Source organism: Ambystoma mexicanum, chromosome 7p, assembly GCF_040938575.1.
Source record: "Ambystoma mexicanum isolate Mex_15411 chromosome 7p, UKY_AmexF1_1, whole genome shotgun sequence".
In the NCBI taxonomy this organism is placed as follows: domain Eukaryota; kingdom Metazoa; phylum Chordata; class Amphibia; order Caudata; family Ambystomatidae; genus Ambystoma; species Ambystoma mexicanum.
The window spans coordinates 616,544,749-616,688,927 of record NC_090939.1 but is presented as its reverse complement, the minus strand read 5'-3'; positions in this window follow the sequence as shown (position 1 = coordinate 616,688,927).

Here is a 144,179-nt window from a genome sequence, read left to right as displayed (position 1 = left end):
GTTGTTGTGCATATGGGAGTAGCAGTAAAAATTGTCCTGGCCAATTGAGGGTGAAAGGGGTAGGGTACTAGATGGATTTCATACCCTAGTGCTCTAGCAAGGCTGTCTGTGACCCCTGGGGGAAGATGACGGGTCACGCAACGCACAGGCACCCTGAAAACAAAAATGAACGTGCACGCAACCCCGCGTAGACCACGTGCGTGGAAAAATGAACCCGCACTACGCTGTGGCACCCAGAAACACAAAAATAAGCGTACGTGTAATACACGCAGCCTACAATGACCTCTGAAGGGGTACACGACACACGGGGCAAGCACAGTTGGTAAATACGTGCGCGACTCACCGTATGCCTGGAAAAAGAACGTGAAAAAGACGCATGTGTGCGCGTTGGCAACACCCCCGCCAAAAGAAGAATTGTACGCTGTCTGAGGAAAAAGGACAAAAGAAGAAGTGAACGCTGTTTGAGGAAACAGGCACAACAAAAAAATTGAATGCTGTCAGGGAGTACAAACTTGAAACGCTGTGAAGTAATCGCGTGTGAACCAACAAGAAGTACAAAATTCACCCACTCGCTCTCCACGAAAAGCACGTACAAGTAAATGGCGTTCTACACGTACCTTTTAAACCGGCCCACACGTACAACGTCAATTACGCGTGTACGCGCTAAGGCCCTTTCCTCCAGTTACACGAGCTGACACTCGGATGTGCAGTTTTTGCACGTGTACGATGAACATGCACCCGTGTTGAGGGAAACGCCCTTGCGCATCACGTCACAGACGCACTTACCAGCTAAAGGGCCTTTGGTCCAATGAATTTGCGTACGTGCGGTGTATTCACGTGCTGATTCACTATGCACCCGTCACGAGGGAAAAACCCATGCGCGTAATGTCACAGACGCGCTTACGCGCTAAGGCCCTTTCCTCGAATTACATGCTGACGTGCAATTTTTTCACGTGCCAAATCACTCCGTATCAAGCTGGCCACGCGACAACACACGGAAGACCACGCTCCTGCCCAGAAGGCCAAATTACTGCCCCGAAGAGCCCCGACCACGCTCCCACCTGCCATCTGCTGCTGCCTGCTGCCCACGTGTCCTGCTATTTGCTGCCTGCACGTCAGCCAGGGATGAAGTTGCTGTGACCACCCCTGCTGGAATTGAAGACTCCCGACTGGGATACCATCGCTCCACACACGAGCCCCAGGACCTAGTTGCCCACCCACACCTGCCTCTGGGGTTGCCATGTCGGGCACAACACCATCTGGCACCACTGGCATCCCCCAGCCAGAGAGGCTTAGGGCCACCAGCTTCAGTGCCAGGGAAGTTGGTGTCCTGGTGGAGCAAGTCCTGGGGCAGTATGATGCCTTCTTTGGAAGTTCGCGCGCCGACTATGAAGGACGGACCAGGATCGGGTTGGACATCGTGACTGCCATCAACGAGGAGGGGGTGGCAGTCTGCAACATCAAACATGTCAAGAAGGCTGGGAAGACTTCAGGTTCAGGACCCTCGACAAGTCCCGGCGCCTCTTGAAGGCAGCGGATGCCAAGGGGCGCCGGGGCCACCTGTCCGACCACAAAATGAGGGTCCTGGAACGCATAAGCCCAGCGCTCCACGTCCAGGTCCTTGAGAGGCAGACCCATCTGGAGTCGAGCAGTAAGTGTACATGCATACTGGTTGGACGCTGTGTGTGTCGTGGTGTGCCAGTAGTGTGCAGGTTGCACATGTGTTTCTGTAGGGCCATGTATGGATGTGTATGTAGAGGGGCGTGAGACTGACACATGCGAGTCCTCTTATGTGTGAGACACATGGATGGTGTATGTGTGGGTAAGCATGCAGGCCAAATGCAGATGTGGGAGCACACATGTTTGAATTACTGTGTATGTACGTTGGCATGGTTGTGGTCTCACACATGGATGTTGGTTCCAGCTGCATGTATTTGCACTGTGTACATGTGCATGTGTGTGTATTTGACAAGTGTACAACTGTGATGCAACATGGATGCATGTGGCACTTACATGTAGAAGGCTGAATGCCAGATGTGACATGGATGGCGATCTCATCACTCTGACAGTTGGTGGACATGTACACATGCATGTAAGTGTGTCGGTGTGTGTGCATGTGTTGTGTACTACGCGTGTTTCATGTGATGTCAGGCTCATCTTCGGATGCTGATGCTGTTGTATGTGTATGGATGGTGCTGCCTGGTGCAATATTGCTGTGGAATTGCTCATGTGTGTGAGTAGAAATTACATGTGTGTTAGGGAGTGTGATGCCATGTCTGAAGTTTGACACTGCCACTCATGTGCAACTGTCATGTGTGTATCAGTCCATTGTACAGTGCCCTGATGCCTGTGTTCTATCTCTCCCTGTCTGCAGCATCAACTGATGAAGAGGGTAGAGAGGATGCTGTGGAGAAAAGCGGCAGGGATCGCACCACCAGCCGGAGACGCAAGGCCCGGCTGTCTTCCCAGATTGTCATCTCTTCGGGGAGTGAGGAGTCTGGTGCCGCGTCCCAGGCCGCAGCTGCCGAGGGTAGGTCCGAGAGGCAGAGGTTGGAGATGGACTCCTCGGCAGCAGAAGGGGCAGCTGAGACCCACAGGGTCCGACGGAGGAAGATGGCATGGAGTCATCCAGGTTGGTGGGAGGTTTGTAGGAGGAGGAGGCCGTGGAAGGGACACACACGGGGTCTGGAGGTGGGGATTCCACTGGTGCCAATGGTGCAGTGCAGGGGCAGGGACAGGAGGCAGCACAGGCCGCTGTGGAGGTGCCTTTGTGTAATCCTGTCCCTGATTCTGTGACTGCATCATCCGGCACCAGCAGGGATGCCTATGTCCAGACCCGTTTTCAGGGAGGGGATGGGCGCAAACAACTGGCCTTCCTCTCCCTGAGGATGTGGCTATCCGGGACTGGGTTGAGCCTGTCCTGGTTGGGATAGCGTCGCGTCAACGGGGCATTTGAGGTGACCTGCGGTGTTTTCGTGAAGACACTGCACGTCAACTCGGATGCCTCTTTGACCGCGTTGACCTACTGGGATGGGTCACCTGTGCTGGATTCCTCCATGTGCTGGACCTTCTTGCAACCCCCTCCTCACCTGAACCCCCTACGCGCCAGTCGTCCTCCATGCCATCTTCCCACCCATGTATCACCTGAGTACCCTGCGGAGCTGCCTCTGACCCAGCAGCCAGGCTGGTGGAGGGCACATCCCTGCCACAGTCAGGAGTCGGACGTCCAGCAGGGGTGGCCACCATGACAACTGCACCCAAGCCGGAGGAGGACGTGCAGGCAGCAAGAGCCAGGGTGCAGGCACAGGCACAGCAGCAGATGCAACATGGTGGGAGCAATGATGGCTCGGGGCCTTCAACATCGGAGGGGCCAGCATCGGCCAGAGGGCAGGAGGACCCAGTATTGCAAGTGTCTTCCGTGTGGCAGCGGTTGGGCCACGCCATAGATGCGGAGCGGCAGCGGGCGGAAGAGGCACGGTTCACAATGGTCAGGGCGGAGAACACCATGCGGAGGGCACTGAGGCGGGCCGAGTGCCTCAAGGCAATTCGCAGGGAGTTGGAGGACAACATGTCATCGTCCCTGCAAACCCTCGGGGCCATGGAAGAGGACTGCCTCCAGGACATTGAGCAGGAGTTCGATGATGCCTTGGCCCGGGACATCAAAAAGTGAGCCGTCGGACTAGCCCGCTGCCATTGTAAATAGTTAGTTAGTTAGTTAGTGTTAGGTTTCATTTTTGTTTTCATTTTTTTGGGGGGCGTTTGAACAATACCCCACATTTTTGTATGTAGTTCTTCATTAGTTAGTGTATTTTTGTAGGTTTCATTTGGACATTTGGGCTCATGGACCCAGGATTTCATCCTTGTAAATAGTTGTAGTGTGGATTTGTCGGCAGTTTCTTTTTTGATTTTTCCATGGAGCAATGGATTTTACTTTTTCATTTCTGTTTGGATTTGCTTTGTTGGAAGGAGACTTTGGAGACATTTTTGATTTCATATATTTTGGATTCTGATTTCCTTTTTTTATCATTATGTGACATTCTGCATTGTTTTCCTTATGTACTTTGTTTGGTCTTTGAATTTCTTTCACCACATTTTTTGTTCAATACATTTTTTCCGGTACTTCAATGTGTGGGATTCTCTCATTGGTTTCATGCATGTCACGATGTGGGTTTTCAAATTCACTGGCACCCATTGTGTGTGTGTGACGGACATCTGTTGATGTACATACATGCCATTTGGGTTGTTTCATGTAATGAGCATTTCAATGTGCGGTGTATGTTATGCTTGGTTGGTTATATGGGCAGGGGTGGCGTGCCGTGGGATTTTGATGGCCATGAGGGCCATGATTGTGGGTCATGTTGACATGTTGGGGGGGCATGAGTGGGGGCCTGCTGGCAGGTGCCCCTCAATGCTGGGGGGTGGGGGTGCAGGGGGACATGAGTGGGACATGAGTGAGGGAAGGCTGGCAGGTGCCCCTCACTGCTGGGGGGTGGGGGTGCTGGGGGACATGAGTGGGACATGAGTGGGGGCCTGCCGGCAGGTGCCCCTCACTGCTGGTGGGTGGGGGTGCAGGGGGACATGAGTGAGGGCCTGCTGGCAGGTGCCCCTCAATGCTGGGGGGTGAGGGTGCAGGGGGACATGAGTGGGGGCCTGCTGGCAGGTGCCCCTCACTGCTGGGGGGTGTGGGTGCAGGGGGACATGAGTGGGGGCCTGCTGGCAGGTGCCCCTCACTGCTGGGGGGTGGGGATGCAGGGGGACATGAGTGGGACATGAGTGGGGGCCTGCTGGCAGGTGCCCCTCACTGCTGGGGGGTGGGGGTGCAGGGGGACATGAGTGGGACATGAGTGGGGGCCTGCTGGCCGGTGCCCCTCACTGCTGGGGGGTGGAGGTTCAGGGGGACATGAGTGGGGGCCTGCTGGCAGGTGCCCCTCACTGCTGGGGTTGTGGGGGTGCAGGGGGACATGAGTGGGGGCCTGCTGGCAGGTGCCCCTCACTGCTGGGGGGTAGGGGTGCAGGGGGACATGAGTGGGGGCCTGCTGGCAGGTGCCCCTCACTGCTGGGGTTGTGGGGGTGCAGGGGGACATGAGTGGGGGCCTGCTGGCAGGTGCCCCTCACTGCTGGGGGGTGGGGATGCAGGGGGACATGAGTGGGACATGAGTGGGGGCCTGCTGGCAGGTGCCCCTCACTGCTGGGGGGTGGGGGTGAAGGGGGACATGAGTGGGACATGAGTGGGGGCCTGCTGGCCGGTGCCCCTCACTGCTGGGGGGTGGAGGTTCAGGGGGACATGAGTGGGGGCCTGCTGGCAGGTGCCCCTCACTGCTGGGGTTGTGGGGGTGCAGGGGGACATGAGTGGGGGCCTGCTGGCAGGTGCCCCTCACTTCTGGGGGGTAGGGGTGCAGGGGGACATGAGTGGGGGCCTGCTGGCAGGTGCCCCTCACTGCTGGGGTTGTGGGGGTGCAGGGGGACATGAGTGGGGGCCTGTTTGCAGGTGCCCCTCACTGCTGGGGGGTGGGGTGCAGGAGGACATGAGTTGGTGATCATATTGCAAAGTGACATGTGGCTTGGCTGGGGGGCATGCCCATGGTGGATGGGCTGCCTGAGGGAAATGACCAGGGGTGCAGGTTAGTCCCCTGTGGTGTCGACTGCCTGCAGGGGCCGTGGAGGGGGTAGAGGGGACACCTGGGAGGACCCACACTGCCAATTCACGTGTGGGACTCCCCGCGCACCCCACTGGATACACGTACCCCGCTCTGACGGCGAAATCGCGTGTTAAACGTCCACGCTCGCACAGGGCCAATCGCATGTGAAACTTCCTGCGCACCCCCGAAATACACATACCACGCTCGCACAGGGCCAATCGCTTGTGAAACTCCCCGCGAACCCCAGTAATACATGTACCCTGCTCGCACAGGGCCAATCGCTTGTGAAACTCCCTGCGCACCCCCGAAATACACGTACCATGCTCGCACGGGGCCAATTGCGTGTGAAACTCCCCGTGCCGGGGTGTACATGTATTCGGAGGGGTGCGCGGGGAGTTTTACAGGCGTTTTCATGGTTGGGGGGCTGTATGCTGGTCCAATGGCCTGTGCATCATGTACGGGATTTCTGCGCTGTGCATGGCGCACGGGGAGGAGTTGGGGGCGTAACTGGTGCTGCTGCAGGGTCGCTGCACCACTCTGCGCCACGGCTGGTTTTGGATGTTGAAATCCATAAATACACTGTGCACGGAAATGGATTTTAGCACACACGGCTGGCACAGACTGTCGCACGCACACACTGTGCGCCAACCGCGTGCGCCACTTGTGCACTGGATTCTATGAATTACCCCGTGTATCTCAATACTACAAATTCGAAAATTCAAAACGTATGTTAAAGACTTACAGGGTAATTCATGGAATAAATGTCGTGCACACAGCCGTTCATCAATTCATGGAATGCGCTGCGCTAGTAAAACCTGGTATGTGCGCCAAATCCATGGGTGGCACACGCGGATGCGCACGTCACTAAACGGCGTGCGCTATGTGTACAGGGAAAGCGCACATTGTGTTGTAGCGCACACAAGAAAAGTGGGCGGAACATGGGGCGTAACACGTGGAATGGGGAACAACACGTGAAAATGTGGGGGTTACGGGGGAAGTACAGGAGGTAAATGCTCGCAACGCCCACACGCGCGCTAACAACACGTATTCATGGAATCGAACAGGGGAAAGGCGTGCGCCAAAAAAGATGCGCTAATCCGGAAACACATACCCCAGCAGGAAGCAGGCAAAAACAACCCTGCACAGCACAAAAATGCGTGCTAACAACAAACAAGCACAGACGCTATGATGAATATACAGTTCCTCGCAGTAGTGGTCGTGGGACACCGCAGGAGGAGGAGGATAGCCAGGCCCCGCATTTTCTTACCCAGGACCAGCCTTTTTGGGATGCCTGATGACCAGGTGTATGGGAGGTACAGGTTTCCACCACACATAATCCTAGACCTGGTGAGGGAGTGGGAGGATGACCTCACATCACCCACCCTGTGCTCGCAAGCACTGAGCCCCTTGGAAAAGGTGCTCAATGTACCGCACTTCTTGGCTACTGGTTCATTTCAGTGGACAAGTGCCATAGTGGGGGGTGTGTCACAGGCCACGCAGTCACGCTGCCTACACCAGGTGTTGGCCATCATGACTGCACACACCCACGCGCATGCGCGGGTGACGTCACTCGCGACTATAAATATACATACCACTCTTATCCGGCATTCGGGTGCGGATGGAGAATGACCATACTCTACCTCTTACCAGCAGTCACCTTCTTGTACTGTAAGTATCCTTTAAGGCTACCTTTTCTTAGGCGGCTTGACCTTTTCTTTATAATATAGCCATGCTAGTTCTCTTTTTTAGAATACTACAACCAGTTCACACTGATGCCTTTAAAAGACTACTGGGGGTGTCCTACATGACATCGTGAAGTGAGTCTAGGTTTTATTCTACACTTCATAAATCACCACGGGTGCTTGGCATTTGTCACCATTGTAGTTCTTACATGTCTAAATAGCACAGGAACAGGATCTTGTTACACCATTCCCCACTTTTTTTCTTAATAGGTTACCAATCACACTCCGATTCTATTGATGGTATTGTCTACAAACTCAATAGGCTCCCAAGCATTTGGTGAATAAGTTCATCCTTTGTTACAAGACTAAATCTCTTAAACTAATGTTATTGGTTGAAAACATGCGATGATGCCATTTTTTGTACTCCTATCTAACTAATGAAGTACCTTGTTTTGGTTCAAAAGTATAAACATGAATACATATTATTAGATAATTAATTTATTACTTTTTTCTACAGAAATTGTATTGAATGTTAAGAATACAGAACACATTGCCCCTGATGAAGAGTGAAAATTGATACTCGAAACGCGTTGGGCCACATTAAATTGTGATTTATGATTTGTTGTTATAAAATGAGTAAACTACTGTTTGTTGGATAAACAGAAAAGTTGTCAAGAAATAATTGGATGATTTAAGAATAACTTTGTGAGCTAAACAAAGCAATGACATTTATTTAAAAACTGTGAAAACTACTAGGTTACTGACTGTACCTATTAAAACTTCTATACAGGCTTTTAGCCTCTTGTTGATAGTGTGCAGGGGACGCGGGTTTCCTTAAATAGGAAACTATTGTTCCATGTATGTATTCCAGCCTAGATACCAAGGCTGAGCACCTCTCCCCTGCACCTCAAATTACTTATTATTCCTGATTTAACTACTTTGAATCATTACTATATACACTCAAAATATAGGTGTGCATGGTGATTATCAAACTTCTTGTTATTACGTTTCCCCCAAGGGTTGGTATCACTATATTGTCGCCTGCACCCAAAATGTAATATTATGTCATGCTCCACTATAAGTGGTCTAACAGACAAAGCAGCAACCGCATTGGCTTTTTCTGATGAAGAAGCTATCAGAATTTTGGGTCTGATTAAAGAAACAAGTAAAGAAACTCTCATAATTGAGAACCCAGACCGGTTGATTCAAAAACTTGAACGTCTGATTAGACAAGAAATTTCTCAAAAACTTCATGCAACTACATTAGCGCAATACTTTAAAACCAAGCGCATCCCTAGAGGTCTAAGGGTATACCTTAGACCTACTTTATGCAAAGAAAACAAGGATTTTGTAACTAGGTGGGAGCACATCTTAAATAAATGTTCTTTGGATTTAATCCTACTAACAATTGAGGAATTAGCAAAATCAGTTAACAATCTACAACAGGAAATAGATGAGGTAACAAAACAGTTATCCAAATTGAAAACAAAAACCGAATTGGAAAAAATTTTGGAGGACACTAATACTAAACTTGAGGGATACAGAAAGGATATTGAACAAAGGAAAATCAGGAAATTCAGAAGGGATACATTGGACTATGCGAGAGATATTGTCTACACTTGGCAAGAGTTTTACTCTAGTAACAGGACTCCACAAAACCGACCACCTAGACAACCCCAGCAGCCAAATAACAGCGACAGCAGTGAAGTCACAAGTGATGAATTGGAAGACAGACCTACGACAAGACCAACAAGAGAACAAGAAACTGGTGGTATAGAATCCATACAAGAACCTACAGCAGGAGCATCAACACATACTCCACAGATTCCTTTTTTAGGAGGCACAAGACAAGAAGAGGAAAGAAGAAAACTGCGACAAAAAAAGAAATAGACAGAAAATTGGTGATAAACATATCCTCCAAACCTCTTACTACGACCCAACTAGAGACATTAAATCTAGGAATCTCATTCATACCTACCAACCAAACCTCCTTTTTTGAGGAAGAAATAAACCTGTTCAAATTAATACGAAAAATGGAACTGAAAGTCTTTTTTAACAACATTGAGGATAATTTACAACCAGTAAATAAACATAAATACTTGGAACTTAAAAACAAAAGTAACTTCCATCCACAAGTGAATCATCCACTAATTAATTTATTCAAACAAAAGACTACCAAGGATTTAAAACGTATTAAATATGAACCACCAAAAACCGGCAACATCTGTAAACATCAACTATTGGTGATTAAACAGTTAGCAGAGGATAATACTTTGACCTTAAAACAAGCCGACAAAGGAGGTGCCTTAGTGTTAATGGACACTAATTTATACAATACAGGATGTTTGAAACTTCTCAACGACATCAAGACCTACTTACCACTAGATGGTGACCCGATTTTGAACATTAAGGACCTTATCAAAAATGTAGTTGACAAAGCTATGGATATGGATTGGATAAGTGAGAAAACAGCTGATTTCCTTATACAGAAACATCCAGTGACCCCAGTGTTCTATGGGTTACCGAAGATACATAAAAACAAAGAAGATCCACCATTTCGACCAATAGTAGCTGGAACAGACAGCATATTTCAACCTCTTGCAATTTACCTGGACACTGCATTACAACCTTCAATACAAAAAACCATGACCTACCTAAAGGATACCACTCACTCTCTGGGTATAATTAACACTTGAAACTTAGTGGAGGAAGAACTTATCTTGTTCACAATGGACGTCAATAGTCTTTATACTTCAATCCCTCACAAAGATGGCATAGAAGCCATGGAATGGTTTTTACTTCGGCATTCAGATGTACATATACAAAAAGTTTTTGCAATTGAACTGATCAACATCATCCTCTATAATAATTACTTTAGATATAATGGCCAATACTACCTACAAATTTCTGGAACATCAATGGGCTCATCAGTGGCCCCATCGTATGCAAATATTTTTATTCACCAGTTTGAGCTCAAATTTGTATTAGAAAATCCACTATGGAGAGACACGATCAAATGCTGGAGACGCTACATAGATGATGTTTTTGGGATTTGGCATGGAACTGAAAGTGAACTTGTGAAATTTGCAGAATCTCTCAACAACTACAATGACAGAATCGGTTTTACCATGGAGATAGGAAGACCGGAGGTGAATTTTCTTGATGTCACAATTGAACGCTCAGGTACAACACTCAAGACAAAGATATATAGAAAACCGACAGATGTCAACAGTTGCCTTCATCATAGCAGCTTCCATCCTAAACATCTAAAAGAAAACTTACCTTACAGTCAACTACTAAGACTAAAGAGGATAACATCAGATCAATCTACTCTTCAGAATGAATATGATATCATGAAACAGAGATTCCTTGAAAGAGGGTACCCAACAGAGACGGTGGAAAAAGCCATAGTCAGAACCAATTTACAAGAAAGACAAGACCTCCTCCAAGGGAATACAAAGAAGGAAAGCAAAAATCTAATACATACATTAAATTACTCAAGCCAAAGTTTCCAAGTCAAAAGGATCATCTACAAAAATTGGGATATCATACAGACAGATAATACTTTAAAAGAACTCTTTCCAGATCCCCTTATGATGGCATACAAATGGGGTAGAAACATCAGAGACCAACTGATTAAAGCAGAAAAACCAAAAAGAACAACACAGACCACTCATACGAAGCAGAAAAGAGGTACATTCGCCTGTTTACACTACCAAAATTGCAATAATATCATAAAAGGAGATCAAGTGAGACACCCCAACACAGGCAAAAAAATAAATTTGAGAGACTATGCAACATGTGATACCAAAAATGTGATTTATGCAATTTGTTGTCCCTGTGGAAAATATTATGTTGGAAAAACTAACCGGAAAGTAAAAGAACGGTGGACAGAACACAAATCCTCCATAAGAACAAAAAATGTGAAGTCACCGGTCTACAGACATTATCGAGATGAAAAACATACCATTTCACAAATGAGAATGCTAGTTCTTGAAGTGGTCCACCCACTCTCAAGAGGAGGTGATCTCCAAAAAACTTAGCCCAAAGAGAGTTGTATTGGATACAAAAACGAGACGCCATGTACCCCTTAGGGTTAAATGAGGAATACTATTTGGGTCCATTCTTGTGAGCTTGTATACTTATCTGGAAACACAGCCATGGTACCTCTTCTCTTATTTGTTGATTCCTTTGACCACCCCTGATTTTTAATACCATACAGTTTTTTAATATAATTGATTTTCAATAAGTTCCCTAAATTGTAGCATGTCCAACTACACGTTGTTACCAAAGAGGATGAAAACCCTTCAAATTCTGGGTTCAAATGGAATATAATAGACATATAAAATTATTACAAGTGTATACTTTGATTTTTAGAATGTACACCCATTCATGGGTCAGATTCATCTAGATACACAGTTTTATTTGTGTTCTGATACCATTTTTTGAAAAATGCATGGGAGTCTCTTTTGTATTTAAGACGATTTATCTTATTTTGTTTTTATTACTTGCTCACCAAATTATTATTATTTTGTTGAATATTTATTCTATCTCACTAACAACACTTAGTTAGGTTGTGGACATACATTGCCCACTCTCCCACTGGTCACAGTGACATTTATTATGTGCAATAACACTTTTTTTCAACACTTTTTTTCAACTATTTCAAGCCTTGAGTAACACACAGAAACACTCATACACGATCATTTAGTGCATCTAGGGAGCGTCCATACATATACAGATTCATCTACAGACAAATGAGGCGGACTACCACCTTTTGCCTCCCAGTAGGAAAACATATTCTGCGTTCTAGCAGATGCTGCCGTCTGACATACAGTACGATGGGAAAACAAACTTCAATTCCCATGATTCCCTCTACACGATTATTTCGTGTGAGGTTGGTCGCGTCGACGTCATCACGCAACACGCGCGGGTGACGTCACTCGCGACCATGTTTACACTTAAATCCAATCAGAATTGGAGCTCGCGACGCGACGTCATCACGCGCATGCGCGGGTGACGTCACTCGCGACTATAAATATACATACCACTCTTATCCGGCATTCGGGTGCGGATGGAGAATGCCCATACTCTACATCTTACCAGCAGTCACCTTCTTGTACTGTAAGTATTCTTTAAGGCTACCTTTTCTTAGGCGGCTTGACCTTTTCTTTATAATATAGCCATGCTATTTCTCTTTTTTAGAATACTACAACCAGTTCACACTGATGCCTTTAAAAGACTACTGGGGGTGTCCTACATGACATCGTGAAGTGAGTCTAGGTTTTATTCTACACTTCATAAATCACCACGGGTGCTTGGCATTTGTCACCATTGTAGTTCTTACATGTCTAAATAGCACAGGAACAGGATCTTGTTACACCATTCCCCACTTTTTTTCTTAATAGGTTACCAATCACACTCCGATTCTATTGATGGTATTGTCTACAAACTCAATAGGCTCCCAAGCATTTGGTGAATAAGTTCATCCTTTGTTACAAGACTAAATCTCTTAAACTAATGTTATTGGTTGAAAACATGCAATGATGCCATTTTTTGTACTCCTATCTAACTAATGAAGTACCTTGTTTTGGTTCAAAAGTATAAACATGAATACATATTATTAGATAATTAATTTATTACTTTTTTCTACAGAAATTGTATTGAATGTTAAGAATACAGAACACATTGCCCCTGATGAAGAGTGAAAATTGATACTCGAAACGCGTTGGGCCACATTAAATTGTGATTTATGATTTGTTGTTATAAAATGAATAAACTACTGTTTGTTGGATAAACAGAAAAGTTGTCAAGAAATAATTGGATGATTTAAGAATAACTTTGTGAGCTAAACAAAGCAATGAAATTTATTTAAAAACTGTGAAAACTACTAGGTTACTAACTGTACCTATTAAAACTTCTATACAGGCTTTTAGCCTCTTGTTGATAGTGTGCAGGGGATGCAGGTTTCCTTAAATAGGAAACTATTGTTCCATGTATGTATTCCAGCCTAGATACCAAGGCTGAGCACCTCTCCCCTGCACCTCAAATTACTTATTATTCCTGATTTAACTACTTTGAATCATTACTATATACACTCAAAATATAGGTGTGCATGGTGATTATCAAACTTCTAGATTTGACAAGGACACCCAGATGATAGCAAATGAGTACTGCCACCCATCCATGTGAGATGGACATCATGACATAAAACATGCAAAATAGTGTGACAAAACACGCATGTGCCACACGCTGCAAAAAAGCCAGTGTTCACTGATGCAGTGATGGCAGGCACATGGATACATCAATGGTTGGTCACTTCGACATGAGAGGATACAATTGTCATGTTCAACATTCAAACTGGGCCCCAAAATAATTGTGTGCAGGCCATGTGTAGATGCCCATTACTCAATCAGCCTGACTGTTCAAATCTTTCCCATAATAAGTAAAAAAATTTGGCCCATTGTGCGGTGTAATCTATGACAGAAGTATGTCACATTTGGGACAGTAGGCCACAAAAATGTGTTGTAAAAATGCAAAAAAATTAATAAATCAGGCATAATGAACAGGAAAACAGTATGAAGAATGTTGTGGCAAGAGGACAGCGGATGGCCAAGTGCAGTAATCATGTGCAAAAAGTGAACTGTGGTCAGAAGGGATACTGTGAAACGGAAACACAAGTCCGGGGAATGGTTTGAGGGACCACAAGGGTGACCCATAGCACTCATGACTACACAGCCTCACCTGGGACTCAATCAGAACACGTCGCCCAAGCAACATACACATGGATTGCACACACATGCATGGTCACTCACCGGACATTGCTTCAAGATCTGGTAGGTCTCCCACGCCTTTGATCTGATCCTCTGTGATGAATTCTCAAGCGACAGACTCATGTTCAGTGAGCTGTTCCTCCTCTGGTGGAGACCCACCGCCAGTCACCAGAGTAGAGGCATGATTTGAAGACAGCTTGTTCTTTGCTCTGCGTTTCAGGTCATTCCACTGCTTAGAGCAATCATCAGCTGTGCGCTTCACAAATCCAAGGGAACTAATGTGGTCCGCGATGGTCTGCCAGTGGGCCCAACATTGAGCAGTCGTAGTCTTGCACCCTGCAGTCACCACCATTTCGCGGCCATGGGCCGACACATAGCCCACAAGTGCATCTAGTTCGGCATCATTGAAACTAGGCTTCCTTGATGTGCCGGAGTGGGTAGCCGTGTCTGGGGTCCCAGCCTGTACCGCAAGAGCACCCTTCTTCCTCTTGGAAGGTGGTGCGGACCCTGAGTGGCTTACGCCGCTCTGGTTGGTAGGGGCAGAAGGGCAAGTGGACTGGGCACTGGAAGTAGCCAAAGGCACGATGACCAAAGGTCTCACTACAGGCATTGGCTGCTGGGTGATGTTGGCAGGACCAACCTCGGTGTGATGGACTTGGACCAACACTGTCCCGGCTGGGAGACTCAGAGCTGGGGTGGATTGAGATGCAGCTGCCTCTGCAGCCTCCTCACCCTGGCTACTTGGGGCAGCAGATGACATTGCTGCCCCAGATCCATGTGGCCTGGTGACAGCAACTTTCACCGCCACACATGGCTTAGACTTGGTGACACAGAAGTCAGCCTGGGAGTCATCCTGTGCCGGTTCGGTTGACAATATGGCCCGGTTTAACAAGGCCTGAGCTGGGATGGTGTCAGCTACATCTCCCTGAACCATTTGGGGGGGGGGGGGCATAGGTGTCCCTGATTGGTCCTCCACACACTCGCCTCTTGGGCCATCCTGCACATCCTGGCCACGTCCCCTACCACGCCCACCTCTTTGAGGTGGGCCACCTTTGCCTCCCTTACTGTTGGTCGCCTCCCAACCATGGCACTGATGTTGTTGTGCGTATGAGAGTTGCAGTAAACAATTGTCCTGGGCAATTGGGGTGAAAGGGGTAGGGTACTAGATGGAATACGTACCCTAGTGCTCTAGCAAGGCTGTCTCTGAGCCCTGGGGGAAGATGACGGGTCACGCAACGAACAGGCACCCCGAAAATAATATTTAACGTGCACGCAACCCCTGGTAGACCACGTGCATGGAATGAACAACCCGCACTATGCTGTGGCACCCAGAAACACAAAAATAAGCATACGTGTGGTACACGCAGCCTACAATGACCTCTGAATGGGTACGCGACACACGGGGGCAACCACAGTTGAAAAATACGTGCGCGACTCACCGTCTGCCTGGAAAAATAACGTGAAAAAGACATGCGTGTGCGCATTGCAGCACCCCCGCCAAAAGAAGAATTGAACGCTGCCTGAGTATACAGGGAGTACGAACTGGAACCGTTGTGAAGTAATCGCATGTGAACTGACAAGATGTACCGGAATCACTCGCTCGCTCTCCACAAAAAGCATGTACAAAAAATGGCGTCCGACGTGTACCTTTTAACCCAGCCCACATGTGAAACGACACTTACGCACGTACGCACTAAGGCCCTTTCCTCCAATTGCACGCAGTGACACCCGGACATACAGTTTTTGGATGTGTACAATCAACATGCACCCGTGTTGAGGGAAATGCTCTTGCGCGTCAAGTCACGAGGTGCTTACGCGCTAGGGGCCTTTCCTCAAATTACACGCAGACGTGCAGTTTTTTCAAGTGTCAAATCACTCTGTATCAAGCTGGCCATCCAACAACACACGGAAGACCACGGTCCTGCACAGAAGGCCATTTTCCTGCCCCCCAGAGCCCCATGCACGCTCCCACCTGCCATCTGCTGCTACCTGCCTGCTGCCCACGTGCCCTGCTGTTTGGTGCCTGCACGTCAGCCACCCCTGTTGGAACAGAAGACTCCGGCCTGGCATACCATCACTCCACAGCCCAGCCCCAGGAACCAGTTGCCCACCCACACCTGCCTCTGGGGTTGCCATGTCGGACACAACACCATCTGGCACCACTGGCAACCCCCAGCCAGAGAGGCAGAGGGCTACCAGCTTCAGTGCCAGTGAAGTTGGTATCCTGGTGGAGCAAGTCCTGGGGCAGTATGATGCCCTCTTTGGAATACACGCGCCGACAATGAAGGACGGAAGAGGATCTGGATGGACATCGTGACTGCCATCAACGTGGAGGGGGTGGCAGTCCACAAAATCAACACGTCCGGAAGCGCTGGGAGTACTTCAGGTCCAGCACCCTCAACAAGGCCCAGCGCCGCTTGAAGGCAGCGGATGCCAAGGGTGCCGGGTTCGCCTAACCAACAACCAGATGAGGGTCCTGGAACGTATACGCCCAGCGCTCCACCTCCAGGTCCTTGAGAGGCAGACCCGTCTGGAGTAGAGCGGTAAGTGTACATGCGTACTGGACGCTGTACATGTTGAGGTGTGGCAGGAGTGTACAGGTTGTACATATGTCTGTGTAGGGCCATGTATGCATGTGTATGTACATGGAAATGAGCCTGCCGCATGTGAGTCCTCTCATCTGTGAGACACATCGATGGTGTATGTGTTGGTAAGCATGCTGCCCAAATGCAGATGTGGGTGCACACATTTTTACATTTATGTGTATGTACAGTGGCATGGTTGTGGTGTCACACATGGATGGTGGTTCCACCTGCATGTATCTGCACTATGTACATGTGCATGTGTGTGTATTTGACAAGTGTGCAACTGTGATACACCATGGATGCATGTGATACTGACATTTAGGAGGCTGATTGCCAGATGTGACATGGATGGCGCTGTTATCACTGCGACAGGTGGTGGAGATGTACAGATGCATGTATGTCTGGTGGTATGTGTGCATGTGTTCTGCACTCCCCGTGTTGCATGTGACGTGAAGCTCACCTTCAGCTGCTCATGCTGTTGTTTGTGTATGGATGGTGCTGCCTGGTGCAACATTCCTGTTGATTTGCTCATGTGTGTGAGTTGAAATGACATGTGTGTTGGGGAGTGTGATGCCATGTCTGAAGTTTGACACTGCCACTCATGTACAACTGTCATGTGTTTATCAGACCATTGTACAGTGCCCTGATGCCTGTGTTCTATCTCTCCCTGTCTGCAGCATCAACTGATGAAGAGCGCAGAGACGGTGCTGTGGAGCAAAGCGGCAGGGATCCCACCGCCAGCCGAAGACGCAAGGCCAGGCTCCCCTCCCAGGTTGTCATCTCGTCGGGGAGTGAGGAGTCTGGTGCTGCGTCCGAGGGTAGGTCCAAGAGGCGGAGGTCAGAGGTGGACACCTCGGCAGCAGAAGGGGCAGCAGAGACCCCACAGGGTCCGATGGAGTAAGATGGCACGGAGTCATCCAGGTTGGTGGGGGATTTGGTTGAGGAGGAGGCCGTGGAAGGGACAGACACGGGGTGTGGAGGGGGATTCCACTGGTGCTAATGGTGCAGTCCAGGGACAGGGACAGGAGGCAGCACAGGCTGCTGCGGAGGTGCCTGTGTGTAATCCTGTCCCCGATCCTGTGACTGCATCAACCCTCAGCAGCAGGGGTGCCTACGTCCAGACCCGTTCTAAGGGAGGGGATGAGCGCACAACAACTGGCCTTCATCTCCCTGCGGATGTGGCAATCCGGGACCGTGTTGTGCCTGTCCTGGCTAGGGTGGCATTGCGTCAACGGGACATGCAAGATGACCTGCAGTGTTTTCGTGAAGACACTGCACGTCATCTCGATGCCTCCTTGACCGCGTCGACCTACTGGGAAGGGTTGCCAGTGCTGGATTCCTCCATCTGCTGGACCTTCTTCCGACCCCCTCCTCACCTGAACCCCCCATGGGCCAGTTGTCCTCCGTGCCATCTTCCGGCTCAGGTATCACCTGGGTACCCTATGGAGCTGCCTCTGACCCAGAGGCCAGGCTGGTGGAGGACACATCCCTGCCACAGTCGGGAGTCAGAGGTCCAGCAGCGGTGGCCACACCAACAACTGCACCCCAGCAGGAGGAGGACGTGCAGGCATCAAGAGCCAGGGCACATGCACAGCAGCAGCAGGCTCAAGGTGGGAGCGATGATGGCTCGGGGCCATCAACATCAGAGGTGCAAGCATCGGCCAGAGGGCAGGAGGACCCTGGATTGTGAGTGTCTTCCATGTGGCAGCGGTTGGGCCAGCACATAGATGCGGAGCGGCGGCGGGCGGAAGAGGCACAGCTCACTATGGTCAGGGAGGAGAACTCCATGCGCAGGGCGATGAGGCGGGTCGAGTGCCTCGAGGCAATTCGCAGGGAGTTGGAGATGGACATGGCGTTATCCCTGCGAAACCTCCGTCCATGGAACAGACCCGCCTCCAGGACATAGAGCAGGAGTTCGATGATGCCCTGGCCCGGGAAATCGACAAGTGAGCCATAGGACTTGCCCGCCGCCATTGTATATGGTTAGTATTAGTTTTCATTTATGTTTTTCTTTCATTTGGGGCGCTTGGGCTATGCCCCACCTTTTTGAAGATAGTTCTTTATTAGATAGTCTTTTTTGTAGGTTTCATTTCAATAGTTGGGCTCATGGACCCTGGATTTGTTATTTGTATATAGTTGAACAGTGAATTTTTCATCATTAATTTTTTTATTTGACCATGGAGCAATGGATTTTACTTATTTCTTTCCCCTTTGGATTTGCTTTGTTGGACGGAAACTTTCGACGCATCTTCATTTGAATTTATTTGGATTCTGATTTCATATATTTTATTAATTTTGGAACATGCTGCATTTTATTTCTTATTTCCATTATTGTGTGTTTTCATTTAATTCCCTTAATTTTGTGTTCAATACATTTTTGTTTCGTACTTCAATTTGTGGTATTCTCTCATTGGTTTCATGCATGTCACAATGTGAGTTTTCACATTCACTGTCACCCATTGTGTGTGTGTGTGACAGACATGGGTTGATGTACATACTTGTTATTTGGGTTGTGTCATGTAATGGGCATTTCAATGTGGGGTGGATGGAATATTTGGTTGGCTCTTTGGACAGGGGTGGTGTGCAGTGGGCTTTGGGTGGCCATAAGGGCCATGATTGTGGATCATGATGACGTGTTGGGTGGGAACATGAGTCGGGGCCTGCTGGCAGGTGCTTATTACTGCTGGGTGGGTGGGGGTGCAGGGGGACATGAGTCGGGGCCTGCTGGCAGGTGCCTGTCACTGCTGGGTGGATGGGGGTGCAGGGGGACATGAGTCGGGGCCTGCTGGCAGGTGCCTGTCACTGCTGGGTGGGTGGGGGTGCAGGGGGACATGAGTTGGGGCCTGCTGGCAGGTGCCTGTCACTGCTGGGTGGGGGTTCAGGGGGACATGGGTTGGGGCCTGCTGGCAGGTGCCTGTCACTGCTGGGTGGGTGGGGGTGCAGGGGGACATGAGTCGGGGCCTGCTGGCAGGTACCTGTCACTGCTGGGTGGGTGGGGGTGCAGGGGGACATGTGTGGGTGCTCACTTGTGCATGGTGATATGTGGGCTGGCTGGGGAGCATGGCCAGGGGTGCAGGGTAGTCCCCTGTGTTGTGGGCTGCCTGCAGGGCCTGGGGAGGGGGGAGAGTGCACACCTGGGAGGACACACACTGCCAATTCGCGTTGGTGCACCCCAGGAATACACGTACCCCGCTCGCCCAGCGTAATCGCGTGTGATACTTCCCGCGCACCCCTCAGAATACACATACCCCGCTCGGCCAAGGCCTGTCGTGTGTATGACTTCCCACGCACCCCTCAGAATACACGTACCCCGCTCGCCAAAGCCCTATCGCATGTATAACTTCCCGCGCAGCCCTCAGAATAAATGTACCCCGCTCGCCCAAGGCCTATCGCGTGTATAACTTCCCACGTACCCCCAATATACACGTACCCCGCTCAGCCAAGGCCTATCGCATGTATAACTTCCCGCACACCCCTCAGAATACACGTACCCCGCTCAGCCAAGGCCTATCACATGTATAACTTCCCGCGCACCCCCAATATACACATACCCCGCTCGGCCAACGCCTATCGCATGTATAACTTCCCGCGCACCCCTCAGAATACACGTACCCCGCTTGCCCAAGCCCTATCACGCGTATAACTTCCCACGGAGCCCTCAGAATACACGTACCCCGCTCAGCCAAGGCCTATCGCGTGTATTACTTTCCACGCACCCCTAAGATACATGTACCCTGCTCGGCCAAGGCCTATCGCATTTATAACTTCCCGCACACCCCCCAAATACACAGTACCAGCCCTGTGAACTGGTGCAGGGTTAGCGCGGCCCTTTGCGCTGCATTGGGGATTTCAATGCCTTATCCTTGCGCAAGGGGCATTCTTGGGGGCGTAACTGGTGCTGCGGGATGTTCTCTGTGCCAGCCCTCAAAATGGCTTTGATATTCCATGACAAAGCGGTGCACCAGAATGATGTTTAGCGCACACAGCTCGTGCACGCTGGCACACGCTGGCTCTCTGCGCTGCTCGCGTGCGCTCCCTCTGCGCTGAAATCTATGAATTACCCTGTAAATGTTATAATGGACATCAAAATTCATTTTGAAACATGAAGATCGCTCAACTCTAGTCCAGGTAACTTCTAACTTTTTCTAACTTCCAAAATGAAACCACTTCATGCCCTCACTTTAACCCTACCACATCTTGCAATGGCAGGCGACCCCACCACCCCCTACCCCTCACAATGCTACTCCAAAGCGCACCTCCTAAGCATGTTCCAAACAATCTGCCTTACATTATAGCCTGTTTACTGGGTGTTCCAGGAATGCGTCTTTGTTGTGACGTTAGAATTTTCAAATGAACATTCTCTAACTGTCTGCATTTCCCATGTGATTTTTTGATGGGTCACATTTTCAGTTTTCTTTGAGAAATGATGTGTTAAACATTATAACAAGAAATAGAGATACAATTTGATATACAGGAACCCCTGGCAATGCAGCACCAATGTATGACATAAAGAGCCTGATTAATGGAAATTGTAGCCGTGCAAAGTCACTTTGCACTGCCAACAAACAGCCTGCAACGAGTAGTGCAAGGTGTATTTTTGCAGTGCATTGACTTTTCACTGAAATAATATACTTTGCACCACTCTGTGAATCAGGGTGTTTGTTGGCAGTGCAAAGTGACTTTGCACCACTGAGGATTCCATGAATCAGGCCCTGAATCTCAGCATTTCACGTTATCTTTCATGTGTATGCACACAATTTAGCGCCTGGTTTCATTCTGTCAGGCCAGTGTTGATACCAGGGACGTCATTTCACCAAAATGCCAGGGGTAGCGGAAGTGACATCACACGACCCTTGACCCCTGATGACATCACAGGAAGTGATGTCATTTGACCCCACCCGAAGTGATATCGCGGGAAGCGATGGAACACGACCTTTCACCCATTGCCAAAACAGGAAGTGACATCACAGCATTGTACACTATGAAAAATATGGTTACGATATCACTATAATGTGATGTACATTTCATGCAAGAATAGATTGCCATATGTAGTGTTAAGATCAGTGTGTATAGGCCCATATTATCAAATTACTGTGAATGCAAGCAGACGTCCATGACCAAATGATAATGATGTGTTATTATATAGCACTTACGCTTAAGCGATTTATATAGAAAAAATATACACCCAATATCACCCAACCTGTCTTGGTACTCATTTATCGAACTCAGAAGGATGAAAGGCTGAGTTGAGGTGTTTAAGAACAGACTAAATCAGTGAGTCACCCCCTGAAGTGTGCCTGAAATAAACCTTTAATGAGTCTAGCAATTATTGTACAGAATTCCAGAAAGACACATTATTTGGTTTCCTATTCTTTCTTATTTAGGGTCAGTGCTGAAAGTGTTAGACTTGTGGCACTCCTGTTCTTATTTTTCTTATTTTTTTTTAAAGGGCCTGAACATGAGAGCCAGCCACTCCAGGACCTTGCATTACAAAAAAATGGAAGAGAAAAAAAAAAGTAAAAAAAAAAACGATTTTTTTTTTTTTTTTTTTTTTTACAGAGGTCGCAAGGGAGATCACAGAGGTCGCAAGGGAGACCTCAGAGGTCGCAGTTGCGACCTCTGGCGACCCCCAAATGACGTCCCTGGTTGATACTTGAAAAAACAGCGATGTGCCATAACAGATTATGGAATTATTTGCGTGAAAAACGCAGATTTGTGCGCCTTTCTGCCCTAAAATCCCTGTTTGAAGTATGGGGATTTTCAGGCAGAAAGGGGCACAAATCTGCATTTTTTCACGCAAATAATTCCAAGAATCAAGCAGTTAATATTCCTCCCAAAGCAGAGACGAATCATTTTTTCTTCGTAATTTAAATTCCAGATTTTGATAAACACACTTTATAAAATTAGTTCAAATACTTTTGATTTTTTAGTTTTCATGTCCCTTTTGTTGCTCTTATTTTTATCAACACAACAAATATAAATATTTTATTTTAGTTCGTTTTTGTGTGTGATTTACTGAGCGTGCAATTAGCTCCGAGAAACAACAGAGCACTATACATTGGTGAGGCCTTCCACCACAGCACGTATTACTGGCATACTATTTAGGGTGGCAGGAAATAATTAAAATGGGCCTTTAGTGGGGAACAGTGCAGAAAGGGAGAGTTGGGATGAACTAGGGGCTGGGCTGAAAAGGGTGTTCATCAGGGGGATTCTGGGCCTGGTGGGTTTAGAGGGGAGGTGCAACTCATGAGGTGTGAACAAGGTGCTGCGTCAAAAGGGTGTTATTGATTTTTCTGAATTGTTTGAAGGTGGGGAAAGGCTGGGTTTGACGGGTGTGGCATTCCACACTCTCCTGGGGCATGGACTGAGAATGTTTATGTCATCCTAACCTCGGCTCATGTGCTGACCGCGAGAGATGCTCACTTTAGCTTTCAGCTAGAGAAGCATGCGCATGCACCATGACTGGTTTGCATATGATGCAGGTGGCATTGAAGGAGATGCATGTTTTTAGGAGTGGCCCGGGGAGGGCACTTTGTGTGGGTATTACAGGGTTGTATTTACAGAGACCTTTGATTGTAATTGGTTATTAATGCCCAGAGGTTTCTCAGCACGGACCCGGGGATCGAACCTATGTTGTTCCCTGTCGTCTTGCTTCCAAGGCGAGTGCATTGCCCCTGAGCTATCCTCCCTGCCTAATGATGCGGTAAGTAGCTGCATGGAGGACATTATTCAAAGGTGCTGGGGTGGTGGTGGATAGGCCTGTGAGGACGGCATTTCCTCCATCAGGTGAGATAGGATCAGGGCATGTGCAAAAGAGCTTAAGCAGGTAAAAGGGGCTTGATTTACCTCAGGAGGGATAGACGATGGTTAGTAACAATTAGTCAAGAGTAATTTCGCTACATGAGTTTTGAAGGAGATGCATCTGTCTATGAAGAATCTCAGAGACGTGGCCCAGGATGATTCAATGGTGGAGCCAGGGCTGGACATGGAAGTGCTTGTTGTTGTTAGTGAGAGGCAGATGTTCCATCTTGGGAGGGGGGGTCAGTTTGAGGTAGGTTCTGGATGTCCATGTATGGATCAAGGCAAGGTAGACCTTGATTAGTTGGATGTCTGAGATGGATCACATTTTCAGGCAGAGTGTGTATCATCTGCCTATTGGTGGGTGTGAATGTTGTGACTAATGAAAGGTTTCCCTGTGGTCTCAATATAACGTCTGAAGATCTTGGGTGAGAGTAGAATATCTTTGGCACTTCACATCCATCTGACCCTCATCGGACAACACTGACTCCTGCTGCAAGCCCGTATCATCTTCAAATCCTGCCCCACCATCTTCAAGGGTGTCACCTTGGAGTCCCCAAGATACCTCAATGAGAAACTCAACCTCTCTGGGGGCCTACAATCTACCAAATATAAGTTCATGTGGAGACTTGAACTTGCTGGTGCAGGAAGAAATTAACCGGAATCCAGGCTTTCTCTGTGTACGTTCCAAGACTCTGGAACCTTCACCCCATCAACATCAGACTCACCCCCTCGTTGTTACAGTTCAGGAAAGAGCTCAAGACCGTCTGCTTCAAGGAATGAGACTAAATCCACACACCCTCAACTCCCCACCCTACCTGAGACTGGCTGATCTGCTCCCCACTGTTTTCTCCCCAGGTTGCTTGTAGATCCTTGCTGCCATGTTGGCCACCCTTCCCTTCCCCAGTTGTTATCTCCCACTTCCTGTTCTCTAATTCCTTCGTCATGTGCTTCCCCCTACAATTTTAAAGCACTCCATTGCTTCCCAAAGCTACGTTTGTGCTCCATAAATACCCTAATAATATTAATAATAATCCTATTAACAGGTGAACGGCAGAGCTGGTGAACTGGAGGCATCCAGTTGAATAACTGATGTGCTATTTTAGCTAAGAGGAGAACAACCGTAAGGCATCCTCTCCAATGTGTATGTGATTGTGTAGTATTTTGATGAAGACCTGAAGGACGAAGATATATGAGAAGCTGCAGAGAGATTTTGTGTATCAAGAATTAATGATCTGGAATGGATCTATTATCACTGGAATGGTGGCTGTCCTTCATTCGGATCAGGGGCCCTAAGTGAAGAAAATAGCAGCTGTCAAATAGTGTTTTTTTTTTTTTTTATTTTATGGATTAATATGAATATGTGATGTAATGTGTAAAATGTACTTATTTAATGCGTAAAAGTTTTGTTTGCTTTGTCTTGTTCAAAACAGTATACACAATAAAAAAATTTAAAAATAGTGGTTTGAATAAAATCAGAAAAATGCCAATTTTGAATCTTATGTCTGTTTCCATTAATCTGGAGCAGGATTTGAGAAGCACCTGCTGTAATTCTTCGTCTTGGCTAATTATAGAAGCATTTGGCTGAAGATGATTTCCTCAATTTCGTCTTAACTTCAAATGAGTGCCTAAATATTTGAAATGTGACTTCAGAACACTGCTAGAAAAAAGGAAACTAGCATTAGAAGTGAACATCATGTAATCAGTTATATGTTAAAAAAAGAAAGTGTTTTAAAAAAACAGCTTATAATTTTGTTTCTTCTTTTAGGCCAATATTGTGCTTAACCCATTATTGTTTTTAAAATAGTACTTAAGGGTTTCGAGTGTGGGTGTTTTTGTGCCTATGCTCCGTCCACTGATTACCTAATTTACTTTTTTTGTCTTGTTGCCTCCCGATTGGTGAACGTTTTATTTATTTTTTGGTGTGAGGACTTTCCTCAATGTGCTGCAAGGGCGTGTGCATCTCCTGCCCCGCCCTCTATACGTGGCTGGAATTGCTATGCGTGGGGGCGTGTTGTGGGCCTTCCCACCGTAAATTGCATATAGGGTTACTTTGCGGGAACAATTCCATGAATACGCGGAGCGCGCACTAAAACCTCTGCGCAGGGCCTCGCAAAGTTGATCTCGCCGCGTGAACTTTGCGGGATCTATGTGCACTTCTCCATGAATCAGGCCCGTTATGTCTACTTAGTGAAAAGATAAAATCCTCTAAAAATACATTCCAACGGAAGCAAATACATTGTTCAAGACAGTGCATGTTTAACAGACATCATGATATTGTTACCTTCTAACAAAAATCAGATTGATTCGGTGCAGACATTGTTAATGAGTTCATGTCTTCCCGTCTTAGCCATCAAACGGCTCAATCAAAATATAAAATCGCCTGAAAGTCACACAATTGTTTAGAGCGTCTCATTTAAACAATGTCATCTAAAACCAGAGTGGCACTCTGGGGCAATCCACAGAAGTGGCGCTCTGAAGCGGGATGATCTGCACCCAACATGGATAAAATGAACAATATTCTATGTGCAGCTATTAAACGGCCAATCACTAGACTTTTAGAAATACGTATCAAATCATACATATTTTATATGCTGTTGTGTGTTCAGTGATATTGCAAATGTGTTGTTAATCTTCTATATATGGCAAATACTATAAGGTTTATCTGCTTCTAGGTGTGTGCATTTTCTTAATAAGTACATTCTGTTCATATGCAATGGGTAGACATATTGGTCAACTCTGGTTTACGGGATAATCACGTCTCCTTTTAGCACCTATACTACAAAGACCAGAATGCTCTTTGTTTAGACTAAACAACATGACTGGATAGCGTGGTGTCTTTTACTGTTTCACGAAAGGTCATGGGGCAAAGTCAGGGCTCTGTCAATAACACGATTAGTGAGAATTAATCCGTGCTTGGTTTCTCTAAGTGGCTTAACATAAAGGGAAGCGAACCTGAACGGCAAGCTCTAATCAGCTGGAACAGGGTCCTCTGCTGGCTGTAACGGAGAGGCAGCGCAATTCAGGGAAGCCTCAATGGAAGCTCTTAGTTTATCCGTGTTTCTTTCCGAGCCACTTAGCCCAAAGGGGGCAATCATGCCAGCAAGTGTAAACCCCATAACGCAGCAGGGAAGGGAGCAGAAATGGCGGCCAACGTGCGCATTGCAAAACGCCGAGCTAGGCCGAGCAAATATTCCTGTCTCTCTGCCTTCTAATGCGATGCCAGCGCAAACAAACACATCATACACAAGTGCATATTTTAAGGGCTGGGTGAAGCAGTGGGACCAGGGTCATCTTAACAGTTTCTGGGGCCCGCTGGGGCACAGACAGCCTTCCAACCACTCCAAGCCCCCCCCCAAACCCATGCACTTCTCCCACCCCCTCTAAAACCCACGTCAAAACCCTGCACCCACAAAACCATGCCCCTGCCCAATCCGCAAAATGAAAGGATTACATACCACTAGTCAAATTCAACAGACACTGGCTTCAAATGGATTGTCTAGTTGTTAATACAATATCAATATTACACATCTCTGTGACCTGTTTCCCCAAGTGGGTGCTATAATGAAGACATGTTCACTTTGTTTTTTGACAATATTTTAATTTTGAAAGAAAAGAAAGGAATATTATTTTTAAGCAAGTTTTTATTACATAAAATGATACCCTAACAGTTCAACCTACCCTTTTCTCTGTATCAATGTGTCCAAAGTGCATGCCCTTGAAAAAACATTCCATGACTAAGCAGCAGAGAAAACAACAAAAGGCATGTAACAAGCATCAAAATTCACTTAGCATTTCAGTTCATGCCCACACAGCTGACAAATTCAAGTAATCACAGAAAGAATTACATGAGAAGCATCCAGTGAGTACATGCTTTCTACTGCCCAAGGCAACGCTGATGTGCCTGTAACATGCCAAGATTAAACTATACATTGCAAAATCATTAAAGGGATAGTCCAGTAAAAAAGTGTATTTAAAAAATAGGCAATATAAAAAAATAATACTAGCACTATTTTATTTTAAACTTCCTATGGAAAATTTTGAGCTATTCAAGCTCAAAATTTGCAAAAGCAAGCACATGGGCACATCCATTTTGTGAAATGGATGCCCGCCTCTGCTGGCTTTTGCTTTTGCGGCACTAATGAAGGAAAAGCCAGCCAGCCGTAGTAAACAAAAGCTACCGCTGGGTGGCTTTTCCTTCATTGGTGCCGGGACTCGGAGGACGCAGACCGGAGACCAGAGCAGGAAAGCTGCAGCTGAATCTCGGTAAGTGCTATTTATTTTTTTAAAAAAATAAGCACTAGCTGCGTTTTTTTTCTAAGTTTTCCGGGCTGGAGGAGTCCGGAAAACTTAGAAATAAAACTGCAGCTTTAAAAACATTGTATTTATGTTTGTGGTCGCTTTTGAAGCGACCACAAACATAAATACAACGTTGTGTTTGAAAATGCTGCGGTTTTTCTTTCCCAGTTTCTCAGGCTCTTCCGGCTCGGAGGAGCCTGAGAAACTCGGATAGAAAAACCGCAGCGTTTTCAAACACAACCGTGTTGTGTTTCTGCCTGCTGTGGCTATCACTTTGGGTCTGAATCAGAAGCAAGCCTGTTAAAATAAAACATCCCATATATGTTTCCCAGCACAACCCCCTTTACATTGTTAGACAAGGGCAGGGCCTTATCCAACATACACTTTTAAAACAGGTATTTTTCTTATTTGCAAAAGTACATTCAAACAGGGTGTGAGGCCTGCTGGCATGTACCTTTCAAAAGGTTCCATCTTAATTTCCCACATTATTCTGCAGCCATAGTCAGTTTATTTTATACAGCAATTTGTTTAAAACACAGATCCACTGAAATTGACATAGGCCCAGAGAGCCAGGGCCTCTTTGAAGCATTGATTTTTGACATTGTGTTGCCCAAAAGTCAAGCATTTTCCCGCACGGCTGAAAGTAAAGCGTCTTTTGATTTCCCAGTTCTGAACAACAGCCTGTCCTTCAGGGATACTGATCTCTTCTGCTGGAGCACAATGTAAATATGGATGGGCATGGCAGGGTCTCACTGATAAAAGTAGTGTGATGATGAACAGTTGAACATAGCGTCAGGGCGGCATCCTTTTTCATGTAAAATATTCCCTTTTCAATGGGAACTTTTTATCAAGCAGCAGAGCAGTGCTGCTTTGATTCGCTTCTTTTGGTGCACACAAGAACACACACTGGCACCTTTCTCGGTGTGCTCCATTTTCCAACTTGCCCAAATAGGTGTTTGGCAAGATGGTGCAGCCATCCTTTTGTAGCTGCAAAACACAGTTTTGATGCCATGGTACTCCAAGGAGCCAGTGCAGCCATTTTGCTGTTGACTGCTGAAGTGCAGCTTGATCATGGATGGGAATTCTGCTGAGTAGGTCAATGTACCCCACAAATTCCCCCTCTGCCTCCCCCGACTCTTCTAGAACTATTGTTGAGGGTGTAAGAGGATTCAATTCAGCACTACAGCTAAGTTAACGCCTAGTCTAGAATACTGAATGAAAACCCTTATTGATATATCTTTAGGTCCAGTTCATGCGTTCTGGATGACTACCCCTATATAACACCCCTCTCTTGGAATCCCCCTGACCCCACTGAGCCAAGAAGTAGTTCTGTTTTGCAAGTTTAAAAGGTTTATTTGATAATTTAAAATAGATATATATATCACGCTTTATAATAAATTAATAATTGAATATCACCCTTAATCTAAGATGATAAAGATTAACAACGGAGAATCTGGCACTAGCACACTTCTTATAATCACCAATGAGTTGACATGAAATGGATAAGGTAGCACACTGGTAAATAGGAACAAAAGTATAATGTGGTAGAGGATGCTTTATGTAAGCTCAGGTGGATGCAATATTCAATGAATGCAGTACAGAAAATACTCAATATGATTTCAACCAAACAATGTAATCACTTTTCTCTGGCAATCCACTCCCCCCCTCTTTATGCAATGCAAGGGAATGGGAGGAAAGCACGCAGTTCTCAAAAATGCAATCAATGTAATCAGTTCAATCCCAGCAAGCTTACAGAAAACAGATAGGAGTTTTGAAAACACAGGCCCAAATGCTTTTATATGTGTTAGCAATGGATGAGAAATATGCTGGAAATGCTGTTAATTCCCTTTCAGAGGTTCAGGGTGAGTGGTATCTAGTTAATATTAGTCCAGGCTCACACTAGCAATGATGCAGGGATAGTTAGCAGGTTAAACGAATTTCTGGCAAATGGAAAGCAAGCAGCAACAGTTTTTACATGTGAAGAAATTGCAAATCGCGGTAAAATTTGCGGATGCGTGTTCCGCGATTGCGGTAAAACTATAAGGGGTATGCGGTTCTTGGTGCGATTCAAAGCTACGATTCTAAGCTATCAGAGGAAAGTTACTGCAAGTCTCTAGCCCAAACGGTTGCGGAGATATGAGCGATTGAATAGAGGTCGTTTTTCAGATTTGAAATTTTAAAGTTCCAAAAGACAAGTGCAGCTTGCGACTAGAAATGACAAGTGACAGCTTTACAAATGACAGGTGACAGTTAGGAGGCAGTTCTACTTAGATTAAATAGATTGAATTATATTATTTAACTAAGAGATTGGTTCTGCACAGTTTTCTAGGTACTCACACTATATTCTTGAGTGAAATGGGCCTCGCCATGGATCTGGTCAGGGTTTTAAACTGGACTCTGGTCTGGTCTGGTCTGGCCTCTGCACTTCACAGTGATTTGGGTCAGCTCTCTCTGCTGGTCTGGGTCTCTCTGGGTACAGCACTGCTTTCTCTCTGGTCTGGTCTCTTAGTTCTGGATAGATTGAAGTCTCTAGTTTGGCTTTCTGGAGGTTGATGGAGGTAAGTATGGATTTTTCCGGCAGAGCGTCCCGCTGCAGATGGATTTGGAAAGTCCCTATCTGTCCTGTCTGTCTGCTTTTATGTGTTTAGAATGTGGGTGTGTTCTAGCATCACTGACCCTACCTCTCTCTCAGCTTCTAATTGGTCAAACTTCCATTTATCATTTGATTGGGGAATGAACTGTGAGTCAGAGTGATGTCATTTTACAGCCTGCAGAAAGTCCACTCCTCCTGTCAACTTACACACAAATCTAGATTTGAAACAAATACATATTTGCAGAGGTACATATTGTTTTAAAATCATATGCACCCATCATGCATTACAGGAGGTATACCCTGTTCAAACTCTGCTCTTCCTGGGAGCTTGCATTCAGAAATGGCACATATTTCACTTTTTAACTGATTTTGCAATTTCTGACATTGACCCAACTTTACATACATGTGTGCAGGGAGTAGGGACATTAACTGATGAAGTTTCAGATTTTTAACATGCATACATTTAGAGTAATATCCACTTTTCCGCTGACACCCCCCTGAACATGCCACCGGTTCTAAAAACCTCTTAAACTGTGGGCAGAAAAATCACAAGAATTATGGTATCATTTATAAAATTTTCACATGTCCGCTCTATGAGTTATTCATCTTTTTAAAGTTATGTTCTGGCTCCAAAGGGGTGTGGTTTCCCAGGTCACATGGTATAGAAACCAGTCTTTCCAGTTTCTGCCAAGCCAGCTTGCTCTCACAGGCAGTGCCCCTCCCAGCTCTTGCCAAGAGGAAGCTACATTTTACGACTGCGGTAATAAAAACCTTTGCCTGAGTGAAGAGGGCTTTGTTCACTCTCTTGCAGAGCACAGATAATTCAATTATCAGATAGATGGCATATCCTTAGTGTGGGCAGCAAAAGGAAGGTTGGCCTGGGAACACAGTGGTGACTCAAGTTTCCCTCCTGATGGGGGTAGTTGCCAGGCAGAATTCAGTTCCTTAAGCCGGGTTTCAGATAAAATGTCACTTTTTGTTCCCCAGTTTCTGCATTCAAATAAAACTAAACATTTTTACATATGCAGCTAGAAGGCTGATTCTAAGTGCAAAACTATGACATTTAAACAATTACAAAGGCATGTGACACCAAACATAGCTCACTCATTTAATCTAAACATTTTCGATTTTAGTGTCTTTAAATCCAGTGCAACTTAAACTGCTGAAATCCACAGCGCAGCCAGTCTTGTTATAAACCTTGTCTTATGATCTTCATTTCCCAGATTTTGTAGGCACACAAAACTCCATTCTGCCAAATGTCTGCTGGTGTTCAGTAAATATTTTGCACATATTGCAATGTTTGAAAATAGGCATTTTGACTTGCCTTCAGGGAAACAGAGTGGTTTTAAAACGCCGGCTTTTGGATAGTGGTGAGTACTGGTACTGCACCCAATTTTGGGATTTAAGAAATGAATTCCCAACAATTCTAGGTTGCATTTGGCAATCAGCATTGCCATTCCCAATGGTTTCAGACTACTGTGTGGGTAGTCCAATGGTGGTTTTAGGCAGTTTCCTTCTGTGCCCATAACATCGGCAAAAATGAATGGCAGCCTATTTTTCCTGCATTTCCCTGTGCATTTTCTGGGAAGCTCTGGCCATCATGATGTTTTCATGTCAGTACTGCACAGTTTTGAGGTAGGGCTAGGATGCATGGGTAAATACATCCCACAAGCCCCCCTCTTGTGATGGCCATTCGGTTTCACTGATGGGACTCGCAAGATCTGGGATGTTTCCTCATCTTCTTCCAATAGATGGCACAGTTCAGCATCTTCTTCTCCATCCGGTACTGATCGATCGGTTCTCCTCGCCGGTCCTGATGGGAAGATTGGGCGGTCCACTGGGCCCATTGGATCTTCGTTCCTGGTCTCTGTATCATCCTCCTTGGCCCGTCTTCAGGTTTTCTTTCTCCTAGGACGACAAAGGAAAAGCGGCAATATCTACTCATAGACGATTTTTTTTTTTTTTTTTTTTTTTTTCCACCACTGTTGAGATAGTAGGGCAGCATATGCATTTTATCATAACGAAACATTACATTCTTATTTTAATAAAAACAGTATGACTAAGAGACAGTTTCATGCAAATCACAATATTTTAGAGACTAGATGTGGTATGTTTTATGATTGGAACTGAATTAGTCTGATACAGTACCCGCTAGGATTCCAGAGGATTCCTCCAGTTGTTGCAGAGTGTGCCTGGGATGGCAACATTTCAACTGGTTTATGTGGACCCACTTGTCTTCCCCCGCTGCCAAAGGACCTTTGGGGATGTGGATTTTGTAGGCCACAGGGGAGATTTTGTCTATGATCTCGAATGGTCCCTTCCATGTAGGCAAAAATTTGCGCTGCTTGGCCTGGTTCCTTTGGAAGTTGTATAGATAGACCCGGTCTCCCACCTGATATTCCTTCCTGGAAGTTTTCAGGTCATAATGGGTCTTCATGCTATCAGCTGATCTTTCTAGATTCCGCTGAGCGTAAGCAAAAGCATGTTGGAGGTGTTTCCTTAAATTCTCTACATACTCATGAGTAGTGGAGGCATTTATCAGTGTCTGCTCTTGGGTCCTGTAGAGCAAATGCTGAGGAAGCACCATCTTGCGCCCAGTCATCAACTCAAATGGTGACATTTTGGTTGCAGATGAAGGGGTAGATCTGATAGCCATTAGGACCAGAGGTAATCGGATATCCCAACTTGGCCCAGAATCTGCCACAAACTTCTTTAATATGCTCACAATTGTCCGGTTATATCTCTCTACTGCCCCAGAAGAAGCTGGTCTATAAGCAATATGCAGCTTTCTCTTGACCCCCAGTATCTCCCACATCTTTGTCATTACTTCACTGGTGAAGTGGCTACCTCTGTCTGACTCAATCCTTTGAGGTAGACCAAAACGGGAAAAGATGTAGTTAATCATCAAGGCAGCTGCAGTTTCTGCCTTGCAATTTGGGGCTGGGAGACATTCCACCCACTTGGTAAACAAGCATGTCACAGTCAACATGTACTTATTCCCCCTAGCCGAGCGAATCACAGGGCCTACAAAGTCGATTTGTAAATCTGACCATGGCAGTGTCATTCCCCTCTTTTGTAAAGGCGCCCGGTGTGTGAGGGATGTCGGCTGAAATTGTGCACACACAAGACAACCCTTCAAATATTGGTTGAGGTCCTGGCCCATGTGTGGCCAGTATGCAACCTCTCTTAAGATTTCCAATGTTGTGTGAAACCCCCTATGACCGGCGGTGGCCGCATCATGGGCGTGACTTAACATCAGGCTTCGGAATGAGGTAGGAACCACCCACTGATCGTGGCCAGCTTTGGATTTCCTTACCAGCAAACCGTCTTGGATTCGGAACATTTTTGGACATTTCATCAACACTCTTAGGTCCTCTTTCCCAATGTAATCGGTATCCGTCAGGGGAAAGTTCTCAGGGTCCTCAAGGTGCTGGTAAAATTTACCAATAATTGGATCCCCCGTTTGAGCGGTAATCAAATCAGCATCAGGGGTCTCCTTACTCCATTGTGCAATTGAAAGGTCGTTGTGAGCATTTGTCTGGGACCTAGTGATGGCAGTGACCTGGATTTCCCCCAACAGGGACTCAATCTCAATTAGATCCCCTTGGATGGCCCCGGTTTTGGCCAGCTGATCAGCTAAGTCATTTCCAGTTTTGTCTGGTCCCTCTACTTTGGAATGACCCTTAATCTTCTTCCAATAGATGGTCATCCCATTCGATGTGACCAGATCATCAATGTTTTGGATCAACTTCCCATGTTTCAAGGGTTTGTTGTTAGCACATAACATGCCTCTGGTTTTCCAATTAACCAGGTGCTCCACGAACCCGTTCCGTACATAATCCGAATCTGTGATTATGACCAGTTCGTTGAGTTGATGCTGGACAGCAGTGAGGATGGCATGATGCACAGCCATCAATTCTGCCACCTGACTACTTCGGGGACCAATTTTGTATCCAGCGGAGGGTTCTGGGGACTCATTCACCCATGCATTCCCTACGCCAGCCACCAGTTCTTTCTCCCCGTCGTTGTCAACATGGTAAGAGCATCCATCCACATAGACAGTGGGCATTCCCTCACACTTGTCCTCTTCAAAGACTTTGTGGGGGGAATTAAGGTATGCCTCCATGTTGTCCTTGATTTTTAGACTTTCGTCCTCGAGACAGTTTTCTCTGGCACAATCATGCAAGTCAGCCAGACCTTGCGCGAGGGGACTCTTCTTGTTTTGGCCATATCTGACCTCCACAGGAAAGCCTTGCATTGACAGAATCCAGGAAGTAATTCGGGAATTACTCACATTTCCGGCCCGGATTCTGTCACTTTGGAGATATTGCAGAGGCTGGTGTGGAGTCTCCACTATGATGTGTTCCCCCTGGATAAACGGGCGGTAATTCTTCAATGCCCACACCGTTGCCAGGAGTGCCTTCTCACAATCGTTGAATTTTTCCTCCACAGAGGATAAAGTTTTGCTCGCATAGGAGATTACTTTATTGACCTTGTCATGCTTTTGATATAATACTGCCGTCAAGCACGTATTAGAGAACCCTGTCTCCAGGAAGAACTCCGTGTTTCTGACCGGGTAAGCTAGGCAAGGCGCTTGTGAGAGGCTTCTTTTGAGTTGTTTTACTGCCTCGGCTTGTTCTGGACCCCATTCCCACTTGACCCCCCCCTTCAGGAGATGAATCAGGGGTCTGGTGATCTCTGCGTAGCCCTCAATGAACTTTCTGCTGTAATTAGTCAGTCCAAGGAGGCTCCTTAGTTCCCGCAGAGTTGTGGGGTCTTTCAGTTTCTGAAGTGCTTCCACTTTCTTTTCCTGGGGACAGAGACCCTGTGGAGTAATCTCATGCCCCAGGAAATTAACACAGGTTCTACACCACTGTGCTTTCTGAAAGGAAAGTTTTGCTCCGGCGGCCCTCAACTGCGTCAGAACATAACGGATCTCCGCTATGTGTTCCTCCACAGATGAACTTTTGATGAGGACATCATCTACATAAGCCAGGTTACCCCTTGCACCCAAGTCGGGCATGGCCTTATGTAGGAAAATATTGAACTCATTACCGGAGTTAAGGTATCCGAAGGGAGTCCGGGTCCATGTGTATTGCTGGCCCCCAAAGGTAAAAGCCAGTTTGTATTGGTCCTCCCTACTGACAGGCACAGTCCAGTATCCATTGGTCAGGTCTATTGCAGTGAATACCTGTGACCCCTGGATCTGGGCTAGCCCTTGGTCAATGTAGGGCAGAGGCCATCGGGAAGTATGGACCCGTTTGTTGAGCTCCCTAAGGTCGGCGCAGAGTCTCCACTGGCCGTTTGGCTTTAATATCCCCAGCACCGGATTATTGAAGGTGCTGTGGACTGGACGGATTATTCCCCGGGACTCAAGGTTCTTAATTATTTCAGTAAGGGACTCCATTGATGCGAGAGGCAAGCGATATTGCTTCACAAACACAGGAGTCATGCCAGGGTCCGTGGGGATTGTTGTTGTGTGGATGTCAGTGCGACCACAGTCATATGAGTCTACCGCAAAGAGATCTTGGAAATCCAAGAAAACTTGTTTCAACTTTTGCTTTTGTTCCAGAGTCACACAGGCATCAGCTAGGTTGACTCTCTCTTCCACCATCTGCCTGAAGCCTGGAAAGACTTCTGGTTGGGCTATTTCAGCGGCCTCCTCCAGCTGGGTGGAGAAGTCCCTGGTCAGAGTGCTGATTTGGACCGGAGGCTTCAGGTGGGAAAGGCAGCCCTCATGTACCTGGAAAATCACCTCATCCCTCCTGAAGTCACAAGTCACATCTTCCTTACCATAGGGGCAGGAAGTGTACACCAGGAAGTTCCCCCCATGCCGGGTAAAAATCCTGTCTGGTGTTGTATTGTCCTCACTGTCACTGTCAAAACAGTCCTTGGGGATTGGTCCTAACAGTTCATTTCTAAGATCAATGGAGAAATGTCGGTCATCAACCGCCATTCCAATAATGGTGCCTGCGGCTAGAGTAATACTCTTTAAGTCGCTGTTATCCACCTCTATTGGAATGGTGTCATGTTCTATGTTGACTAATGGTGTTGGGTTTACCCCCAACCCTTGCTGTTGGAGAGAAGCATTTAGATGTATGTAAGCATCAGGGTTTTTCAAATCTTGTCCCCTTTTAACTTTCACTTCCAGGGAGAATTGTCGGGTCCTTTCTGGGATGGTGACTTCCTCTTTAATCTGAATTTCAACTGCATAAGGTAGTAATTGAGCTGACCTAAATGCTTTTTCTGGATCATCAAAGCCCATGGGATTATCCGCTAATCGGGACCAAGCTTTGAAGTTTATTAGGTCCAAACTAATGGCAAAGCGATTGAGAATGTCACTGCCTAAGTAAAAGGCGGCAGGGACGTCTCGCACGACCCAACAATTGTGGACTATGCTCTTGTTGCCAATGGAGATTTTGAGCATACACCTGCTTGGCAGGAGATGTTTGGAATTAGGTGCTTCCAGGTCCATTTCCCATTTGTCTATCAGTTTGAAGGTGGGAATGGCTGGATCTTTTGGGAGTTGGCGAAACATGGCTTCGCTGATGAAGCTCTTACCGTTGTTCACACACACTCGAGCGAGAACAGAGTCCTTCCCATCATTTAACTGAACAGGGATGAACAACTGCTCTCCAATTTGCTGAATATCAGCCAGGCTTTGAGCTGATTTCACATCTTTCTGGACTATAGGAGTGGGAGTTTCAGATTGTGGATTGGTATAGAATTTCAAAGTGTTTCCTTCCAGCGTGGAATACCACTTTAGACTGGAAGGAAGGTTGATTTTCAGAAATAGAGAGGACCCCCCATCACCAGTCTGTTGTCCTACTGCTATGACTGTCACGTCTGGAATTTGGCTATTCTGGAAGTGAAATTCTACTTGGTCAGATTTTTGTTCAACCATGTGGCAGGTGCCGTTTAAACTAACATGGTTGACACTCTGTTTTAATTTTATTGGTCGGCTAGTCTGGGTCCAGAGGACCTTGTTTACGCAATCTATTAGGGGTGACAACCTTCTCAGGAGGTCATTCCCTAGTAAACAAGGGGTGCCCTCTGGGGTCACAACTATGACCGGGTGCTTCAACTTATGTCGCCCAATTTTTATGTCCAAATCTGCGGTCCCCTCAACGAGAATTTCCTTCCCGTCAAAGTTCTGCAGTTGTCCAGGAAGGGAGGTGAGAGGAATTTGGTAATTCTCTCCCCTTCCTGCATTCAGTTCGTCAAAGGCCCTTCTGGACAGAAGGGTAGCTTGAGATCCAGTGTCCACCAGTGCCAAAATTGTACCCTGCCCCTGTACTTGTACCGGGGCATAATATCTTCCCTCCTTCTCCTCAAGGGGGCACAGATAATGCACATTTTTGGACAACTGGTGGGCTAACCTTCTGGTTTTGGACATCGCGAGAGAAGAATTTTGGGCAGAATTCTGTGGAGAGCCTTGGGAATCTGAAAGAAAAATTTGGCAACTGGAGATCAGAGCCATTGTGGGTTCCCCTGGTTCCGGTTCTGGGCCGCCCCCCCCTTTTTGGAGGCAGTCACCAGGATGGGTTTGAACCAGGGGATTTTCTTGCTGTTGGTTCTGGGATGAGATGGTGGGCGGCGGTAGCTCAGTCTCCACATCTCCCCAGTCTGGATTTGCATCCCTAGGGACCCATTTTTCTTTGGGAGGAGTTCCCCCCTCTCTGAAGGAGAAGATCCTTTTCCCAGGATCCTCTGAGGATCCCTCTCCCTCAAATTGGAAGATCTGTACCTCCTCCTCAAACTGAGTCTGTTTGGGTCTTTTGTTTCTCCTACCCCCCCTCTGCTCCTTAGGAGGCAGACTTTCAGGGGCAAGAGATTTCGTTTCCGGTTCCTGGGTTTCCAGGGGCAATTTACAAGTGAGGAAGGAAGCTTCCTCCAAGGCTTTACACCCCCCTTCCCTTTGTGCCTCCTCCCTGGGAACCGGTGAGTTATCGGGGTGCTGCCCCCGTCATTGTTCTGGAGCACCAGGTCCAGAGTTGGGTGCGTTCTGCGCCGGCACGCCCATCTGAGGGTTCTGCTGAGCCCTCAGTATGTGACCCAGGTCCCGCGCCATGTTTTGAACCTGGCGCTCTAACTGGGAAACCCGCTCAGGCTGATACGGGGCCCTGTTTTCTCCCCTGGGCTGATCCCGGGAAGGGTAGCTGTCCCTCCTCTGGTAATACCCCGGGTTGGGAAGATTTGGGTACCCCTCCACCCTTGGCCTCCCCTCTCCCGGATTCAGTGGTCTGGGCTCAGGGAATTGGGGAAAGAAGGATGGATGGTTTTGGGGCTGGAAGTCGGGTGGATATCTGGGGAAAAAGTCCTGCCCAGGGTTTGGTAAATTTCTGCCCTCCTGTGGGAAGTTTGGAGGGAAGTTCCCTGGGTTAGGTGCTTGTCTGGATCCCCCCCCTTGGGCTGGAGGAGTCCACACATAACCCAGGATGGGTCGATTTCCCTTGTAACGGGGACTTACATAATCAGGAGAGCGAGGGACCCCATTTGTGGGGCTGCCTCCTTGGCTCCCTGTCTGTGACTGACCCGAGGACCTCCTGGGCCTAGCATTATTAGGTGCAGGCAGGTTTTTAGGCCCCCCCATCTCCAAATCCAAAACGGGGGTAACCTTTACCTCTGCCACCTTGGCAGCAGCAGGGGTGCTGTTGGCTTTGGGGTTTTTCTGGGCATTACTTTTGCTATCTACCGGTTTCTGCACCTCATAGATCCGGGTAGCCTGTTCAATGACCCAGTCTAAAGATCTTTTCTCGTGAAAATCCCTCACGAGCTGGGTCATGATATATTTGGGCAAGGCATGAAAAAATGTATTAACGAATTCTCGACTGTCTGTGCGCACCCTTCTTGTGGTCTGTGCAAAAGCACGCTTTAACTCCTGCACAAATTCTTGTGGGGCCTGATCCTCCCCACATTGCAAATTGTAGGCTGCCTTGCGAGCCTCTTGAGGATTTCTGTGAACAGAAAAATGTTTCAGGATGGCCGCCTTATATGTGGACCATCTTAAATGATTTTGGTCCTCCAGCCCCGCAAAGAAACTGGAGTATTCCGGGGAGAAGGTCCACTTTACATATTGAATACAGCTTTGGCTGTCCTTCATATGGAAAGTCTCCATCATTTGCTCAAACAACTCTAAGTGCTCCCAAACAGAATACTTAGCGTTCTTATGGTAAGGCGTGATGACGCTCCTGATCGCCTTAATCTGCTTTAAAGGGTCCTTAAGCAAGGCCCTTTTTGCCTTATTGGCCTTTTTGGTTCGGGTAACCCTTGTCCATTCTTCCTCGGACTCAGAGGCACTGCTCCCAGAGGTTCCCGTCTGTTCTTCCAGGTTTTCCCGGATTCTGCGAGCCTGGGAATGGCTGGCAGAATGTGGGGACCTGGTCTCCTGTGTCCTGCGCAGTTCAGAGGGGTCTTCAGATTCCTCCTTGCTGCCAGGATTTGATGGGTACCCCCTCCACTGACCTAACTGGGCAGAGGTTTTCAGGATGCCCTTAATGGGCCTACTCTCCTGGGGTTCCCCATTGAACTGTACTGTACTTGGGTGCCCATACCCGGATGCCCACCCCTCCATTCCTGAGTGGTTCTGGCCTATGAGCCCCATACTCTTAGCTGGATAGTAATCTGCCATCCCTGTGGCCCTGTGCTCATGTGCGCCAGGGAACATGGGGGTGGCAGAGTCCAGGGACTGAGAGGTATGAGGGCCTCTGGTACTAGGGCTCCTGAGGTTATGCTCCGGAGTTTCCCTTTCCCAGCGAACCTCATCTCTATCCGCCCCTGCTCCCTGTTGCAATGCAAGAGCCTGCATTTGTGCCTTCAGTTCTTCAGTTAAGGCCTTACTGGACTCTATCAGTCTCTCCTGCATCGCTACCTGTTGTTGGAGCCTATCATTGTGTTCACAGAGGGCCTCGTTTTCCCTCTGTGCTTCCTGGTTGGTCCTGGAGAACTGGGCCAGTCTTTGCTGCAGGAGGGTTACCTCCTGAGCTGTGTCCCTATTGGCCTGCTCCTTTCTTGCTAGAGCATCCTCCACCCTCCTGGTGTGCTCTAACAAGTTCTGGTGTTCTTTTTGGAGATCACCCAGTCCCTGGTGGGCCAGGTGATTTTCTTACATTTTTCTTTTTAAATGGCAGACTTCCTGGCCTAAGGCGTCTCTTTCCTGACTAAGAGCCTGCATTTGTGCCGCCAGGTCGTCCCTTTGCCGTTGAAGGGCACCAGCTTTTTGGCGCTCCTCATCAAACTCTGCCTGGGTATCCAGGTCTTTCAAGATCAGCTTGTTGCTCTCTACCTTCACTCTATCTAGATGACTTTGCAGGGTGGCTACCTGCTCCGTGCATGCCCTGTTAAAGTCTAATTGTTGCTCCAGCTTTTTCTGGCTCTGCAGTAAGGAGTCCAAACTATCTTGGTGCTCCTTCTGCAGGGCCAGAAATCTGGTATCCTGTTCTGACTTTTCCTTTTGCAGCACATCCATATCCTCCCTCATTTTAGTGATGTACAGTCTGCTGTCATTTTCTGACTCCTGGCTCCTCTGCAGCCTCTGCTCAGAAGAGACCAGGTCAGATTGGACCTTCTGTAATGCCAGCAGTTGCCTACTCGCCAGATCTTGGCCTTCAGCACATTTGTCCTGCACGGCTCCCATATGTAAATATAAATACGCCGCTACCCTGGCAATCTTATTGTGTTCATCTTTGGCTTTAGGAGCCATATATAGTTCACTCAGGGCCACATGTAAGGGACCCTGATCTCTATATATATCTGACCCTGTTTCAGTGACCTGTTGTGTGATGGCCTGCAACCACGCATCCTGGCCCTGTTCGGTCCATTCACCTCTCACAAATAGCTTATGCAAGAGGTGCTCTCTGGCTATTTTCATGTCTACTAAGGTCGTCATTCTAGAGATTGGTCTCTGTCCTGACTTACAGAAGTTTGTATTTTATTTTTGCAGAACAGAACTTTTCTTGGAGTGTCCCTTTTGAGGAATGCTTCACAGCGTAATGCAGCGTGGTGATCCGACCGGATGTATGTATCCCGTCAGTTAGCACACTGTATTAAGCTGCACAAGTGGTAAATCTAACCCAACGTCTCGGCTCGAGCCCCCAATTTGTAAGAGGATTCAATTCAGCACTACAGCTAAGTTAACGCCTAGTCTAGAATACTGAATGAAAACCCTTATTGATATATCTTTAGGTCCAGTTCATGCGTTCTGGATGACTACCCCTATATAACACCCCTCTCTTGGAATCCCCCTGATCCCACTGAGCCAAGAAGTAGTTCTGTTTTGCAAGTTTAAAAGGTTTATTTGATAATTTAAAATAGATATATATATCACGCTGTATAATAAATTAATAATTGAATATCACCCTTAATCTAAGATGATAAAGATTAACAATGGAGAATCTGGCACTAGCACACTTCTTATAATCACCAATGAGTTGACATGAAATGGATAAGGTAGCACACTGGTAAATAGGAACAAAAGTATAATGTGGTAGAGGATGCTTTATGTAAGCTCAGGTGGATGCAATATTCAATGAATGCAGTACAGAAAATACTCAATATGATTTCAACCAAACAATGTAATCACTTTTCTCTGGCAATCCACTCCCCCCCTCTTTATGCAATGCAAGGGAATGGGAGGAAAGCACGCAGTTCTCAAAAATGCAATCAATGTAATCAGTTCAATCCCAGCAAGCTTACAGAAAAAAGATAGGAGTTTTGAAAACACAGGCCCAAATGCTTTTATATGTGTTAGCAATGGATGAGAAATATGCTGGAAATGCTGTTAATTCCCTTTCAGAGGTTCAGGGTGAGTGGTATCTAGTTAATATTAGTCCAGGCTCACACTAGCAATGATGCAGGGATAGTTAGCAGGTTAAACGAATTTCTGGCAAATGGAAAGCAAGCAGCAACAGTTTTTACATGTGAAGAAATTGCAAATCGCGGTAAAATTCGCGGATGCGTGTTCCGCGATTGCGGTAAAACTATAAGGGGTAGGAATGCGGTTCTTGGTGCGATTCAAAGCTACGATTCTAAGCTATCAGAGGAAAGTTACTGCAAGTCTCTAGCCCAAACGGTTGCGGAGATATGAGCGATTGAATAGAGGTCGTTTTTCAGATTTGAAATTTTAAAGTTCCAAAAGACAAGTGCAGCTTGCGACTAGAAATGACAAGTGACAGCTTTACAAATGACAGGTGACAGTTAGGAGGCAGTTCTACTTAGATTAAATAGATTGAATTATATTATTTAACTAAGAGATTGGTTCTGCACAGTTTTCTAGGGACTCACACTATATTCTTGAGTGAAATGGGCCTCGCCATGGATCTGGTCAGGGTTTTAAACTGGACTCTGGTCTGGTCTGGTCTGGCCTCTGCACTTCACAGTGATTTGGGTCAGCTCTCTCTGCTGGTCTGGGTCTCTCTGGGTACAGCACTGCTTTCTCTCTGGTCTGGTCTCTTAGTTCTGGATAGATTGAAGTCTCTAGTTTGGCTTTCTGGAGGTTGATGGAGGTAAGTATGGATTTTTCCGGCAGAGCGTCCCGCTGCAGATGGATTTGGAAAGTCCCTATCTGTCCTGTCTGTCTGCTTTTATGTGTTTAGAATGTGGGTGTGTTCTAGCATCACTGACCCTACCTCTCTCTCAGCTTCTAATTGGTCAAACTTCCATTTATCATTTGATTGGGGAATGAACTGTGAGTCAGAGTGATGTCATTTTACAGCCTGCAGAAAGTCCACTCCTCCTGTCAACTTACACACAAATCTAGATTTGAAACAAATACATATTTGCAGAGGTACATATTGTTTTAAAATCATATGCACCCATCATGCATTACAGGAGGTATACCCTGTTCAAACTCTGCTCTTCCTGGGAGCTTGCATTCAGAAATGGCACATATTTCACTTTTTAACTGATTTTGCAATTTCTGACATTGACCCAACTTTACATACATGTGTGCAGGGAGTAGGGACATTAACTGATGAAGTTTCAGATTTTTAACATGCATACATTTAGAGTAATATCCACTTTTCCGCTGACACCCCCCTGAACATGCCACCGGTTCTAAAAACCTCTTAAACTGTGGGCAGAAAAATCACAAGAATTATGGTATCATTTATAAAATTTTCACATGTCCGCTCTATGAGTTATTCATCTTTTTAAAGTTATGTTCTGGCTCCAAAGGGGTGTGGTTTCCCAGGTCACATGGTATAGAAACCAGTCTTTCCAGTTTCTGCCAAGCCAGCTTGCTCTCACAGGCAGTGCCCCTCCCAGCTCTTGCCAAGAGGAAGCTACATTTTACGACTGCGGTAATAAAAACCTTTGCCTGAGTGAAGAGGGCTTTGTTCACTCTCTTGCAGAGCACAGATAATTCAATTATCAGATAGATGGCATATCCTTAGTGTGGGCAGCAAAAGGAAGGTTGGCCTGGGAACACAGTGGTGACTCAAGTTTCCCTCCTGATGGGGGTAGTTGCCAGGCAGAATTCAGTTCCTTAAGCCGGGTTTCAGATAAAATGTCACTTTTTGTTCCCCAGTTTCTGCATTCAAATAAAACTAAACATTTTTACATATGCAGCTAGAAGGCTGATTCTAAGTGCAAAACTATGACATTTAAACAATTACAAAGGCATGTGACACCAAACATAGCTCACTCATTTAATCTAAACATTTTCGATTTTAGTGTCTTTAAATCCAGTGCAACTTAAACTGCTGAAATCCACAGCGCAGCCAGTCTTGTTATAAACCTTGTCTTATGATCTTCATTTCCCAGATTTTGTAGGCACACAAAACTCCATTCTGCCAAATGTCTGCTGGTGTTCAGTAAATATTTTGCACATATTGCAATGTTTGAAAATAGGCATTTTGACTTGCCTTCAGGGAAACAGAGTGGTTTTAAAACGCCGGCTTTTGGATAGTGGTGAGTACTGGTACTGCACCCAATTTTGGGATTTAAGAAATGAATTCCCAACAATTCTAGGTTGCATTTGGCAATCAGCATTGCCATTCCCAATGGTTTCAGACTACTGTGTGGGTAGTCCAATGGTGGTTTTAGGCAGTTTCCTTCTGTGCCCATAACATCGGCAAAAATGAATGGCAGCCTATTTTTCCTGCATTTCCCTGTGCATTTTCTGGGAAGCTCTGGCCATCATGATGTTTTCATGTCAGTACTGCACAGTTTTGAGGTAGGGCTAGGATGCATGGGTAAATACATCCCACAAGCGAGAGTATGGCAAACTGGGGTTCATCAGTATGGCAAAGTGGGGTGCATCAGGTGGAGTCCTTCCATCAGGGAGCGCTACGCTACGATCTTCCCGCTGTCTCTCGTTGGAGCGTGGAGCGACACCCACAGCTTCCCCTTAGGTCTTTCTTTGTGGTGTGGAGCAACACTCTCAGATTTTTCTTTGATCTCTCCTTTCCAGGTCCCCAGGGAGGTCCTCCTTGGTCTATGAAGGGCACAACCAGTATGAATCTATTAAATAAATAAGAACCGGTTACTACATTTTTCCACTGACTGCCTTACTGGAAGGTTGACAGCAGTGGGACAGATATGCATTGCAATAATGACAATATTTAAACAATAAAGACAAATGATCAATCACAAGGCAAAGATACTTATTGATTTTTTTTGAAGTTTTGGGAATCCTTTTCATCCTGACAATGAAGAAAAGGTCTCCCTGTTGAATAAATATACCTATAAACCTACCCGTTCCCTTCTGGTTGTTCTTCTTCTTGTTTCTATTCTCCAGGTGTCTCCTCTATTTGATTTTCTCTGGACTCCTCAATTAGATGCAAAGTGTGCCTAGGGTGACAACTTTTAACTGATTAATATGGACCTACTTTTTCTCTTCTGTCAGTTCTCCTTTGGGGATACAGATTCTGTAGGCGACAGGTGAAATTTTATTTACAATTTCAAAAGGACCGCGCCAGCTCGGTAAAAATATCCGCTCCTTGGTCTGGTTCCTTTGGAAATTGTACAAGTAGACCCTGTCTCCTACTTGGTATTCCTTTTTGGTTGTTTTTAAATCATACTGGCCCTCATTAGGACCCTGGCGCTAAGGGGTTTGCGCCAGCGTTAGCTGCGCCGACCCCTTACCGCCAACTACGAGTTCCCATAGCGCCATGCTCATTTTTCCGCCCGCTTTTTGCGGGCGTAAAAATCCATGGCGCTATGGGACCTCGGTGTTAATTACGCCACCGTAGTGTACGGTGGCGTAATTAACACCTTCCCCACTCCCATTGAGCCCTATGGGGCCGAAATGGGAATGGGGAAGGGTAAATGGGTCAATGGGGACTTACCGCCCCGCCGACCTCGGAATGGGGCGGTAAGTCCGCCATCCGCCATGGCGTAAAGGGACTTTGCACCATGGCGGAAAAGTCCGCCGATGGCGGAAAAAATCCGCCAGGGTCGTAATGAGGGCCACTGAGTCTTCATCCCCTCTGCAGATTTTTCCAGATTCCTCTGAGCATACACAAAAGCATGTTGAAGCTGTTTTCTCAGATTCTCAACATACTCATGTGTTGTGGAGGCGTTTATCAATGTCTGCTCTTGTGTTCTGTAGAGCAGATGCTGAAGTAGCACCATCCTTTGCACAGTCATTAGCTCAAAAAGAGACATCTTGGTCGCAGCAGAAGGTGTAGATCTGATGGCCATCAGGACAAGCAGTAATCGGATGTCGCAACTTGGCCCAGAGTCTACCACAAACTTTTTTAGAATGCTCACAATTGTTTTGGTGTACCTCTCAACTCCCCCACTGGAGGACAGTGGTATGCAATGTGAAGTGTCCTTGTTACTCCACATATCTCCCACACCTTTGTCATCACTTCACTGGTGCAGTGACTACCGTGGTCTGACTCAATCCTTTGGGGTAGGCCAAAACACGAGAAGATGTGGATGATCATCAGGACAGCTGGTGTTTCTTCCTTGCAATTTGGGACCAGGAGACATTCCACCCATTTGGTAAACAAGCATGTTACTGTTAACATGTACTTGTTCCCCCGAGAGGAGTGATTCACATACCCGATGAAATCTACTTGTAAGTCTGACCAGGGCAGTGTCATCCACCTCTTCTGGAGGGGAGCTCAGTGTGTGAGTGAAGTTGGCTGAAATTGTGCACACACAAGACACCCCTTCAAATATTGGTTGTGGTCCTACCCCATGGGTGGCCAGTATGTGACCTCCCGCAAGATTTCTAGGGTAGTGTGAAACCCCCGATGACCAGCTGTGGCTGCGTCATGGGCGTGACCTAGCATAAGGCTTCGGAATGATGTAGGGACCACCCACTGGTCACCACCAGATATGGATCTCCTTACCAACAAACCGTCTTGGATTCGGAACATTTTGGGACACTTCATCAACACCCTGAGGTCCTCTTTCCCAATGTAATCGGTATTCCTCAGAGGAAAGTTCTCAGGGTCCTCAATGTGTTGATAACATTTCCCAATTATTGGATCCCCTTTTTGTGCCGTGATTAAATCACCATCTGGGGTCTCCTTACTCCACTGGGCAGTTGAGAGTGTATTGTGAGCATTTGTCTCGGACCTAGTGACAGCAGTGACCTGGATTTCCTCTAACAGGGACTCGATCTCGAGGAGATCCCCCTGGATGCCTCCGGTTTTGGCCAGCTGATCAGCTGCATCGTTTCCAGTTTTGTCTGGCCCCTCTATTCTGGAATGACCCTTAATCTTCTTCCAATAGATGGTCACCCCATTAGAGGTGACTAGATCATCAATATTTTGGATTAGCTTGCCATGTTTGAGAGGTTTGTTATTAGCACACAGCATGCCTCTGGTTTTCCAATTTACCAGGTGTTCCACGAACCTGTTCCAGACATAATCTGAGTCAGTGATTATGACCAGTTTGTGGAGTTACGGTAGAACAATGTGGTCCAAAGGCCTATGTGAACAACCAGCGCAATTGCTCAATATTAGAAATTTAAAAAGGCAGCGTTCAACATGAAAGTGTGAGGGTGCCAGGACCAAGAACCCTCAGTAAGCAGTAAATTAGATGTAATCAGTGAACTGCGCCAATTATCAGTGATACAGTAACAGTTGGGTTATATTTTTATAATTCCCTTCCACAGCCTGACACGTGTTTCGAGCAAGGCTCTTTTTCAAAGGCTGTACATAATAGCAGATATACAACCAATAATACATTCATAAATAAATTTACAACATACCAATGTAGCAAACATCAAGGGGTTACAAGGGGATTAGCCAAAAAAATATAAATGTGTGTTACATAATGCCATATCATTGGATTGAAAAGAACATTTCATAAAGTAAAACATTTTCCATGCAACCAATTACCGTTCAATAAGAGGATCCATCCGATTACAAACCCAGTAAAAAGGATGACAAAACAACAAAATAAAAGATTAGGTGTGTGCGGTGGAAAACAACCATAGATAGAATGATGTATTAAATCAACTAAATGGATTAAGACTGACTAATTATATTTACCGTTGAACTTGTCCGAAAAGAAACTCTACGGCAAGAAAATAATTTAGCAAAGATTAGCTATTACCATATACGTTCAAAAGCAACCAATTTTACCACATTAAATATGAAAATTGATAGAAAATAAAATCGTGATTACCTTAGTATTACTTGCGGTTGCAATGACCATTATATAAATACTGCAAAAATCCACGTATAAAAGGGAAATGTTGCCCGTAGATTACACCACACAACCAGTTCAAACCGAGTCACGTATCCATTATCAATGGGTGGTTGGACAATTAGTCAAGAGAAAAAGAAGGAAACAGGCTCTGAGTTAGATAAAAGCGACTAATTGGAATACAGGGATCGTATCAAAAGAGCAGGCGGGCCTCTTACCAGCCTTCCGGCAACAACAGTGTACAAGGAAAAGCGCGCGCGCGTGATGCTACTCGTATAGTTAAAAAGAAAACCTGGATCGCATAGGCAGCAACATGACAGAGCAAACAACGGCGGCCATGTTGGGTGAGGGAGAGGGCCGGCTCTATTAAGGTGATATTCTCTCGAGCCATATTTAACACCTTAGAATTCACCAACAATTTACGGGAATAACGCAGTTATATTAAATGCTTTTACATGCATAATTACGTAATGATACAAATTATAATAAAAAATGCCACCTTGGAAATAGTGAATTCAGGTTATGCGGTAAGCACACAACCTGTCGGTGCTACTACGTCTAAGTCACCACTTAAGGCTCAATTAAATTAAAAAACATTCCAATTCATCTGGCACATTTTCTAAGCCGATGATAAAAAGAATAATCTTGGCGGTCTGAAAGAATATGTTATCACAGGTTGTATATTCAACCGCACACACCCATTGGCACATCACGAGACATACTTGAAACAGATAAGTTCTCATTTCAATAAGAATTCCAAATAAAATAAAGAAACAAAAGGAACACGGTAATCAGGTGTAGCTACCCAAATGTCAGTGGCACAAAACCAGCTTTAAATATGAAATTGAGTCATAAGAAAACATGAAATTCATGATCAGAATTGAGTCCACGGTTTACCAATCTATGTTTACAAATAAGTCTTGCCTCTAGTTGTCTAAGTCTAAGTTCCATATTGCCACCTCTTTTTAAGGGGCGTATTTGAGACAACCCAATAAATTTTAAATCCTTAAAATCATCCAGTTGATGTAGAGTCTGCCAATGCAATGCCAATGGATATTTGGCATCCTGTTTGTGCAGAGAGGCCAAATGCTCCCGAATGCGAATTTTGAGTGGCCTAATGGTGCTCCCAACATAAAATAAGCCGCAAACACATATAATACAATACACCACAAACTTGGTGTTGCAATTAATAAACGAATTAATTACATGTTTGCCAAAATCAAGATCCACAGATTCAAATGTATGTGAACACATATTGCAATTCCCACATTTGTGAAACCCATTCAAGCGCCCTTGATCTAACCATGTTCTAGCAGTAAGTACTGGTGCCATAAAAGACGGGCATAAAAGATTTTTAAGAGTAGGAGCTCTACTAAAAACTATTGAAGGGTTAGGTTCCAATAGTTTGGTGAGATCCTTGTCTAGGTGGAGTAAGTGCCAATGACGTTTTAGTATAGCATACACCTCATTACTGTCACTGGTGTATCTAGTAATCAACTTGATTTTATTAAAACGCGTGTTAGCTGAGTTTGTTCTAGTTTTGGGTTTAAGTAAATCAGCCCTCTTCATACTGGACACTTCACGTTCAACCTTAGCAAGGAGGTTTGGTTGATACCCCCGTTGTACAAATTGGTCACGTACAAACAGTTTATCCGCTTCAAAGTCAGCATTAAGGGAGCAATTCCGTTTAGCTCTAATGTATTCACCTTTCGGAATATTGTTGATAACAGAGCGTTTGTGAGAACTAGATGAATGTAAAACTGCATTAACCGAAGTGGGTTTACGAAAAGTTTTAGTGATAAAGCCCATGGGGGACTTAGAGATATTCAAGTCAAGAAAATCCACAGAATCATTTGAAAAATAATGTGCAAATTGTAAACCCCAATTGTTGGCGTTTAGAAAATTTACAAATTCATTTAGTTCAGCAACATTGCCAGTCCAAATCATAAAAACATCATCAATCAAGGGTGAAAAAACATTATTATGAAACACATATTGTTCTTCAAATTGGTGCATAAATATATTCGCCACAGAGGGAGCAAAGCTAGCTCCCATTGCAATACCAATCAATTGTTGGTAATAAGTATCATTGAAAAGGAAAACATTATTTTGCAAAGCACAGAGAAGAAATTCTTTGATCATTTCAATGTGAAGATGGTATGATGCTGATTTGTGTCGGAAAATATAGGTAATGCTGGCAATTGCTTTATGGTGGTTCACTGATTACATCTAATTTACAGTTTGTGGAGTTGGACGGCAGTGAGGATGGGCTGATGAACTGCCATCAACTCCGCCACCTGACTACTGCAGGGACCGATTTTGTACCCAGCAGAGGGTTCTGGGGCATCATTCACCCAGGTATCCCCAACGCCGGCCACCAGTTCCTTTTCCCCATTGTTGTCAACATAGTGTCAGCACCCGTCCACATAAACTGTGGGCATTTCCTCGCACTTGTCTTCTTCATATTCTTTGTGAGGGGAATTCAGGTACGCCTCCATGTTGTCCTGGGTTTTAAGACTTTCGTCCTCGAGACAGTTTTCTCTGGCACAATCATGCAAGTCAGCCAGACCTTGCGAGAGCTGACTGTTCTTGTTTTGGCCATATCTGACCTCTACACGAAAGCCTTGCATTGACAGAATCCAGGAAGTAATTCTGGAATTACTCACATTTCCGACCCAGATTCTGTCACTTTGGAGGTATTGCAAAGGCTGGTGTGGAGTCTCCACCATGATGTTTTCCCCCTAGATGAACGGGTGGTAATTTTTAAATGCCCACACCGTTGCCAGGAGTGCCTTCTCACAATCGTTGAATTTTTACTCCACAGAGGATAAAGTCTTACTTGCATAGGAGATGACTTTATTGACCTTGACATGCTTTTGATATAATACTGCTGTCAAGTATGTATTTGAGAACCCCGTCTTCAAGAAGATTTCCTTGTTTTTGACAGGGTAAGCTAGACAAGGCGCTTGTGAGAGACTTCTTTTGAGTTGTTTTACTGCCTCAGATTGTTCTGGACTCCACTCCCACTTGACCCCCTCTTCAACAGATGGATCAGGGGTCTTGTGACCTCTGCCTAATCCTCAATGAACTTCCCACTGTAATTAGTCAGTCCAAGGAGGCTTCTTAGCTCACGCGGAGTTGTGGGTCTTTTATTTTTAGGAGTGCTTCCACTTTCTTCTCCTGGGGACAGAGACCGTCAGGAGTTATTTCATGTCCCAAGAAGTTGACATGGGTCCTGCACTACTGTGCCTTTTGGAAGGACAATTTTGCTCCGGCAACCCTCAACTGGGTCAGAACATAACGGATTTCCGCTATGTGTTCCTCCATAGTTGATCTTTTATCAGGACATCATGCACATAGGCCAGGTTAACCCTTTTGCCCAAGTCAGGCATGGCCTTATGTAGGAAGATGTTGAATTTGTTGCTGGAGTTTATGTATCAGAAGGGAGTCCGGGTCCACGTGTACTGCTGCCCCTGAAGGTAAAGGCCAGCTTGTATTTGTCCTCGCTACTTACGTGTATGGTCCAGTACCCATTTGTTAGGTCAATGGCAGTGTATACTTTTGACCCCTGGATCTGAGCCAGCCCCTGGTCAATGTAGGGGAGAGCCCATCGGGACATGTGGACCCGTTTATTTAGCTCCCTAAGGTCTGTGCAGAGTCTCCATTGGCCATTTGGTTTTAAAATCCCCAGCACCAGAATATCAAAGGTACTGTGGACTGCACAAATTATCCCACAGGACTTAAGGTTTTTGATGATTTCTGTCTGTGACTCCATGGATGCGAGAGGCAAGCGATATTGCTTCAAAAACACGGGAGTCATTCCAGGGTCATTGTGAATTGTTGTAGTATGGATCTCAGTGCAGCCACAGTCGTACGAGTCCACAGCAAAGATATCTTGAAAATCTAAGAACACCTGCTTCAACTTTTGTTTTTGCTCCAGAGTCTCACAGGCATCAGCTGGGTTGACCCGCTCTTCAATCATTTGCCTGAAGCCTGGGAAGACTTCAGGTTTTGCTATCTCAGCAGCCTCCTCCAGCGAGGTGGAGAGGTCTCTGGTTAGAGTATTGACCTGGACAGAGGGTTTCAAGTAGGAGAGGCAGTCATTGTGGACCTGAATATCACCTCATCCTGCCTGATGTTATAAGTCACCTCTTCCTCCCCGTAAGGGCAGGTAGAGTACACCAGGAGATTCCCCCCCCTTGCCGGGTGAAGATCCTGTCGGGTGGTATGTCATTGCCACTGTCATTGTCAAAGCCGCCATGGGGGATTGGTTCTATCAGTTTGTTTCCTATATCCATGGAAAAATGTTGGTCATCAACTGCCATTCCAATAATGGTGCCTGCGCCCAGAGTGATACTCCTAAGGTCGTTGTTATCCACCACTATAGGAATGGTGTTGCGTTCTACCCCCAACCCCTGCTGTTGGATATGGGCATTGAGGTGTACATATGCATCAGGATTCTGCAGTTTCTATCCTCTTATAATTTTTAATTCGAGTGGGAATAGTCATGTCCATCCTGGGATGGTGACCTCCTCTCCGATTTAAATCTCAACAGCATATGGCAGCAATTGGGATGACCAAAATGCTTTTTTTGAATCATCAAAGTCCATGGGATTGCCGCCTAGTCGGGACCAGTCTTTGTAATTTATCAGGTCCAAATTAATTGCAAATCGATTGAGAATGTCACTGCCTAAATGGAATGCAGCAGGGACATCTCACACGACCCAACAACATGTTCTATGCTTTTGTTACCTAAAGAAATTTTGAGCATACACCTTCTAGGCAGGAGATGTTTGGAATTGGGAGTTTCCAGGCCCATTTCCCATTTATTGATCAATTTAAATGTGGGAATGGCTGGATCTTTTGGGAGCTTTCAGAACATGGCTTCGCTGACAAAGCTCTTTCCGTTGTTCACGCACACTTGTGTGAGAACATACTCCTTCCCCTCATTTAACTAAATAGGGAGGAACAACTGTTCTCTAATTTTCTGAATGTCAACTAAACGTTGAGCTGGTTTGTCATCACTTTTGACTATAGAATTGGGATTTTCAGATTGTGAATCAGCATAAAACTTCAAAGTATTTCCTTCCAGTGTGGAATGCAACTTAAAACTGGAAGGAAGGTTGATTTTCAGGAATGGAGAGGAGTGCCCATCACCAGTTTGTTGTCCTACAGCAAGGACTGTCATGCCAGGTATTTGATTATTCTGGAAATGAAACTCAATATGATCTGATTTTTGTTCAAGCATGTGGCAGGTGCCATTTAATCTAACATGATTGACACTCTGTTTTAATTTTACTGGCCTGTTAGCCTGAGTCCAGAGTATCTTGTTCACACAGTCTATTAGGGGAGACAACCTGCGGAGGATTTCATTCCCTAGTAGTTCCCTCTGGAGTCACAACTATGACCGGGTGTTTCACCTTGTGTGGCCCAATTTTCATTTCCAAATCTGCAGTCCCCTCGAGAGGAATTTCATTCCTGTCGAAGTTCTGGAGTTGTCCAGGAAGAGGGGTGAGAGGGATCTGGTGTCTCTACCCCCTTCCTGAATTTAGCTGCTCAAAAGCCCTTTTTGACAGAAGAGTGGCTTGGGATCCAGTGTCCACCAGTGCTGAAATTGTACATTGCCCTTGCACTTGAAAGGGGGAATACAATCTCCCCTCCTTCTCCTCAAGTAGGCAAAGGTAATGGGCATTTTGGGCAAGCTGGGTGGTAATTTTCTTTATTTTAGACTCCGACACAGTGGCGTTTTGGCCAATTTTGTGTGCCAGAGTCTGGGGATCTGTAATAAAAATGTGACACCCTGAAATAGATGGGATTTCAGAATCCCCTTTTTCCCCTCGCTCTGTGCAACCTCCTTTTATCTGGAGGCAGTTACTAGGACCAGTTTCTAGGGAGGATCCCTCCTTCACCATTTCTTTCTCAGAATGACAATTCTGGGGTTCAGGGATGGGTGGCTCTGAATCAGTCCCCACGCCCACCCAGTCTTCATTCGGATCTCTTGGGACCCATTTTTCTCTGGGAGGAATTCCCCCATCCCTGAAGGAGAAGATTGTTTTTACAGAATCCTCTAAGGATTCTTCTCCTTCAAATTGGAGGACACTAACTTCCTTAACAAAATGGGCCTTTTTTAATTCTTTTTTTTTTCCTACCCACCCTCTGTTCCCTGGGTTGCAGATTTTTGGGGCTAGAGATTTTAGTTCCGGTTCTGGGGTGTCCAGGTGCTTTTCATGGGTGAGGAAGGAAGCTTCCTCTAGGGATTTACACCCCTCTTCTCCTTGTGCTTCCTCCTCTGGAACCTGTGAGCTGTCAGGGTTCTCGCCTCGTCATTGTTCTGCGGTGCCAGACCCTGGGTTTGCTGGGTTCTGAGCCGCCATGTTCATCTGGGGTTCTGCTGAGCCCTCAACATGCAACCCAGATCCTGTGTGAGGTTCTGGTCCTGGCACTCCAGTTGGGACACCCGTTCTGGCTGGTACGGAGCTCTTTGTTTGTACCTAGGGAGTTCACAGGAAGGGTAACTATCCCTTCTCCCGGAGTACTCTGGGTGCTGGGGCGATACTTAGGACAAATGGTTTCCTAATTAGGGAAACCCGCGTCCCCTGCACACTATCAACAAAGGCCGAGGCCTGTTTGTAATTTTAAGGTACTAAAAGTAACATTCGTTTTCACAAGAGGTCATTCTAAATTTTAGTGATTATGTTTTCCTTGTAATGGCAGGAAAGTTTTCTGAGATACCGAAATAAATGTCTGACAATTCATCTATTTATCAAAAACAGTTATTTATTCGAATTTTAACAAAAAAAACATTCAATATATGATCTGGCCCAACACGTTTCGAGTATTACTTTCACTCTTCATCAGGGGCAAAGTGTTCTATTTTCTTTATACAAAATTCATCTCTAGAGAGAAAATAGATTACTGATACATTATTAATAATTCATTCCAATACAAATTATTATTCATTTGTGCATATAAGGCAAAACAAAGATTCTCAAATAACTAAGGAAAAAACACATATAGTATTGTTGTTATGTACATTCTTGATGCATTCTTTGAACTAAAAAATTAATGATCATTGCTTGACAGAGAAAAGGGCATTGTAGCTAGTGACTAATGCTACGTGCCTACATAGGTAAATGACAAACATATCTTTTCATGGATAGAACATGTGAAAGTGAATGATCTGGCAAGCTCAGTGGTTTCCTATTATTAGCAAATCTTCTCTGGTGGCTGAAAGGGTACTTACTTCTAAAGATATAACGAATAAGTGGTTTCCAAGGGTGGGATCCACTTCAAACTGGATAGCAGTGTTGTGGAGGGTCCTAGTTCTTCCTAAACCCATGATGGATAATAGGATAGAAGTAGTGCATTGACTTGGCCATGATTAGAAGGACTACTGGGTGGTCATACACTTACTTGTAAAAGTTTATTAATGGCTCCACAGGCTGGCATCTACTGCATTTCTGTACTAGATTACTAGGGATGGTTGGTTGTCTCGCTCTCAAGGTGAAAAAAACAAATATATAATCACCTGGGGAAAGGTGAACATATGATCTAAAGGCTAAAGGGCTCAATGTGGCAGAACAGTCAATAAGCGGCATAGCAGCTCTACTTACAAGAAAGGAGTGAGATTATCCAGGAGATAACAGGTGTGGCTGAGTCAGGAAACTCTCCATCCGCTTCCATTGAAAAAACGAAGCGGATCAAGTATTTATGGTCACGGGTGACGTCATCCACGCATGTGCGAGATGACGTCAAATCGCAGCCATTTTGCTTGTTTATCGTCATTCGCGCATGCGCGAAAATGACGGGAGATGTGTCAAAATGCAGCAGAATACTTTGTTAACTGAATGGTGGAAGCTAAAGAAGGTTTAATGTGGATGTAAATTAAAGATGTATAATCTTGAATGAATGATGGCAGATAAACGAGAAGGGGTGGAAGGGGGTGGATAAGTTGGATACAAAGTGGACAATTATCCAAATGAATAAATGTTGGCAAAGGAGGGGATGAGTTGGAGTAAAGTGGTCAATATCCAAATGGTAGAAAGGTAAAAAGGTGAAAAATAAAAGTCAAAAAGTTGAAAAGTCAAATTAAAAGATAAATAGATGGAATAGATAAAATGGAATAAAGAAACCATAAAACTGTAATACGTTATTATGAAAAAATGCATATAGGAAACATAGGTAAAATAATTAAAAGCTGTTTGTCATTAAACCATGAGGCACCTGTACATTAAAACAACATTGGATTTTGTCTGTATGCGAACTATACATAATTGAACCCTTGGCGGACCCACTAAGGGGTGTACATTCTTATCACTTGATCATGAAATCATTTAATTTTTAGTGTTTCGTCTACCCTCTTAAGGATCAAATATAAGGGGTTATTTTATTGGGTTTTAGTGTTATCCATATCAAGGAAAGTGTGGTCTAGTAAAACATCTGATTTTTAAAAAACATTGAATAATCATACGAAAAACAAGGGATCCCTAGACTATGCTCTGAGGTATGTATACAGAAATGGACCTAAGTAGTACTCCTCATTCATCCCAAGATTAGGAAACCATTTGTCCTATGTATATTTGACCAGCCTAGATACCAAGGCTGAGCACTTCTCCCCCGCACCTCAAATTATACTTACCTCTCAAATTAATTACTTTGAGTTCAATTCCCGACAACTTAAATACAAATGTGAATCAGGTGTGCATGGTGGTCAATATTGTTCCTTGCTGGGGCGATACTTGCCTGGTTGGATCCTCCCCCTTGGGCGGTGGGAGTCCATACATACCCCAAGATAGCTTAGTTTCCCTTGTATATGGAACTTACATAATCAGAAGAGTTAGGGTTCCCATTGGTGGGATTTCCTCCCTAACTGCCCCCTGTTGCTGATTGGCCAGAAGGCCTTCTGGGCCTCTGATTTTGCTGGTTTTGGAAAGGTACATTTTTAAGCCCCCCCATTTCTAGGTCTAAAATGGAGGCAACCTTCACCTCCGCCACCTTAGCAGCAGCAGGGGTGTTGGCTGGTTTGGGTTTTTTTATCTGGTTTTATTTTCTGCAGGTGTTTGGACTTCATAAATGCGGGTAGCCTGCTCTATTACCCAGTCCAGAGATCTTTTATCATGGAAATCCCTCACCAGCTGGGTCATGATATATTTTGGGAGCGCATGAAAGTAGGTAGTTATAAACTCTCTGCTATCTGTGTGCACCCTCTTAGTGGTTTGTGCAAAGGCACGTTTTACCTCCTGCACAAATTCTTGTGGGGCCTGATCTTCCCCACACTGAAAATTGTAGGCCGCTTTGCGAGCCCCTTGGGGGTTTCTCTGGGCGGAAAAGTGTTTCAAGATGGGCGCTCTATAGGTGGACCATCTTGAATGGTTTTGGTCTCCGGAGAGAACGTCCATTTAGCATACTCTATGCAGTTCTGGTTGTCTTTAAGGTGAAAAGTGTCCATCATTTTTTCATAGATTTCCAAATGTTGCCAGACAGAATATTTTACGTTTTTATGGTACAGTGTTATGAAATTCCTAATGGCCTTGATCTGCCTAATGGGGTCTTTCATCAGAACTCTCTTTAGTTTATTTGCCTTCTTTTGCCACTTCACCTGAGTCCACTCGCCCTCAGACTCAGAGGCGCTACTGTTGGAGGACCCCTCCTGATCTTCTAGGTGCTCCCTGATTTTTTTGAGCTTGTGAGGGGCTCGCAGAATGGTGGGGGCTAGTTTCTTCTCCCGTGTGGCGCTCAGGAGAGTAGTCTTCTGACTCCTCCCTGCTTCCAGGGTTGGCAGAGGATCCCCCCACTGCCCTGATTGGGTGGAGGTCTTCAGAATGCTCTTTTTGTGCCTCATGTCATTCTGTCTTTCTACAAATTGAAACAACTGGTCCCTTTGGAGGTAGTATTTCTGCAGATCTAATTCCCTGACTTTCTCCTCATAGGAGACATCAGCCTCAACAGTTTTGCATCTATACTGGGATGCCCGTCCATCAATTTCTGGGGGGCGCTGACCTGTCAGCTCCATTATGCGAGTCCAATTTAATTCTGACGGCCTCATGGTTTCCGGCTCATGTGAACCAGTAGACATGAAGTCAGCAGTGTACAAAGTATTAAATGGGTTTGAGTCCCTTAGTACAGAGGTCATCATACTATGATCAGGGGTTGCCCGGTCCCTCTCTACCTGCTCGGGGTCCCTCCAGTTCGGATTACATCTAGCACCCTCTTTCTCCAACTTCCCTAGTTTTTCTTCTCATCCCCTCCCTCTTGATAATAGGCAAAGATCTGAGCCTTTTGCTGAGCTATCAAGGCTTTACTGGCCTCTATGACCCGCTCTTGAGCTACCACCTGCTGGTGGAGCCCCTCTTTCTCCTCACATTGTCTCTTTGCGCTGCCTGTATGGTTTGTGAACAATGAGACACTTTTTGTTGCAGGAGATTCACCTCCTGAATTTGCGCATTTTTAGTCTGGGTGTCTCTTCTAGAGCACCTTTTACCCAACTGGTGTGCTGCAATACATGTTCATATTCTATTTTGAGTTCATTTAGTTTCTGGAGGCCCAACTCTCTTTCTTGTAAATCTATTTTAGCTTGCTTATTTCCTGACATAGGGCATCTTTCTCCTGATTTAGGGTGCCCCTCTGTTCAGTCAGGTCATCCCTTTGTTGCTTGATAGTTTTTAATTTCTGGTGCTCTTGATTAAATTCTGCTTGGATGTGGAGTTCTTTAATAATGAATTTGTGATTCTCCTCTTCCAACTTTTTTGACCTGATCTTGCAGCATGGTTATTTGTCCTGAGCAGGCTCTGTTATATGTTAATTGTTGAGTCAGCTTCCTTTTCCTGACACTCTAATTTTAATGCATCTAATTTGGCCTCTTGGTCTACATTATTTTGCTGTTGGAGAGCCAAGTCCTCTTTTAAATGTTTGATATAGTTCTCAACTTGGATCTCAGAATCTTGGACCTTTTTCAATTTTTCTTCCACTAGTTTTAGCTCAGTCTGAATTTGAGTTAAGAATTCAGATTGGTTTTGTGGCAGAGTTCTATTTTCCTCAAATTTCGCCTGCATCACCCCCATGTGGAGATACACGTAGGATGTGATTCAGTCCATTTTAATCTGCTCTCCTTTAAGATTTGGGGTCATGAAGAACTCACTTAAGGCTTGATGTAACAGGCTACCGTCCTGCCACACATCCGTGTCCATGGCAGTGACCTTTTGCATCATCTCTCCTAGCCAGACTTCCTCATCTTGTTGCTGCCATTCTCCTCTGACAAATAACTTGTGCAGAAGGTGCTCCCTAGCCATCTTGATCTCTACTATGGTCATTTTGGAAAGTATTCTTTCTTTATTAATGTATTTATGTAAGGGTATTCTATATTCTGTTGCTTTTTGTATAGTTTGGGGTTGATTTATCTTTAATTTTATATACAGGACTGATACCTAGGATTTTTGTTTTGTGTTTTGGAGAGGCGCTGCTACAGCATAATACAGTGTTCCAACCACACAAAGTATCACTACTTTGAATGTTAGCCTGCTGTGTTAAGCTGTCACGTGTGAATAAACAATCCCAATTGCCCGAGCCCCCAATTTGTGAAGGATTCCAATCGGGCATCACACACCAGACCAGGACACTTGGTCTTAGCCTAGGATGTAGCACTCAATAGGAATGTTTTTTTCTTTATTTTCTCCGAATTCAAATTGAGCCGATTCCCAACTTGTCTCACACCCCCTTTGCAATTGCATAAAATGACACTCGGATTTTGCCAAATAATTAATTATATGTGTGATTAAATAATGATGTACAAATGTTTTATCACAGTATAAGGGATGTTATATCACTAGCAACTATAAGGTAAGGTATCACAAAAGGCATACAGTTCACAAGCAACTGGAAATTGAGAACACAGTGCAGGCAAATCACATATGGAAAAGTTGCAATTTACCCTTTTTCAGCTTTATAATGTCAAAACGTTTTGTTTCTTTAAATGGTGTGAATTATACAGAATCGGAATGCAGTTTTTAGGCTGGGGAAACATCACAGGGACAAAATAGAAGTGAAAGAATTACTCTAGCTAAATAATTGGATGAGATTTTTAAGGTGAAAGAAATTCGCTTTTTTCTGAAATAAAGCAGTGACAAAGAGAAAATCGGTTTGGAAAGAAAAAGGACAAGTTTTAATGAAACTAGATTATCAAGAAGATAGTGCTGCCCATTAAAACAGGTCAAGCGTACGTATTAACTCCCTTCATGCCGCGTGTCTCTTTATGTGGAAATAATTAAATTATTCAAAATATTTCTAAGGATTTATGCAAGACAGAAACAAATGGAAGAATTGCGTCAACACTAGAAAATCAAGGACAGGATGCAAAGAAAATTCTAACAGTTTTAACCAAGTTACCAGTGTATGGATAGGATTACTTCGAAAATAGGACAAAGACAAAGGTTCAAGATGGGGTAGACCATGTGTGGCTATGGAATGGGGAAATACTCACAATCCGCACTTGAGTTTTGGATTTGGGACAGCCAACCGGGTTTTGGACTCAAAGGGCTCTGGTCACAGCACAGCGGGAACCCCTTACAGCAAACAGCTGGGCAGGTCTCGTCACTGGATGGCAAGGATACAGCGGGCATGCAGGTAATGGGCAAAAATCTGGTCTGGTCGCAGGATGCTTCGCAAAATGGTACCACAGATTTCTCCCCTTTGTTATTGGGATTTTTAGTGGGGTTTCTGGATCAATGGCTTTGCTGGGATAGGATCAGCTATGCTTTGGCCTGGCAGTAGAGTCTGCAATCTTGCAAAGATGGATCTGGAATGTCTGGATACACAGGCACTGGACATTCAGGAGAGAGTGTGTTGTCCCAGTGAGCTCCCACCCCTTATATAAAAGCGGGTGACATCACTGTGTCTATTGTTGGGCAGAACTAAGCTAGACCTACCCCCAAGAACCAGATAGATCAGCCTATGGTGGTCGCCTCTTCCAGGAGGGGACTCAGTTTAGGGGGTTGTGTTTTATGAGGTGCAAAGCCATCCCACAGTCTTTTTGCCAAAAATCCTTCTTAACATTAATCACACATTTATACAGTTGTGGCATTTTTGCAAATTACATAAGCGGGTCACATATTTCATGCAGAGCATGGCAGTCCACCTCTCCAGTTTGTAGGACTTTGTTTCGTCCATCTAATAGTTTTTCATAATTTTCAATTACATTATTTTACCTAAAATTCTATAACTTTATACATGTGTAAATATTATCATAAGGCATGTGATTATTGAATTTCAAAGTGGCATCATATAGACTTTCCTCAGAATATCCAATTCTCTGCCATTTCTGTCCCCAATTTTCCTGTGAAGGCTACCACGTCTTAAATTAAAGTCACCAAAATTGCAGCTAGATTGTGAAACTTTTGCATTACTGCGTTGACCAATTTCGGAGATAGCAAGTCTTGAAATGTATTAATAAAATAGCATTTTTAGCCAAATGGCCAGCATTGTCTTCCAAATAAGGGCATAGCTTACAAGGCTGCTCTGGAGTCGGCTTTGAAGCTCCCCAGTAGAATTGAGTGGAGGTGATTTTCTAAAAGTCACATGTAACTGTCCCAGAATCTTTTGTTTCAACCTGGAGCACAGACAGAAGTCTGAGGAGCGTTTGATATGCTGCCTCGTGGTCCATTCAATGTCTCAAAGGGCATAATTAACATGTAGGCATCCCAGAAATCCCTTGTGGCTTCTCTTGGGGATAGGGCATTCCAGTTGTCAGCCCCACATGTCCCGTTAGCCATAGTAGAATCCTGTTTGGGCTGATTTCCCAGTAAAGTTAAAAGATTTATTTCTCTATTTTATTTTATTTTGTTCTGAATCAGAAGCAAGCCTGTTGAAATAAAACATCCCATATATGTTTCCCAGCAAAACCCCCTTTACATTGTTAGGCCAAGACAGGGCCTTATTCAACATTACACTTTTAAAACAGGTATTTTTCCTTATTTGCAAAAGCACATTTTAACACATGGTGAAGTTTGCTGGTGTGTCCCTTCCAAAAGGTTTTCTCTTCCATCTGACTTCCCAACATTATTTTGCAGCCCTAGTCAGGTTCTCTTATACATCAATCTGTTCAGGACACAGGTCCACTGAAATTGACAAATGCCCTTAGAGCTAGGGTTTCTTTTGAAGCATTGATTTTTTACATTTGTAGCCCAAAAGTCAAGCGTTTTTCCGTGCGGCTGACAGTAAAGCTTCTGTTGATTTCCCAGATCTGGTCTGACACAGCCTGTCATTCAGGGATAATGCTCTCTTCTGCTGGAGCACGATCTGAATATGGATGGGCATGGCAGGGCCTCACTGATAAAAGCAGTGTGATGTTGAACCGAGGAAAAGAGTGTCAGGGCAGCATCCTTTTCCATGTAAAATATTCCCTTTTCAATGGGAACGTTTTCACAAGCAGCAGAGCAGCGCTGCTTTCCACTTCGCTTCTTTAGTACACACAAGAACACACCCTGGCAGCCTTTCTCTGTGTGCTCCCTGTTCCAACTTGCCCAATGGTGCTTGGCAAAACAGTGCAGCCATCATTTTGTAGCTGCAAACACAGTTTTGATGCAAGGCAGCTGTGCTCCAAGGAGCCAGCACAGCCATTTTGCTGTTAACTGCTGAAGTGCAGCTTGGTTAGGGATGGAATTCTGCTGAGTGGGTCAATGTATCCAACAAATTCCATTATTGATGTAATAATTTATATAAAATGTAGAATCAGAATCATTGCAGTATATTCCCTGCACGATAATAGCACCAAGAAGAAGCACCAATGACCATTGAGCACTGAGTGTCCAAGCCAAGAGAACAAAGTAACCACGCTATGGGACTTTTGTATGGCAGATAGAATACACAATCAAGGTGGTTCACGATTTCTACCCGACCCTATCGTCCTGATGAAGGTGGTTACACTGACTCGTATTCCATCGAAACCGGTAGACAAAATTAATAAATGTGTAAAGGTTTAAAACATGCACCAGGTTAAACAACCGGAATAAGCGATGTACAAGTGCGGGCTCTCCCCCACTTGTATTATATTTGCCAATGGTTTAGTTCTTCCTTTTTTCCCAAAAATTTCTTTTTTGTTTTTGCTTTTAGCACTCATTAATACAACGGTCACTAATAAAGAAAGATATGAGACCAATTGGGAATCAAAACAATTTTTCGAAGTAGCTCAGATAGGGATAGCCTTCTCTGTCTTTCAACTAGATAGGCGGCCCCCTACCGCCGACTAGGGACAGCACACCCACACACATGGAAGTTAGAGTCTGTGCAGCATTAGCCAACTCATGTTTTATGTCTGCCCTCTGAAAATAAGTTACGCTCTTCACCCACATGTGTCCTTTACTTGTGCCCTGAAAAGCAACAACAATTAGGGGAGAATGACCGCAGCAATGTGCAGAATTACAAACTCTCCTGCCACATTGTGGTCAAATACTCATGACTTACGTGCCCGCTCATAATTTTCCCTTCTCACCCTCAAGTCTGATTTTCAACAATATTCTGCTTTATAAAAAATAACTTGAAAAGAACACATTCCATAGTGTCACTGAAATATATAAATCCTTATTGAACTATGTTAGGCAAAAAATGTACAATTGTGTCATTAACCCACCACCCCCCCCTTGACTGGCAGACTACAAATACCAGAATGCAATTCAGCAAAATGCTAATAAATTGTCTCTGAGTGCAATACTTTCAAGGACTGACAGTGGCACAGTTGTAAATAAAAGCAGATGCCATGTGTTTTCTTAGTGTGTTATGAGATATTTAAAATGAAGAAAACACACAGCATCAGACTGTGGACTGTCTCCTATCCATGCAGTAACTGGGAGCAACCCTTCTTAGCCATGTTGCTCGAAGTGGTATTGTAATGTCACCTAGCTTATTAGGCAACCTGGCCTGAGAGGGCTGGCCTTTTCCTGACATCAAAGCTAAGCGTGGTTGGTCTGGTTACTGCATGGATGGGAGACCAGGGTCACGTGTGATTTTTCACCCCCGATGTCAATGTAGCTGTAAAGATATCTATTTTTTTAAATTATGTATAAAAGAAAACTCAAGTTTAGTTAATGCCCGGTGCAATTAAATTATTTGCAGAATATCAGACACTTTGGTTAAGCAGCGCGCTACAATTCCGTTGTTTTATGGCCAGTCTCTTAGTGACTGTTGGGATACATCGCACAACTCAAACTAACCACATTTAAACAGCACCTGAAAGGGAAAAGAATGACCAGCTGCAAGATTAACATATGCCCAGGTACTTTTGCCCCAAAAGCGAAAATCAAAAGCTGACACCCATGAATATATGCACAGTAAGTAAACATATATCTTAAAGTGAAATATACAAATGTAGTTCAATAGACCTACTCCTTAGCTGAAAGTGCGCAAGACAAAATAGCATTGGACGTTTAAAAAATGTAATCAACACCAGAAAAATAACCTGACAGAGGAAATGTTCCAATAAATATGCTGGCAAAGTAGAAAAGATGCTCACCTTTTAAACCCAGCAATCAGTCGTGAAATATTCCATGGAGAACTAAATCCCAATACAAGTGCTTGTGGTCTTGTGAGTAAGCATCTGCACTGGGAACATGACAACCTGAGTAAAATCCTGGTAGCCAAATACTTAAGCAAGCTTAACACCCTTAACTAAAAAAGGGGATGTGCCCCCCTCTGAAGAAAAGTTACGCTGTCCACCCAAATGTGTCCTTTACTTGTGGCCTGAAAAGCAGCCACAATTAGGGGGAAAAACTGAACCAGTGTCTAGGGTTGAAAGCTTCCTTGCCACATCATGGGAAAATACTCATGACTTACTTTCCCTTTCATCATTTCCCCTCCTCACCCCTATATCTGCCTTTCAACAATACTCTGCTTTATAAAGCTACCTTGAAAATTACACATACCATAGTGTGACTCAAAGATATAGATCCATATATAACTATGTTAGGCAATAAGTATACAATTGTAGCATTATTCCCCCATCTTGGCTGGGAGACTACAAATACCAAAATGCAATTCAGCAAAAGGCAAAAAATGGTCTCTGAGTGCAAGCCTTTCAAACACTGACAACATGGTTTAAAAAAAAGAATGTGGATGCCGTGTCTTATGAGATATTTAAAATTAGGAAAACACACTGCTTTTCTGTATTTGGACTGTCTCCCATTCATTCAGTAACCAGGAGCGACCCTGCTTAGCTTCAAAGACAAGAACGTTCCGGCCCCCTCAGGCCATGTTGCTCTACATGGTTTTGTAAGTTGGGCTCATTTATTAGGCAACATGGCCTGAGGGACTGGCCCCTTCCTCGCTTTGAAGCTAAGCAGGGTCAGTCCAGATTAATTCATAGATTGGAAACCCACTGTAGCTGAAACATATCTATTTTTTATTATGTATAAAAGATTGTAGGCTTTGAGAACACACAATGTTTTAGTCAATGTGCAGTGAGATTACGTTATTTGCTGTGGATCACACACTTTGGTTAAGCAGAATGCTACAAGCCCTGTGCTTTATGGCTGGTCCCTTGGTGACTGTTGTGATTGTGATACATCACACAACTCCAACTAACCACATTTAAGCAGCCCGTGAAAGGTAAAAGAATTACCAGCTGCAAGATTAACATATGCCCAGGTACTTTTGCCCCTTAGCGAAAATCAAAAGCCGACACCCATGAACATACGTACAGTAAGTGACCATATATTTTAAAGTGAAATATACAAATGTAGCTCATTTGACCTTCTCCTTAGAAGAAAGTGCGGAAGACAAAATTGCATTGGAGTTTTAAAAAAAGTAATGAACACCAGAAAAACAGCCTGAGAAAGGAAATGTTACATTAAATATGCTGGCAACATATAAAAGGTGCTCACCTTTCAAACCCAGCAATCTGTAGTGAAATATGAAATGGAAATAAATACCAATACAAAACAAGTGCTTGTGGTCTTGTGGACAAGCTTCTGCACTGGGAACATGAAAACCTGAATAAAATCCTGGTATCCAAATACTTAATCAAGCTTTCCAACCTCAAACCCAAGGGTTTTCGGCCACCCTCAGAAAAAAAGTACACTGTACACTCACATATGTCCTTTACTGGTGCCCTGGAAAACAGTCACAATCAGGGGAAAATAACTGTAGCAGTGTCCAGGATTGCAAACTCTCTTGCCACATCATGGGAAAATGATCATGACTCACTTGCCCGCTCATCATTTACCCTCCTCACCACATGTCTGGCTTTCAACAATGCCCTGCTTTATAAAGCTAACTTGAAAAGTACACCTACAATAGTCCCGCTCAAATATATAAATCTTTATAGAACTAGGTTAGGCGAAAAGTGTACAATTGTGGCATTATTCCCCCCATCTTGACTGTGATACTACAAATACCAGAATGCAATACAGCAAAAGGCAAACAATTGTCTCTCAGAGCAAAACTTTCAAGGACTGACAGTAGCACTGTTTAGAAAAAAAAAAATATATATATATATATATATATATATATATATATGTTTTGATGCCCATTCTGTCTCCCATCCATGCAATAACCAGAACTGACCCTGCTGAGCTTCAAAGCAGGACTGACCGGGCTTAGCTTCAAATCAAGGAAAGGGCCAGCCTGTTTCTCTAAGTGGTCTTGTAAGGTTGGCACATCTATCAGGCAACATGGCCCGAGGAGGCTGGCCCCTTTCTCATTTTAAAGCTAACCAGGGTCTGGCCTGGTTACTGCATTGATGGTAGACCTAGATGGCAATTATGGCAATGGCAATGGCACCCCAGACTGCTGTTAAAACATCTTTCGAAAAAAGGAAAAAAAAACCTATAACCGTGGGAACTGAACTACACATTCCCTTAGCTATCTGTAGAACTTTATAGCCTCGAATATAGCCGCAAATATAAGCCAAGAAGAATGCTTTACTGCCCCCCAAGATGCTCACCAAGTGCCCCCCTCATCTGTGCCAGCTGCCCCACTCCCCAGATGGCCCACTGCCCTTTCCATTTCCCCACACAACTCATGCTGTTTCTGTGACGCAGTTTGCTTTGAGAGGTTGGCTAGTCGCGACTGTAGCCGAGACTACAGAAAACTTTGTGTTGCAAACTCAGTCCCTAGACCCCCTCCAACTCTCAAATTTGACTTGCTTTCATCTAGCCCCCCCCGCACCTCTAGCCTGATGGCATTTGCATGTTTTTTGCCCTGCAAATGGCTTTTTTCCTGTGTTTCATCTTACCATAAACTCGGCTATAACCTCGAATATCTCTGTCATCGAGAGAAAAATAAGATGGCGGCTGTTTTGGGTAATTCCCCCGAGATATAGCTATATATGGTTGAGAAGGGGGTACCCCCTTCTCCGTAAAATAATTAAATAACTACTGAATGGAATAACCCAAAACCAAGAATTGATTGCGAGTTAACGCTTCATGACCAAGGTGTTTCAGGCCTGGTTCAAATCTGTCCAGTGGTTTGGGCTGTGCGATTTGGCAAACAATTCATCTTCTTTGTCTATGGGAAAATGAATGGGAAGTAGGCTGCAACTTTGGAAAACACATTTTCTTTGTCTTCATATATATATTCATTGAAAAAATCTTAGCTAAGGTGCAGTTAAGTTGCACAGATGTAAGCATTAAAACCCTTGAAACTCAGCGAATGTGAGTAGTCATAACCAGCTTTACTCAGCACCCTCCAATTGATGTCCCAACAATGCTATGTCCCCATAATACCTTTTTGTATGTCATTGTGAATCCCTTCTCTTATAAGATGAATGAGCTAATGGGCTTTGCAACGGGAACACGCCGCGGTAATCTGGTCATGACGTCCCACACCTGTGGAAATTCAAGGGTTTTGTTCCATTAATTCTGTGCAATTTAACTGCACCTTAACTGAGGTTTTGTCAGTGAATTTCAAGGATTTTGTTATACCATACTTTTTTTATGGGCCACTAGCCATGGGCCACAGCCTCCGACTGTGTCCACTGAACATGGTCCACTAATTAGTTTATTTTGGTCCGCAGCCACAATACATGTCTTTCGGGCACACTAGCCAGGGTCTTTGGCCATGCACACTGTATATTGTAAAAAACTACTGGACCACTAGCTATGGCCTTCAGCCATGGCCAATGGCCACAGCCTTTGGCCATGTCTGCTGTACATGCTGCCCCAATATATTTCCTTTGGACCCACATGGGCTTCGGTCATGGCCACACCACTAGGATTCTTTTGGGCACACTAGCCATGGCCAGTGGCCACAGCCTTCGGACATGTCCACTTTCCAAATCACACCATGCAGTTCCTTAAAGTAAATCAGTACATATCCTTTGGTCACGCCCATGACCCCCGCCTCAATCTACCTGTAAAATTACTCTTTTTTTCTATTAATCTATTTTTTAACTCTCTCTTTAAAAAAAACCTTTTTCCCATAACCACAGTTAAATTACAATTTACTACAAATAACCTTGGTTTCCGTAAATGCCTGCAAATAACTGCAGTTGTTTTCATTCCCAATCCTGTTTTCTACTATAACCATGGTTATCCCTTTTATAACCCCACTAATGCGAAAACATTTGAGCTCTGAACTTGGTGCCCAGCCCCGCCCCAACTCTCATGGTGTCTTCTTTCGCCTGCCCACCTCTAGTCTGAGGTCATGCATAGGAACCGTTCGCCATTTGCGAGTCAACCAATTTTCTGCCAAGCCAGAAAAGTGTCTGTTCAAAATGGATTCAGTGCCTTACATTGGTTTTATCCTTTCTAAGGAGGGATTAGCCATGGACCCCAGAAAGACGTTGGCTGTTCTGCAATGGCCCTCTCCCTCTTTGGTCAAAGAGATACATTGATTCATTGGTCTAGCTAACTTCTACATACATTTCATAAAGAACTTCTCTTCTGTTGTTCGTCCCGAACCAACCTGTTGAAGAAAAACACACCTTTAAATGTGATGACTCAGCTGAAGAAGCATTCTTACATCTCAAATCCGCTTTCTGTTCAGCCCCCATTTTATTCCAATCAGATCAAACCTTACTGTTCATTGTTCAGACAGATACTTCCATGCACGCCATAGGTGGTGTACTTAAACAGAAAAGATCTGACAGGAAAGAACACCCCGTGGACTATTACTCTAAGACTCTCACACCTGGCAAAATCAACTATTCTGTTGTTGAAAGGAGGAGCTATTGGTCATTCATCAGGCTTGCATAGAACGGCATCACTTTCTTCTAGGAGCCTGTCATCATTTTGAAGAACAGACCATGGAAACCTTCAAGCCCTCAAGAATATTCAATGCCGCAACAGCCGCCAGGCCCGTTGGGCCTATTTCTTCTTACAATTTGACTTTGTGCTCACCTACTTACCAGGACGATTGTACATCGTAGCCAACTGTTTATCTCAGCCCCCAGAAAATAGGACATTCACTCTTACTGAAACTGAGAAGATTCTGAAGGGTACATCTTTCATCAACAAAGTATCGTCTTTTCTACAGGAGGTATGTCGAGCTAGCACTACATCACTTCTTCCCAACCTGAAGGAATCACTTCTTAAATAGGAGAGTCTATTATTCTTTGAGGAACGTCATTTTGTTCGTAATTCCGAGTTACAAGAAAGACTATTGTCCTGGCATCATGATTCCTCCACTGCAGGTCATTGCGGCATATCTTCCACTTATGAAACCATTCAATGGACCTACTGGTGGCACTCTCATAAGAGAGACATTTAGGATTATGTTTGATCATGTCAGATCTGCTCTCAAAGCAAATATTCCACCTCCAAACCATTTGGATTACTACAGCAAGATATTCTCCCACATGCCCCAGGGTTACATATTTCTACTGATTTTGTTGTGGATTTGCCACCTTCTCCAGTTTGTACCACAATTATGGTCACTTTAGACACCTTCAGCAAGATGGCCCATTTCACCCTTCTTAAAGCGGTTCCTTATGCTCCTATCATGGCAGATGTTTTCTTGAAGGAAGTCTTCCGAATACACGGTTTACCTGAGACAATGGTATCCGACCGAGGATCACAGTACACATCCAAATTCTGGAAAGCACTTTGTGACCGTCTTGACATTGATAGAGCTCTCTCCTCTGGCTATCATCCTCAATCGTCAATCTAATGGCCAGACAGAGAGGCTCAATCACACTCTAGAACTATATCTCTGTTGTTTTTCTTCTGCCAGTCAAGACAATTGGGTTTCCCTCCTACCAACTGCAGAGTTTGCTTATAATAATTATGCCCATTCAACCACCAAGATGAGTCCTTTATTTTGTTCAACCGGATTTCACCCTTGGTCGTTACCCATTTCTGTGTCTCATCCCACGAACATCTCTACTGTTGATTCTCTTCTGAAAGCCATCTCTGAAAACCACTGAAATGTTTAGCCAATCTACAAGCCAGCAGGCAAACCTACAAGAGGCTCCCTGATGTTCATCAAGGAAAGACTTCCGCATGGGACATTGGTACAAAAGTCTGGTTGTCCACCAACTATCTACCTAGATGGATCGGCAAGTCGAAATTGTCTCCTCGTTATTTAGGTCCTTTCAAGATAAAAGCCAAGATCAACCCTGTTGTCTTTAAGCTGCAATTTCCTCAACAGTGGAGTCACATTTACCCTGTATTTCATTTCACATTGCTAAAGGAATTTAAATCTGACAGATTCCATAGAAAGAAGAAAGACCAGCCTTTAACTGACTCACAAGATCCTGAAGCGTATGAGGTGGCCAAGATATGTGACTCACATAATTAGAGAGGCACTCTTCAATACCTCATCCATTGGAAAGTTTATTCCATAGTGGAGCGGTCTTGGGAACCTTTGACTAACGTACATGCGCCCCGGTTGGCGTGTCATTTTCACTTGCTCAATCCTTGAAAACCCGGATTCTCCCCGATGAAGATGCCCAACAAGGCTGAAACATGTGTATGAGGTTGTTGTTGGTACTTTTGTTCAGAAGGGAATTGCCATAGCATTTTGGTGCTGGACTGTCCATGTGGGCGAGACAAAGACTGATAAGCAAATGGATATTTCTCATCTGTGAAAGGTACCGTGAGCTAAAGTGTGGCTGCGGACTCTCGAGTGGGTACCTTCCCAAAGAACAGGTCAATGGGCTGTGTTTGCACTTGCAGAGCAGCGCCTATGACATTTTGATTATTTCAAGGGCCTTAGGACTAGGCACCCAAAGTTTCCCTGGGTCATCCAGACGTGGACCCCTTACTCACTGTGCTCAGAGAGGCACAGCTCCACCTCACTGATGATGCCCAACAAGGCTGAAACACGTGTATGGAGTTGCTGTTGGTACTTTTGTTCAGAAGGGAATTGCCATAGCATTTCGGTGCTGGACTGTCCATGTGGGCGGGACAAAGAATGATATGCAAATGGTTATTTCCCATCTGTGAAAGGTACAGTGAGCTAAAGTGTGGCTGCAGACTCTCGAGTGGGTACCTTCCCAAAGAACAGGTCAATGGGCCATGTTCGTTCTCGCAGAGGGGCGCCTATGACTACATTTTGATTATTTCAAGGGCCTTAGGTCTGGTCACCCTATGTTTCCCAGTGTCATCCAGACATGGACCCCTTGCTCACTGTGCTCAGAGAGGCACAGCCCCACCTACTGATGATGCCCAACAAGGCTGAAACACGTGTATGGGGTTGCTGTTGGTACTCTTGTGAAGAAGGAAATTGCCATAGCATTTTGGTGCTGGTCTGCCCATGTGGGCGGGACAAAGACTGATATGTAAATGGATATTTCCCATCTGTGAAAGGTACAGTGAACTAAAGTGTGGCTGCAGATTCTCGAGTGGGTACCTTCCCAGAGAACAGGTCAATGTGCCATGTTCATTCTCGCAGAGAGGCGCCTATGACTACATTTTGATTATTTCAAGGGCCTTAAGTATAGTCACCCTAAGTTTCCCAGGGTCATCCAGACGTGGACCCCTTGCTCACTGTGCTCAGAGAGGCACAGCTCCACCTCACTGATGATGCCCAACAAGGCTGAAACACATGTATGAGGTTGCTGTTGGTACTCTTGGTCAGAAGGGAATTGCCATAGCATTTCGGTGATGGAATGCCCATGTGGGAGGGACAAAGACTGATATGCAAATGGACATTTCCCATCTGTGAAAGGTACAGTGAGCTAAAGTGTGGCTGCGAACTCCCGAGTGGGTACCTTCCCAAAGAACAGGTCAATGGTACATGTTTGTTCTCGCAGAGGGGAGCCTATGACAACATTTTGATAGTTTTAAGCTAACCCTGGTCATACTCGTTATAGCCACGGTTACCTCTCGCACCGAGCAAAAAATACAATGCCGTCTTTTTCATTTCTGAAAAGCTTCTCTAATGTAAAGCACCTTGGGAGATGTAACTATAATTTTGGGAGAAGTTAGCACAAACTATTATATAAGAACTATTATATAAGAAGACAACTTATTTAAAAAAATAAAAAATAATGAGAGAATTACTATTTATGGAACAATAGAATCAGTGTAAATACTAAATTGTTTAGGAGGAAGGATAGCTCAGGGGCAACGCGTTTACGGTGCAACACGTGCTCGAATCCTGATCCCACACTTAGAAACCACTCACTGATATTACGCGTGTTGCAAATTAACAATAAAATTAAAACATTTAACATTTTATAGGGATTTAATGACCTCCAATAAAGGAATATGTATTGTAATTGAATCACAGTAGAGGCTTGAGAATAAAGATCAATGGGATCCATCCAATTTTAAGAAGTTAAGAGCAGTAATACATACAATAAATTGAAATATGATTAAGAATAACATTCAATTTGGCAAACAGATTCATCAGATACTCGAAAACCCGATATAAAGATCAGCTGCAATAACAATTCATTAAACCTATTGAGCTCGTAATACAAGGAATTGTATGATGTGGTGTCAGAAGGCTTGCCTATTTGTGTTCCCTGTTTATGACAGCACCCACTTATTTGCAGATGAACATCGAGCCTGCAAGCCTAGCATTTCATGCTCTGGGATCTGCTGAGAACACTAGATTAACAGATGCCGTTGCAAGCGTTTTGTTGTTTGTTTGCAGGGGAAAATGTAAATGGTATATCAGCACTAAATAGAGTTCCTTAATAATGCAGCAATGCATATATTTTAGAAGAATATCTGCCCCATATATTGCATCATTATTCCTTTCTATCTGCATTTTAGAATAGTACCAATTAGTAGTATTTCTGTATTATACGAGTTATTGTTGATGCTTTTGGGCGTGATATTCAAATGTACAGCACTGCTGGCACACAGGGTCAAGGGCTCCCCGTTTAGTCGCGGTAAACCCTTGATTACTTTGCAACATTAATAAAACCTCCTTCACCGGCCTTTACAACCTCATGATCCGCGATTTGCTATGACCTTCTTTTTTTGTTGCCGGATATATGCAAGCGGAAAATGCATTATGGGGAGCTCATATTCTCCATGGAGGGCATTATTATTGAAATATTACATGTGACAATGCCCTGCAGTCATGATGAATGATTATCATATCACCTTACTTTGTTTATTCATATATGTTTATTTTTCGCACACTGAGTGTCATGATGCATTCTTATCTGACGCCTATAATATATTTAGATATCGATGACCTTGATGCTAATATTTGGTATTGCTGTTTTTAGGAGGCCTACGAAAAGTCACTCGATGAATTCACCCAATTCTCACAAAATGTAGATTGTACAGCTTTTGGACTAAAGAGCACTAAGAACATGGATGGTGAGAGGAGGCACCACAGTATGTGAGGATACATTCAAGCTGCAGAGAACATAAGTTTGCAAGTTCTTCTGCCTGGAAGACCAGTGAGCTCTTCTGAAAGGGGGCCGAATATCTGCACAATAATCATTATGTTTTTTGCACATCCGGGCTATGTTCCTTTCAAAATGTGCAAGGTTGACGAATACATGTAACTGTACACTATTTGCTTTGCAGTCATGATTATTTCATGTGCCAACATACTAGTGACATATAGCATACCATGCACTGTAAAATCAATCTGCTATTTTGAATACACTATGGAAGAAATGTGAACAAAACTTAGCAGACTTCTATGTCTTGGGCAAACCGACGGCTTAAAGCCAGTATCTTCTTTGCCATTTTCTTTAAAATATATTTCAGCATGATTCTCTTTTCCAAAGAAAAGTGGCAGGCTTCTGTTAAAAAAATCGTATTACTTAAAAAATGTGTGTTTATGATTTTCCTTAAAAACCTGTTAAAACATTGTTACATAAGGCAACCGGAAATGGTTACCTAGAAGCGGAAAGGTTTAAGCTGACAGAGTAGCACTGTTTCTTCACCGCAATATTTGTTCATGTTAAAACATTTTCAAGAGCACACATTGAGCAACCCTGGAAAGCACTCGACTACAGAAAGATAACAACCTATTTGTTACTATCAAAAGAAATGTGGCACCGATTTTCAAAACATTATTTATTTTTAATCAAGCATTTTTAAAAAAAAATACCAGATCTTCATTTTGGAGGGCTTTTAAATAAATAACTAGGGCTATTTGACCTGTATCACACCTCTTTTAGGGCCTACAAAATGAAAACTGTTAAATCATTATGGTTTTTCATAACATTTCAAAGAATGTTTTATGCACCCTGGGCTGTGTAGGATATGCTAAAGCAGGGTAAGGTGGGTGGCCTTGAATACAGTCACTGGAGTGGTAGGACACAGTGAGCTATTCTTAATGTACTATTTTTCAATTCAACACGAAATGAGATGCAACATGACATGCAAATCCTCGGATATAAAAAAATGTCAGGGATCTCTGACCCTCGCAGGTCAAAGAAAAGGAAACATCAAAAGCATTGTAATGACATTATTATGTAGAGAAAAACTGCAGCAAATTAGGGAACAAGCATGCATTGAAATTAAATGAAAACATGAAACAGTGACATAAAATATAAAGTTCTATGTCATTTTATCGACATGAGTTTTTTCCAAATAATTTTTGGGAAGAAATTATTTTGAAAAAACTCATCGATTTTTTTTTTAATATTTGGGGTCGCCCCATCCCCTCTTCTCTATATTATTAACCCTACCCAAACCCCTCCCCACACATTTTAACCCCTTCCACCTCTATATTTCAATGTTTTTTTCCTATCTAATATTTTTGTTAAAAATCACATCGAAAAAAATACCTGTGGATAAAACAACGCAATAGCATCCTAATAGTGTCATGTTTACATGACATACATGACCCCTGACCAACTAGCTAGTGGAAAGCCAGCACCAGTGGCAAAGTCTGGTCATTGCTAGATAGTGACCAGGTTGACTCTGCATGAGATTATTCTGTTACCTTTAAAAAGTGTGATTATATTTTGTACTGGAGTCTAACTATGCTTTCCCTTGATCATCAAATTTCACTTAAACATGTTCCCATATTACATATTGTTCTTGACTATCTCTGTTGCCAACTTTACTTAAATTCAGATGGGAAGTGTGCTTTGATACCTATCCAGCCATTAGCACCTTATCAATTCACAAATACAAATATATAGGACCTGTTTAAACTTGCACGCTCCAAATCATGTTTTGATATGGTGGAGATGGTTCAGCTAACCGATGCCACTCTATACTGAGGTATAGATCCAGCATGGTCCATTTTTACCCAGCTCTGCAATTTCTTTTAAGCTTACCCCACAAATTGGCGATGTGAAGTTGAGGGTACTCTATTGTAGATATCCGACTGAAAACCTCTTGACCATGCACTTAAAGCTTCGGCCAACATCAATGTACACGAGTAAAGGTGCCGTTATAAAAACTGACATCCTTCAAAAAGTGTGATCGTTTTTATGGAGTTTTGTATAGAAAAAAAGTACTGGACAAACGTAATATGCAAAGGTATTAAAAGCACTGGTGTTGATGCTGCTTTGATAATGGACATGTGCTTGGCACTCTGTTGGCCTCTTGTCAAGCCTGTCAATCATTTTGAGTGCATTCCACACCCATAACTGTATGAGTTAAGGGTGGGGCCAAGAAGGAAGAGATGGAGAAAAATAGAAGAGAAGAAGTAGACATGCTAATGAATGAGTGCAGCAAGTTTGGAAAGTCACAGTGGCAGCTGTAGTCGAGGTCAGTGATCAAATGACAGATCAAGACTCATAAGTCATGGGTCCTTCAGGTATTCCTCCCTCTTGCTGAATGGCAATTTGCAGATTTGTTTAAACAATTTTTTACCACCCTTTCTACCATAAATCTATATGTCGTAAATTGGGGTATGGTATATAAAGAAGGAAGGGGTTAGTGGTGCAAGCGGTAAATGCATGAGGTTCCCACCTCTGCCACATTTTGTGGTAAAAAAAGGTGGAAAAATACTGTGAAAATAAATTCGGCACAGTGCCATTCGACAAAACAAAATTGAGGGAAGCTAATAGATCCGTCCTTCAATAAGAACGTTCGAGGTTACAAAGACAAGTCAGACTACAGTTCGGAGAGAGAGGGATTCGTTTCTGCGGGAGTTAAATCCCTAATGTATGTTGGGCAGTGTATAGTGAATAGTGACTAATGGATGGATAAGTAGTAGATAGTGGCTCACAGTGCCAGACGGTCCTTGATACATGCATCCATTAATCCCACCATTATTATTATCCCACCTCACTTTTTTGACGTAACAATTATAGTGTGGGCACTGGAAGTGGTGAGGACACAAAGCACTCTGCATGTACTCCTATACATCTCTTGTTTTATAGAGTTGCAAACAGCTGGATCACTATTAGTTAGCACAGAGATCTGTGCTGCAGTGATCTGTCTGCAGAAGGACCATCACTGGTTTCAATCCTGCCAGTCAGCTCAACCCTTCACCCTTCAAGAGGTTGGTAAATTGACAAACATTGAATAGGATAATAATAAGGTCGATTATAGGTTCAATATTTTTTTGCTCAGGGATAATCTGCTGTGAATTGAGAAATGCGAAAACACGATCAATAAATGCTGCTATGCGCAGGTTATTAGGGGAAGAAAAGAGATATCACGAAAACATACATTTTCAATGGGGTGGTGTGTAAAATGGAGGGTTGAAAGCAAGGAGTAATACTTTACACTTATATTTAATGTTCTGCCCCATTTCTGTTCCTTTCCTATGAGTAAGAGGGGAGCAGAGTTTGCATCTTAACTTTGTTTTTCTATCCCGTCTTGAAAGAGCGCCAGGATTTACACCTGCATGCGATTTTAATGCAGGTGTTCAAATCAAAGAATTCTTATGGAACATGTCTCACATTTATACCTGGTAAAAAGCAGTTTAATTTGATAGGAATACTTTATAAAATGCCGCCTACAAAGCATAATTTGCAAGCAGTGCTTTGTTTTTCAGAAAGCAAATATTAAGAGTGAAGAGTAATGATGACTTCACCTCATTCACTCTTCGGGATTATACTCCGCTTTGTGAGTGGTTAAAATTGCGTTCAGCTGACCCAACAACACGTACATTCAAACATTGGCGGTCCGCTGCTTGTCATTTTAATTTCTTTACAAAATGACTCCTCACACAGTTTTCCAATAGTTTAAACTTTAAGCAAAGAGTGCCCTAGTGGCGATTTGAATAATCTTGTATTGGTCCAGGGACCAAGTTAGAGGCCCGACAGTCTCCAGTGCCACTGGAGTACCGTGAGGATAGTGTCCTGGGGTACTAATCTGGAGAGCAGTGGAGTAGTTGTGCCAGTCAAGTGTGGACTGCAAAAGCTGCATTATGGGAGGTGGAGCAGGTCATGATGGCGAGCCAAGAGTTGATGGCTGAGGAGAGGAAGACAATGGAGCTGGCAGCATCGAGGTGGATCCACTCGGCAAATAACTGGGTGCATCGGGGACCATAGGTCAGTGGTGGTAATGCAAGCGGGTGGAATTAGAAGTCTGTGGCATGGAGTCCATTGAAGAAACTCCAAATTATCAGAGTGGTTAAGCTCTGACTTTGACCAATCAAGAATCTCCATTTTACGGGCCCTGGTACTAATTGACGTTAAACCTACAGTTCAATATATTCTTGTCCCTCTGAGACAGTTCAGAATGAAAGCATATAATGGAAGGATATCTAAAAACAAAGATCCAGCGGGGGAAATAATCTGAATTTTCATAAACAAGAATGAGAGAAAGAGTGTAACATTTCCTGCTTTGTCTTTCCATACAGCTGTACATGAGCATACGTTAGGAAGGGTGTGGGAAATAGAAATGTGATATGATATGATATTTTATTTATATTGTGCCTATACACAAGTGTTTCAAGGCGTGATGAGGCGAGGGGAACTAGACAACGATCTTACTTGGCCCAGTGACATCGAGAACGCGCAAGTGCAGGACAGAGGGAAGGAGAGAAGTGCCAGGGGAGGAGGAGCAAGTGCAAGACATAGGATCAGTCATTGAAATAGGCCTGTTTTATTCAGTGGCAGCTGGTACATTTTACATTTTTGACCTGGAGGGGCATACATGTTTGCCCCAAATCTATGGGAGCTTCTGAGAGAAGCGAACAAGCCCGAACCAAACAAGAGGAATCGTGGCAGGAGGGTTTTCTCCATGAGAATTTTTTTTTAAATAATGGGTTGGAATAGTTCATTTTACAGAACATTATGTGAACAATTTGGTAAAAGGTCACACAGTTTGCTGTCAGTTTCGTATGTAAACACATGAAAAAATCGAATTGGTGCAAGTCACCAACAGTGCACAGGACCCCTTTCCATTGCATTTTAATGATGCCTATTGTCCACAACATACGCCAGTATATAAAACAGGTTTATGCTGGCTGTGCCCAAACACGTCTATGCAGGCTGTAGAAATATATGTCAGTATAACCCAGCCAGTCAAAAATTCCAATGCCACAGAAATAAAGTGTATCCAGACTGGCTATACCAACATAGGTCAGTGTACCACATAATCGCATGCATGTGTACTTTTACCCTTTATGTTCAATACAAAAATGGCATGACGCATCACAGTATAGGTGGCCAGACTGGAGCCACTAATTTAAACCAGTTTAGCCATGTAATAACACTTGTCATGTCTGTGTCATTCTTGATGCCAAGTAAAAAGTAAAAAAGGGCATTCCACAGTAAGAACGTATATGCAGAATGTCACTACTAACATCAGTAGCCTTGGTGCATTAATGCTGACATTTCTTTGTCAGTTATTGGTTAAGGATGTAGCCCATCCAGGTCACAGTATGTTATGTTCTTCTACCTGGGTGTTAATGTCATCCCACTACTCACACATGTGCACTCTTAGATCTCAAGCAGTCCTTTACCTTACTGTTCAAAGTTCTCTCTGTGCTACCATCCGCTTTTACTTCTTAACCACCATTAGAACTCTGTGTCCATCTTAACAGAATTTAAGACTGCCCTTACTGTGCTCCTGTTGAAGGAAGACATAAGTCAAGCAGTAACACCATTCCACCATCACTTATCACTCTGCAGCACCACATATATATATATATATATATATATATATATATATATATATATATATATATATATATATATATATATATATATATATATATATATATATATATATATATATATATATTACATGGCCAAGGGTAGTGGCCATGTAGTTATGGTTAAGTTGGTGTTTCCATGGGAAGAGCACTTTTTGGGCGGCTTATAACTTCGCTCTCCCTGGACGAATCGACACCAAACTTTGCAAAAAAAGTATTTGGGTCACTCTGAATTTTTTGCAAAGTTTGGTGAGGATTCGTCCAGGGGGGGCAAAGTTATAGGGGGTCCCAAAACTTTTTTTTCCCATAGACTGAATGGGAAAAAAACTTTGCTCGCGTCTACATCCCAAATCGCTGGACGGATTTTCACCAGGAGCAGTGGCTTGGTCCCGAAAGCATGCTTTTGCAAATTTGGTGAAAATCCGTCCAGTAGTTTTTTAAAAAATGACCAAAAAGTAGGTTAAAAAAAATGAGTGATATCTGTGTCCGCTTTGCGGACACACTTCCCTGTTCGGTCCGCGGACAGTGTCCTGATTGGTCCATTGACTTGCGTGATGTCCACGGACATGCGACGTGTTCGCTGATTGGACGGCGTGGAGCGTGAAGCGCGTCAGATTTTCAGCAGCCATCTTGGATTCGCGGACGTCCACGGACAGCGCGGTGAAACTTGGTTCCAAATTTGTCTTTAGTAGAGTGTGTTGGTGTGTAGGAGTGTTTGGGGAAGGTGGGAGTGTATGAGATAGGATGAAAATTGTGTTTTTTAATGTGTTAGACGTTCTTTTTGTGTTCGATTTGTCTGCGGACATCATGGGTGTTCTGAAATGTTCTAAATAAACTGAATGGGGGGTGTTCTGAGGACTCAATATGTGTCCGTTTTGTTTGGATGCAAGCTGAAACTGTTCTGAGAACACTGGCGGTGTCCTGAAATGTTCGCAAATAAACAAAATGGGGGTGTCCTGAGGACGCTGTCCGTATTGTTGGTTGTCAAGTTGAATGTGTTCTAAGAACACTCACGGTGTCCTGAAATGTTCGCAAATACACAAAATGGGGGTGTTCTGAAGACGTTGTCGAACACTCGCTGTGTCCTGAAATGTTCACAAATATGAATGGGGGGTTGTGGCTGGCAAGTTGAATGTGTTCTAAGAACACTTGCGGTGTCCTGAAATGTTCGCAAATAAACAAAATGGGGTGTCCTGAGGACACTGTCCGTATTGTTCTCTGTCAAGTTGAATGTGTTCTAAGAACACTCGCAGTGTCCTGAAATGTTTGCAAATAAACAAGATGGTGGTGTTCTGAAGACGCTTCTAAGAACACTTGCGTTGTCCTGAAATGTTCGCAAATAAACAAAATGGGGATGTCCTGAGGACGCTGTCCGTATTGTTCTCTGTCACGTTGAATGTGTTCCAAGAACACTTGCGGTGTCCTGAAATGTGCGCAAATAAACAAAATGGGGGTTTTCTGAAGACGTTTCTAAGAACACTCGCGGTGTCTTGGAATGTTCGTAGGGGGTGTCCTGAGGACGCTGTCCGTATTGTTCTCTGTCAAGTTGAATTTGTTCTAAGAACACTCGCGGTGTCCTGAAATGTTCGCAAATACACAAAATGGGTGTGTTCTGAAGATGTTGTCGAACACTTGCTGTGTCCTGAAATGTTCCCAAATATGAATGGGGGGTTGTGGCTGGCAAGTTGAACGTGTTCTAAGAACACTCGCGGTGCCCTGAAATGTTCGCAAATAAACAAAATGGGGGTGTCCTGAGGACGCTGTCCGTATTGTTCTCTGTCAGGTTGAATGTGTTCCAAGAACACTCGCTGTGTCCTGACATGTTCGCAAATAAAAAAGATGGTGGTGTTCTGAAGACGGTTCTAAGAACACTCGCGGTGTCCTGAAATGTTCGCAAATAAACAAAATGGGGGTGTCCTGAGGACGCTGTCCGTATTGTTGGTTGTCAAGTTGAATGTGTTCTAAGAACACTCACGGTGTCCTGAAATGTTCGCAAATACACAAAATGGGGGTGTTCTGAAGACGTTGTCGAACACTCGCTGTGTCCTGAAATGTTCACAAATATGAATGGGGGGTTGTGGCTGGCAAGTTGAATGTGTTCTAAGAACACTTGCGGTGTCCTGAAATGTTCGCAAATAAACAAAATGGGGTGTCCTGAGGACACTGTCCGTATTGTTCTCTGTCAAGTTGAATGTGTTCTAAGAACACTCGCAGTGTCCTGAAATGTTTGCAAATAAACAAGATGGTGGTGTTCTGAAGACGCTTCTAAGAACACTTGCGTTGTCCTGAAATGTTCGCAAATAAACAAAATGGGGATGTCCTGAGGACGCTGTCCGTATTGTTCTCTGTCACGTTGAATGTGTTCCAAGAACACTTGCGGTGTCCTGAAATGTGCGCAAATAAACAAAATGGGGGTTTTCTGAAGACGTTTCTAAGAACACTCGCGGTGTCCTGGAATGTTCGTAGGGGGTGTCCTGAGGACGCTGTCCGTATTGTTCTCTGTCAAGTTGAATTTGTTCTAAGAACACTCGCGGTGTCCTGAAATGTTCGCAAATACACAAAATGGGGGTGTTCTGAAGATGTTGTCGAACACTTGCTGTGTCCTGAAATGTTCGCAAATATGAATGGGGGGTTGTGGCTGGCAAGTTGAACGTGTTCTAAGAACACTCGCGGTGCCCTGAAATGTTCGCAAATAAACAAAATGGGGGTGTCCTGAGGACGCTGTCCGTATTGTTCTCTGTCAAGTTGAATGTTTTCTAAGAATACTCGCGGTGTCCTGAAATGTTCGCAAATAAACAAAATGGTGGTGTTCTGAAGACGGTTCTAAGAACACTCGCGGTGTCCTGAAATGTTCGCAAATAAACAAAATGGGGGTGTCCTGAGGACGCTGTCCGTATTGTTCTCTGTCAAGTTGAATGTTTTCTAAGAATACTCGCGGTGTCCTGAAATGTTCGCAAATAAACAAAATGGGGGTGTTCTGAAGACGCTTCTAAGAACACTCGCGGTGTCCTGGAATGTTCGTAGGGGGTGTCCTGAAGGCGTAGTCTGTATTGTTCGCTGGCAAGTTGAATGTGTTCTAACAACACTCGCGGTGTCCTGAAATGTTCGCAAATGAACAAAATGGGGGTGTTCTGAAGACGTTTCTAAGAACACTCGCGGTGTCCTGGAATGTTCGTAGGGGGTGTCCTGAAGGCGTAGTCCGTATTGTTCGCTGGCAAGTTGAATGTGTTCTAAGAACACTCGCGGTGTCTGAAATGTTCGCAAATAAACAAAATGTGGGTGTCCTGACGACGCTGTCCGTATTGTTCTCTGTCAAGTTGAATGTGTTCTAAGAACACTTGCAGTGTCCTGAAATGTTCGCAAATAAACAAAATGGGGGTGTTCTGATGACGTTTCTAAGAACACTCCCGGTGTCCTGGAATCTTCGTAGGGGGTGTCCTGAAGGCGTAGTCTGTATTGTTCGCTGGCAAGTTGAATGTGTTCTAACAACACTCGCGGTGTCCTGAAATGTTCGCAAATGAACAAAATGGGGGTGTTCTGAAGACGTTTCTAAGAACACTCGCGGTGTCCTGGAATGTTCGTAGGGGGTGTCCTGAAGGCGTAGTCCGTATTGTTCGCTGGCAAGTTGAATGTGTTCTAAGAACACTCGCGGTGTCTGAAATGTTCGCAAATAAACAAAATGTGGGTGTCCTGAGGACGCTGTCCGTATTGTTCTCTGTCAAGTTGAATGTGTTCTAAGAACACTTGCAGTGTCCTGAAATGTTCGCAAATAAACAAAATGGGGGTGTTCTGATGACATTTCTAAGAGCACTCCCGGTGTCCTGGAATCTTCGTAGGGGGTGTCCTGAAAACGCTGTCCGTATTGTTTGCTGGCAAGTTGAAAGTGTTCTAAGAACACTCATAATGTCCGCAGACATTAAAAGTTTCCATAGACCATAGTTGAAATGTTTGACTCAATGGATGTGATATGCTGCGGTGGTTGTGGCCAAGGCATGGAGTCTTGGGAGCATGTCCAGGCACCCAAGACTCTATGCCCTGGCCACAACCACCACAGCATATCACATTCATATTTGCTTATAACTTTGGGTGAAAAACAAATGTATAAGGAACAAAGGTATTAGATACTATGGATGTGATATGCTGCGATGGTTCCCCTTATTATTGTATACTTACTGTTTGGTCTAGTACCTGGAGTACATGAATTTCTTGTTAATTTCTGTGATAAAAGAAAATAGCATGTTAGTATTAGTATTTTGTAATGACTTATTACATTGTATAATCAACATACTTTTTTTTTTTGGACCCTCATATTTAGTAGATTACAAATCAGAGTACTGTGCAATTTGCTCAGTTTCTGTGTTTGTTGCTAAAATCATTGGGTCTGTGGGAGAAAAAAAAATCCATGTTGGATTAAAAAAAGGCCTTTTTCTGTTATGCTACAGTTTATTTGTCTGTTTGTTTTCAGTGTTCACTTGTTGTTTCTGGCTAATGCTTTATACTTTGGCTTGTTGCATTTTTTTGGAGCAGTAACATATTATTTATTTGTTTGGATATTATAAAATTTTGGAGCAGTTAGATACCAATTGGCGTATTCTAACTGTCTATTTTTTGACATATATTAGTGGTATTGATTTATCTATTTGGATATTGTTAAATTTTGGGACAGTTAGATACCAATTGGCGTATTCTAACTGTGTATTTTTTGGTCTAATTTAGTGGTATTCATTTATCTGATTAGTTGTTGTAGAATCTTTGAGCAGTTAGATAGCTTTTGGAGTATTCTAACAGTTTATATTTTTTTAACACAAGTTTACTTAGGGTTTAAATACAGTTTAGTTATCAAATTTTGGTTTTAAGAACATCAAATAAGCGTTTGTAAGATTTGCTGGTAATCTCTGCTTTAGAGTAATGGTACTATCGTTACATTCAAACCATCCACATTTCTTTTTTATATATGTAGTGTAGTGCCCTGAATTGGTTGTGGCTCCTGCGTGGTAGATTATGCCTATTGTTGTGAAGGTTTTCTTACCAAGTGATATTTGACCATGTGTGAATCCGTCAGCTTGCAGTTGTTTTTGGTACCATCTGCATTGTAACGTAGAAGCATTAGTATTATGTATTTAGTATGTGTTTGTATTACTAACGTGGAGCGATTATCTGAATTGCAGGTAGAGCATAATCTACCATGGTTTGCATTTTATACAAGTGGCTGAAATGGAATGGATTCACAATTTGGTATTGATATATATATGAAGCGTTCATTGGGGATTTCTTCTTGTGTCACATTGTTGCAGAGAGTGCATGTATGTTTCCACATGTATGAAATCTGGAAGATTTCATTTATATGTATGTTTTTGTTTTCCAGTACTTGTAGTATGTACATTAGAAATTCTTGTGGATCTTCCTGTGAGTTTATAGTGAATTTCACCATTCCAGCACAGTAGTCTAATTTTTGTCTTATTCCATAAACACTATGGGCCTCATTACGACCCTGGCGGAACGGGTTGAATGGCGCCACAGCCTTTTACGGCGCCCTTTAACCCGTTCCGCCACATTACAAGTTCCCCTCGCGGGACACGTTAAGCACGCCTGGGAAAACCAGGCATGCATACCGGGTCCCGCGAGGGTAAGAGGGAGCAAACAACGGGCCATCTTGTAATGGCCCGTTGTTTACTCCCTCTCCCATTCCCATTCAGCCCTATGGGGGCTGACATGGGAATGGGGATGAACCGTGTCCGTGTCCTCGAGTGAGGAATTACCGGGCATTCCGGACTCGGAATGGTCCGGTAAGTCCTCATTCCGAGGACATGGATGCGGTTTTGCCGGCAGCTATGCCGCAAATTGTGGCATGGCTACCGGCATAACTTGTAATGAGGGCTTATATGTGTTTTCAGAATTGTTTGCTGCATTTCTGTGAAGTACTAACATTTGCATACACAATGGGTCTGTACTGTGTAAGTAAATGTTGTCAACAATTGGTGGTAATTGAAATAGAATATTCATAGCTACATTTGCGTAGCAACTTACACCAACTATATTTGAGAATTTAAATGGTCCAGGTAGTTCGGTATCTAACTGCTTCTTTTGGAGTTTGTCTTCCTTCTTTAAAGAAGTACCTGGTTTACTTTCCCTAATTGATTCTTTTTTGCTTGTGGTACTTGATGAAGTATTAGTTTCTTTTACTCTCTTTGGACGATTTGCAGTGACATCCTGTTGCATTTCTGTTTGATTTATTTTTCTTTTAAAACGTTTTACTTTTTGTGGAACAGAATATGTGTTTAGGTGGGGGGTGTATAGTGAGCGAAGTCTATTGTATTCTAAAATGCAAGGAATATCAGCGTTTATTTTACTTGTATCAAAGTTGATTAGAAATAGAACGTCAAGTGTACGTAAGCGTGTTAGTGCTACATAGCTCATGCCTTCTTTAAAGACTGTGTTACCAATATCTATCATTGCTTTGTCTAGGGTAAGACCTTGTGATTTATGATTTACTGCGTAAGCAAGAGTTAGAGAAAATTGTTCTCTGCGTACATACATAGCTTTGAAGAGAAGGAATCTAGCTTTTGAGCGTCCTATCCTTTTTACTTCTGAAAGTTTGTTGAAGAGTATATTGACAAACTGAATTTTGTTGTCGCGTGGGTATGTTTAAAAGCCAACAACTGTACCCAGTGCTCCATTAACTAGTCCTTGGTCCACGTCAAGGTTACGTTTAAGCATTACTCTGCAATTTCAGGATAATTTTAATATCTTTTCTAAGCCTGCTGTGTTTGAGATTGATTTTTCTAAACTATTTAGTCTTGTTGTGGCTTGGTCACACATGGGTAGTGTCATACCATGTACATCTAGTTTGTCTGTGGTGCTAATTTCCATGATTGGTTGCATTTCTTTACTTAGCATGATTTCATTGAATTTGAAACAGCTTGCAAGAGTTGGCATTAAGGCCATACAATTGACATTTTTGTGGGTTAATTGTTCCATAACATCTGTAGCACATGCATTATCGCCATAAAGTGCATTAATGTGCTGGGTTTTCAATATTGATTCTGCTTCTTTAGAAAGTATACCAACTCTGATACTTTTTTAAAATGTTGGCATAAGTGAAATCTGCAGATTGCTGCATGTTTTCTGTTAATTCTCTGTATTGGAAATGTTGCCAAAGGTTGACATATCCAATGCTGCCAACAGTTTTACGGCAGAGTTTGTGTCCTAATGTTTTAAAAATAGGCTCACCTTTTACTGGTGTTAATTGAAGCAGATCTCCAAAAACAATAATTTGTTTTCCTGCAAAGAGCTCTTCATAGTCTGTTTTGAGTACTTCTTGTAATCTGAGGTGAATCAAAGCTGACATCAGGTTGGAGACCATGCTCACTTCATCTATTAGTAGCATTTTCATTTGTTTCAATACTCTGCGTAGTTCCATTGCAGCTTCTGCAGAAAGTTTGTAATAGTCTCCTTTGTTCTGGTGTTCTACTGGTAATAGTAGTAATCGGTTTAATGTAACACCATCTAAGTTGTAGGCAGCTAAACCTGTGGGGGCAGTGACAACAGCTGACAGTTTGTTGTTTGTCAATTGTTGAAGGAACTTACTAATGATTTTGATTAGGAATGTTTTGCCAGAACCAGCTTCACCACTTACATACAGTAGTATAGGTTTATAATTATGGCAGGAACATTCTTTATTTTCATGTTTTACACCATGTGCAATTTGTTGTGTTACTTCTTGAAAAATGCTACGTAGCTCATTGTTTAGTTTTGATTGTAGTATAGTTAAGTCGTCTTTATCTTCATACTGACACATGGGGGTAATTCATAGAATTCAGCGCACAAGTGGCGCACTCGGCTGGCGCACAGTGTGCGCGTGCGAATCCCTGCGCCAGCCGCGTGCGCTAAAATACATTTCCACGCACAGCGTATTCATGGATTCCAGCAACCAAAACCAGCCGTGGCGCACAGTGGCGCAGCGACCCTGCAGCAGCGCCAGTTACACCCCCAAGAACGCCTCTCGCGCAGGGAAAAGCCATCAATATACCCAATCCAGCGCAAAGGGCTGCGCTAACCCTGTACCAGCAGGGCAAGCGGGCTACGTGTATCACTGGGGTGCGCGGGAAGTACCTCATGCGATTGTCCCCGTGCGAGCAGGGTACGCGTATTTCAGGGGTGCGCGGGACGTTCCACACGTGATTTCCGCAGGGTACGCGTATCTCAGTGGTGCGCGGGAAGTGCCACACGCGATTTCAGCAGGGTACGTGTATTTCAGGGGTGCGCGGGAATTTCCACACGCGATTGGGGGTACGCGTATCTCAGGGGTGCGCGGGAAGTGCCACACGCGATTTCATCATGGTATGTGTATTTTGGGGTGCGGGGGAAGTTTCACACGCGACATCAGCAGGGCACGTGTATTTCAGGGGTGCGCGGGAAGTTCCACATGCGATCTCATCAGGGTACGTGTATTTTGTGGTGCGGGGGAAGTTCCACACACGATTCCATCAGGGTACGTGTATTTCAGGGGTGCGCCGGAAGTTCCACATGCGATTGGGCCCGTGCAAGCAGGGTACGCGCATTTCAGGTGTGCGTGGGAAGTTCCACACGCGATTCCATCATGGTACGCGTATTACATCAGTGCGCTAGGAGCACCACACGTGAATTGCACGTGTGGGTCCTCCTAGGTGTTCCCTCTACACCCTCCACGGCCCCTGCAGGTGGCTCACACCACAGGGGCCTACCCTGGACATGTCCTGCAGGCACACCATCCACCATGGCCATGACCCCCAGCCAACCCACATGTCAACTTGCACTACTGCCCACCAACACATGTCCCCCTGCACCCCCAGTCACCAGGGGCACCCTCCACCAGGCCCCCACCCATGTCTCCCAGCACCCCCACCCCCCAGCAGTGCAGGGGTACCCACCACCAGGTCCCCGCCCATGTCTCCCAGCACCCCCACCCCCCCCAGTCACCAGGGGCAGCCTCCACCAGGCCCCCACCCATGTCTCCCAGCACCCCCACCCCCCAGCCACCTTGGGCAGCCTCCACCAGGTCCCCAGCCATGTCTCTCAGCACCCCCACCCCCCAGCAGTGCAGGGGCAGCCTCCACGAGGGCCCCACCCATGTCTCCCACCACCCCCACCCCCCAGCCACCAGGGCCAGCCTCCACGAGGCCCCCACCCATGTCTCCCAGCACCCCCACCCCCCAGCAGTGCAGGGGCAGCCTCCACGAGGGCCCCACCCATGTCTCCCACCACCCCCACCCCCCAGCCACCAGGGCCAGCCTCCACCAGGCCCCCACCCATGTCTCCCACCACCCCCAACCCCCAAGCAGTGCAGGGGCAGCCTCCACCAGGCACCCACCCATGTCTCCCACCACCCCCACCCACCACCACTGTGGGGCACCTGCCAGCAGGCCCCCACCCATGTCCAACTCATGTTCCCCAGCACCCCCACCCCCCAGCACTGTGGGGCACCTGCCAGCAGGCCCTCACCCATGTCCAACTCATGTTCCCCCCCACCCCCACCCCCCAGCAGTGCAGGGGCACCCACCACCAGGCCCCCACCCATGTCTCCCACCACCCCACCCCCCAGCCACCAGGAGCACCCACCACCAGGCCCCCACCTATGTCTCCCACCACCCCCACCCCCCAGCAGTGCAGGGGCAGCCTCCACCAGGCCCCCACCCATGTCTCCCAGCACCCCCACACCCCAGCCACCATGGGCAGCCTCCACCAGGCCCCCACCCATGTCTCCCACCCCCCCCACCCCCCAGCACTGTGGGGCACCCACCACCAGGCCCCCACCCATGTCCAACTCATGTTCCCCAGCACCCCCACCCCCCAGCACTGTGGGGCACCTGCCAGCAGGCCCCCACCCATGTCCAAATCATGTTCCCCACCACCCCCACCCCCCAGCACTGTGGGGCACCTGCCAGCAGGCCCCCACCCATGTCCAACTCATGTTCCCCACCACCCCCACCCCCAGCACTGTGGGGCACCTGCTAGCAGGCCCCCACCCATGTCTCCCAGCACCCCCACCCCCCAGCCACCAGGGGCAGCCTCCACCAGGCCCCCACCCATGTCTCCCACCACCCCCACCCTCCCAGCAGTGCAGGGGCAGCCTCCACCAGGCCCCCACCCATGTCCAACTTATGTCTCCCACCACCCCCACCCCCCAGCACTGTGGGGCACCTGCCAGCAGGCCCCCACCCATGTTCAACTCATGTTCCCCACCACCCCCACCCCCCAGCACTGTGGGGCACCTGCCAGCAGGCCCCCACCCATGTCTCCCAGCACCCCCACCCCCCAGCCACCAGGGGCAGCCTCCACCAGGCCCCCACCCATGTCTCTCAGCACCCCCACCCCCCAGCAGTGCAGGGGCAGCCTCCACCAGGCCCCCACCCATGTCTCCCAGCACCCCCACCCCCCAGCCACCAGGGGCAGCCTCCACCAGGCCCCCACCCATGTCTCCCACCACCCCCACCCCCCAGCACTGTGGGGCACCTGCCAGCAGGCCCCCACCCATGTCCACTCATTTTCCCCACCACCCCCACCCCCCAGCACTGTGGGGCACCTGCCAGCAGGCCCCCATCCATGTCCAACTCATGTTCCCCAACACCCCCAACCCCCAGCACTGTGGGGCACCTGCCAGCAGGCCCCCACCCATGTCCAACTCATGTTCCCCACCACCCCTACCCCCCAGCAGTGCAGGGGCACCCACCAGCAGGCCCTCACCCATGTCTCCCACCACCCCCAGCCACCAGGGGCACCCACCACCAGGCCCCCACCCATTTCTCCCAGCACCCCCAACCCCAGCCACCAGGGGCAGCCTCCACCAGGCCCCCACCCATGTCTCCCAGCACGCCCACCCCTCAGCAGTGCAGGGGCAGCCTCCACGAGGGCCCCACCCATGTCTCCCACCACCCCCACCCCCCTACCACCAGGGGCAGCCTCCACCAGGCCCCCACCCATGTCTCCCACCACCCCCACCCCCCCAGTCACCAGGGGCAGCCTCCACCAGGCCCCCACCCATGTCTCCCAGCACCCCCACACCCCAGCCACCATGGGCAGCCTCCACCAGGCCCCCACCCATGTCTCCCACCACCCCACCCCCCAGCCACCAGGAGCACCCACCACCAGGCCCCCACCCATGTCTCCCACCACCCCCACCCCCCAGCAGTGCAGGGGCAGCCTCCACCAGGCCCCCACCCATGTCTCCCAGCACCCCCACACCCCAGCCACCATGGGCAGCCTCCACCAGGCCCCCACCCATGTCTCCCACCACCCCCACCCCCAAGCACTGTGGGGCACCCACCACCAGGCCCCCACCCATGTCCAACTCATGTTCCCCAGCACCCCCAGCACTGTGGGGCACCTGCCAGCAGGCCCCCACCCATGTCCAAATCATGTTCCCCACCACCCCCACCCCCCAGCACTGTGGGGCACCTGCCAGCAGGCCCCCACCCATGTCCAACTTATGTTCCCCACCACCCCCACCCCTCAGCACTGTGGGGCACCTGCCAGCAGGCCCCCACCCATGTCTCCCAGCACCCCCACCCCCCAACCACCAGGGGCAGCCTCCACCAGGCCCCCACCCATGTCTCCCACCACCCCCACCCCTCCAGCAGTGCAGGGGCAGCCTCCACCAGTCCCCCACCCATGTCCAACTCATGTCTCCCACCACCCCCACCCCCCAGCACTGTGGGGCACCTGTCAGCAGGCCTCCACCCATGTCCAAATCATATTCCCCACCACCCCCACCCCCCAGCACTGTGGGGCACCTGCCAGCAGGCCCCCACCCATGTCTCCCAGCACCCCCACCCCCCAGCCACCAGGGGCAGCCTCCACCAGGCCCCCACCCATGTCTCTCAGCACCCCCACCCCCCAGCAGTGCAGGGGCAGCCTCCACCAGGCCCCCACCCATGTCTCCCAGCACCCCCACCCCCCAGCCACCAGGGGCAGCCTCCACCAGGCCCCCACCCATGTCTCCCACCACCCCCACCCCCAGCACTATGGGGCACCTGCCAGCAAGGCCCCACCCATGTCCACTCATGTTCCCCACCACCCCACCCCCCAGCACTGTGGGGCACCTGCCAGCAGGCCCCCACCCATGTCCAACTCATGTTCCCCGGCACCCCCACCCCCCAGCACTGTGGGGCACCTGCCAGCAGGCCCCCACCCATGTCCAACTCATGTTCCCCACCACCCCTACCCCCCAGCAGTACAGGGGCACCCACCACCAGGCCCCCACCCATGTCTCCCACCACCGCCACCCCCCAGCCACCAGGGGCACCCACCACCAGGCCCCCACCCATGTCTCCCACCACCCCCACCCCCCCAGTCACCAGGGGCAGCCTCCACCAGGCCCCCACCCATGTCTCCCACCACCCCCACCCCCCCAGCAGTGCAGGGGCAGCCTCCACCAGGCCCCCACCCATGTCTCCCACCACCCCCACCCCCCCAGCAGTGCAGGGGCAGCCTCCACCAGGCCCCCACCCATGTCTCCCACCAACCCCACCCCCCAGCACTGTGGGGCACCTGCCAGCAGGCCCCCACCCATGTCCAACTCATGTTCCCCACCACCCCCACCCCCAGCACTGTGGGGCACCTGCCAGCAGGCCCCCACCCATGTCCAACTCGTGTTCCCCAGCACCCCCACCCCCAGCACTGTGGGGCACCTGCCAGCAGGCCCCCACCCATGTCCAACTCATGTTCCCCACCACCCCCACCCCCCAGCAGTGCAGGGGCACCCACCACCAGGCCCCCACCCATGTCTCCCACCACCCCCACCCCCCAGCCACCAGGTGCACCCACCACCAGGCCCCCACCCATGTCTCCCACCACCCCCACCCCCCAGCAGTGCAGGGGCAGCCTCCACCAGGCCCGCACCCATGTCTCCCAGCACCCCCACTCCCCAGCCACCAGGGGCAGCCTCCACCAGGCCCCCACCCATGTCTCCCACCACCCCCACCCCCCAGCACTGTGGGCCACCCACCACCAGGCCCCCACCCATGTCCAACACATGTTCCCCAGCACCCCCACCCCCCAGCACTGTGGGGCACCTGCCAGCAGGCCCCCACCCATATCCAACTCATGTTCCCCACCACCCCCACCCCCCAGCACTGTGGTGCACCTGCCAGCAGGCCCCCACCCATGTCCAACTCATGTTCCCCACCACCCCCACCCCCCAGCACTGTGGGGCACCTGCCAGCAGGCCCCCACCCATGTGCAACTCATGTTCCCCAGTCAACATGTCATCACAATCTAGATCCCTGGTCCCTATGGTCAGCCTCCAAATGCAAAACACCCACCCGAGTATTGCATCCACCCACTCATAATTTGCAATTACATCACAGAACCAATTGCAAGTTCCGAAACAAACACATCTCCGTCACATACACCGAATGGGTGTCAGTGAATCTCAAAACACATATCATGAAATGCATGAAACCAATGAGATACCACACATTGAAGTTCACCAAAAAAAATATGTATTAAAGGAAACATAAATAGAATAAAAAATGAAGAAACAGAAATGTGAATGTACAAAAATTAAAAGAAGCATGTCCGTGAAAAAAAGCAAAACCAAAAATAAAATTCCAAAGTAATGTTGTCCAAAGTCAATGTCCACAAAACAAAATCCAATGGGAAATAAAAAAGAAAGGCATTGCTCCATGGTTAAAAAGTGAAAAAAAATACAATCCAACAGTGAACTATGTACATGGGAACAAGCCAGGTTCCATTATCCCAACAAAAGAAAGGAAACCTATCTAACTACACTAACTAATAAAATAAACTATATACAAAAATGTGGCCAATGTCCGAAAGGTCCAAATAAAATCAAAACAAAAATGACACCTAACACTACCTACATAACTATGTACAAGGGCAGCGGGCTAGTTTCACGGCTCACTTGTGGATGTCCCGGGCCAGGGCATCATCGAACTCCTCCTCAATGTCCCGGAGGCGGTCATCCTCCATGTCCCCGAGGGTCCGCAGGGCCGTCGACGTCTCCACCTCCAAACCCCTGCGGATTGCCTCGAGGCACTCGGCCCGCCTCAGGGCCCTCCGCATGGAGTTCTCCGCCCTGACCATTGTGAGCCGTGCCTCTTCCGCCCGCTGCCGCTCCACATCTATGGCGTGGCCCAACCGCTGCCACACGGAAGACACTCTCTGTCCTGGGTCCTCCTGCCCTCCGGCCGATGCCTGCACCTCCGATGTTGAAGGCCCCGAGCCTTCATGGCTCCCACCACGTTGCTGCTGCTGCTGTGCCTCTGACCGTGCACTGCCTCCTGCTGCCTGCACATCCTCCGCCGGCTGGGGTGCAGTCGTAGATGTGGCCACCCCTGCTGGACGTCCGACTCCCGACTGTGGCAGGGATGCCTCCTCCACCAGCCTGGCCGCACCGTCAGAGGCAGCTCCACAGGGCACCCAGGTGACTGATGGGTGGGAAGATGGCACAGAGGAGGACTGGCACGTAGGGGGTCCAGTTGAGGAGGGGGTCGTAGCAAGCCCCATCAGACGGAGGAATCCGCCTGGGTGACCTGTCCCAGCAGGCTGACATGGTCAACGAGCCATTCGAGATGACGTGCAGTCTCTTCATGAAAAGACTGCAGGTCACCTCGCATGGCCTGTTGACGCAACGCCACACCAGCCAGGACAGGCTCAACCCGGACCTGGATAGCCACGTCCGCAGGCAGAGGAAGGCCAGTTGACGTGAGCTCATCCCCTGCCTGAAAACGTGTCTGGACGTAGGCATCCCTGCTGGTGCAAGATGATACAGGGACAGGATCAGGGACAGGATTGCACACAGGCACCTCCGCGGCGGCCTGTGCTGCCTCCTGTCCCTGGTTGTGCACTGCACCACTAGCACCAGTGGGATCCCCACCTCCAGACCCCGTCTCTGGTGCTTGCACGGCCTCCTCTCCCACCAAACCCCCCACCAACCTGGATGACTCCATGCCATCTTCCCCTGTTGGGCCCTGTGGGGTCCCAGCTGCCCCTTCTGCTGCCTAGGAGTCCAACTCCAACCTCCGCCTCTTGGACCTCCCCCCGGCAGCTGCGGCCTGGGACGCGGCACCGGACTCCTCACTCCCCGACGAGATGACAACATGGGAGGGGAGCCGGGCCTTGCGTCTCCAGCTGGCGGTGGGATCCCCGCCGCTGTGCTCCACAGCACCTTCTCCGCCCTCTTCATCAGTTGACGCTGCAGACAGGGAGAAACAAAACACAGGCATCAGGGCACTGTACAATGGACACATACACACATGACAGTTGTACATGAGTGGCATTGGCAAACCTCAGACATGTCATCACAATCCCCAACACACATGTCATTACAACTCGCACACATGAGCCATACCACAGCCATATCGCAACTGCCACCACCATCCATACACATACAACAGAATGAGCAGCCAAAGGTGAGCCAGACATCACATGCAACACAGGAAGTGCACCACACATGTACACACACCACCACACTTGCATGCATGTGTACACCTCTGCCAAGTGTCGCAGTGTTCAGACGGGCATCCATGTCACATCTGCCAATCAGGCTTCCACATACCGCTGTCACATGCATCCATGTTGCATCACTGTTGCACCCTTGTCAAATACACACACATGCACATGTACACAGTGCTGATACATGCAGCCAAAAACAACATACATGCGTGACATCACGGACATGTCTACTTACATACACATTCATCCAAACATGTGTGCCCACACAACTGCATTTGGCATGCAAGCCTACACACACAAGCACCATCCATGTCTCACACATTCCAGCCCTCGCATGTGTCAGCCCCATGGCCCTGTACACCCCCACCCATACTCGACCCCATACAAACAGATGTGCAACCTGCACACTACTGAATAATCACCACACGCACTGCTCACAATCAGGATGCATGTACACTCACCGCTCGACTCCAGACGGGTCTGCCTCTCAAGGACCTGGACGTGGAGCGCTGTGGGTATGCGTTCCAGGACCCTCATCTGTTCTTCCGACAAGTGGCACTGGCGCCCCTTGGCATCCGCTGCCTTCAAGAGGCGCCGGGCCTTGTTCAGGGTCCTGGACCTGAAGTCCTCCCAGCGCTTCTTGACATGTTGTAAGTCGCGGACTGCCACCCCCTCCGCATTGATGGCAGTCACGATGTCAGTCCAGATCCGAGTCCGTCCTTCCTTGTCGGCGCGGGAACTTCCGAAGAGGGCATCATACTGCCCCAGGACTTGCTCCACCAGGACACCAACTTCGGTGGCACTGAAGCTGGTGCCCCTCTGCCTCTCTGGCCGGGGGTTGTCAGTGGTCTCAGATGGTGTTTGCCCCGACATGACAACCCCAGAGGCAGGAGTGGGTGGGCAACTGGGCCCTGGGGCTGGGCTGTGGAGCGAAGGAATCCCAGTCGGGAGTCTTCGGTTCCAGCGGGGGTGGTCACAGCAACAGCACCCCTGACTGATGTGCAGGCAGCAAATGGCAGGGCACGTGGGCAGCAGGCAGTCAGGCAGCAGCAGATGGCAGGTGGGAGCATGCTCGGGGCTCTGGGGAGCAGTAGTTCGGCCTTCTGTGCAGGAGCGTGGTCTTCCGTGTGCTTACGTGTGGCCAGCTTGATACGGAGTGATTTGGCACGTGAAAAATCTGCACGTCAGCGTGTAATTCGAGGAAAGGCCCTTAGCGCGTAAGCGCGTCTGCACGCATACGCATTTTCATTGGACAGAAGGCCCCTCAAGCGCAAGCCCCCTGTGACGTGACGCGTACAGACGTGCATGGGCATTTCAGCGCGCGTGGAAAACTGCACGTCCGCGTGCAATACGAGGTAAGGGCCCATGCGCGTAATCGCGCGTGAAAAACTGCACGTTCACGTGCAATACGAGGAAAGGGCCCATGCGCGTAATCGCGCGTTGAAAACTGCACGTCCGCGTGTAATACGAGGAAAGGGCCCATGCGCGTAAGTGATGTGACGCGCGCGTGCGTTTCCCTCAGCACGGGTTAAAGGTGAGCGGGCCCAGCAGTTCGCTGTACGCGCCTTTCGTGGAGACCGACGTGTGTTGCTGCTTCCTGTTGTTTCGCGCGCCATCACAACTTCACAGCTATCAAGGACGTATCTCTTCTTTTGGCGGGGGTATTGGCTACGCGTGTTTTTCTGCATCGCGCTAGTCAGACGGTGAGTCGCACACGCTCTTTTTCCCACTGCGGGTGCCCCTGTGTATCGCACCCATTTTCGATATCATAGTAGCCTGCGTGTCCCACGCGTACGCGTTATTCGTGTTACTGGGTGCCACTGCGTACTGCGGGAGGTTGAATCCACGCACGTAGGCTGCAGGGTTGCGTGCACGGTTTTACTGCAGTTTTGGGGTGCCTGAGCGTTGCTTGACCCGTCACCACATCACCGGGGTCACATACAGCCTTGCAGGTGCAGGGGGGCTGTTAACATCTTGCTTCCCACCCCCTTCACCCCAATTGCCCAGGTCAATTGTGGTGTACACCTCCCATTGGCACCACTCCATCTCTGCCAGCACTACTACATCTGTGCCATGGTTGGGAGGCCACCAAAGGTGAGGGGCGCCTCAGCTGGGTGTACTCCTCGTGGCGGGTGTGGTCGGGGACGTGGCTGTGGTGACCAGGAAATAGGGGTACTCCAGGGTGTCCAGGGCAGCCACATAGGGGGAAGAGGCAGGGGTGCGCCACTTGAGCACAATGTTGTGCCATGTGTCGGTGCAGCCATGCCACCACCCCCTGTGGTTCCGGGGGATGCAGCTCCTGCATCTGGCACCCGTATGATCCAGCAGTCCGTTCCATCGACTGCCACGGGCCCAAGGGTATTGGTAGCTGCAGGTGCAGCTGTGGACACCGCCACCCAGGCTCAGGGTCTGCCAGCGCAGGCTGCGTTGGCACTTGAAGAGCCCTTGGTAGATCTCCAACAGGCCAGGGGGGAAACCATAGGGGCACGCCGGGCTGCTCAGACCAAGACACGTGTCCCTGGGGCAGTCATGTCATCTGCTGCCCCGAACAGCCGGGTGTTGGCAAGTGCAGGGGCAGATGCACCCAACAGCACCCCGGTTGTGAGTCTGCCAACCAGGACCGTTGCGGTCAATGACCCTGCCACAGCTGATGTTGCTGCGCAGGGTCCATTAGTGGGCACCCAGCTGCCACTGACACAAGTCAGGCCTTTGGTCATCCCTCCACCTGCCACTCCCTTGGCTCAATCCACCGAACCCACTGGCCATACTAGTCAGGGCGGCATTAGCCAGCCAGGGTCTGCGCCACAGTCCAAGAGGAGGAAGGTTGTACCTGCAACACAGGCTGGGACCCCACACACAGCCACGACCTCCTGCACGTTGAGGAAGAAGCCTTTCTGTAAGCAGGAACTGGACTTCCTTGTGAACTACGTGCGGGGCCACAGCCGTGACATGCTAGTGGGTGCCAATAGTCAGACTACGGCTGCCCAACGTGACACCCACTGGAAGCATGTTGCAGAACATGTCAGTTCATTCGGCTATGAGGTGCGCACGGCGCAGGAGTGCAAAAAGCCTTGGAATGACATCAAGCGCAGCACTAAGGCCAAGCGTGCCTCAAATTACAACTTGACTCTGGTGACTGGCGGTGGGCCTGCACCAGAGGAGGAAGAACTCACTCCGCATGAGGCTCTCGTTGCGGAGTTCATACCACCTGAATTGGTCGAAGGAGTGGGAGAGATGCTGGACTTTGATGCCCAGTCCAGTGAGTGTTGATGCGTGTTTGTTGAGGACGTGTGTGTTTCATTTGTGGGATGTGTTGTGCATGATTGCTGCTACATGTGACACGTACATGGTTCTGATGTGTAAGTAATGCAATTCTACCGTCATGCATGTCTCCTCTGCCTGCATGCGGGACTCCATGTGGGCATGCTCCCTTGCCCCTCCTCCGCCACTCTGCACTCCAGTTCCACCTTTGCACTGGTCTGCTTCAATCTTGCCAATGTGTAGTATCTTGTTCATGTGTCCTGTGTAGATGCTAACTTCCAGCGTAGAAACTGCCAGACATATGCTGTGTGGTACAGCCTTAGTACTCGATGCAGGGTATCTCACTTGTACTGTGCATGGGTCAGATGTCCCGCAGGGACATGAGTGCCCATTCATGCTCCATGTGCATTGCACGCATGCCCCTATGTGTCCTTGACTGGATGATCACTGTAATATGAGTCCTTGGTTACATACATTGCCTGCCATCTCATCGGCCTCCCCATGTCAACTGTGGCTCAGTCCTGCGTTGCACACATGTTTAGGCCCTGACAATCTGTGTGGCTCACAGGCCTCAGCCTGTTCAATGGCCAATGATTCTGTCCAACTCTTGTGTCTTCTTCACACGTGGGCGGCCTCCGGAGTTTTCATCATGTGTCCTGCCCACTGTCCCAGCATCATTTGCAGTGTTGTAATTTGTATCACATTAAGCTGTTGATGCCAGTCAACACTGCCTGTCAATACACAGGTGTATGGTCAGCCTTTTGATACCATGCTAGGCATCCCTGCTTTGGTACTGGGGTGGAGGGGTGCTTGGCTTCTAGACATGGTACACATTGAATACACAATGCACGTGATGTCTGAATTTGACATTGCACTGCCTTCACATTTCCTGGCACACACCATGGAGTGCTTGTACATGTAGGTAGTGAGTGGCGTACACATTTTCTGCACTGCATAGACCCACTTCCATGGAAACTGCCACCTTTCAACAGGTCTGATCACAGAAGCTATTCAAAGTAGGCCCAGCATGCATGCCAGGTCATATGTTGTGTGTCACATGTCTGCCGGATGCCTTTGCTGTCGGTGTGTGTGTGTGTGTGTCGTGTGCTTCTGACATGTGTAGTGACCTTTTTCTCTCTATTTTTTAGGTGATGACGCAATGGAGGCGGAGGATGGTGTTGTCATGCCAGAAACAGGGTTGGTAACACCACATCAACCCGGCACTAGTGGGGGTCGTGGGGTGGTAGGCCACGAAAACCCCCAAGTGCTGCAGTCCATCTTGTCTCTGGCTGCCTATGAGTCCAGCCTTGATGACGACTCTGACGTCCATGTTGAGTTGGATGAGCATCAAGTCTGTCAGGATACCCCAGGTGGCTGGAGGGAGCATGCAGCACCAAAGTACTGTGAATGGTGGCAAGAGGTTAAAACCCCTTTATTTTAGGACCTTGCTTTGTGTCCTTTGCAGGCAAAGGGCTAGGCGTGGACAAACCAGCCCCCTAGCCCTTCCAAAACAAGGAAAAGAGGCACCGGACTACATTTCCCAGCAGCCTCGCGTGCAGGAGAGACACTGGAAGGCTTCTGGACCCTGCCCTGTACAACGCGCATGCGCGCCAGAACCACGTGGAGCGCTGCTTGCGCTACGGGATCTTGAAGAGGCAAGACGTGTTTCCAGCAGGCTCCTGCAGGCAGCTACCAGCGGGGCCACACCCCGCCTGCGAACTCTGCAGACCCCGCTGAGTCCTACAGATAAGTGCATTTAATTCTTGTTGTTATCCAAGCTCGGACACTCGTTCCGAGTGCATTACGCTTCGCAGTCAGTGGCGTTTCGGAGTCCGGCGGCATTGTGATATTTGAAGCCGCACAGCTCCACGCCAAGTAGCGAAGCGCGGAGTCGGGCTTTCCGACTTTAACCCTTGCAGTCCTTACGGCCGGAACTCCGGCACAGTTTATTCATGAACGGAGCACCGGCACAGCTCAGACACTAGTCATTCGTGTTTGATCTAACTATGGCTAACGTTTATCAGACACAAGTTATTTGAGTTTGTCTAACTGTAAAATGGCTAACGTTTATGCCGGGTTCCGGCGGTATGTCAAGTGTGCTCCATATCTTAAGCGTATGTACGCTCACTCCTTTTTTTTGGTTCTTGTAGCGGAGTTCCGTTGTTCGCTCAGCAAGAAAGAACACTGGTGAATTAACCCCGAGTCTCCTGCTGACACCCGAAGCTAAGTGCTTTCCCTTGTTACCTTATTGCAGTGTGATTTCTATGTGTGGTGATCATATGTTCTGCAGATCAGTGGGTAATATGCAAACTGCTAGATAGCGTGTTTCTTAATGTGTGCAGTGTTAACTGCTTAAGCAGAACCCCAGGAGGGGCAACACATCAAACCACTCAGCTTTCCCTTATCCCTCCTCTTCCCTTTCCCTACCTTGTTACCCGGTTTTCCTAACCACCCCAACCTAACCAACCAGCGGACCCTAACCCTCTTTCCCCGGAGGGTCGCGGAAGCCTGTGTTGTAAACACTCCCAGGCCCCAAGACCCAACGGGGAGGTAGGTGTACGTGCTACCTCCGCGCAAGGCCAAGATCGTGACAGGAGCGCAAGCCCACATATCATTAAGCGCCCAGGTAGCACGTCACCATGGAGGAGATATTGCAAGCCCTAAGAGACTTGAAATCTGATTTGCTTGCCACAAGGCAGGACTATGTAAATTTGGCTGGCCAGGTCCATACGTTAACGGTTCAGGCAAATGCCCAGGCCACCCCATTGCCCGCGGACCATGCACCACCCACCCCAGTCCAGGTACAGGTATCCACCGAGCCTACACTTCCTTTGTCAGCCCCAGAACGTTATCATGGGGATCCCCAAAAATTCAACCAGTTTGTAATGCAGTGCCAATTGCATTTCATCACCAAACCAAATGTGTTTCGCACGGCTCAGTCTCGCACAGCCTTTATGATTTTGTATCTTGGGGGTGATGCAGCGTCATGGGCCACTCCGCTGGTTACGAAAGATGACGCACTTCTCTACCAGTCGGACTTATTTTTGGAGGAATTTGGGAAAATATTCAATCGAAGGGCTGCAACTCTAATTAAGGACAGGGAATTGCTCACTTTACGTCAAGGGGGTAGGGATTTGGTTTCCTATGTAACCACCTTTAATCGGTTGGCTGTGGAGACAGACTGGCCTCAGGAGAAGCGCCTAGCACTATTCTACCAAGGACTAAGGGACGAGGTAAAAGACTTAATAGCTCAGGTAGATCCCCAACCCGAAACATGCTCCGCTATGATCGACCTGGCCCTACGGTTGGATCAAAGACAGTATGAGAGGAGGCTAGATAAGCGTAAGTGGGATCCCAAGCCCATGGTCCGTCTGGATCACCAACCGAAACCTGGTAAGAGCGAAAAACCCTTAGATGAACCAATGCAAATAGGGACGGTTTGAGGCCCTTTAACCCAGGAAGAGAAGGACAAACGACGTCGAGAGAAGCTCTGTCTTTACTGTGGGAAGGCCGGACATTTTGTTCGAGAATGTTTAGCAAAACCCAAGGGTGAGCAGTCGGGAAACGCGAAAGCTCGTCAGTAAGGGTGGCCCCGGCGAGCCAATCTGAGAACACCCCTAGTTCCTTAGCTAATACCCTGCAAAGCAAAGTAACACATTTGACCGTTCCAGGTCATATCTCCTGGCAGGATCATCGGATACCAGTATCATTGATGCTGGACTCAGGTGCTACTGGAAATTTTGTCGATGAAACCTTAGCAACACAATTAGGGATTCTGTTACTGTCCAAGGAACGGAGTGAAGAGGTTAAGTCTGTAGGTGGATCACCCTTGATTTCAGGCCTAATTACTAAGCAAACTCAGTGGGTACGTTTAGAATGTAGTCCACAACACTCTGAGAACATCAGCTTTGACGTGATAGCAGCGCCCCAGTTTGGCATGATTTTAGGTCTGCCATGGTTGAGGACCCATAACCCCGAAGTCAATTGGACTCAAGGAACAATGCGTTTCGTGTCAGACTATTGCAAAACAAATTGCCACCTTGAGGAGATCGAAGGCGTAATGTCCTACGAAAAACATGTTATTAGGAGTGTTGAAACCGGCCTCCCATCTGTCTATCAAGACTTTAGGGACGTTTTTAGTAAAGCCGTTGCAGAAACTTTGCCTCCTCATCGGACTTTCGATTGCAGAATAGATCTGGAACCAGGAGCGGCCTTGCCCAGTAGCAGGATTTATGCACTGACAGAATCTGAAAACGAGCACCTTAAAAACTATATTGAGATGAATCTGGCCAATGGCTTCATACGTCACTCTAAGTCACCAGTGTCATCCCCTTTGTTCTTCGTTCCTAAAAAGACCGGGGACCTGAGAACATGTATAGACTATAGGGCTATTAACCGGATAACCATAAATAACCGCTACCCTTTACCGCTGATACCAACTCTATTAGACCAGGTGAGGGACGCCCAGATTTACACCAAGCTAGACTTAAGAAGAGCGTATCATCTGGTGCGGGTGCGTGAGGGGGACGAATGGAAGACTGCCTTTCGAACCAAGTTCGGTCTATATGAATACCAAGTCATGCCATTCGGCCTCTGCAACGCGCCCGCCGCTTTTCAGCATTTTCTGGACGAGGTCTTACCTGGATATTTGGACGTGTTCACTCTGGTCTATATTGACGACATCCTAATTTACTCACGCATCATCGAGGAACATCAGGCTCATGTAAAAGCAGTGTTACTACGGTTGCGTGAGCATCAACTCTATGCAAAACTGGAAAAATGTGCGTTCCACCAAACCTCAATAGAATTCCTAGGGTTCATTTTATCACCCAAAGGCATTACAATGGATCCGAAAAAAGTCCAAGCCATCATGGAGTGGCCATCTCCCACATCTGTAAAGGAAGTACAAACGGTGGTGGGGTTTGCAAATTTCTATCGTCGGTTCATTGAAGGATTCGCAGCCAAAGTACAGCCCATCACCCGTTTACTTAAAAAAGGCGTAGCCTTCCTGTGGGATGCGGCTGCAGAAACAAGCTTTGTAGCTTTAAAAACTGCATTCACAACTGCTCCTGTGCTATTTCACCCCGATCCCACGCGTCCTTATATCATAGAAACTGATGCTTCCAGCTATGCTCTTGGTGCAATTTTATCCCAAAGAGACGACTCCGGGCAATTGCACCCGGTGGCCTTCTATTCACGTTCCCTGTTACCAGCTGAACGAAATTATGTGATTGCCGATAGAGAACTCCTGGCCATCAAGGTAGCATTCGACGAGTGGCGTCATTACTTGATGGGTGCTCGGCATACGATCACGATACTGACGGACCATAGGAATCTTCAATTCCTAAAATCAGCCAAGGCTTTGAGTCCCCGACAACTGCGATGGGCGATGCACTTTGCCGAGTACGATTTCGTGGTAACATATCGTCCGGGTACGGAGAACAGAAAGGCTGATACACTGTCTTGTTACCCGGAACCCGACCCTAGTCAGGGTAAAAAAGAGGAACCGAAGCCAATGGTACCACTCACACGTATTGTGGGTAGTATCGTAGTAGACGATATGTTCAACAACATACGAAAAGCCATGTCAGCTCAAGAATTAGTGCAGTGGAACAATCCAGGGAAAAGACAAACAATTAAAAATGGTTTACCCTTCTTTGGATCATCCCTGTACTTACCAACACCTGCAACGCGTAAACAAGCCATTAAGTGGTGTCATGACTCGCCCTTTGTAGGGCACCCTGGAATGGTCAAAACCCAGGAACTGGTAATGCGTCATTTCTGGTGGCCTCAAATGAGGAAAGACATTCGAGAGTATGTGCATACTTGCGAGTGCTGTTTAAGAAACAAATCAGACCACCAAAAACCGGCTGGCATGTTGCAACCCCTACCCACACCTCCAGTACCCTGGCATACTGTTTCCTTGGACCTGATCGTGGACCTACCAGCAAGTCATCATTTCACCGCCATAGTGGTGGTAGTAGATTCTTTGAGCAAATTAGCACATTTCATACCTTGCAAGGGGGTCCCCACGGCAAAAGAGCTTGCAGACCTTTTTCTCCAGAATATTGTACGCCTACATGGCATTCCACAGCACATCATCTCTGATCGGGGTGCACAGTTCACCTCTCGCTTCTGGAGGGCGTTCTGCGAATCATTAGGAATTACCTTGCGATTGTCCACCAGTTACCACCCCGAAACCGATGGGCAGACCGAGCGAGTAAACCAGACATTAGTACAACCTACGATGTATGACCTACGACAATGATTCTTCTTGGGTAGAAACCCTTTGGTTAGCTGAGTTGGCGTATAATAATGCTATGCATTCCTCCACTAAAGTGACACCGTTTTATGGCACCTATGGGTATCATCCGCGGTTCCAGCCTGTGCCCCATGTTACAGACTCAGTACCAGCAGTCAAGAACCATAGGCAACATTTAACAGAAGTATGGCATGTCATCAAAACAAACCTAGAAAAAGCTAAACAAGCATATAAGACTTATGCAGACCGGAAAAGACGAGTTAGTCCACCATATAAAGTTGGGGATCGGGTCTGGTTGGCCACACGAAACTTACACTTGCAAGGCCCTAGGAAGTTCCAACCCCGATTTGTGGGCCCTTTTCCCATCGAAAAGATCATAAATCCAGTGGCGGTTCGCCTGACCTTACCACCCAGAATGCATGTACATCCGGTTTTCCATGTATCCCTGTTAAAGCCAGCCTCACCCTTAACACGCCTTAGTAAGCCTCCACCTATCATGGTAAATAGTGTACCAGAGTTTGAAGTGCAATGCATACTAGATTCTGGTGTTGTGCAAGGAGTTTTACATTACCTGATAGATTGGTTGGGCTATGGTCCCGAGGAGCGCTCATGGGAGCCTGCTACTAATGTCCATGCTTCTCGTTTGATTCGAACATTTCACCTGAACAATCCCTCTAAACCAGGACCTGTTAGGAGGGGGAGTACTGTCAGGATACCCCAGGTGGCTGGAGGGAGCAGGCAGCACCAAAGTACTGTGAATGGTGGCAAGAGGTTAAAACCCCTTTAGTTTAGGACCTTGCTTTGTGTCCTTTGCAGGCAAAGGGCTAGGCGTGGACAAACCAGCCCCCTAGCCCTTCCAAAACAAGGAAAAGAGGCACCGGACTACATTTCCCAGCAGCCTCGCGTGCAGGAGAGACACTGGAAGGCTTCTGGACCCCGCCCTGTACAACGCGCATGCGCGCCAGAACCACGTGGAGCGCTGCTTGCGCTACGGGATCTTGAAGAGGCAAGACGTGTTTCCAGCGGGCTCCTGCAGGCAGCTACCAGCGGGGCCACACCACGCCTGCAAACTCTGCAGGCCCCGCTGAGTCCTACAGATAAGTGCATTTAATTCTTGTTGTTATCCAAGCTCGGGCACTCGTTCCGAGTGCATTACGCTTCGCAGTCAGTGGCGTTTCGGAGTCCGGCGGCATTGTGATATTTGAAGCCGCACAGCTCCACGCCAAGTAGCGAAGCGCGGAGTCGGGCTTTCCGACTTTAACCCTTGCAGTCCTTACGGCCGGAACTCCGGCACAGTTTATTCATGAACGGAGCACCGGCACAGCTCAGACACTAGTCATTCGTGTTTGATCTAACTATGGCTAACGTTTATCAGACACAAGTTATTTGAGTTTGTTTAACTGTAAAGTGGCTAACGTTTATGCCGGGTTCCGGCGGTATGTCAAGTGTGCTCCATATCTTAAGCGTATGTACGCTCACTCCTTTTTTTTGGTTCTTGTAGCGGAGTTCCGTTGTTCGCTCAGCAAGAAAGAACACTGGTGAATTAATCCCGAGTCTCCTGCTGACACTCGAAGCTAAGTGCTTTCCCTTGTTACCTTATTGCAGTGTGATTTCTATGTGTGGTGATCATATGTTCTGCAGATCAGTGGGTAATATGCAAACTGCTAGATAGCGTGTTTCTTAATGTGTGCAGTGTTAATTGCTTAAGCAGAACCCCAGGAGGGGCAACACATCAAACCACTCAGCTTTCCCTTATCCCTCCTCTTCCCTTTCCCTACCTTGTTACCCGGTTTTCCTAACCACCCTAACCTAACCAACCAGCGGACCCTAACCCTCTTTCCCCGGAGGGTCGCGGAAGCCTGTGTTGTAAACACTCCCAGGCCCCAAGACCCAACGGGGAGGTAGGTGTACGTGCTACCTCCGCGCAAGGCCAAGATCGTGACAAAGTCCATGTGTCAGGGGTGAGTGATTCTGATGTGGACACTCCTCTGTCTGCGACACCTGCACTGAGGGATCAGACAGTCTTGGTTCCTCCGCCCGTGGTGGATCGGGACGCAGGGTCACCCTCCACACCAGTCACTGATGTGCCTGGGACATCACGTCAACGGGGGCATGTAGTCGTGTAGCCAACACAGCGAGGACCCCCTGTCCTTGGGTCCCGCAGGGGTCAAGCCCGGCAACGCGGTCACCGCGCGCAACCGCTGTATACTGAGTGGGAGCAAGACATGACTGCCAATTTCGAACGGCAGGGGGCAGCAATGGAGAACATCGCTGAGAGCATGGAGCGTGTGGCCCGATCTGTGCTCCCCCCTGCTAGGCAGGTGCTTCTCCAGCAGCAGGCGGCACGGTCCACGGCCCGCTCGCTCAGGCTGGGCATGGCGGCCTCAGACAGGGCACACCAGGCTGAAATGTTGTCTCTGCGTCAAGCAATTGCTGCTCACGCAGAGGCGCACATGGATGCCCTGAGGGAGGAGTATGCTTCCCTCAGATCCACTCTGGGTGTCCTTATGATGTCCCAGAGGCAGCAGGCAGAGGAGAGGTTTGCACAGCTTGAGCGTACCATCTAGGCTGAGCTACAGGCTTGCCGGGAGGTGCAGCGGTTGTCCAGCCAGGCCTTGCAGGAGGAACTCTGTGTTACACATGCTACCTTGCAAGAGGAAGCATGTGTATCACGTGAGGTTCTGCATGCAGACCTATGTAACATCGCCACACAGAACCAGACTCACCCGTCCGGCAGACTTGCTGCCGAGGAGGGGCAAGCTGCGGCTAGGCGTGGCCAGGCTACTGTGCCACGTCCTCCTTTACAGGATGAGCCAGACTCGGACGACCATCTATCTCCCACATAGGTCGTGCTGTGCAGGCGTTGAGCCCATGGAGGATTTATTTTTTGGCTCAGCATCATCGCATGTGGATGTTGAGCAGCACCCTGTACCTCCCCCCCCTGGGTGCCTCCCCTCCCCCCAGGTCGTATGTGACCATTTTTGATTTTTCTTTTAGTTTAGTTAGTTAAGTTTCTGTTTGATAGTTAGTTTAAATAGGTAATGTAGGTTTTCCATAGTTAGTGTAATTAGTTAATAGTTGAGGAGTTAGTTTAAAATTGCTAGTCTATTGTGCTTTCATGTGACGGTGCAGTGCTTTGTGGCTTTTGAAGGCATCCACTGTCTGTTCCAGCTGGGCCCTTCATGGTTGTCTTGTGTTTGTGTTTGCTGCTTGGGGTCCTTGACTCACATATGCCACTCCTGCCTCCCTTATCCATGGGCTCGCAAGGATGGTTCGGTGTTACAGAATATTACACAAGGGCTTTGGACTGTCATATCTGTGGCATGTCTGGTGCTGTGTGACTTGTGTTGACACCCCTAGTGGGGATGATTTAGGTGTCATTGTCCACTGTTCAGCTTTTGCTAGATGGGGTGTGTCATGATTAATGTGGACATTGATTGCTATGCATTGTGTAGTATGTTTCATATCTTTCCTGTACACGTGCTTGTTGCAATTCATGCTGTAGATAGTGGTCCACACTTTGGAGGTGAAAGACGGACTGATGGTGTGATTTGTGATGTGACTTTCTGACATGGTCAAGTAATGAGATGCCTGATGAGACACACACAGATGACTTTGAAGCATTAATCATGTGTTTCATGCCCTTTCTGCAGGGGGATGAGCCTCCAGAGCACCTTTGCCAGCAGACATGGCCCATTGGACGACGGAATTCTTGACCCGTTTGTTGGTGCCCACATGCACATGTGTGCACAAGCAGAGGCACAGTGATTGCAGACCCACATCCTAGAACTGCTGACATGTTCCAAGGAACTCCAGGCAAGGTGAGCATCACAGGGGGGCCACGACACAGCAAAGCTTGCACCAGGCGAGTTGCACATGCAGGCTTAGTCACAGCACTGAGGGTGAGCTTAGACGAATATTGGTGTTGAAGCACACAATGCAGCTCAGATGTGTTTGTGGACTGATGGCTGTTGATAGTAGGGTTGTCTGGGACACATGCAGGGGCAGTGGCACATACCCTCTGGTACACCAAGGTTCATTGAGGCACTTGTATCAACCATGTAGCCTTCCGAGACATGGAAAGGGGCAGCTCACATGACATACAGCAAGGGACATACTCGGGTGCAGTGCATGTCTTTTCCACGTACTTCATGATAAATGCACTGCCAACTTTGTTTCGGTCATGGTGGTACGCAACTTGCTCTGTAGTCATGGATTGCTATTTGGGTCTGTCTGCTTACCCAGGGAACATTGCATGTTGTGTGAATTGTGACACATTGGTGTTCCATTTGCCACGCACCCACCAGCGGCTGACTTACTGCATTGACTTTGTATGACCCGTCACAAGGGTGATGTTATATATGGGTACGAAGCATCGAGCACAGATTGTCTCTTTGTAGAGTAGTTTGTTGCTATGGGGCATGTTTGGTGTTGTGTTTTGTGTAATTGGCACGTACAGGTTGTTGACTGTGGCTCCCTTTGCAGCATTGCAGTGCTCCTGTAACCGGACCTGAGAGTGCGCAGGCAGGAGGCCAGCACTCAAAACCAGAGCTAAGTGTCTTGTTGTTTTTCTTTCGAACTGCTCTGCATAGGCTTGCTGGGGAGTGTACTGATGCATGGATGTATGTGTGGTTCAATTTGGTATGTTTTTTCTCCCTAATCACCCATGATCCTATGCAATTTTGAAACCTGTACCCTCTACCCGGTGTTCCTGCTTCCCGTACCTATCCAAGCAACGTTCCCTGACCCTCTTTCCCCACTGGGGTTGTGGATGCCTGTGTAAGCCCCGAACTTGCAGGCGCCAAAACCCTTGAGGGGGTGGTTGGTTCGTACCACTCCTGAGCCTGGACTACAGAAGGCCATGACAATGATGTCCAAGTTTGTTTGGATTGTGTATGTGTTCATGCAGGTTGTACATTTTCGTGCATTCCCTAGTTTCATGTGTCATTCCTCCTCCCCTCTCCTGCCACTCATTCCAGTCATCCAGTGTGTCAACACCTGTCCCGACTGCATATCCCTGAACCTCATTCCCCACCAGGGTCTCAGGGGCCTGTATGAGTTTGACCTTGCAGGCACCCGGGACATGGTGGTGGTGGTTGTTTCATGACACTCCCGTGCCTGTACAGGGGACCTGTGACAGTACACATCCATTCATGGTGCATCATCCTATGTCATGTACCACACATGTCTCACATCCTATCGTGACATTGTTTTGCTGTGCTATCTTGGTTGTTGCATCATTGTGGTAGTACTTGGCCTTTGTGAGGTACTTCTACGTCAAGTCATCTACTGGAGGGTGTTCGGGTTCGTTTTTATGCCTTGGATTTTGTGATTTTGGAAATGAGTGTGGATTCTGAGGGTTCAGGCATCTTTTTACACACAAGGTGTGAGATGGTGACGAAGGGTAAAGGTGATCCTGTGGCCAGGTGGAATTGAGGTTTGGAGGCTCCATGACCCAGGTGCAGTTGTTCAGTGGGTCATGGTCATTTGTGAGGGAGGGGGGGGTTGTTGTTGATAGTTGCCTTGCCCTGCAGTGTGATGGGAACTCTGACATAGTAATGGTGGTATCCTATGTACATGTTGTGTTCTGCTGATCAATGCCTGTTCATGTGTTGTGTTTTCCTTTCAGGTGCGAGGGGATAGTTGTGGTTTGACATGCTGGGGTGTACACATGGTGGATGTTCACATGTGATGTGTAGGGAACACTGATGGTCACTTGAATGCACATGCATATGTGAAGTGCATGTCCTTGCAGAACCACACACTTGCACTCGGATGCACTACATGTACTCCCACCCTTGCATATCCATGTGTACACTGTTTGCCTTCTGGTGCCCACTGTGTCCCGGCAGCACATGTTCTGTGACCGATTATGGATTCAGTACATGCCTAATTTGATGTTTGATGTGGTCTGTCACTTAGATGTGATGCTCAGGGTGTGCATCACACACAATGGCTGTTCACTGTGCTGTGCGCTGAGCAGTGTGATGCAGAAGTAGGACACTGCACACATGAGCTGCAGTGTTGATTTTGCAATGCATAATGTGCATGTAGACAGGCATTCATTGTGATGTTACGTCTACGACTGTTGTAATGCATTTGGAAATGATTTATTTTGGGTGGGAGATTTTGTTGGTCTGTCATTTCATCTGATTCCGGGTCAGGCATCATTATCCGATGCCACTGTACATTTAGGACATGGCAATGTGTACCTTATCGTTACTGCGTTGGTGTATGGGTATTGCTTGCCATGTCATGTTGATGTTTGGGAGGGTTTGAGTGACATGACAGTGATGGCCATGGCCTGTTTTGCAGGTGTGTGTGATGAACACCTTGCATGTCCGGGTCATCCGCTTCTCAGAGCAACTAGCTGGGGGTAGATTTCTCTCCGCAGCAGGGCCCTCCGCCTGGAACAGACTTCCTGCCTGACTTGAACTTGAGGGGAACCATCTCCAGTTCTGGAAGCACCTCAAGACCTTCCTCTTTGCTTCTGCTTACTCTCTGCCTCTCCCTTGCAGAATTCTTCACTGGAACTGCACAGGAGCTGCAACTGGGCCACTCTCACTGACCTCGGTCCCTGGCCCAGCCACTCTCCACTTGCACTGCCTCCCTGGCAACCCCAGCACTGCAGTACTGTCTCTCTATCCCTACAGCCCTCCCTTCCCAGCACTTGTCTGCACTTACCTTTGCAGTTGCCACCAGGCGACCTATGTATTATTTTTTTGGGCTACTTCCCCTGTACTGGACTCCCCCCCACCCTTCCCCTTGCACTTTTCCCTTCCCCCTACCCCTGCACTTGCACAATCTCAATGACACCTGGCCTAGTAGTACCGTTCTCTGTGTTCCCTTGTTCCCCCCTCCCTGCCTCATTGCGCCTTGGAATACTTGTGTATGGCCCATATCATGTCATATGTCATTTGTGTGCCTTTTGGTCACACAGGATAGCTTGTGTTTAAGTAGCTAGGGATGCAGACAATGTGGCACTTCCATGGCAACTATCTTAGGGTGGTAGGGTTGTGACAGTTGACTGTCTCTTTGTCATCATTGATTGTCACCTGGTATGTGCCAGGCCTGTGTGCACTCCGCAGGGGTGGGAGTTTAGGTGAAAAATGTGGCCACAAGCTGGGTCCGGGCTTCCTCGTCACATGCCCTGTCCCCTCCCATGGGCAGCGCCTGTGCCTGTGGTTGGGGATGTGGGGGCACCACCATGTCCACCGGGACGCCCTGCCGTGTTGCAACATTGTGCAGGACACATGCTGCAACAATGATCCTGCACACTACTGGTGGTGCATAGAGTAGTTGCCCACCAGAGCGGTCAAGGGAGCGGAAACGTGACTTGAGCACTCCGAATGTGCGTTCCACTATGCCCCTGGTTGCATTATGGGTGGCGTTGTATCTTACCTGGGGTGGTGTGGTGGGGTTCCGGATTGGCGTCATCATGTGGTTGCTCAGAGGGTAGGCACTGTCCCCTGGGGAGGTGATAATAGTTGAGATTATTAGGGTTTGGATATTTGTCTGTGTGTGACTTGCATGCATGTGCAAGGGCATTTGTACTGACCTAGGAGCGTTGTGTCGCCATGCTGCCCAGCTTCCAGGGCCCGGCTCAGGGCGGACATTCTGTATATGAAACTGTCATGGGTGGAGCCAGGGTAGTTTGCATAGACAGAGGTGATGATTCCCTTTGCATCACATACCACCTGTACATTGATGGAATGCCAGTGCTTGCGGTTTCGGTATATGTGCTCAATGGCCCTAGGTGGACGTAGGGCCACATGGGTGCAATCTATGGCACCGAGCACTTTGGGGAAGTGTGCCACCCTGAAAAAATCCAGGACAACGGCCTGCCTTTCTGCGGGTGTTCTGGGCATGTATATGTGCCTGCGGACTGAGGGGCGCGCTGTCATGATTGCCAGTACCTGGTGTAGGCAGCGTGACTGCGTGGCCTGTGAGACCCCCCCACTATGGCAGTGGTCCGCTGAAATGACCCAGTGGCCAAAAAATGCAGGACATTGAGCGACTTCTCCAAGGGGCTCAATGCTTGGGAGCAAAGGGTGGGGGATGTGAGGTCATCTTCCCACTCCCTGACCAGGTCTAGGATGATATGGGGTGGAAACCTATACCTGCCGTAGACCTGGTCGTCAGGCATCCCAAAAAGTCTTGTCCGTGGTGCGAAAATGCGTGCCCTGGCTATTCTCCTCCTCCTGCGGTGTCCCACGATCAGTGCAGCGACAAATGGGGTATTCATCGTAGCTGTATATATGCGTTTGGTAGTTGTGGTGTAGTTGTGGACGCTGAAGGTGTGCCTTGAGCAGCGAACGTACTGATAAGAAAAGGCTTTGTTATCTGTGGCCAGCAGCACTGCGAGCAGGAGCTCTTGCTGCTCCCTGCTTCCTGGAGGAGGCGGGGCTCATCCCGCTCACGTGACTGATCACGTGACCACAGCCGGGTACTAATTGCCGGCCCAACCGCCCGAGTGGCGTGTAGTTGTGGACGCTGAAGGTGTGCCTTGAGCAGCGAACGTACTGATAAGAAAAGGCTTTGTTATCTGTGGCCAGCAGCACTGCGAGCAGGAGCTCTTGCTGCTCCCTGCTTCCTGGAGGAGGTGGGGCTCATCCCGCTCACATGACTGATCACGTGACCACAGCCGGGTACTAATTGCCGGCCCAACCACCCTCGCGGCGTAAGCCCTGGTGGCAGAAGGGCTGGTGCTGTTAGGCTGTTCGGCGTGTGCGGCTGCCGGATGCCAGTAAGTTCCATTATCTTTGTGCGGCTAGAGATATCTTGAGAGGAGAAAAGGCTTGGACTCGCTGGTTGCGGTAAGAAGCTACATCGCGCCACGTCTGACTCGGACAACACGGTCACACACCTCTATATATACGCTGGTAAGTGGAAGCGGGAGCTGGTGTGTATGTCCTTGCTGTGGACGTGTTCTAATCTTCTACTGACAATACAGAAACTATTTTTTTTTTTTTGTAAAGGCTAACATTCGCTCTTAAATAGAATTGCAGTAAACTTCAAACAGGCTCCCACAATGCGAGAAACTCGTGCCCAGCGCAAATTAGAATCTATGTCGACCATGGAGCCGCTGCAGTACATAAATGAACAGCAGAAAGATGCTAGTGCAGCAGGATTAAATATGGAGCGGCCTGCTGAGCTAACAAACACTGTCATCCACCCAGCTGAGGTACTACCACTAAATACTATAGTACCACCGCCTACACTATCTAGAGGTTCACCTCATATGGAACAAATAAGTGGTAATTTGCACAGTGCAATGCTGAAACCACCTAATTGCCTTGCTCGAGTCATGGATCGGGAGATTTGCCCTCAGACACTGCCCTCTACTGTGTTATCAGTGGACGTACAGGAGCAGGAAACTTGGCTGCCTGAGGAGCTGCATTCAATAAATGACATGAGCGGCAGTGGTGGGGCTACCCTTGCTGAAGAGATAAATAAAGAAGGATCCTACCTTAGATATCATGTTGCCGGGGCAGGGGGGCCTACCGCTGTGGACGTGGTAGGTGGAGGGACCCATCCAAGGATTATGGAGCAGACAAGCTCCCCTGCTGAAGCAACTACGGTGACAACTTTAGTTGTTTTGACGGACGATGTTGACAAACTGCCATGTGAACACAGTGTTTTTGCTGGTGACTGGGCCAAGCATCAGATATCCATGGATGGTGCGACTTCATACCTGAACTTGTCCACTAATCAATCGCCCAACCCCACTGGAAATCCAATGTCCTCACGGCCTAGGTTCTATAGTGCTGTAGATACAGCACCCTTCATTGGCAATACCAACCATCCGGCAGAGGATACCAGCGATGACGTATTCAAGGGTAAGAATGGCTCAGAGTCAAGTGGGGAAGATGTTGTGTTAATAAAGAGTGTGACACCATCACGAGTGGGAAGGGTGGTTAGCCAAGATCAAAATCAAGAGTCAACTAATCAAGATCGCCCTACCCCCTTCATTGACCTGAAACCTGGATCGGAAAGAAGAAATTCTTTGGAGGTAGTTAACAAACTCTTAAACGCCCTGACACGTCTTAATGCAGAAAGAGCCTCTAAAAAATTAGCGAATTGTGGAGTGTCCATGTCGGAGTGTGAAAACATTGGTCCGTGTGTTGATGAAGCACCAACGATACCACAGCCCATACCACAATCACGAGAAGAAAGCTCCTTATTGAAACGTAGGAGGCTAATCGAGAGCATATCGCCTAGCGTCAGCTGCTCACAGAATAAAAAACTGAAAATGTCAACTATTCCACTAAACCTCTCATCACCGCTCTTAACAACTAACACAACACAGCCAGAACCCATTAAACCCTTAGCCGCTACTGTTTCCTCAACAGACGATGACTCTACTGACTCATCGATAATGGAACGCCCATACCCAAAGATTAGAAGACCTATGAATCGTGATAGGATACATCCACGAACTATTAGTAACGTGTTAGAAGAGAGGGACACTGCTTACCATGCCAAAGATTTACAAGCAACTATAATTTCATCCATGACATTATCAATTGCTCCATTTATCAAAATGTATGAAAATCTTAATGAGAATATAAAAGAGCTTTCATCAGTGGTTGCTACAATAAACAACAAGTTGCTTAGCATGGAAAACAAAAACTTCCACTGTAAAGAAGTGCTTCACGAAATCCATCGAAAAACCGACTGGGCCATAGAAACCCTTGTTGAACATGCCAAAAATGCAAATTTGGACAAAAGATTGTTGGCCGAAGTCGCAAAAGAGGCATTGGGGATTTTTCAACAACAGAAAAAAAAAAACGACCAGCAAATGGACGGGACTCGTTGTCCGGCTAATGGCCGGTTACCTAAAACAGCTAATCCAACAAATGTGGAACGCCTCACTGAACAAGATTGTGTTAATGCTACACGGAACATTCAAAAACACCCTACCGGCCCAGCACAAGATGCTACCTTAAGCTCACCGTTACAAATGGAAAACGCACTGAACCGTCTGAGCCCTGTTGACAGCGAGGTACGCTTATTACAAACACTGAAGAATCCTGGTGGTGTATCAGCATCGGTGGCTGCTGCAAATAGCACACTTGCAGTTGACTGCCAGCCTGTGAACGTTCCTTTAAAAGAACTAAACAAGGTCAGCAGTGGTTTCGCAAACGCTATTAAGGAGTCCCAAGTGGCCTCGAATTTGGCTCTTTTAAATCCGCAAGTGCCATCGACCTCAACACTACCAGCCATTAGGGAAGCAACAAGCACTCAAATGCCAGCTACGCCCCTTAATAGGGAGGCTATTGCCATGCCCGAACTATATAACATCTTCAAAGGCCCATTGGACACCCAAAAGACCACTGCAAGCAGTGCACAGCCTAAGAGCGGCTTGATTAAAAAAAGTAAAAAATCAGCCGCAAAGGAAAGCCAAACGCAATGCTGACTCAAGAAAATTCCTGCGTCATCTTAAAACAGTCAACGTAACGGTTAACGGACCCTTGCATGGGGCCAAAAACGCCAGAATAAAGGAAGGAGTACACGTAGTACCAGCTGGCCCAATCATTTTAGAAGAATCTATAAGTAACAGCAGTGAGGCACCGATCTCCTAATAAACCTTTCAACATATAATGATGAAGAATTGGTAGAGAAGGAACCTGCCATGCCACATCCCTCGAGTGTGCTCGAAGCACCTATTATGATGCATTCTGTAATTGCTCGAGAGGGATCCATTGTGCCGGCGGTCCAGGATGACATAAAAGCATGTGATACGGTGACACTGGCAGTAACAAAGGATCAAATTACAGCGAGCTCCTTGACTTTTCCATACAGAAAGTGCAAACTTCTCCAACCACTATCCTCGCTACAAAATGCGAAGAATCGTTTGGAACCTATATTTACGACACTAGAGGCCAAACGAAGATTAATTGTTGCCAAGTCGCAAATCAAAGGCCGGGTGCCAAATCCACAAGATGATTGGGAGGTGTTGCATGATACTGTTAACGCGCAAGATCAAAACAGAGAAATTTTCTCTGTGAATAATGGTCATTCGATACCGCACAGAAACAGACAAACTTCATGCCTTCAGACAGGAATCGATCTAAAGATGCAAACAGTGAGGCAGAGTTACAAAAATGTGTATACTCCAAAAGTCAACAACAAGGGAAGGAACTCACAAGCACACACAACTCAAGTGCTACACCGACTCCTCTTGGAACGAATTGAAACATCTGACGATTTAATTCTAAATCGACATAATGTGTTATGGCTGTGCCATTTAATTCCAAGTCTAAGAGCAATCGAATCCGCGGATCTAAAAATCGTTGAATTCTTCGATGAGAAGAAAAATGATGCTGTGATTTTACACCTAGAGTCTAAACTCATAGTGGAAGCCCTGTTGGACGCCGGCCCCGTATTAATATCGCTGGGGTTTGACATAGCGAAAATCAAAGAAGACAGACGGTCTGGTTCATCCGAAGACAAGACAGATTTGCAAACAGTTGCGGCGACAAACCATCCTCTGATTGAAGAAATAGAAACAAACCAGGGTGAAATCAAAGCTGGCAAGTCGCCGTTGGGTTTGCATCAGGTATCTTACATAAAGGATCCGATAAGAATAACGATTAACGGAACGACAAGCCCTCAGCGCACAGGGGTTGATGCAAAGAACCGGGAATCTTCAAGCAACAGTGATGACGACTGGACATGGTTGGCTGCAACCATAAATAATCAATCGGAGAAGTAACGCCAGGAACCAGAGAACCCTGAAGGATGCACTCTGGGCTCATGGAATACCCGTGGCTTCTTGCACCTCTTTGAAACATTGTGGGCCAGTGGATTGGACATAATATGCTTACAAGAAACATGGCTATCGCAAACTCCGTTGCTGGAAGGCTTTGAGGTGGCATTTAATCCAGCCATAAAACAGGCAAAAGGCAGACCGATGGCTGGCTTGCTTGTGGCCACAAAAAAAGCGTCCGGCCTCCAGATTGTGAACTCTTTTAATCCATCCCCTTTTATCCAGGTTGTTACCATCACTACACACCAAAATGGATGTAAGGCACCTTGTCTGTTTATCATTAACGTATATTGGAATCATCTGGCCAAGGACGACTCACTTTTTATTGATCAAATTACAACACTGATCGATGATCTCCTAACACAGGAGCTGTCACTGGACCTAATTGTATGTGGAGACCTAAACATTATCTGCGCCCAAAACGGAGATAGAACCGAGCTAAAAGATAAGAAGGCGCACAAACATGAAAGAATAGCAGCTCAGTGGTGCCTAGAAATGGAGTTTCGTGGTCTATCAATGCTCAACGGCCACACTATTGGGGACATTCCTGCATGTCCTACTTGGAGAAGACTTAATCAGGCCTCAGTACTTGACTATATATTCGTTTCTGAAAACATCCACAAACGGACAAAAAAAATGGAAGTCATCAAAATGAAGCATAGTGACCACGATATGGTTCAATTCATATTTGAACTGCCTATTCCGTGTAATAAGGAAAATTGGGGCTTTGCGGTTACTGCTGGTTCCAATAGGATTCGTTTAAATTTGTTGGATACCGAAGTTATTGCCATTACACACAATTTCCAACATGGCTCAAAAGCTCTTGAATATCGAGACCTCCTATGCGACTACGAAGAACAGAAACGCAACACACATCGCAAGGGGTTTCGAGCAAAACACAAATTTGATATGGCTGTTATGCAACGAAAAAGAGCCATGCGACAAGAACTAAGGGCCATAAAAAACACAAGCAGTTTAACTAAAAAGGAGTGTAAACGAATGATTAAACAAAGATATCGGAACTGGCACAAATCGCATGCCGCAATTCTGGTGCAAAATGACTCCGAACTTATGCTACAGAAAATGTCTGGTAAAAAATCGGCTGAGTACTGGAGATTGATAAACAACAGCTTGGCGCCTCAACATGCACTACAAGCCAACGCAGTCTTGGAAGAAAAGTGGATCGAATTCTACTCGAATCTATATGCTAAAGATCCATCTTCCACAGTTTGGGTATATACGGCGCTAAAGAAATGGGATTTGGTGTTTGAGGTCTTGACATACTTAATGTAATTAAAAACGTGCACGACTCTAGAGCACCCGGGCCAGATGGCTTAACCAACTTCACACTCAAGAAAAATCCAGAACTATGGACGGACTTCTGTGTAACACTGTTCGAAAGGGTTATTAAGAACTGTTCGACCCCGAAGTCATGGAAAAACGCGGTGGTGGTACCTATTTTTAAAAAAGGGGACCGAACTAATCCTCGAAACTATAGGCCTATAGCGCTACTTGATGTTTTGGGGAAAGTCTATGCAAGCCTTCTACAACAAAAACTCCTCAAATGGGCCATATCCTCAAAACATGTAGATCCCAGACAAGCGGGCTTTGTAAAAGGAGTAGGATGTGGGTTGAATTTGCTACTGCTAAATCTGCTAAAAATGGATGCATTGAAGTCAAACACAAAGATATACACGGCACTAATAGACCTGTCACAGGCGTTTGACAGCATAAACAGGGAACTGTTGTGGGAAAAACTTAAGAGGTGGAACTGTCCTTCGAGTCTAGTGGATGCAATCCGTGAGTTACACACAAGCAAATGTCGGCAGCTGGCGTGCCAGGCGCAATTAATTAATAAGAAATTTGGCAAATTTTCGTTAAAACCTGTCATCTTATTTTATGAGCAAAAAGCGGTACCTGCACTTATATACGGCGGAGAAAACGCATTTGGTTGCGCAGAGGACTTGTGGAAATCCCTAGAAAACATTTTTTGGTCCCGTGTCTTGCAGCTTCCAAAGGGTACATCAACAACATGCCTACGGTATGAGCTAGGGCTCATATCAATCAAAGCAAGAGTTACATGGAACCTCCTAAGTATATATAGAAAAACGATGGTCAAAACTCCGGTGCCGCAATTTGAATTACTACATAAGTCTGACAAAGACAGAATCACTTCTACTTTGTTCGACTGGAACGTCCTCTGCAAGGCTCTACTAGAGGAGTATGGCATTAATCTCTCACTGCTAATAGAGAATCCAGACATGGCTAAAACGACAATCTGGAGAACTGACTGGATATCAACCTGTGACTTAAGAGCGAATTCAATTCTAATGTGCGAGGTACCGGGAGAAGCAAAAGCCTACGGTCAGCGACACACATATCTAACCTGCTTACCAGATCAATACTCAAGAGCTTTGTATATGCGATTCAGAATGAATTTGTTCTTAACAAAAGAACGTTTGGCTACATGGACAAAGTATGCTAACATTGATCCAGTATGCAGATTCTGTAAAAAGAGCAAAGAATCCATCAAACATTTAGTCATGAGTTGTCTTGCTTTTGAACACCAAAGAGAAAGACAATTTGGAAAACTGATCAACGAGCATCAATTCATGAATACAGAGGATTGGTGGAAGGCACTGTTTGAGGGGAACAACAGAGCAGTTCTATTTGCTCTAATAAATTTCCTTCGATTGCTGAAAAGTATTTTAGACATGGAGAATGAGAAACTGGGTTTACGTAATTAAGAAAACTGTTACGGAGTAGGAACCTGGCTTATGTGTGTGAAATTAAAATGTTTCAAATTGATGAAGGGAACTAGTAATTGAAAGGAGAGACTGGAAGATTGCAATGTGTTGTTATTTTTAAAGGTTTGAATAAACCAAATAAAAAAATTAAAAAAAAAAAAATATATATATGCGTTTGTTGTTTGGGCGCACTTTTATGCTGTGCGTGGGGACGCATCCGCCTGCCTTCGTGTGGGCGGACGCGTTGACGCCTGTGCACATCTTTTGCCGTGCGCGGGTTTCCCGTATTCGGATACGTGGTAAGACTGTAGGTCCGAGTGTCATCGCGTGTGATCGGAGGGGAGTGAGCGTACATGCGATTGGCCTGGGTATGTGTGTTTCGGGGTGCGCGGGAAGTTCCACACGCAATTAGCCTGGGTATGTGTGTTCCGGGGTGCCAGGAACTTTCACACGCGATTGGTGGAAATCCACGTGTGTTCTGTCATCACACGCAATGAGGGAAACACCCGCGCGCGTCACGTCACAGACGCACTCACGCGCTAAGGGCCTTTGGTCCAATGAAATCACATATGCGTGCTGCCGTGCATACGCGCTAAGGGCCTTTCCTCGTATTACACGCGGACATGCAGTTTTCCACGCGCGCTTACGCGCATGGGCCCTTTCCTCGTATTACACGCGGACGTGCATTTTTTTGCGCGATGAAATGCCCATGCACGTCTGTACGCGTCACGTCACAGGGGGCTTGCGCTTGAGGGGCCTTCTGTCCAATGAAAATGTGTATGCGTGCAGACGCGCTTACGCGCTAAAGGCCTTTCCTCGAAATACACGCTGACGTGCAGATTTTTCACGTGCCAAATCACTCCGTATCAAGCTGGCCACGCGTAAGCATACGGAAGACCACGCTCTTGCCCAGAAGGCCGAACTACTGCCCCCCAGAGCCCCGAGCACGCTCCCACCTGCCATCTGCTGCTGCCTGACTGCCTGCTGCCCACGTGCCCTGCCATTTGCTGCCTGCACATCAGCCAGGGGTGCTGTTGCTGTGACCACCCCTGCTGGAACCGAAGACTCCCGACTGGGATTCCATCGCTCCACAGCCCAGCCCCAGGACCCAGTTGCCCACCCACTCCTGCCATTGGGGTTGTCATGTCGGGGCAAACACCATCTGAGACCACTGACAACCCCCGGCCAGAGAGGCAGAGGGGCACCAGCTTCAGTGCCACCGAAGTTGGTGTCCTGGTGGAGCAAGTCCTGGGGCAGTATGATGCCCTCTTCGGAAGTTCCCGCGCCGACAAGGAAGGATGGACTCGGATCTGGACTGACATTGTGACTGCCATCAACGCGGAGGGGGTGGCAGTCCGCGACTTACAACATGTCAAGAAGCGCTGGGAGGACTTCAGGTCCAGGACCCTGAACAAGGCCCGGCGCCTCTTGAAGGCAGCGGATGCCAAGGGGTGCCGGGGCCACTTGTCGGAAGAACAGATGAGGGTCCTGGAACGCATATCCCCAGCGCTCCACTTCCAGGTACTTGAGAGGCAGACCCGTCTGGAGTCGAGCGGTGAGTGTACATGCATCCTGATTGTGAGCAGTGCGTGTGGTGATTATTCAGTAGTGTGCAGGTTGCACATCTGTTTGTATGGGGTCGAGTATGGGTGGGGGTGTAAAGGGCCGTGGGGCTGACACATGCGAGGGCTGGAATGTGTGAGACATGGATGGTGCTTGTGTGTGTAGGCTTGCATGCCAAATGCAGTTGTGTGGGCACACATGTTTGGATGAATGTGTATGTAGGTAGACATGTCCGTGATGTCACGCATGTATGTTGTTTTTGGCTGCATGTATCAGCACTGTGTTATGTGCATGTGTGTGTATTTGACAAGGGTGCAACAGTGATGCAACATGGATGCATGTGACAGCGGTATGTGGAAGCCTGATTGGCAGATGTGACATGGATGCCCGTCTGAACACTGCGACACTTGGCAGAGGTGTACACATGCATGCAAGTGTGGTGGTGTGTGTACATGTGTGGTGCACTTCCTGTGTTGCATGTGATGTCTGGCTCACCTTTGGCTGCTCATGCTGTTGTATGTGTATGGATGGTGGTGGCAGTTGCGATATGGCTGTGGTATGGCTCATGTGTGCGAGTTGTAATGACATGTGTGTTGGGGATTGTGATGACATGTCTGAGGTTTGCCAATGCCACTCTTGTACAACTGTCATGTGTGTATGTGTCCATTGTACAGTGCCCTGATGCCTGTGTTTTGTTTCTCCCTGTCTGCAGCGTCAATTGATGAAGAGGGCGGAGAAGGTGCTGTGGAGCACAGCGGCGGGGATCCCACCGCCAGCCGGAGACGCAAGGCCCGGCTCCCCTCCCATGTTGTCATCTCGTCGGGGAGTGAGGAGTCCGGTGCCGCATCCCAGGCCGCAGCTGCTGGGGGGAGGTCCAAGAGGTGGAGTTTGGAGTTGGACTCCTCGGCAGCAGAAGGGGCAGCTGGGACCCCACAAGGCCCAACAGGGGAAGATGGCACAGAGTCATCCAGGTTGGGGGGGGGTTTGGTGGAGGAGGAGGCTGTGCAAGCACCAGAGACGGGGTCTGGAGGTGAGGATCCCAATGGTGCTAGTGGTGCAGTGCAGGACCAGGGACAGGAGGCAGCACAGGCTGCCGCGGAGGTGCCTGTGTGCAATCCTGTCCCTGATCCTGTCCCTGCATCATCTTGCACCAGCAGGGATGCCTACGTCCAGACCCGTTTTCAGGCAGGGGATGAGCTCACGTCAACTGGCCTTCCTCTGCCTGCGGACGTGGCTATCCAGGTCCGGGTTGAGCCTGTCCTGGCTGGTGTGGCATTGCGTCAACGGGCCATGCGAGGTGACCTGCAGTCTTTTCATGAAGAGACTGCACGTCATCTCGAATGGCTCGTTGACCACGTCAGCCTGCTGGGACAGGTCAACCAGGCCAGATTCCTCCGTCTGATGGGGCTTGCTACGACCCCCTCCTCAACTGGACCCCCTACGTGCCAGTTGTCCTCTGTGCCATCTTCCCACCCATCAGTCACCTGGGTGCCCTGTGGAGCTGCCTCTGACAGTGCGGCCAGGCTGGTGGAGGAGGCATCCCTGCCACAGTCGGGAGTCGGACGTCCAGCAGGGGTGGCCACATCTACGACTGCACCCCAGCCGGCGGAGGATGTGCAGGCAGCAGGAGGCAGTGCACGGGCAGAGGCACAGCAGCAGCAGCAACGTGGTGGGAGCCATGAAGGCTCGGGGCCTTCAACATCGGAGGGGCAGGCATCGGCCGGAGGGCAGGAGGACCCAGGACAGAGAGTGTCTTCCGTGTGGCAGCGGTTGGGCCACGCCATAGATGCGGAGCGGCAGCGGGCGGAAGAGGCATGGCTCACAATGGTCACGGCGGAGAACTCCATGGGGAGGGCCCTGAGGCAGGCCGAGTGCCTCGAGGCAATCCGCAGGGGTTTGGAGGTGGAGACGTCGACGGCCCTGCGGACCCTCGGGGACATGGAGGAGGACCGCCTCCGGGACATTGAGGAGGAGTTTGATGATGGCCTGGCCCGGGACATCCACAAGTGAGCCGTGAAACTAGCCCACTGCCCTTGTACATAGTTATGTAGGTAGTGTTAGGTTTCATTTTTGTTTTGATTTTATTTGGACCTTTCGGACATTGGCTACATTTTTGTATATAGTTTATTTTATTAGTTAGTGTAGTTAGATAGGTTTCCTTTCTTTTGTTGGGATAATGGACCCTGGCTTGTTCCCATGTACATAGTTCACTGTTGGATTGTATTTTTTTTCACTTTTTAACCATGGAGCAATGCCTTTCTTTTTTATTTCCCATTGGATTTTGTTTTGTGGACATTGACTTTGGACAACATTACATAGGAATTTTATTTTTGGTTTTGCTTTTTTCACGGACATGCTTCTTTTAATTTTTGTACATTCACATTTCTGTTTCTTCATTTTTTATTCTATTTATGTTTCCTTTAATACATTTTTTTTTGGTGAACTTCAATGTGTGGTATCTCATTGGTTTCATGCATTTCATGATATGTGTTTTGAGATTCACTGACACCCATTGGGTGTATGTGACGGAGATGTGTTTGTTTCGGAACTTGCAATTGGTGTTCTGTGATGTAATTGCAAATTATGAGTGGGTGGATGCAATACTCGGGTGGGTGTTTTGCATTTGGAGGCTGACCATAGGGACCAGGGATCTAGATTGTGATGACATGTTGGCTGGGGAACATGAGTTGCACATGGGTGGGGGCCTGCTGGCAGGTGCCCCACAGTGCTGGGGGGTGGGGGTGGTGGGGAAAATGAGTTGGACATGGGTGGGGGCCTGCTGGCAGGTGCCCCACAGTGCTTGGGGGTGGGGGTGGTGGGGAACATGAGTTGGACATGGGTGGGGGCCTGCTGACAGCTGCCCCACAGTGCTGGGGGGTGGGGGTGCTGGGGAACATGAGTTGGACATGGGTGGGGGCCTGGTGGTGGGTGCCCCACAGTGCTGGGGGGTGGGGTGGTGGGAGACATGGGTGGGGGCCTGGTGGAGGCTGCCCCTGGTGGATGGGGGGGTGGGGGTGCTGGGAGACATGGGTGGGGGCCTGGTGGAGGTTGCCCCTGCACTGCTGGGGGGTGGGGGTGCTGGGAGACATGGGTGGGGGCCTGGTGGAGGCTGCCCCTGGTGGATTGGGGGTGGGGGTGCTGGGAGACATGGGTGGGGGCCTGGTGGAGGCTGCCCCTGGTGACTGGGGGGGTGTGGGTGCTGGGAGACATGGGTGGGGGCCTGGTGATGGGTGCCCCTGGTGGCTGGGGGGTGGGGGTGCTGGGAGCCATGGGTGGGGGCCTGCTGGCAGGTGCCCCACAGTGCTGGGGGGTGGGGGTGGTGGGGAACATGAGTTGGACATGGGTGGGGGCCTGCTGGCAGGTGCCCCACAGTGCTGGGGGGTGGGGGTGGTGGGGAACATGAGTTGGACATGGGTGGGGGCCTGCTGGCAGGTGCCCCACAGTGCTGGGGGGTGGGGGTGCTGGGGAACATGAGTTGGACATGGGTGGGGGCCTGGTGGTGGGTTTCCCACAGTGCTGGGGGTGGGGTGGTGGGAGACATGGGTGGAGGCCTGGTGGAGGCTGCCCCTGGTGGCTGGGGGGTGGGGGTGCTGGGAGACATGGGTGGGGGCCTGGTGGAGGCTGCCCCTGCACTGCTGGGTGGTGGTGGGTGGTGGTGGGAGACATGTGTGGGGGGCTGGTGGTGGGTGCCCCTGGTGGCTGGGGGGTGGGGGTGGTGGGAGACATGGGTGGGGGCCTGGTGGTGGATGCCCCTGCACTGCTAGGGAGTGGGGGTGGTGGGGAACATGAGTTGGACATGGGTGGGGGCCTGCTGGCAGGTGCCCCACAGTGCTGGGGGGTGGGGGTGGTGGGGAACATGAGTTGGACATGGGTGGGGGCCTGCTGGCAGGTGCCCCACAGTGCTGGGGGGTGGGGGTGGTGGGGAACATGAGTTGGACATCGGTGGGGGCCTGCTGGCAGGTGCCCCACAGTGCTGGGGGGTGGGGGTGGTGGGGAACATGAGTTGGACATGGGTGGGGACCTGGTGGTGGGTGCCCCACAGTGCTGGGGGGTGGGGGTGCTGGGAGACATGGGTGGGGGCCTGGTGGAGGCTGCCCCTGGTGGCTGGTGGGTGGGGGTGCTGGGAGACATGGGTGGGGGCCTGGTGGAGGCTGCTCCTGCACTGCTGGGGGGTGGGGGTGGTGGGAGACATGGGTGGGGGCCTGGTGGAGGCTGCCCCTGGTGGCTGGGGTGTGGGGGTGCTGGGAGACATGGGTGGGGGCCTGGTGGTGGGTGCCCCTACACTGCTGGGGGGTGGGGGGGTGGGAGACACGGGTGGGGGCCTGGTGGTGGGTGCCCCTGCACTGCTAGGGGGTGGGGGTGGTGGGGAACATGAGTTGGACATGGGTGGGGGCCTGCTGGCAGGTGCCCCACAGTGCTGGGGGGTGGGGGTGGTGGGGAACATGAGTTGGACATGGGTGGGGGCCTGCTGGCAGGTGCCCCACAGTGCTGGGGGGTCGGGGTGGTGGGGAACATGAGTTGGACATGGGTGGGGGCCTGGTGGTGGGTGCCGCACAGTGCTGGGGGGTGGGGGTGCTGGGAGACATGGGTGGGGGCCTGGTGGAGGCTGCCCCTGGTGGCTGGGGGTGGGGGTGCTGGGAGACATGGGTGGGGGCCTGGTGGAGGCTGCTCCTGCACTGCTGCGGGGTGGGGGTGGTGGGAGACATGGGTGGGGGCCTGGTGGAGGCTGCCCCTGGTGGCTGGGGGGTGGGGGTGCTGGGAGACATGGGTGGGGGCCTGGTGGTGGGTGCCCCTGGTGACTGGGGGGGTGGGGGTGCTGGGAGACATGGGTGGGGGCCTGGTGATGGGTGCCCCTACACTGCCGGGGGGTGGGGGGGTGGGAGACATGGGTGGGGGCCTGGTGGAGGCGGCCCCTGGTGGCTGGGGGGTGGGGGTGCTGGGAGACATGGGTGGGGGCCTGGTGGTGGGTGCCCCTGCACTGCTGGGGGGTGGAGGGGTGGGAGACATGGGTGGGGGCCTGGTGGAGGCTGCCCCTGGTGGCTGGGGGGTGGGGGTGGTGGGAGACATGGGTGGGGGCCTGGTGTTGGTTCCCCCAGGTGGCTGGGGTGTGGGGGTGCTGGGAGACATGGGTCGGGGCCTGTTGGAGGCTGCCCCTGGTGACTGGGGGGTGGGGGTGCTGGGAGACATGGGTGGGGGCCTGGTGGAGGCTGCCCCTGGTGGCTGGGGGGTGGGGGTGCTGGGAGACATGGGCGGGGGCCTGGTGGTGGGTGCCCCTGCACTGCTGGGGGGTGGGGGTGGTGAGAGACATGGGTGGGGGCCTGGTGGAGGGTGCCCCTGGTGGCTGGGGGTGCAGGGGGACATGCGTTGGTGGGCAGTAGTGCAAGTTGACATGTGGGTTGGCTGGTGGGCATGGCCATGGTGGATGGGGTGCCTGCAGGACATGTGCTGGGTAGGCCCCTGTGGTGTGAGCCACCTGCAGGGGCCGTGGAGGGTGTAGAGGGAACACCTGGGAGGACCCACACATGCAATTCATGTGTGCTGCTCCCCGCGCACCCCTGTAATACACGTACCCTGATGAGATCGCGTGTGGAACTTCCCGCGTACCCCTGTAATACACGTACCCTGATGGAAATGCGTGTGGAACTTCCCGCGCACCCCTGGAATACACGTACCCTGCTGATGTTGCGTGGGATACTTCCCCCGCACCCTGAAATACACGTACCCTGATGAGATCGCGTGTGTGACTTCCCGCGCACCCCAGAAATACACGTACCCCGCTCAATCACGTGTGTAACTTCCCGTGCACCCCCGAAATACATGTACCTCGCTCAATCGCGTGTGTAACTTCCCGCGCACCCCCGAAATACACGTACCCCGCTCAATCGCGTATCTAACTTCCCGCGCACCCCCGAAATACACGTACCCCGCTCAATCACGTATTTAACTTCCCGCGCACCCCCGAAATACACGTACCCCGCTCAATCGCGTGTGTAACTACCCGCGCACCCCCGAAATACACGTATCCCGCTCAATCGCGTGTGTAACTTCCCGCGCGCCCCCGAAATACACGTACCCCGCTCGATCGCGTATGTTGCTTCCCGCGCACCCCCGCAATACACGTGCCCCGCTCGCACAGGCCCAATTGCTGTGGCGGACGTTTTTCAGCTTGTGCATGTCTTTGGCTGTGCGTGGCTTTGCCCTATTCGATTCCATGAATACGTGTGGTTCGAGTGCGTTGGGCGTTCCGTCTGCTTCCCTGCAGTACATCCCCAGTTACGCCCTTATTTTCACGTGTTCTCCATTCCGCGTGTTACGCCCCGTGTCCCGCCCACTTTCTGGTGTATGCGCAGACGTTGTGCGCCTTCACTGTGCGCATCGCGCACGCCTTTCGGGATGTTGCAGTGACTTGTGCGCCATGCACGGGTTTGGCGCACATCCCGAGGTGAACACGCGCACGGACTTCCATGAATCGCCTGCGCCTGTTTTTTCCCGCTTGCGCCTACTTGCGCGAAGATTTTCGGCGCACGTTTGTTCCATGAATCGCCCCCATGGTGTTTTCTACTTCTATCATAGCTAATTCTGCCTCATTTATTATTAGTGGTTCTTCCAGTGGTTCTTGGCTTCCTGTTACAGAAGGTTGACTACTGTCAGGAATGTCCTTATCTAGTTGGGCTTGGAGTTCTTCTTCGTGTTGCTGTTCATTGTGCAACATTGTTTTGTACTGTGTAAAGTTTACATCAGTTATAGTGTTTTCATTTGCTTTGAAAGCATCCTCATATGAGTCATAGTTATCTAGTATTTGTTCTTCTTTTCTCCATGGTTTGAAGAGTTGTAGCAGGGACATGTAATATACTTCTTTATGTTGAGGAGTCTTTAATGACAATTTGATATGATTAATTAAATTTGGTTTAGTGAGTTTAACTAAGCAGCCTTCACAGTTTGTCACTCTATATTTACTTTTTTTTCATCAGGTTTCATATTATTTTTGTATGTGTAGTTTTGGGCTATTTGGTATAGACACATGTTTTCCAAAGTATTACTTCTGTTTGGGTAGTATGTGTCCAATACATTGTTTTTTAAAATGTCTTGGCTGTTGGGATCATGTTTGGCTATTGTTTCTGTATCTTCATATGATTTTAGAACTCTTTTTCTAGATTTAGCTGGACCAAGACTTAGCCATACTATATTTTCAGATTGACCATATAATGCAGTACCAGTTAAACAATCAGCAACTTCATATGATCCACATTCTCTATGGGTGAGCATTTTTATGCCCAAGCTGTATAATTTCTGAGACACTGTTTTATCTGATGACAGGTCATTCCAGAGGTCTTGGAGCTCTGTCTTTTCTGCTTTAGTTAAGTATGCTGTGAAATATCGTGCAACTGCAGTAGAATTGTCTGCAATGTACTGCACATCTATTTTTGCATTCCATAAGTGGGCAATGATTGCATTATAATCATTGATATATTTTTCTTCTTCTTTTCTTTTTATGTAATATGTATTTTTAGGTGACTTACCTTTAACACTATGTCTAACTGAAGACATGAGGTTGTTCACTTGACCTGTATTTGTAACTGGTCTAGGGAAACCAAATCGGCATTTGGTGTATTATTTTCCTTTGTTTTTGTATTTGCGACGACAATATTTTCCACATTTGTGTCTTTGAAATTGTAAAATTTGTGCATGGAGATCACTATTTGTGGCTTCTGATGGAATTTCACAAGTGACATATTTTCAATAAACTGTAAAACAGTGGCATCACTGTCTTGACCAAATTTAGGAGCCTCTTTAATCCATAAAAGCATGTGGATATGTGGTGCTCCTCTGGCTTGGTATTCTTTTCTCCAAAAGAAGTGTTGCACTTCTCCAAGGGGGGGGGGGGACAGTTTTATTACAAATAAAATGTAGCATAACAATGAAGCGATGGTGAAAATATCTTGAAACATTAACAGGATCCAAAGAACAAAGTTCTCCAGGTGTTAGTATATCTATGTTTGTTTTGTTTTTATTTGATATGCGTAGGTAATCATGTAAATCTTCCCATGCATATTCTGCACAACTTAATGTAACAAACCAAGTGGGTGGTCCAAGGTTTCTGATCATACAACGTACATCTCCATGACGTCGAAACCAGAACTCTTTAGTACCACGCATATTTGCTAATAGATTTGTAATATTTGATTGTAAAACCTCATCCTTTTGTTGCACTTTTTCTAATAATTGTGTAGCTGTCATATTTTGAAAGTGTGATCCTGATTTTAATATGTGTGCAACTCCGTAACATAAAGTTGCTAGTTCACTTTCAAAGAGTAGGTGGAATACGTATTCCACATTTTGGCTAAATCTGGGATCTTCAGAATACATCCGTAATGAGCGGTATTCTGAAGCTGATATTTGAATAGGTCTATCATCATACCTTCCTCCTTTGCCAGTAGGAAAGAGTAGAGGAAAAGCATGTGCTTCTATACTTTTTTCCCATATGCTGATTGGCGATCCTTTTGTTTGACGCATTTGGCACGTTTCCAGTACATCTTCTATGGTGTCATTAGAGTGGAAAGGATGAATTGTATAATGGTCTAAAGTATTTGATATTGTAGCAGGATCTAGTAGCTCAAACTGACTAGCTTCTTGTGTTTCTTGAATTATTTCAGTTGTATCTTTCAAGTTTTCTTCAATATTAATTTCTTTGTAATATTCATTATTCTCTTTAAGATATTGCAAGGCTTGTCTAACTTTATGTAAATCTACCAGCTGTTGCCATATTTTTTTGTCTTTTGTAGGTACTCCATTTACTAAGATAATTAAAGATTGCTGTATTGGACGTTGCACTCCTAGAGTATGCACATTTTCTTTTAGATCTAATGGTAAATAAACTACTTTTCCACGAATGCCTTTTACCAATTCAGAGGGAGGTAATTTTGCTGTTTTTGGTTGAAGGCGTATTATTGCTTGAAGTGGGTGTACTGCTTGAATTATGATGCTCTCATATAAATTAAGTTGTTGTAGGGGTTTTGGTACTGGGTATAATTCCAAATTATTTGGGATAGCACGTGAAGGAGTTTGGTTGTTGTCAGGTTTTAGAGTGCAGTAACTGCAAAGTATTAAGGGGTCAGTTATTTCGTATTTGTTTTCTGCTACAAGGTAGAGAGCTAATTCAATCCATTTAGAATCTTCATTGTCTTCTATTTTGTATGATAGGTCTACAGTTTTTGTGTTACTTTTATAAAAATTTCTATGGCAACATACACATACATGGTTTGGTACTTCAGCTGATGTACTTTTAAATTTTAGTATTTCTTTTTTGTATGTCTTTAGCAAAAGGTTGCCATGTGTAGAATTGTTGCTTAATTGGTTTAAAGTTATTTCATTCTGTAAATGGCTTTCACTTCCAAAATATTTTTTCTGGATATAGTCAATTTCTTCAAGTAGGTCTTTTGCTGTACCATGTAGAAGGATGTTATTTAAATTTGCTAGTGCTAAAGCAGGACTTTTAGCATAGTACAGTTTATAGACTAGATTTCGTATAGTTGAATGATGTGTTGATATCTTTTTGATATCATGGAAAGTGGTTTTACAAGTAGGTCCTGTAATACAGGCCAATGAATGTCCTTGTAGTCCTGTGTATTTGCGCACTGGACAGGTATCCATATTTTGCAGTAATTTAATTTTTATTTTGCCTTTGCTTTTTACATATTTATTGAGGAATTGGCGTAAAGATTTGAAACATTGTTTAGGAATGTTACACATTGACGTGCATGACCATTTGTACACTAGACGTTCTGATTCAGTTGAATGGAGGAGTAATTCTAAGTTTTCAGGGCATATTTTTGTAAGGAGTACTTTTTGTTCCATTATGGTATTATTCACTTTTTCATAACCTCGACCACTGCTATTTATGGCAATTGTATTTGTTTGCTTTTGTTTGTTCGCTTCTTCATTAAAATATGGTTCTGTGCTCGTAGTGTGATTCCATTCACCTCCGCAGATACTTAAGAAGTTCTTTCAGTTGACAATTCACTTATTGAGAAGTCTTTTTTGTAATTTAGTTATTAGTTATGTTAGTGGTTTCATTTTGTTGAACACTAAAATAAATAATTTTCTTTTGAGAAGAATTGCACTGTCCATCAACGCTTCTAAGATTAATTTCCTACGATAGGTTTTAAGCATTGAACCTGATTTCTCTCCTGTTTTTATAAGATTTTGAAGGACTTTGTGACGGTACATTTTGGCTAAAATACTTTTCTTGGTATGCTTACTTTGCATTATATCAAAATTTAAAGAAGCAGTTTTATCTGTAGTGATAGCTGATTTTCTGTTAATTGTTTTTTGGTTTGTTTTACATTTTGATAGAGGAGGCAAAGTTTTTGTACTTGACACTTCTTCTGTTTCACTAAATGACTGTATTAGCTGTTTTGTTTCAACTTTTTTTACAAATTCTGCTAGAGATGGATGCTTATGTTGGACAGTTTTATTTTCATTTGCTCTATGTCTGTGTTGCTTTCTATGGACTTGACTTTTGGTAGGCATTCTTTAGGGTATGTTGAAAAAAAATAAAGATGGTATGGGTTGGGGTGTACTACAATGTATGTGTGCTGTGTGCATGAGTGTTTGAGTAAGATGATAAAGATGTATGTAATGGTGTGTGATTGTGCATTGGGAACTACAACTAGTAGGCATAGGTTTCTTGAACTTATGTGTTACTAAACTGGGGTTCAGATGACAAAAAAAAGTAAGCTAGTGGTGTGGAAAAGTACAAATAGTAAATCTAATGTATACAATTAAAACAGTTGTTTGTTCTATAATATGAAAATTGTAGCAGTTCAGTTGGGTAATTTGTGTGTCCAAAAATAGGAATTTGTGGGCTATTCTGGCTGTAAATCGCTGTTTAAGACATGGGGCCTCATTACGACCCAGGCGGTAAGTTACCGCCTGGGCCGTGACTTTACCACCATGGCGTAAACTACGTTTACGCCATGGTGGTTGGCGGATTTACCGCCCCATTCCAATCTTGGCGGGGCGGTAAATCCCCATTTTCCCATTTACCCTTCCCCATTCCCATTTTGCCCCATAGGGCATAATGGGAGTGGGGAAGGCGTTAATTACGCCACCGTAATTTACGGTGGCGTAATTAACTCCATGGTCCCTTAGCGCCATGGATTTTAACACCTGCTAAAAGCAGGTGTTAAGTCCGCCATGGCGCTAAGAGACCTCGTACTCAGGCGGTAAGGGTCGGCGCTGTTTACGCCGCCGTAATACCCTTACCGCCTGAGTTGTAATGAGGCCCATGGAGATTTTGGGACAAAATGGTACACTATCTCTATTTTTAGGCACAGAAATAGCTTGTATTAACTTTACAGTATGTTTGAGTAATAATACAAATATTATGGTGATATTCTATTACTTTTTTCTTAAATTAACAGGTAACTTCTTAGTTCTTCGTTGTTCTTCAAATTCGGCTGCTTCTTTTCAGGAGACTGGTCTTCACTGCAATTGTAAAAGATTCAAATTAGTAATTGTGTTTGTATATAGCGCTGTTTTTAATTTAGATATTGATTTTTTTAATTGAAATCCTCAGCGCCTTCTTCAAAACCATTAAACTAATTTATTTACATAAGATACATTGCATCAGTTCAGTATCATATGATATGTTCTTAATGAACAAATTGTATTGAATGACTAACTGTAGCAAAAAAAATATATTTACTATGTCTTGTGAAATTTATAACATACCAGTGAATACCACTATTTCTATAACTAAGCTGTTCTAGGTAATAGCACCTCAATGTCATGTCTAAATTAAAGTAATTAAGTAAATAAATAAATAAAAACAAAAAAATATGAAATTGTATAAGTATTTTTTTAAAGATTTAAACATAGATTGTGCTTGCATGCAATTTTGTTTGAATATATGTAGTCTATATATTTCAATTAAAAAATGTTAGTTTAACATGATTTGAGTGTGTGTGTGTATACAGAAAGTAAATAGTATAAAGGTTTATAAGTGGTAGTTGATTTTAGGAAATTGAAAAAAATACAGTACATTCATTTTACAGATTACACAAGCTAAAAGTCTGTTTGAAAATGTGTTCATCTACTGTACAGAAAATATGCATACCTGAAGTTTGTGTGCATGCATATGGATATGCATGGAGCTGCAAGTAGAAATCTTGGAGACTTGTACAGTATTTCTGGTAGATGGTGCTTGCCAATGATATGACACTTGTACTCAGAGAGATTCACAGTACATTTGCAGTGCTGATCTATGATGATGCAGTTAGATGTAGAGGTCTTGAATGTGATTGGTGCATGGTCATGTGACTTCTTAGCTACATCCAATGAGGGAACGGCAGAGAGAGTGAAGTGGAAATGGTAGAAGGGCTGTTCATGTTACGATATGTCCGTGGACATGGCGGTAGTTCGCGGACATCGGGAGTTACATCCGGGGATTTTTGGGTTCAGAAGTCATGCATATGAGAATGAGTACTGAAAGGGATTGGTCAGCAAAGTTTAGTGGGTGTGTTGTGCCAGAAGAGAGTTTCTCATATACTGTTTTTGCTCAGAGAACAACAGATAGCTATGTCTGTGTGTTTTAGGAAAAAGATTGTATGGATTTTGGGAGATTCATGGATATTTTGGTTGAAGGTGCATGCAGAAAGCTGTGGAGTAGCTGTAGATCTTGGATTCCCACATGTGGAAGTACACTGGCATGTAGTACGTGAAATAAAGTGGTTGGACTTGCTACCTCTCTGTGCTACTTTGGAGACAGAGCAACATCCAGACATAATTGTAATTCATTGTGGAGGGAACAGTTTAGGACATGTGACTGGAATTCTTTTGCAATTTGCTATGAAAGAAGGACTTGGGAAGGTTATGGACATGTTTCCTAATTCTCAAGTGATATTTTCACGGATTGCGCAGAGACAAATGTGGCTTTGTTCTTCTTCATTTGGTCCACAAATGGAAAAAGCAAGGCGCACTGTTAATAAAGCTGTTTGTGCCTTTCTAAAAGATTTTGGCATGTCTTCTTTTCACAATGAAAATATTCTTTCGTAGTAAAAATATTTTTCGCAGAGATGGAGTCCATCTTACTTATGGTGGCAATCAGATTTTTCTGAGAAATGTACAAAATGCATTGCGACCTCTTTTGGGATTACAACATCCATTTTGAAGTAGGTGTTAAGCATTTATAATTTTTGACTTACAAACACCTCCCAAAGGCTCTTTTCAGAGCCACCACTTCCTCCCAGAGAAAATTGCAATGTTTGTGATAGGGTAGCAACCCAATTTTTTAAATGTTCGCGAACTGTCCGTGGACTTCTAAAAAATACAAAGGGCCCTGCTTCATTTATTTTCACTTCTATTTTTTAACTGTGAAAGGTGGCTCTGAAAACAGCCTCATTTTTTTGGGGATTTTTGTTATTTTGTATTTTTTTTGGTTTTTTATACACGACACACTAGGAGAGGAGGGGAAAGGAAGGTAAAGGGGGGACACCAACCACAGTGATAAGAAAGGGCGAGCTGAGAGAGGAAGATGTAGAGTGGGTTTCTTTTGGTAGTGAGCAGATCTTCTTGTGCTCTGAGACGATAGTCTCAAAAGCACTACGAAGTCGCTCCCCCCTGCAGAGTACTGTGTCACAGTACATACATACAACCGTGACCCTCGAAAGGTAAGGGTCATCAGCATTCTGTATGGCTTGTGAGGCAGCTTGAGGAAGACGCTGTCCCACAGAGGCGGTCCTTGTGGTGACAGGATCGTAAACAGAGGATGAAGTAGAGGAAATCAACCTGCTACGTTCTTCGCAAGGTACAACCCTGCGAATAGCCCCAGAGTGAAATGACCTCAGGTGTCGCTTCATAGTACTGGTCCCAAAGCTGTACTTACAGTGCTTCCCGTGACTGAGTATCATTTTGCACTCATTGCAGGTAACACGGTTCGCACGAGCCTTAGGACCATTCCCATGAATGGTAAATAACCGCCACACCCAAGACTCACGCCTAGTGTGGGTAGTAGGGTTTCCTCTACCTCATTCTCATCATCCTCTTCTTCCTCCTCTGCATCCTCGCTCCTGTTCCCCTCTTCAGGCCCTTGGGGAGGTGGTGGTGGTAGAGGGGGTGGGGGTGGTGCTGAAGCAGGTGCAGCACCAGGTGGCAGTAGTTCAGCCATGGATGCAATCTCAATGATGGTGTAATCTGCAGGTGGCATCAAAAATCGCTGTGTTCTGAAGAATAGCCAGAAACACAATGAGAATAAGCTCTAGGGCGTGGTCTTTTATAGGGGTGCTTGTGCGCGGTTCGCGGACATGCGCGCTGTCCGCGGACAGATCGAACACAAAAAAAAGTTCGAAAAGTTTCAAAAGGTATGTAGAAACTCAGGATTACTATGTGGGACTTGTGCCATGGTGAGATTTTATTGAAAAATATCATGGATTAATTGAAAATGTACTTTTAAATTGTTTGGGGACACGAACAGTGTCCGCATTCAGAACACGCGATCAGCGTGGGCACGGTCATATGATCCCTTCACGAACATGTCCGCGAAGGAAGCGCCTGTCCACAGGACACCAAATGCATGGAGATTGGTTAGCAAATGCGTGTTGATGTTCTACGGACACTGTTCGGGTCCTGAAGTAATTAAAAATGCGTCACACGTGAAACGAACATTTCAGGACACCATTTGTGTTCTTAGAACAGTTTCAACTTGCTAGCGAACAGTACGGACAGGTATAGTGTTCTTTAAGGCACCTCCATTTTCATTTAATTACGAACAATTCAGGACACCGCGTGTGTTCTTAGAACAGTTTGAACTTGCTAGCGAACACTACAAACAGGTATAGTGTTCTTCAGGACACCTCCATTTTCATTTACGTACGAACATTTCAGGACACCAATTGTGTTCTTGGAACAGTTTATACTTGATAGCGAACACTGCGGACAGATATAGTGTTCTTTAGGACACTTTAATTTTTGTTTCTTTACGAACATTTTAGGCCACGCGTGTGTTCTTAGAATAGTTTCATCTTGCTAGCGAACACTACGAACAGGTGTAGTGTTCTTCAGGACACCTCCATTTTTGTTTATTTACGAACATTTGAGGACACCAATTGTGTTCTTAGAACAGTTTCAAGTTGATAACGAACATTACGGACAGATATAGTGTTCTTTAGAACACTTTAATTTTAGTTTCTTTACGAACATTTTAGGACACCACGTGTGTTCTTAGAACAGTTTCAACTTCCTAGCGAACATTACGAACAGGTATAGTGTTCTTCAGGACACCTCCATTTTCGTTTATTTACGAACATTTCAGAACACCTGTACTGTCCGCGGACACCTATATTGTTTTTTTTTTTAAACGAATCTATTTACAACACAATATAAAAATTAAACTTTATTTAACACATATTAATAATTTATGACAGAGAAGGTGAGGCAGAAACAGAAACAAAAACAGGAGAATTAGGGGTTTCAACATGATTGTTATTAGGTGAAGAAGTGATGGAAGACTCATCAAAACGTTTTGGGTTATGGAGAGGGTTTGGGGATAATTGACTGGGATATGGTGTGGAGGGACAAGTACATGTGGGGCAATGGTACGAGGTTTTTGGTTTAAAATGCTCTTCCACAAAAGTTTTTAATTTATTAAAATTAGTCAACAATAAATCCATTTTTTCTTCTATACTGTGAAAAGTGTTATCCATAACAGGTTTTTCTGAAGTATTTTCTATTTTGTATGCTCTGTACAAAAATATATATATATATATATATATGTTAAATGTATACAAAATAATAATAATTAAATGGTTTATAAAATAAAGTGTTTACCATTAGTTTCACTATCTTGTGACATTTCTTCATGTGGGAAATGCTCCTCTAGCCATTCCAGAGTACTAGACATTTCTGTGAGAAAAAAAAAAGATAATATAGTTTTTTATCTAATACCGAATGTTTATAAATATATGAATAAAATTAAGCACACTTACTATTTCATGTAAGATATGTCCTATGTACTCAGTGGGTCTGCTCTTGTTCTCAGTTCTGTCGTGTCTGTGAGGTAATTATGTTGAAAGCCAATTTATCTTCTTGTGGTATATTCCATTTTAGAACATAGTACATTTAAATGAATGGTTAGTGTGTTGCATATATGGGTTACATTTCTTATGTATTAGTACATATAATGTGTTTGTGTGCTCCTTTTTGAATTTGTTAAATGTTCCTATGTTATGATATAACAATCAAACATACCCCCCCCAGAGTTTTTAGGTAGTGGTACTGTTCTTCGAACATGTCCGCGAACATTAAATGAGTTCGCGGACATCAAGTACAGTAGAAGAGATTCAGTCAGTTCCATATGACATGTATATAAAGTCAAAGTCATTATTGTTAAGTTGCACTACTAAAAACCTATGAAATTCAGTGAAAACACTTTGTTAAATGGACGTTATGGTTAAGTGGCACTACTAAAAACCTAAGAAATTCAGTGAAAAAACTTTGTTAAAGGGACGTTATGGTTAAGTTGCGCTGCTAAAAACCTATGAAATTCAGTGAAAAAACATTGTTAAAGGGACGTTATGGTTAAGTTGCGCTGCTAAAAACCAATGAAATTCAGTGAAAGAACTTTGTTAAAGGGACATTATGGTTAAGTTGCGCTGCTAAAAACCTTTCAAATTCAGTGAAAAAACTTTGTTAAAGGGACGTTATGGTTCCAAGTAAAACCGAAAAACCCTTGAAATTTGCCAGTTATGGTAAGCTAAGCAACCATAACTCGTGTCCCATGCCTCCATACGGGTATCCTCAGAAATGGTAGTCAATAGAATTAAGAATGAAGAAATTATCACATCTTTTTTGCAAAATGCTGGGACTTTTTTTTTAGATATATAAGTGTGTGTTGGGACAAGGGTAATAGTTAAGGTGGGATTAGAGGGAGGGGTGGGAGTTCTCCCCCCGCACTGTTAAAAGAAAAAGATGCAGTCTTTTCTCCATTGGAAATCTTCATGGACATCCCTCCATACTCATCACCTTTTTAGTCTTCCACTCATTGCATCTTGTATTCTATTGTAAGACAAACAAACATGGGGTTTCTCCACCAGGCCATATTTTCTGTGACAGGGTTCCACATGGGACTAAGAAGGACACCAAGACCGAATGTTGTTGTTCACTCATTTTTAGTGGAAGGGCTATTAAAAGAATGGACAACTCATACAAAAAGAGATCTTCCTAAACAAATCAATAGTAAGATTGATTCTCTCCTAAAAGGGATTAGGTTCCTTCCTCACCGACAACGCTCTCCTTATCCAATATCTCTTCCATGGTTCCTGAAATCCCAGGTCATCCCAGATTTGCAAGCCAATGGCCTAGTCTATAAACTTTAAAAGAGATAATCTCACCGCTTTCTGGTGTTGTGGGTTTCAGGATGACCTGAAACCCTCTTTTTGTCTGAACTATATGCAGGCTTTCTGGTGTACCATATCCCACGAATCACCCTATTTTAAAGTCTTTTGAGCAGGTGGATTATTCGACAGGAGAGATAGAGAGAGAACCCTATGATCAACCTGGATTTCCCTTAGGTGTCTCCATCCGGCCAACTCTTTGAACTTGCAGTTATCTCCATGATATATGCTCATTCCTCCTTCAACATCTGGTCCTGCCTATAGCCAACCGGACCTGCCAAAACCAGACTGTTCTGGCTAACTAAGTGTTGGTTCTTTCCCTCTACATAGGGCTTTCCCTGGCCACTTGGAGTTCTTATCTCAACACTTGTCTCCTGTAATATTAACCCTGGTCTTCACTGATCTCAGGACCTATATACTATCTGTGATTCTAAACCACATCCTCCTTTGTTAGGTTCTTCAGAATCCTTTTCTTCTCTTGATGTTCTACCACATGTCTACTCTTTACCACCTCTCATATCACTTCCCTTATCACATCTTCCTCATCTTGTTCTATCATACACCGCTTCTATGATATTCTCTTCCTCTGATGCTAACTTATCTGTGTCCCTTCCACTCCCAGATTGTGTCTATTCCTCTTCCTTCTCCCAGGGTCGCACCACTTACTCCTGTAACATGATTCCTACCAACTCCTCATAACTTCCACTCTCCTATGTCAATGTTTTCTCTCCTTCTGCAGCCATTCTTTTTTTGATGTCAGCACTTCACTCTTTTACTTCTTGTCACATCCTCCTACACTTTGTGTTGTTTTCCTTTTTGGTTTTCTAGGATCTCTGACTTCTTTTTGTGCACAGAGGGGCTTCTACTGAAGTCCCCCTGCCAATGCAACTCATTTTGTAGTATATGGTCCCATGGTATTGCAGCATGATGTGAGCCTGTCTCTGGGCCGTTCCCTGTTGGAGGTTGCATGATTCAAAGACTCGACAATGTGGCCTGTAAGATCTTGGGGCCTCACTTGTCATGACCCTCCTATGGTTGCCACCTTATTGTAAATCCCTGGCATGTTTCCATGTTCCTTCTTGCACAGTGCAGGGATGTCCACCTACCATGTTCATTCTTCTCCTCAATAGGTGGCAGGTCCTTGTCGGATGGACCATTGAGGTGTTCTGTGGTGCAGCATCTGTGTGAGAGAGGAATGGACTATTCTGTGTATGCCTCTCTTAGCGGGAAATGATAGAAGGGAGGGAAAGAGGGGTGAGGTGCTAAAAGCCAGAAGGTCCATTAACTCTGTTTGGAGGAACACGGACATCATTTGGGGGTCACCAGGGGTCACACTTGCGACCCATGAGGTCTCCCTTGCAACCCCTATAAAACAAGAACAAACTCTTTAACGTAAGCTCCTTGACTGTGGCCAGTGCAGTGTGACTCTTTACTTTTGGAGTGGCTGGCTTTCTTGTTCAGGCCTCTTAAAAAAAACAGGGGGTTCCTCAAGTGTAACATGTTGAACAGTGATCCTAAATAAGAAAGAATGGGAATAACACATAATGTGTCTTTCTGGAATTTTATACAATAATTGCTAGACTAATTAAATGTTTATTTCAGTCACTGATTTAGTCTGTTCTTAAACACCTCAACTCAGCCTTTTATCCTTCTGAGGTCAATAAATGAGTACCAACACAGGTTGGGTGATATATATGTTCTATATAAAGCGCTTAAGTGCAAGTGCTATGCAATAACATATTATCATTTGGCCTTGGACGTCTGCTTGAATTCAAAGTAATTTGATGATATGGCCCTGTACACACTGATATTAACAATACATATTGTTATCCATTCTTGTATGAAATGTTTATCACATTATAGTGATGTAACCATATTACTCGTAGTGTACTTGCCATTTGATGACACTTACTGTTTTCTCAAGTCGTGAAAGGTTGTGTTCAATCGCTTCTCGTGATGTTACTTCAGGGTGGGGGTCAAATGACATCACTTCCTGTGATGTCATCAGAGGTCAAAGATCGTGTGGTGTCATTTCCACTACCCCTGTCATTTTGGTGAAATGACGCCCCTGTGGAGGAAGTGAGAATTGGGTAACAAATTGCCACCCAGTTATAACTACTTGCAGTCTGGGATGCAGGAAGTAAGATATAGGATAAAGGAAACTAAGTCGAAAAGGTTTGTGTGTCATTGACAAAAGTTGATAAGTTGATATGAGAACCATTGGAAGAGATTGGCTTTCCAAGGGAGAAGGTGTAGAGAGTGAATAAGAGAGGCCCAAGGACAGACCCTTGAGGGAACACAATTGTTAGAAGGGTTGCAGAGTATGTTTCAGTAGGACATCAGATGGAAGGGGTCTCACCAGTTAAGTGGGAGGCAATTTAGACACGGGCAGGTCCCTAAAAGTCTCAGTGGAGCTCATTTAGCTAATTTATCTCCAGGTATAACGTGAATTCAATGGTAAAAGACTTTTACATATTGAATTTACGGCACACCTTATGTTCATTCATTTCTGTGTCAGAGAGAATGAGCAGATGCTGTGTATTCCTGTGGAATCTGCCTGCCTTTTACACCGGCAAAATGCTGTCCGGTTGCATACTCCATATGCACACAGGAAAGCAAACGGATGGTGTACAGGTGGATATGCCACAATGTTCTACTCCCTTTAGCACAAGCTGTAAATGTTGATTATTACATGAAGGGTACATGTGTACGCCAAAGTGTAACATTAACAGGTCTCCTTTGCGTAGGGTTTGGGGAACACTAACCTGAGCCTCAGTGAGAGAGAGAGAGTCTAAAGGGGGAATGAGTGGTCAAGTGTAAAAGGCAGGCAAGACATTTAAGAGATTGAGGATAAATACATGTGGGAGAGTATTGAGGAAGTTAGTGATTGACAGCTGCAGAACCTGGATGAGAGTGGGTTGCTTTGTTGTATGTCTCAAGGTAAATGGTGATGCAAGTGAACACTGTAGGCTCTCAGACATAGAATGGCAGGGAGACTGGAGACTGGTCAGTAGTTAACAGGTTTGTTCTGGTCAACTACAATGTTTTTAAAGATGGACAGGAGAGTGGTAATCTTATAGCAGGTTGGAAAGATCCCAGAGGACTGAGAGAGAGGTTAAAGAGGTGGGATATGCCATGAATTTGCACCTCTTGTCTGTGTTTAATGTTCTGAGATAGAAATAAATGTACAGGAGCACAGCAATAGTAGGCAGACTGGATGACTGGTGCTGTTTCTGCCACAGTGGTGGGGGAACATTCAGAGACTGAGGAGGAGGTGAGTGTAAGAGGTGGAGGATAGTCAGTGGGGGTGTAGGGAGACAAATGAGGCTCGTGTTAATATGCTAGATTCTAGAGACTTTTGTAGAGAGACAAATATGTACAGAGATGCACAGAGGAAGGAATTAGGGGAGAATGAGGGAACTTGAGGGCTCTGGATAACTTGAGGTTGTAAGAGCAGAGTGAAAAGGTGAGGTAGTGCTAGTAGCATTGATAAGCTGAGTTGAACATTTAGAGGAGTATGTGCAGAGACTCATTGTATGGTGTAAAGAGATTCTGTTATTAGGATTTACACCAGCAGCAAAAGTGTAGGTGCATGTTTGTCCTCAATTGTTTATGGCATTATAGATCCACAATTAATGGCATGGACATGAGGGAGTGATGGCGCAGTTGCATTAGTGCTGCTGGCAGGGTGGATTATATGCTTGTTTGAAGAGTTGGAAGTCCTTCCCAATGGAGTCAACATGCGCTTGAGAGAGTTTCTGTTGGGAGAGCACTGTACTTGGTGATAAAGGATGGGGAAGGGTTACATAGAGGTGGGGCACTGATGGAGGAAAGTGCAAGAGAGAGGGAGATAAAGGGGGAGGTTGCGGACTGGAGAGAAAAGTGATACACAGTGAGTTTTCATGAATGTGGGTAGGATGCTTGCGAAAGGGCCCTTGAGAGTTGTCATAGAGGGAGAAGTCAAACTCAAGATGGTGGACATTTGACATATTCCAGATTCAGGAGAATTAAGTGTCTATGTGAATACCTGGGACTTCAGTGAGCAGAAATACATACAAGAGGTTGAAGCCTTGAAAAGAGAGGCCATGGTCATAGTTGAGAGTTGTGGTGAAATCAGTTGGAGTAATCAGTTGAATGGAAAATATTTAATTGAAAGAGGACATAGAGTTGAGTGAGGGAAGGGCGAGGATGTGGTCTGTGTGCTGATTAAGGGACTCACCCAGCTGCCCTTTTTGAACATGGGGTGGGGGAGATCAGAGTGTGAAGGGGGGCTAGTTGAGGCTGTTTCTTGGAGGCTCTGTCTTGGAGGCGAATCATGTTTCTTCAATGGCCATCGCTCTGAGATGTGGGAGGTGAGAATGAAAGTGTTCATTTAGGAAGAAAGTCTTGTTACAAAGGGATTGGGCATTCCAGAGGATTAGTGAACATTTGGTGTCGGGTTGGCAGTAAGCTATTCCGGCGGGGTGAGTGAAAGATGGGGTAAATAAGGTTAGAGAGAGAGTCATGGGGCTCCAGGGTCATTGTGAAAGGAGGATAGGGATAGAGAAGGATAACAGAAGGGGGGAAGTGCCACGCAGATCAGTGTCTGGAGCCTCTGATCAAGGGGAAAGATACTGTTACTGGGAGGATGAGGTTCGACAGAAGAATTATTAGGGTATATGTAGCACATATGAGAAAGGAGGGGGCTCCACCAATATTTGATGACAGGTAAAGGGGTGTGGAGGGCAAATAGGCAAAGCACAATTGTGGTGCACCAGGCAGAAACATTGAATGCTTTGACAAAAAAATTAGAAAGTGTGGAAGAATGGAATTGTGATGGCAGGGGGATAGTTAAGGAGAAACGAGGTGATATTATAAAAGCATGTACAAATCAATCCCAAAATTGTAAGCATGAGGGGCCAGATTCAATAAGTCTTTTGTTGCCCCTGGTGTAGCATGCACCGCTAGGCCAGATGTAGCCCACACCTCGACCACATTAACAAAAAAGCCTTACCCAAGCTCAAGCTCTGCTGCTGCCCTGGAGAAAAGCACCCATGAAAAAGAAGAAGGTGTTGTGGTTGCTGCACTTTTGCTACTACTGACAGCATATCGTGCACTGTCTGTGTTAACAAGAGTGCACAGGTAATGGCTTTGGATGAAGCTAAGGCTCAGCTATTGCATGGGTTCGTATGAAACTGCTGCCTCCACATGGAGAGCACCCTTGGAAGGTCCCTGAGACCTTGGTTCCCTTCCTCCAGAAATACATGATGGTTGGGCTCTCCATGCGCACCACCTCCAGTGTGACGGCCATGCAGGGGGGGCATGTTGTTAGTGCACCGTCTCGCCTGCACTTCTCGTTAATGCAC